The 144179-nt window shown below is 42.7% G+C and overlaps 1 long non-coding RNA gene across 1 annotated transcript; it reads right to left on the reverse strand.

Annotated features, from left to right (window-relative positions):
• Window positions 1-13624: 13624 nt before the first annotated feature.
• Window positions 13625-79678, reverse strand: LOC115460066. The gene is made up of 3 exons (XR_003940366.1): window positions 79572-79678; window positions 78907-79016; window positions 13625-13887 (listed from the first exon to the last, which is right to left on the reverse strand). It is a non-coding gene; the product is annotated as an uncharacterized LOC115460066 (long non-coding RNA).
• Window positions 79679-144179: the final 64501 nt, after the last annotated feature.

Here is a 144179-nt window from a genome sequence, read left to right on the forward strand (position 1 = left end):
CCGTTCTCGGAGATAAACGCCCATGGAGATAGATGTTTTCGTTCAATTATGCCCCTCCAAGTTAGGCAACTATGATTCAGATTCTTTCCAATGTGCATCATCTTGCATTTGTCCACATTAAATTTCATCTGCCATTTGGATGCCCAGTTTTCCAATTTCCTAAGGTCTTTCTGCAATATTTCACAGTCCGCACGTGTTTTAACAACCTTGAATAGTTTTGTATGTGATGCTAGGGTCCACCTTGGGGGTCAGCAATCAAGAAAAAGAGCTGGGTGTTGTAGATAATATGCTGAAATCTTCTGCTCAGTGTACGGCGGCAGCCAAAAAAACAAATAGGATGCTAGGAATTAGGAAAGGGATGGTGAATAAGACGAAAAACACTTTAATGCCTTTGTATTGCTCCATGTGCATCTGCACCTTGAGTATTGCATTCAGTTCTGGTTGTCATATCTCAAAAAAGATATAGCAGAATTAGAAAAGGTTCAAAGAAGAGCAACCAAAATGATAACAGGGATGGAACTCCTCTCGTATGAGGAAAGGCTAAATAGGTTAGGGCTCTTCAGTTTAGAAAAGAAACATCTGAGAGGAAACGTTTAAATATCTCAAGGACATTTATGCACAGGAAGAGAGCCTTTTTCAAATGAAGGAGAGCTCTGGAATGAGGGGGCATATGACAAAGTTAAGAGGGAATAGGCTTAGGAGTAACCTAAGGTGGTGGAGGCGTGGAATGGCCTCCCGGTGGAGGTGGTGGAGTCGAGGACTGTTCCAGAATTTAAAAAGGCATGGGATAAGCATGTGGGATCACTTAGGAACAGGAAGAATTAGGGGTTACAGAGGATGGGCAGACTGGATGGGTCATATGGTCTTTATCTGCCGTCATGTTTCTTTGTTTCTATGATATGATTGAGGTCTACAAAATCCTGAGTGGTATACAACGAGTAGAAGTAAATCGATTTTTTACTCATTCCAAAAGTACAAAGACTAGCGGACACTTGAGGAAGTTACATGGAAATACTTTTAAAACAAATAGGAGGAAATATTGTTTCACTCAAATAGTTAAGCGCTGGAACTCTTATCCGGAGAATGTGGTTACAGCGGTTAGCATATCTGGGTTTGAGAAAGGTTTAGACAAATTCCTGGAGTAAAACTCCATAGTCTGCTATTGAAGCAGACATGGGAAGCAACTGCTTGCCCTGGGATTTGTAGTATGGAGTGTTGCCATGATTTGGGTTTCTGCCAAGTGCTTGTGACCTGGCGTGGCCACTGTTTGGAAAACAGGATACTGGGGTAGATGGACCATTGGTCTGACCCAGTGTGGCTACTCTTATGTACTTATGTTCTTATGTCAATGATTTGCAGACAAATAGAATTGTTTCATTCCCCCCCCCCCCCCCCCAAGAGATGTAGAATAATGATGTACCTATGGAGAGCCTGTCCAGGTTATGACTACAAATGTGGGCTTTGTGAACTTTTTGGTGTCCCGGTCCACAGTTTGGGAAGCTGTGCTCTACATACACATGTAGAATTCCTGAAACCTTCTTCATTCCAGCCTGGGTCTCTTTTCCTTGCTTTGGGCTTGAGGTTTTAAGTCCTTTACCTGAGCCCCATATGTCTCCCCAGGTTTTCCTGCTTTCCCTTAAGGTAGGCTAGGCTCTGGATTTTTAAGGGGGGCTGGGGATATCTCTTGTAGACCCTTTTACAGCAGAATTATAGAGGGAGGGGGCACAATTTATTACTGTATTTGTACACCGGATGGGGATGAAGGGAGATATGGCCTGTTGCCATGCACACCAGGGATTTTAACAAATTGGGAGTGAGTGCAGATTTTTGTTTCAGTCAACTCTTCTAAATGTGTTGGCCAAGAGTATTGCTAGGTACATTAACCTGGCGATTGTGCTAGTGTAAAATTAACTACACCTCTTCAGATGTAGTTAGCTCTCAGGGGAAAACAGCTTGAAAAGTTGAGCAAAAGACCCACTACTTAAATTCCATACAATGAGTTGCTGCACAATCATTTGAGCTTGATTTAGTTGTGCATGAATGCTGTTACCACTGAATAAAGCATGCAACTGCCAATTAATGTGTGTTATCAGCAAATAATACTTGTTAATTGGTCAGTAACATATGTTAATATGATAATACAGCTTATTAAATAGCCCCTTAGATTTTAAGCCTTATTGGTCAGGGAATTACCTATTCTGCCTGTCTGTACCAGCTTTGAGCTCAGATTTGGAAAGAATAGTAATTAAATCTAAAGTCCACATCTAAAAATCCAAGCTAGAGCTCATAGTACCATAGGGTACTGAGGTTTAGCACCACAAATCAAGTCAGGTCTCAGTACATCCATGTGGAAATGGCTCCCTTGGCAGCTGCTGCATCTGAGAGAAAAGGATGCAGAGGCAAGATTTACCAGAAAGCTGTTGCTGAAATAAGCATTAACCTACTTCTTTTCTAGGACTTGTTTTTTTTAATGAGAGAAATCAAAGCTCCATGCCTTTATAATCAGCTCTCACAGTCAATATTGTTTTACCTGCTTGATGGGGAACAAGAGGAAGACTGTTTGGTAGTCAGGATGGACCAGTTTGTCTCTATCTATCTTCATTTGTTATCTTACCAAGTTATGAAAACAAAAGCAAACAAACAACATAACCCAGAAGACTTCCTAACAGTGTATCATTTCTAAGGAGGTCCATGCAATTATGAATAGCCACTGGGAAGAGGTTACACATGATGATTGAGATGTTTCAGCTCTGAGGCCACAAAGGAAAAACAATCACAAGAAAGAAGCATGATCTTTTCTACCTTGTTAGATAAGTACATAAGTACATAAGTAGTGCCATACTGGGAAAGACCAAAGGTCCATCTAGCCCAGCATCCTGTCACCGACAGTGGCCAATCCAGGTCAAGGGCACCTGGCACGCTCCCCAAATGTAAAAACATTCCAGACAAGTTATACCTAAAAATGAGGAATTTTTCCAGTCCATTTAATAGCGGTCTATGGACTTGTCCTTTAGGAATCTATCTAACCCCTTTTTAAACTCCGTCAAGCTAACCGCCCGTACCACGTTCTCCGGCAATGAATTCCAGAGTCTAATTACACGTTGGGTGAAGAAAAATTTTCTCCGATTCGTTTTAAATTTACCACACTGTAGCTTCAACTCATGCCCTCTAGTCCTAGTATTTTTGGATAGCGTGAACAGTCGCTTCACATCCACCCGATCCATTCCACTCATTATTTTATACACTTCTATCATATCTCCCCTCAGCCGTCTCTTCTCCAAGCTGAAAAGCCCTAGCCTTCTCAGCCTCTCTTCATAGGAAAGTCGTCCCATCCCCACTATCATTTTCGTCGCCCTTCGCTGTACCTTTTCCAATTCTACTATATCTTTTTTGAGATACGGAGACCAGTACTGAACACAATACTCCAGGTGCGGTCGCACCATGGAGCGATACAACGGCATTATAACATCCGCACACCTGGACTCCATACCCTTCTTAATAACACCCAACATTCTATTCGCTTTCCTAGCCGCAGCAGCACACTGAGCAGAAGGTTTCAGCGTATCATCGACGACGACACCCAGATCCCTTTCTTGATCCGTAACTCCTAACGCGGAACCTTGCAAGACGTAGCTATAATTCGGGTTCCTCTTACCCACATGCATCACTTTGCACTTGTCAACATTGAACTTCATCTGCCACTTGCACGCCCATTCTCCCAGTCTCGCAAGGTCCTCCTGTAATCGTTCACATTCCTCCTGCGACTTGACGACCCTGAATAATTTTGTGTCATCGGCTAAATAAATACTTCTACTCAATGTCCACTGGAGAAAAGAGATGAGAAGGATCACCAATGGGTGACAAGGATTCAAATGGGTGAGGAGCAGATATAACTCCATTTACAGATGACAGTGTTTGGTATAAGCAAATTTGAAGTAGAAAAAGCCAATAGCTGAATGGAACAAATCCTAAGATATAAAGGGACCACTGAAGAATAAGTTCAATTGATTCCTGGAGAGGGGTGTGACCCCATGGGTCTGGAAAAAGGCAGATAAGATCCCTCTACTACATAAAGGCAGAAACTAAAAGGAGATTGGAAACTACAGGCTGGTTAGCCTGACCTCAGTCAGGAGGAAATTAATAGAAGATCTACTGAAGGGAGGGATAGTAACATAGTAAGTGACGGCAGATAAAGACCTGAATGGTCCATCCAGTCTGCCCAAGTCACATTCATTTTCAATTCAAGATTAAGACAACAGTGAATAGGATATTATATGCTTGATCATGGTATTTCTTTGTTGTTTCTGGGACACAGACCACAGAAGGCCACCCGGCTCTGTCCTTTTGCTCCAACTACTGCAGTTGCCATCAAAGCCCATTTGAACCTATCTGAATCCGTCTTGTCATTTGGGGGACACAGACCACAAAAAGCTGCCCAACACTGTCCTTACGTTCCAAATTACTGGAGTTTCCGTACAAGCCGTACAAGCCAGCCCAGCACTGGATTTAGTTGATATAGAGGGGCATAATTGAACGAAAACGCCTATCTCCATGGGCGTTTATCTCCGAGAACGGGTCCGTGAAGGGGTGGACCGAACCGTATTTTGGGAAAAAATAGACGCCCATGTTTTATTCAACAATGTGTGAGCTGGGCGTTTTTGTTTTTCAGCGATAATGGAAAATGAAAGCGCCCAGCTCAAAAACGAATAAATCCAAGACATTTATTTGTGGGAGGGGCCAGGATTCGTAGTGCACTGGTCCCCCTCACATGCCAGGACATCAACCGGGCACCCTAGGGGGCACTTTTACAAAACCAAAAAAACAGGTAAAGAGCTCCCAGGTGCATAGCACCCTTCCCTTGTGTGTTGAGCCTCCCAAATCCCCCTCAAAACCCACTGCCCACAAGTCTACACCATTTCTATAGCCCTAAGGGGTGAAGGGGGGCACCTACAAGTGGGTACAGTGGGTTTGGGGGGGGGTTGGACGACTAATAAGCATTAAGCAGCACAATTGTAACAGGTAGGGGGGATGGGCCTGGGTCCACCTGCCTGAAGTCCACTGCACCCCCTAACAACTCCTCCAGTGAGCTGCATACTGCTGCCAGGGAGCTGTAGGAGTATTTGCTGTGATCTCGCCTACCCTGTGTGCATATGAGAGCACCTTTACAGACAAAATGGACGCTGCAACCTTTCACCTATATGTCTGGCTACCAACTGTGCAGAAGGCAGCATTCCAGCGTGTAATAGATTTACTGAAGCCTGCACCATCTCCAAGGTCACTCTGTATCTGGAGAAAATGCATGTCCTTGGGAGAGAGGGAGAGAGAGTACGAGATAAGACGGACAAAGGAGGCTTCATACAGATGTTGGGAGTACATGATGGGATTATTTCTGATTGGCTCCCTGAAAACTGATGGATCTGAGAAGCGGGAACAGAAAGAAACTAGTTCCTGAGAGTGGCTGAAGAACTAAGAAGAAGAACAGAAGCAAAGAAGAAGATAACACTTGCATTTCTGCAAGCACCTGATTTTCCTAAGAGACTTACTGATAATACCTGGCAAAGCTTCTCCCCAGGTTACAGCTGTCTACAGGATCTATACTGAGTCTGTATCATATGTGGCTGATCAAGACAAGTGCATCACCTGAGCTTGTGGGACCTCGCTGAGACCTTCGGCTGAGGCATTGGAAGGAATCTGATCTGGAAACCGGGACGGTGAGATCATAGTTTACTTCCTTCAGGCTGGGTTAGATAATTAGTCTGTGCTCGGACCCATCAGATGTGTGACGTCAGGATTTATGATCTCTAGTTGCTGTTAGCCTAGTATAAGATTTGTGTGGTAATCATTAGGATCTTGGTATTGTGTTTATCTGTCATTACAGATTTTAGCCATAGGATAATCATAGTTATTCTCTATATTTTTGGGTATCATTGTGTGTGCAATCAGGAATTGCTGATGCTATAAGCTGATAAGAGTTTTCTATATTTTTGTATATAACGCTGTATAAATAAACTAATATATTCCATTGGTCTGTCCGTTATTTTCCATGCAGCTAATGTTGGGCAGAGGCCACGCCCCCTAGACATAAGCGAGTACATAGGTAGGAAATTGGCCTCTTACAAAAACATATATATAATCCCCTACAGAGCTGGGTATGACATTTGAGGGTGAAAATAAAAAGTTGTGAAACATCATTTTTTTGTGGTGGGAGGGGGTTAGTGACCACTGGGGGAGTCAGGGGAGGTCATCCCCGATTCTCTCCAGTGGTCATCTGGTCATTTAGGGCACTTTTTGGGGCCTTATTCGTGAAAAAACAGGGTCCAGGAAAAGTGTCCTAAATTCTAGCTAAAAACGCATACTTTTTTCCCATTATCGGTGAAATGTGCCCATCTTTGTTCGGCAGATAACCACGCCCCAGTTCCGCCTTCGCCACACCTCTGACACGCCCCCATCAACTTTGTCCGCATCCGCGACGGAGTGCAGTTGAAAACGTCCAAAAATCGGCTTTCGATTATACCGCTTTATTCGTTTTTGTGAGATAAACGTCCATCTCCCGATTTAGGTCGGAACTTGGGCGTTTTTCTCGTTCGATTATAAGCAGGATAGCCAGAGTTTTGGGCAGACTGAATGGACCGTACAAGTCTTTATCTGCTGTCATTTAATGTGTTACTAGGTATGTTGCTATGAAAGGGGAGGTGCTACTGTTAGGAGATTTCAACTTGTCTGATGTGGATTGGAACATCTCGTCTGCAGAATCGGAAAGAAGTAGGGAGATTGTGGATGCCTGTCAAAGTGCCTTGCTCAGACAAATGGTGACGGAACCCACGAGGGAAGGGTCGATGCTGGATCTAGTGCTCACGAATGGAGGAGGTGTTTCTAATATCCGGGTGGGTGCCTACCTACATATAGTGATCATCACTCAATATAGTTTGATGTAAGGGCAAAGGTGGAGTGAAGACGCACAAAACTCAAAGTACTGGATTTCAGACGTACTGATTTTAATAAAATGGGGGAATATCTGAAGAAGGAGCAGTTGGCATGGGAAGGAATAGGAGTAGTGGAAAATCAGTGGTCAAAGCTAAAGGCTGCTATAAATATGGCAACTGATCTTTATGCAAGGAAAATAAACAAAAACAAGAGAAACAGGAAGCGTATATGGTTCTCCAAACAAGTAGCTGAAAAAATAAGAGCAAAAAAGGCTTTGTTCAAGAAATACAAAAGAACGCAATGAGAGGATCATGGAAAAGATTATCGGATTAAACTGAAAGAAGCAAAGAGGGAAATATGGCTAGTGAAAGCACAAGGGAAGAAAAAAGTGGCTAAAGATATAAAGAGAGCTGATGAGACCTTTTTCAGATATATTGGAAAAAGGAGAAAAGATAGGAATGGAATTGAAAGACTGAAAGATAATAAGAACGGCTATGTAGAGAGTGGAGGAGTAGCCTAATGGTTACAGCAGGCTTTGATCCTGGCAACCTGGTACAAGAAACTTAGATTGTGAGCCCCCTAGGGACAGAGAAATTACCTGTATATAATGTGTACAGTGCTGCGTATGTCTAGTAGCGCTCTAGAAATGATTAGGAGTATGAGGATAAAGCGAACATGCTAAACAATTAATTCTCTTTGGTGCTCACAGAGGAAAATCCTGGAGAAGGACTACAGTTGGCTGCCGAGGGAATATCTGAGAATAGAGTCGATGTTGCACCGTTTATGGAAGAAAGAGTTTATAAACAGCTTGAGAATCTGAAGGTGAACAAATCTATGGGGCCAGATGGGATACATCTCAGGATACTGAGGCAACTCAGAGAGGTCCTGGTGGAACCACATAAAGATTTATTTAATAGACCTTTACGGACGGGAGAGGTTCCGTGGGATTGGAGACAAGTGAATGTGATCCCTCTTCACAAAAGTGGAGACAGGGAAAAAGTGGGAAATTACAGACCGGTAAGTCACACGTCGGTGCTAGGAAAAATGGAGTCGCTGCTGAAGGAAAGGATAGTTAACTTTCTAGAAGCCAACGGGTTACAGGATCCGAGGCAACATTGCTTTACCAAAGGAAAATCCTGCCAAACGAATCTTATTGACTTCTTTAACTGGGTGATAGATGAAGGACGTGTGCTAGGTGTAATCTACTTGGATTTCAGCAAAGCCTTTGATACGGTCCCCTGCAAAAGACTCATGGATAAGCTGAGAGGGCTGAACTTAGGACCAAAAGTGGTGAACTGGATAGGAAACTGGTTGATCGACAAGTGGCAGAGAGTGGTGGTAAATGGAATCCGCTCAGAGGAAAGGAAGGTGAGCAGTGGAGTTCCTCAGGAGTTGGTGCTGGGGCTGATTCTGTTTAATATATTTGTGAGAGAGGTTGCTGAAGGGTTGGAAGGAATGGTTTGCCTTATTGCGGATGACATGAAGATAGCCAATAGAGTGGATACCCTGGAGGGAGTAGAAACAATGAGAAGGGATATCCAAATGTTAGAAGAATGGTCGAGGGTCTGGCAGTTAAAATTTAATCAGTCCATTCGGTTTTCTTCTGTAGTTTAACCTAAAAAAATATATAGAAAACCTTTTGTACTAACTAAATCACAAATTCATAGAAATAAAATCCAAATATATATATATATATATATATATATATATATATATATATATATATATTTAAAAAAAAACCATTTGTGCTCAGATTAGTGCATGGTGTCCAAGGATCTGAAGGTGAAGAAACAATGCGACAAGGTGGTGGCCGTGGCCAGAAGGATGCTAGTCTGTATAGAAAGGGGTATAACCAGCAGAAGAAAGGAGGTGTTGATGCTCCTCTACAAGTCATTGGTGAGGTCTCACTTGGAGTATTGTGTTCAGATTTGGAGGCTGCATCTTGGTAAAGATGTAAAAAGACTGAAAGCAGTGCAAAGAAAAGCTACAAAAATGTTATGGGATTTGCATTTCAAACCGTATGAGGAGAGACTTGCCGACTTGAACTTATATATCTTGGAGGAAAGGAGAAACAGGGGTGATATTAATCCACAAACAAACCTTTTCTGGAGACAGGAAGGCGGTAGAACTAGGGGACATGAATTGACGTTGAAGGGGGGCAGACTCACGAGTAATGTCATGAAGTATTTTTCATGGAGAGGGTGGTGGATACATGAAATGTCCTTCCGCTGGAAGTGGTGGAGATGAAAATAGATTTCAAACACGCGTGGGATAAACACAAACAAATCCTGTTTAGAAGGAATGGATCCATGGAATCTTAGCAGAGATTGGGTGGCAACACTGGTAATTGGGAAGCAAAAACAGTGCTGGGCAGACTTCTATGGTCTGTACCCTGATCGTGACTGAATAGATATGGAGGGGCTGGATTGTAAATTTTAAGGGGCTTTGTTGTTAACTTTAGAAATTTTAGTACAACAACAACAGTGCTGGTCAGACTTCTATGGTCTGTGCCCTGAAAATGGCAAAAACAAATCAAATTCTGGTATACATATAAAGTATTGCATACCATGTAAAATGAGTTTATCTTGTTGGGCAGACTGGATGGACCGTACATGTCTTTATCTGTAATCATTTACTATGTTACTATATATGTATGTAAGTTGCCATCTAAGCACCACTTGATATGCAAACACATATTCAACCTTTTAAATTTTGTTTTTTATACCATTCATTTTCTAATTAGAGTTCCTCTGGGTTTATCCCACACCTTTTTGAATTCTGCCACAGTTTTTTTCACCTCCACCTCCCTTGGGAAGGCATTCCAGGAATCAAATACCCTCTCTGTGAAAAATAATTTTCTGACATTACTCCTAAGTCTACCACCCCTCAATCTTAATTTATGTCCTCTAGTTTTACTATTTTCCCCTTCTCTGGAAAATACTTGTTTCTATATTAATACCTTTCAAGTACTGAAATATCTGTATTATATCTCCCCTATCCCTCCAGGGTATTTATTTATTTATTTATTGCACTTGTATCCCACATTTTCCCACCTATTTGCAGGCTCAATGTGGCTTACAAAGGTCTGTTATGGCAGTGCCATAACAGGGAAGAAATACAATTGTTGTAGCAGAGAGATAAAAGAAGACAAGAGGATATGGTTATGCAGCTGTACAGTGAGACATTCTGAGTAAAGGAGTGTAAAGGTTGTGTTCAAGTAGTTAAGGGTTCTCATGGTAGGCTTTGTTAAAGAGATAGGTTTTCAAAGCTTTGCGGAAGTTGTTTAATTCGTGGATCGTACTCATGTAGGGTATACATATTCAGATCTTCTAGTCTCTTCTCGTATGTCTTTTGGCAATGAGAAGATATAGTACCATTCATGGAAGAAAGTGTTGAAAATTTAAAGGTGGACAAAGTCATGGGACTGGATGGGATCCATCCCAGGATATTGAGGGAGCTCAAAGAGGTTCTGGTGGGTCCTCCTAATGATTTCTTTAATAAGGGGGGAGTTTCCGAGGGATTGGAGAAAAACAGATGTGGTCCCTCTTCATAAAAGTGGAAGAGGCTGGAGAACGCTGGAAACTACAGGGCGGTAAGCCTCATTTTGGTTATAGGAAAAGTAATAGAAGTGATGCTGAAGGAAATGATAGTGAATTTCCTGGAATCCAATAGATTACAAGATCTGAGACAACATGGTTTGGCTAAAGGTAAATCATGCCAAATGAATCTGATATAATTCTTTGACTGGGTGACCAGAGAATTGGAACGAGGACATGAGCTACTTCGATTTCAGCAAAGCCTTTGACAAGGTTCTTCATAGGATGCTCTTGAATAAACTTGATAGGCTAAAGTTAGGACCCAAAGTGGTGAACTGGATTAGGAACTGATTGACAGACACCAGAGGGTGGTAGTTAATGGAATTCACTCAGAGGAAGGAAAGGTGAGTAGTGGAGTGCCTCAAGGACGATTCTGATCAATAGTAAACTATAGACAATTGCAGGATTCAAGGCAGTAGTCCATAACTCTAGACACTGGTACACTCAGAGTGGAATAACAAGTCATCACCACTCTTCATTTGGAAGCTGATCACCACTTTGTGGAGGTTTTATATTTATGTCTTCAACATCCTGAACTTCCTCTCTCTCTCTCTCGCTCTCTCTCTCTCTCACATACACACAGAACAGGATAAAATAGACAATTTTTTTGAGTCATTACCATATGCAAATTTGCTTCCTGGCTTCCTCTAGGCTCTAGCAGTTATGGCTCCAACAAGTAATATGAATGTTTTCCTTTAAAACAAAATTAGGCTGGCTCCTTTGACCAAGGACTGGGAGCATTTAGCCTAACAACTTTCACACCCTGATTGGTACTAACTCTCTTTTAACTCTTCCAGTACCACCCTCCACCCTCAGCTGTTAATTAAACACAAAAGAAAACATTGAGCTACTTGTCCCTTCTTCAGCTTCTAACAGCCTTCTGAAAACAAGTATTCAGTACTTTCTTTAAGTGTCCAGCCTTGCCAAGTCATATGCTCCAGTTGCAAGGCATTCCTTCCCAAAGGTTCTTTAGACAGCAGTTCCAAGCAGGCTTCTTTTAGCCAGTTTTTCTTCCCAAAAATTCTTTAGGTAGCATTTCTAAGCAGACTTCTTTTTCCCATTGAGCTCTGTGAAATAGGCAGTCCCTTCCACTCTTCCTTTTCTTATTACCAGACTGACTTTTAAATGCTGGATAGGAAGGTTTGGGAATGCACCTGTCCTGTGACACACCCTCTGCTTATCCAGGCTGCCCTGCTCTAAGCTTTCCCAATCACTGAGGGACAACTTCCCTATAAGGAAAATCTGTAATGGTTTGGGGTCTTCAGCTTGGAGAAAAGACGGCTGAGGGGAGATATGATAGAGGTATATAAAATACTGAGTGGAATGGAATGGATAGACGTGAATCGCTTGTTTACTTTTTCCAAAAATACTAGGACTAGGGGTCATGTAATGAAGCTACAAAGTAGTAAATTTAAAACGAATCGGAGAAAATATTTTTTCACTCAACATGTAATTAAACTATGGAATTCGTTGCCAGAGAATGTGGTAAAAGCAGTTAGCTTAGGGGGTTTAAAAAAGGTTTGGATAGCTTCCTAAAAGAAAAGTCCATAAGGCATTATTAAATGGACTTGGGAAAATCCACTGCTTATTTCTGGGATAAGTAGCATAAAATGTATCAAACAGGATACTGGGCTTGATAAACCTTCGGTCTGTCTCAGTATGGCAACACTTATGTACTTATATACTTAATTGGGGCTCCCTTGTCTCCTCCCTCCCTATGGGATTGCAGCCCATGATTTTCTCCCTTTCCAGGGCTTCAAGACAAACTTACACTTCCCTGGTCTGCTTTTATCCAGTTCCACTTATCAGATCCTTGCCAGGTTTTCCATCCCAGGCAGGCTTCCACGTTAAGGCCACTGTTTGTTCTATCAGCATAACGAGGGAGAATAGGGAAGTGTTTGAATCCGCTGACTTGTCACACACCACAGCAAATTGGCCATCTGACTTTAGGAGTTTAATCCCTGACATTTGTTGTAGTTTAGTTGTATAATAGAGGTTTTAATCCACTGTGTCGGAGGGGTACATTTATGTAAAAATGTTCAGTGATTCATAGAGCTCTTATTTCATGTGGCCTCTTAAAGTGAGCTCCACAGGATCCCCCCTCCCCCAGCTTTATATTAGTTTATTTTTATTAATAAGAGCAAGAAAAAAAGTTGAAAAGCAATATTGGGGTTGATATTCAAAAGGGTTTAACCAGGCAGAAGCTTAAACCCTACTGACTGAGTTGAAAAAAATTATGTTATTTAACGTGAGATAGATCATATTTGCTAAATACATGTATTTTTGTAGAATCAGTAAAGAATGATCTGGTTTTCTGGTTCTTACATAACTATAGAGGACTGTACATGACAGAGATCATTAGTGATTTTTACTAGGACTTTACCAAATATTTGTATTCAATTCGATTCGGCCCCGAATAGTGCCTGAATACATTATTTGTATTCAGTTGAATAGTGATTTAAATTTGAATATGAATAATCCAGGACTCTATTGTGCTAAATCCTATTGAAATAAATGTTTGATCTCTGATTTCATGTTGCTTTTTTTATTATTTGTTACATTAAAGCTCAATATTATTCATATTTTGCATTCATATTTGGCCGAATAATATTTTTCATTATTTGTATACAGGTGAACAGTAAAATATGGTATTCAGTACAGCTCTAATTTTTACAACCCCATGGTTTCTTTTGTCTCCTTGTAAACTACTGAAAATATGAAAACTGTAACCTTGTGGTCCTAAATTTTACATTTATACCTTAAGTAACTTTAGGGTCTGTTTACTAAGCTGTGGTATAAAGTGGTCTTAGCGTGCTCTTATCTGGATTTTTCCCTCGTGCTAAGGTCATTTTTACCACAGCAGTAAAATGGCCGCTTTTCCATTTTTTTTCAATTAATGGCCATTAAAAAAAACCATTAGAGTGTGAGCACTTACTGACACCTATTTTGTAGGCAGTAAGGGCTCAGGCGCTATCCCCAGCTAATCAGTTAGCATGCGACAATGTCACCAGTATAGCTATTCTTATGTTCTTATGTAACTGATTAGTGCAGAAACGCCCACTCTCCACCCCAGACATATCCCCTCTGAGTTTGTACACACAGATTAGAAAATTACCACAGGATGCCCAAACGTGTCCTACGGTAAATCATTTTAAGTTGTAGTAAGCACGTGCTAGCACTTATGGAGGCTTAATAAAAGGATCCTTTCGTGTGGTGTGACACTGTTCTTTCATTGTACTTGTCAGATGTTACACAGGAATTTGCTTGTAGGGAGGTTTTAGAAAGTAGAAACCTGCATTATCTGGCCCTGGTCCAATTGCATTACACTGGAAATCATAGCAGCTCTCCCTTCTGGGCTGTCAGAGTTCTGGAAATACAGAGAAGTAGTATATAAATTACAACCAGCAGATGTGCCAGTGCTAACATTCATGAGACTGCTAGGAGCCACTCTTAAGCCCTTGGTGCGTTCTATCTCCTCATTATTTAAATAAAACATAGACATTCAAAAATATTTCAACCTTAAGCAATAAAGAGGTAATTTTCAAAGTCATTTCTTTGAGTAAAAGAGTTCTTTACCTGCAGAAATGGGCTTTTCTTGCCTGCCCCAATGCATGTAAAAGTACCTTTTGTACATAATACCATTTTGTGTACACTTTTTACTTGCTGTAGGGAGAGGTGTTTCTAGGGGCAGGATTGCACCAGAGTTTGGAACTAAAGAAGTGTATCCTCATTTGTATTTATTTATTTATTGTATTTGTATCCCACATTTTCCCACCTCTTTGCAGGCTCAATGTGGCTTACAATGTATCGTTCTTGGTGGTAATAGATTAGAACGTAATCACTTATTGTTACATAGAGATATTGAATAACATATTAGAACTTTAGAGCAAGCAGATATTATAAAAGTAGTTACTTATTGTTAAATATAGATTTTGAGTGATGTAGTGGAAGTATAAAGCAAGCAGATATTATAAAAAAGTTCTGAGTAAGGCGTGGGAGATGTATACATTTATATTTGTTATTCTGTGTGGTATGCCTTTTTAAAAAGATGGGTCTTCAGTGATGTTCGAAAGTTTGTTAGTTCGTAGATCCTTCTCAAGTTGTGCGGCAGTGCGATCCATAGCTTGGCACTCAAGTAGGTGAAGTTTGCTGCATGCGTAAGTTTGTATTTTAGACCTTTGCAGCTTGGGAGATGGAGATTGAGGAATGTGCGGGCTGATCTTTTGGTGTTCCTTGTCGGTAAGTCTATCAAGTCTGACATATAGGCTGGAGCGTCTCCATGGATGATTTTATGAACTAGTGTACAAATCTTGAACGTGATGTGTTCTTTGAGTGGGAGCCAGTGTAGCTTTGCTCGTAGTGGTTTAGCACTTTCATATTTTGCTTTTCTGAATATAAGTCTGGCTGCGGTGTTCTGGGCTGTCAGAAGTTTCTAGATTGTCTGCTCTTTACAGCCATCGTATAGTGCATTACAGTAGTCTAGGTGGCTGAGCACCATTGATTGTACCAAGTTACGGAAGACTGTCATTGGGAAGAACTGTTTTACTCTTTTTAATTTCCACATTGAGTGGAACATCTTTTTGGTTGTGTTATTCGTATGATTATCAAGTGTTAAATGATGATCGGTAGTCACTCCAAGGATTTTTAGGGTGACCGAGATAGGGAGTGTCAGATTTGGTGTGTTTATGGTGGTGAATTTGCTCGTATTGTGTTGAGAAGTGAGTATTAAGCATTGGGTTTTTTCTGCATTAAGTTTGAGCTTGAATGCATCCGCCCATGAGTGCATGATGTACAGACTTTGGTTAATATCGCTGGAAATTTCCTGCAGATTTTGTTTGAATGGGATGTAGATCGTTACGTCGTCTGCGTATATGCATGGGTTGAGGTGTTGGTTGGATAGTAATTTAGCCAAGGGTATCATCATTAAGTTGAATAGAGTCGGCGAGAGTGGGGATCCCTGTGGAACTCCGTATTCAGGAGTCCATGTGGCAGATATAGTTGAGTTGGATGTCACTTGGTACAATCTTGTGGTTAGGAATCCTTTGAACCAATTAAGAACATTGCCTCCAATTCCGAAGTATTCAAGGAGATGTATTAGAATACTGCGATCAACCATATCGAAAGCGCTGGACATGTCGAATTGTAGAAGTAGTATGTTTTTGCCAGTAGCGATCAGTTGTCTAAATTTGGACATGAGAGTAACTAGTACTGTTTCAGTGCTGTGGTTAGCACGAAAACCTGATTGGGAATCATGGAGTATTGAGAACTTATTTAAGTAGTCAGTAAGTTGTTTGGTTACCATTCCCTCCGTTAGTTTGGTTATTAGGGGGATAGATACTAATGGTCTGTAGTTAGTTATTTCACTAGCATTTTTCTTTGCGTCTTTGGGTATGGGGGTGAGTAGAATATTTCCTTTCTCCTTTGGGAAGAGACCATTTTGTAGCATGCAGATGTTCCGTGAGGTCTGTTATAAATTGTTGAGGAGTGAATGTTATGAGGTTGTTGGAGCATATGTCTAATTTACAGTGAGATTTAGCAAATCTCTTGAGTGTTTGGGAGATGCTGCCTTCTGATAGCGTCTCGAAGTCTGTCCAGGTTCTGTCCGCAGAGTATACACCAGGGTCTGGGTCTTGGCAGTCGAGGATTGTAGTGTAGTCGGTGGTGCTACTAGGTATCTGAAGTCGTAGTTTTACGATTTTCTCATTGAAGTATTTCGCGAGGCTGTCTGCTGTTGGAGCCTGTGTATTGTTAGATGTGACCGGTGTGGTGTCTAGTAGTTTGTTCACTCAGAAAAACTATCTACACAAATTGTAAATATATACAAAAACTTTTTCTAGGATAATTTTCAATGGCATAAGTCTGCAGTTTCAATCAATGCATTGTGGAGTAAGTGGAAACCGGGTAGTCTCAATTATCAAAAACCTTTGTACAGACTTCTAAGGTTCTGTTCTATAAAGCTAGCAGAAACCTTTAGTGCCTCTACTGGACTTGTCTGCTAATATCCCTACAGTTTCTAGAACAAGGGAAGGGCACTCCTGATCAGTGAAGTGATGGAAGAAGGAGACCTCTTTTGGTGAGAAACTATGATGGGTATGACTCTATAGCCTTGTTTGAAACTGGCTTCCTGCTTCCCTTGCCTTTGTACCACACAGAAAAGGAAAGGAGGTCTTTGGCAAACCCAACTATTGTATTAGGAGGAGAAAAGAGTGGAGTGTAGTGATGGGGCTCCTTGCACTGGCCTTCAGGTGTAAACTGGAATGAGGAACCAGCCCACTGCCACTTCTAAGGAGGAAGATAAATAAGAAAAAGAGTAAGAAGAACTGGAGAAGTACCTGAAGACCCTGCTCCTAAGAAGCAGGAAGGTGCAAGGAAGAAGTTCTTGGGATATATAGAGAGGAACATCCATCTGGCAAACAATATAACTCAGAGAGGGAACAGCCTTGAAAGAATTGTATAGGAGAGTCTCTAAAAGTGGAGAACCGGCTAAGCAGTAATATTCAGCACGAGATAGCCGATTATCTCCACTGAATATTACCGCTTAGTGCATAGGGCCTAACCTGCTATATTGTGCGATATAACTGGCTAGCCTGAATATTTATTGTATCGCTGGCTAAGTTTAGTGGCCAAATAGGACTGCCTAAATAGTAGTCCTATCTTTGGCTGCTATAAACTGAACCAGCCAGTGCTGAATACGAACTTGGCAGGTTAAGTTTAAACTGGCCCCCCCCAAAAAAAGGATATTCAATGTCAATGGTCCACAAGATTATCTACGGTGAAGCCCCGGGATACATGACAGACTTGATCGACTTACCAACTAGAAACACATCAGAATCAACACGATCATATCTAAACCTGTACTACCCAAGCTGCAAAGGACTTAAATACAAATCAACTTACGCATCCAGCTTTTCCTACATAAGCACACAAATATGGAACACAATGCCAAAAGCCTTGAAATCGACGTACGACCACCTAAATTTCCGGAAATTACTAAAAACTAACCTGTTAAAAAAGGCATACTCCACCAATCTAACTTAAATGCCTGATCCCTGCAACACAACAAAACTAAAGTATGTAATGGACAAAACGCAACTCTTCCAATGTACGTTTCCCTAATGTGGCTATGCCACATGAACTCCATCTTACCACAACATCACTTTGTATTTGTTAACACCGGAGTCTACAAATAGGTAGGAAAATGTGGATTACAAATGTAACAAATAAATAAATCACCGGAAATGGCCCAACATTAAATATTCGGGCTCAGTGCTGATCGTGGGAACTTAGCTGGCCTGCCTCCCATGGGCTGAATATCGGCTGGTGTAAGTGTTATGATGCTATTTCTTTTCTTTCTTTTTTTTTTTTAACTCCTGCCTGTAAGTATGTAATTGTGAGAATTCTTCTCCTTTGTGTTTAAAGACTCTATTTTAAGTAAACCCTTTTAATTAAGACCCTCAATGCCAGTACAATGTGAAGATTATGAATTAATTTTGCCAATGGACCCCCATGACTGTAACTCACTAATAAATGTATAAATCTAATTAAAGTAGCCCACAGAGGCTTTCACTCTTCTGGGTGAAAAAGGTTTACACTTTCCTGAAAAAATAAATGAAAGCATCATAATTAGTGACAATGGGATCCTGCTTCTCCTCGAGTGGAGAGGCCCAGGCCAGAGCCTCCCCTGCAACAGCGAGATAATGTAGGCCACCCCGGACTTGTGCCCTGGAAAATAAGAGAACTCTGGCATATTCAAAGTGGATCATGGACCATGACAGGTCTCAGATTTTTAGAAAAACATAGAAGATCTTTCACCCTAGGTTCTGTAGGTAGTCATAAATAACTCTTAGAGGAAAACCATTCCCAACAGACTCATTTATGCCCAGGTTCTAATTACAGAACTATGCCACAGCAAAATATTCTGAACTCTGTCTAGGGAAGAATAGAACCTGGCTTGGCACCTAGCCAATGCTTCCGAGAGAGAAACGAAACGAAACCCAAAGCTGATATATATATATATATATATATATATATATATATATATATATATATATATATATATATATATATATAAAAGTTATTATAGGCAAAGAAGATATAGAAATATATAGAATAACTCTGTAGCAAGGCTTAGCAAAATACAAAAATATGTAAAGAACTTGCTAATAATAAAACAGAACTAGATTGCTACTGAATAAAACTATACACAATGATTCTTTCTGGACTACAAGATAATTACACAAGCCTGATTTGTAACCTAAAGTACAGTTCTTATGCCAAATACAAAGGTTAGCAGCAATCTCCTGACCAGGAGCTATGATGTAACCAGTCTTTCCTAGATAAACACCAATCACTAATCCCAGACTATAGAAAGTACATCAATGCATCTCACCACACTGTCTGGCAGCCTCACGATGAAGTAGATGCAGGTTCCTTCTTAGACTCTAGCTGTCTCCCCAGTGAGTCTGTCTTAAATGTAGTGCAGGGTCTCTCTGCAGATAGCAGGTGTCAGTCACTCCGTGCTGGTATTTCAGAGCTGGTATAGCTGAAACCAAAGAGTATTTTCACCAGATATGCAGTTCACAGGCGTTTTAGGTCTTCTTCCTTTTCTTGTCAGTCCAAACTCTCCGATGGTCTCCCACTAATCCCAACTAACTGTTTTTCTTTGGTTCCCGCTTTCTTAGTACCTCTTGGTCAGGTGACAGCAGGGACCAATCATGATCTTGTCCAGCTCAAAGAGTCCTTTGTTTTGTGACCTTGAAATGGTAACTTTCTGGTGCCATGGTCTCACTCCCCTTTCAGCTTCTCAGGGTGATATCAGGGGGTGGTTGGAACACTGATTGTCCTTGGCTTTGGCAAGCCTGCCAGTGTTTTTCCTCTAGCTGAAAAGCTGGATCTTTCTGACACAGAGATGTACAGGTCAGAGGTTGTAGCAGCCATCTTGTTTGTAACAGGATGCATTAGGCTTGAATGAATCAAGACCAGCTCAGGTGAGATCACAGGGAAATACCCCTACAGTTCCTTCACAGATATGACTGGCACTACTTGAAATGAGAGAACTGAAGGCTCTACATGCTGTACTTGTGTACGATGATTGACCTGGTGAAGCTCCTTAATTTGCTCTTGCAGATGGACTAAATATTGCTTTAATTCTCTCAGACATTTTCCTTGAGCAGCTAGGACAGAATACAGTTCTCTGGGGTTCATATCATCCAAAAGGTAATAATAGACAGAATACAAGCAGTTAGGAGGTAAAATTGAAGGTGTGGAGGTTTAGGGATATGAGGGTTTGGTGGGGGAAGGGGGCCAGATACAGAGCAAGGGATGGGTGTGGGTAGGGGGCAAGCAGAGATGGCCAAAGACTTGAGGAGTTGAGACACAGAAGAAGCAAGGTAGGAAATGTGAGAGTCAAAAGGTTCAGACTGGGGTAAACAGACAAAAGTGACAAAGCACTCAGCAACTCTCCACTATTTCTCACAATCACTTTCACCTCTCCACTCTCCAACTCCGCAAATTTACAAATGGGTCCAAAGACAGGTTTGACTTTTAAAGAAGGTCTAAATCATGACATTTTTCTTTCCAGCCCTGGGAAGTCATTTTTGCTATCCATTATCGCAAAAAACAAACAACAAAAAAAAACATGCCTCACGTAACATCACCCATTTTACACCCATAATGCTCCCAACATGCCCCTTCTGAAGAAGTTTTGTTTTCGGCGAGTATTGAACAACCTTTTTTTTTAATGTTTGATTATATGATTTAAATGTTTTTGTGTGAGAAACATGTCTATCTGCCACTTATACAATTTTTTGAACATTTTTTTATTTTGATTATGATCCCCCTAGCGTAGTTATTAATAGCCCAGTTAAGTAACACATCTTAATGGCAGCCCATGTTGATAACTTCTCTCCCCCACCCCCACCCCCCCAAGTCTCTATTTTCATTACATCTTTACTGAGATGTACTAATAAATTGCACTTCAAGGACTGCAAAGATACCATTTGGTCTATACTTACACAGCTGCTCACATAATAGCTTTGGAATATTGACTTTTTAATATTTTAAAAATCAGAATTAACACTTTAAAAGCACAACAGTCTTTAATTTGTAGCCAGTGTAGTTCACTTAAGTACATAGTACATAAGTATTGCCATACTGGGACAGTCCAAAGGTCCATCAAGCCCAGTATCCTGTTTCCAACAGTGGCCAATCCAGGCCACAAATACCTGGCAAGATCCCAAAAAAGTACAAAACATTCTATACTGCTAATCCAAGAAATAGTGGATTTTCCCCAAGTCCAAAAGTCCAATTTAATAATGTTCTATGAACTTTTCCTTTAGGAAGCCATCTAAACCCTTTTTAAACTCCACTAAGCTAACCACCTTTACCACATTCTCCGGCAATGAATTCCAGAGTTTAATTACATGATGAGTGAAGAAAAAGTTTATCCGATTTGTTTTAAATTTACTACATTGTAGCTTCATCGCATGTCCCCTAGTCCTAGCATTTTTGGAAAGCATAAACAGACACTTCACATCTACCTGTTCAACTCCACTCATTATTTTATAGACCTCTATCATATCTCTCCTCAATTGCCTTTTCTCCAAGCTGAAGAACCCTAACCGCTTTAGCCTTTCCTCATAGGGAAATCGTCCCATCCCCTTTATCATTTTTGTCACCCTTCTCTGTACCTTTTCTAATTCCACTGTATCTTTTTTGAGATGCGGCGACCAAAACTGAACACTATTTAACTACAGATAGGAATAATGAGCTGGAGTGGATTGAATTAAATAAGACCACAAAAATAGGAGTCCTATCTTTGGTCATTTAACTTTGCCTGTGCCAATATCGACTGGCACCCATATAACCTCTAGGTCCTGGCCTAAGTGTGCTGATCCTCCCTCCCACCCCACCCCCAGGATCATTTCAAAACTCTCTTTCCAATCTCCCCTCCCCCATCCCCCCATGAAAGCACATCAGGAGCCCCACAGGATCCCCTTCCCTCCCTCCTGAAAGAACATCAAGAAACCCCCAAGATCTCTCTACCTGCCTCCCACTGCAACAAAATAGCATCAGACTCCCCACAGAATCCCTCTCCCTCCCTCCATCCTGCCCTCCTGGAAGAACCTCAAGACCCAGCTGAGTATTGGCTGAGACTCACATAAATTCTCAGCTTGCACATAACAAACTAGCCCAAAATATTCATGCTGGTGCCCAAACATGGCCAGGCATTGAATTTCTGGGGCTAATTCGAACTATGGTGGTCAATGTTTTAAAAACTTTAGGAGCATAAAATGTGAGTAGCAACAGGGGGGATCTAGGGTGGGGAAAAGATGCTAGACACTTAAGGAGGCATTCTATAAATAGCGCTGAGATTTTGGTGTCTGAAAAATTTGTCACAGAGTGCTATTCTATGAACAACACTCCGAATAGAGGGCCATTTACAAATAGTGCTTAGAGACCAAAAGTTCGGCACCAGTAGTTATACTAGCTGAAACCTGGTGTAAATGCCAGTGCCCAACTCCAGGCATTATGGCGTGAAAATAGGGCTATTCTATAACCCTGTGCACAACGTTTAGGAAAGCTCTTGCCACTCCCCTGGCCATGCCCCTTTTGAGTTATGTGCACACTGGGTTATAGAAAAGGGCATGGGGAGATGTACATGCAAATTGTAATTTTTGCCAATTTGCTGTAATAATTGACATCAATTAATTGCAATTAATTGGCTTATTAGCTAAATAATAAGATCCACATGCAAATTTTGCAGCCAAAATCTCGGTGCCATATATAGAGTCTGAGGATTAGCCGTTATTTTCAACACTAGGCTCTTAAAGTTTCTGGATAAACTTAAATCAATGTTCTCTTTTTGAAAACTGGGATAAAGTATCCTTGATGAATTCCACAGGAGGTTTAAACAGATTTCTTTTGATTACTACCTTGGACAAAGATTATTCCACTTAAACTCAGACATGCTTTTGAGCATGTAAACTCTGTAAACAGAGTTAATTAGTGATGTGTACAGGTAAAACATTTTTTTCTGAGGTATTTGGCTGTGCATAGGTTAATATGCATAATATTGCATAGGTTAATATGCATAATATTGATTCTGTATGCATTTTTAAAGAAACCAAGGTGTCCTTTTACAGAGTGGCAGTAAGCCCATTGCGGGCTTACCGCTTGATCTTCCGGGACTACTGCTGGCCCAATATGGCCTCCGGTGGTAGTCCCACCACGAGTGTGCGCCTTTTCCGGGGGAAAAAGAAAACCCCAGAAATGGATTGCATGGCAATAACCTGGCAGTAATTGGGCATTGCCGCATGCTGCCCAGTTACCACATGGTTAGCGCAGGAGCCCTTATCACCACCTCAATATTGGCGGTAAGGGCTCCAATCCGCATGACCATGTGGTAAGAGTTCTCTCACCGCAGGCCATGTGTGCTGGGGCTTTTTTACCTGCTGCGGTAAAAAGGGCTCTGGCACGTGGGAAAAACAGCCCCTGCCTCTAGCACAGTGTTAATGAAGTACTTATTATTTCACTCTTCCTCCAGGCCCCAAATATCTAATGTAGGGCCATGCTGAGAAACTTTTTTTTCCATTTGTTTAAAAAATTTCTGCTAAACAATAAACACTATTACAACAGATGCTATTGAGATAGTAAAGTTTTCTAAAACATCTATATAGTGACATAAATTATAGACGTCTGCCTAACATAACTTCTTTCACTTATAGTAATATAGTAACATAGTAGATGATGGCAGGTAAAGACCTGCCTGGTCCATTCAGTCTGCCTAACAAGATGAACTCCTAATATATGCCAACATATTCATATATACTGTCCTTGCCATTTTCAGGGCACAGAGCATAGAAATCTGCCTGACACTGACTTAATTTTCAATTGTCATGGTCATAGTCGCCGATGTCAGTGCCTTGCTCGTCTGTGCTCTGTTCCTCCTTCTTAACCTACTAAAATTACCTGCAGCTCCAGTCAGTGACCTGTGGGGTCACTGAAGAGTGGTGGAGGCCAAGCTGGTGATGTCATCAGCACCGAGCACTTCTTAAGCTGGCTTCTGAGTGTGATCAGTGTTCTGGCAATTATCCTTGATTGGGCCCAGGCCAGCCTGGGGTGCTGCTAGTTCCTACTACTGTTTCTTTGTGAGGCTGTGGCTTGACTTTTTGCCTACAGCTTTCTCCTTATGCTATGTTCCAGTGGAAGTCTGCCTCCAAGCCGGGTAGTCCTGAGAGGTAAAGCTTTGCTACAGCTTTCACCTAATGCTGTACTCCTGTGAAGCCTGCTTTCAAGCTTGGTAGTCCTGAGGAGTAAAAGCTCTGCTTATAGCTTTCACCTTTGCCTGGGTCCAGTGAAGCCTGCTGCCAAGCCTGTGAGTCCAGAGCCTTCCGTGCCTCAGCTGAGATTCCAGTCGCCCACCATGAGTCCTTGGTCGCTGTATGCAGCGAGTGGCTTTGTGCTGTGCTTGGGACTGTGTGGGCTGGATGACGGGGAGAGCTGCAGAGGCTGAGGCCATGTCTCGAGGTATTTCTGGATGAGGGAGCGGTGCTTGGAGCGCGGAGGGGTCCACGTGGGCTGTTCCTGGCCCTTGGGTGCTGTGCAGGGCCGTTGAGTCTTCTGCCTTGGGAGCGTCGACTCGGGCTTTGTTGCTTTATCTTGCTTGCCTTGGGATCATTTGGCTCGGGCGCCTCAGTGACTGTTTGCCTGTCTTGGGTGACATCCCTTGTCTTCAGTGAGCGGTGTGGCCCGCTCTTTCTTCTACCTGCGGGGCAGGTCCTTAAGAGACTTTTTCCTTTGTTTTGCTTCTGCTCCACTCTGGTTTTGAGGGAGCTTGCCGCAGTTGTTCAGCGGCTCATCTGAGTGTACTGACAGAATGAACCTTTTCCTTAACCACTAACGGTGTTACCTCTGTCAGCCAAGTATTGCTTGTTTGTCTTTAGTGGGCTCTTTGCTTAGCGTATTGTGTTCTAATGTATGCCATATGTTTGCATTGCTTATGTTTGATTTCCATATACAGCTAGGCTGTTCTACTTTACCTTTACTGTATACTTTATGCTGTGCATTGTTTCTGCTAGTATTGATATACACAGCTAGGTTGCTTATGTTTGATTTCCCTATACAGCTAGGTTGTTCTACTTTACCTTATTTTACGTTTTATGTTTGCCTTGCTTCAACTAGGTTACACTGTATAGCTAGGCTGCCTGTTTTCCTTTCTGTGCCGTTTGGCTACCCTTTTAGCCTTGTGTTTTTTGCTACTAATAAAGCTGCCTCAGTTCATCTCCACTAGTGGTCCAGTCCAGTTCTTGGGAGTACTCTTAGTTCTGAGGGGACTTGGTCTACCCAGAGGTGGTTGAGTGATTCTCACATGGCCACCTATGGGCCAAGGGTTCACAAATGTCACATCAGTTACTGGAGATTCTATTGAAGCCTAATCCATTTCAACCATATATATCTAGCCATGATCAGAACATAGACCTTAGAAGTCCATTCAGTACTATTCTTACTTTCCAACTACTAGATTTGCCACTTAATCCCAGCTACATTATTTTGCTTCCATTCTCTTTCCATATAAGAATCCTTTGTGCTTATCCCATGCATTTGTAAATTCCATAACCATTTTTGTCTCCACCACCTCCTGCAGGAGGGCATCCACCACCCTTTCTTTGAAAAGTACTTTCTAACATTACTCCTAAATCACCCCCCCCCCCCCCCCACCTGTATCCTCAATTCATGTCCTCTAGTTCTACCTCTTATCCTTCACTGGAAAACATTTGTTTGCATGTTAATACATTTCAAAAATGTAAATGTCTGCATCATATCACACCTATCCCTCCTTTTCTTGAGGGTATACATTTTCAGGTTCTCAAGTCTATTCTAGTAGGTCTTTTCGCAGGAACCCCATATCATTTTAGTCACTTTTCGAAGAACCTTTTCAAGTCTTTTTATATCCTTAGCTAGATACAACCTCCAAAACTGAACACAGTACTCTAAGTGGGGCCTCACCAATGACTTGTACAGGACAGCGGCATACCGAGGGCTAGGTGGTGGGGGCGGTCTGCCCCGTGTGCATGCTTCAGGAGGGGTGCAAGGAGCAGCCGCGTGGCTGTCAGCTCTGCCGGTTCCCTGCTGCCTCTGATGTTACTTTCTATTCCAGGATAGAGGGTGTAGGGAACCGGCAGAATCGACAGCTGCACGGCTGCTCCCAGCACCCCAGGAGGTAAGAGCAATGCATCTGGGGTGGGTGGGGGGTTTGGAAGTGGTGCACTGGGGGAATGACGCTGCACTTTGGGTGTGTCGATGGTGCACCGGGGGGGGGGGGATGATGCTGCACCTGGGGGGGGGGGGGGAACGACACTGCACCCAGGGAGTGGTGCGCAGCGGCAATCCGCCCCGGGTGGCAGCTAATCAAGGAACTTCACTGGTACAGGGATATCAATACTCTCTTTCTTCTGCTGGTTATACCTCTCTCTTTGTAGCCTAGCATCCTTCTGGCTACAGCCACCACCATGTCACATTGCTTTGCTATCTTGAGAATTTTAGACACTAACACCCCAAAGTCTCTCTCTTGTGGTTATCAGTCACTCGCCTCCAATCTCATACATCTCCCTTGGATTTCTGCAACCCAGGTGCATTACTCTGCACTTCCTCACATTAAATTTTTACTGCCAAACATTAGACCATTTTTCTAATTGCTGTAGTTCTCTTCTCATGCTTTCTACTCCCTCAGGGGAAATTCACACTGTTGGTAATCTTCGTGTCATCCGCAAAAAGGCAAACCTTTCCTTTTAACCTCTTAAGCAATATTGCTCACAAATATATTAAAGAGAATTGGCTCCAGCCCTGAACCCTGAGGCACTTCACTACTCACGTTTCTTTTCTCTGAGTGGATACCATTTATCACCACCTCTGTTGTCTGTCAGTCAACCAGTTTCCAATGCTCTTCACCATTTTGGGTCCTAACATCATCTCACTCAACTTATACATTACCTTCCTCTGTGGAACCACATTAAAAGCTTTGCTGAAATCCAAACAGACCATCTCTAGTACATGCCCATTTTCCAGTTCTCTGGTCACCCAGAGTGCTGGATAATGGAACCTCTTATTCTATGGCTGCTGCAAAAGAGACAAAGGCAACAAAAAGACAGAGAAAGAAGAGAAGGAGGGAGAGAGGAAGAATAATAAGGGAGAAAAAAGGAACAGCCTCAGCAAATACTTTTGCAGCTAAGGCCATACAGGCAGTGTTGTACAAGATTTCCATGGTCTTGAACCCTTCTATAATGGATTTGATTTTTTACAGTATGAGTATGGGGCATATTTGCTCTACTCTGGTTTTGGTTTGAGCCTGCAACTTACCTACTTCTCATGGAGTATTTGTTTGCAATCCTTGTACCTCTTCTTTTAGTGGTCCATAGTATTCCAGGAGAACCAAAAAAGTAGAGATGGCCAAGGAGTGGAGATGCAACCATGAGTCTAGAACTACTACTACTACTTATTATTTATATAGCACTACTAGATGTACACAGTGCTGTACACTTGAACATGAAGAGACAGTCTCTGCTCGACAGAGCTTACAATCTAATTTGGACAAATAAGGGAAATACCTAAGGTGGGAAAGATAAAACAGACATACTGAACAAATGAGTAGAGTTAGGAATTAAAAGCAACGTCAAAAAGGTGGGCTTTTAGTCTAGATTTGAAGATGGCCACAGATAGAGCCTGACGTACTGATTCAGAATGTCTATTCCAGACGTATGGTGCAGCAAGATAAAAGGTACAGATAAGAAAGATTTACCCTTTTATTAACAAGCTGACTTGACATAGTTGTGCTTCAGCACAATGCCTGCATCAGGGGTTCAAAACTGAGATCCAGTCTGCACATACAAAATACCCAATCGCTTAAGAACTTCAGCTGCTGTTCTCCAATTACTACTGCTGCCAAAATCTTTAAAAAAAACTGCAGCCAGTAGCAATCAGAGCACAGCAGTTGCAGTTTGGCAGTAATAGCATTGTGCTAAAACATGGCTGTATTGGGTTAGCTTGTTAATAAAGGTTCAAAACATTTAACCTGTGGCTGTGTCTCCACTCTTTGGCCATCTCCACTTTTTTGGTTCTCCTCGGTGTGTCTTGCAGAGGTTGACTCTTCTTTGCTTTCCTCCCCTTAGTATTCCAGGACACCTTAAAACTGCAATATATTTAATAATCTCTGGATTTTTATCTAGGATTGCTCAATAGTGTTCTAAGACTTGTTCAAGAGTGGAGGAGTAGCGTAGTCGTTGGAGCACCATATTGACAACCAGGGAAACCAGGTTCAAATCCTATTGCCATCCCTTGTGGTCTTGGGCTAGCCATTTAACCCTCCATTGTCTCAGGTACAAACCTAGACTGAAAGCCATCTAGGGATAGGGAAATACTTACAGGAATGTAACTCAGTTTGAGCTACTATTAAAAAAAGGTATGAATTAAATCCAAATAAGATACCATTTTCTTCTGTGCTAAATTGGGAGCTGTGGATCCAGGGTCTGGGTTGTTGTAACACTGCTCATTGCCTGAGATGCCACATTTATATCCAGAAGCTGAATCCTCTCCTACTTTTTCATTCTGCTGCTGTACTGCCTCTTTTCTTCTCTCAGGTCTTACAGTCTGCCCTCTGAGATTCCTGTTTCCACGGGGAAAAAATTAGTAAAGCATGGTGACACAACTTTTTTTCAGGTATATCAGGAGAAAAAGGAAGGGCTGAAAGGAAACTGTAAGACTGAGAGGAAAAAGAAACTGTGTGAAAAGAGAAAAGGAAAACACAGCCCAATATTGAAAGCAAATTTTGCAGTTCGCAAACATATAATTTACCTATATATTTTCCAAAATTATATATATATATTTTTTTTGTTACATTTGTACCCCATGCTTCCCAATCATGGCAGGCTCAATGCGGCTTACATTGGGCAATGGAGGGTTAAGTGACTTGCCCAGAGTCACAAGGAGCTGCCTGTACCTGAAGTGGGAATTGAACTCAGTTCCTCAGGACCAAAGTCCACCACCCTAACCACTAGGCATAGTAATGGGTCATTTAGGAGCCTCTTAAAAAGGCTCGTAAGGGCCTACGCATGTCCAGTGTGCACCACATTGGCATTACCACCCGGTTACTGCGTGCCCTGGGTGATAATTCTGAATTTGGCATGCACCAAAAACATGCAGTAGAAAATATTTTCTATTTTCTACTGCAGAGTGCTTACCCAGCGGTAGCGCATGAGACCTTACTGCTAAGTCAGTGAGTGACAGTAAAGTCTGAGGCTGAAAACGAATGCATGCTGGTTTCCATTTTGCCACACGTCCATTTTCCGACCCATTAAAATAATCCCTTTTTTCCAGATGTGGTACAATAAGAGTCCCGCACACGCCAAAACCATGCAACCACACTGCTGAAGGCCAGTTTTCGGCGTGCCTTTATAAAAGGGCCCCTTAAATTGTTAACTTTCCAGATACTCACATGTATAATTGTGGATCTATTAGGAAGCAGTGAGGAGATGGCCCTAAAAATTATGAATTCAACAAAGGCATTTAGCCCCCTAATAAATAACATGCTTAATGTCAGGTCTAAACTAAATGGATAGTGCCAGTGGAGTCATCACACTACATATATTCAGCACTGCTGCTTATAAAAATAGTAAGGATGTGCTGGCCAATAATGATTATTGTGTTTAGTTTCATATGTGGTTTACAGTCTTTTTGTTTTGTTTTGTTTTGTTTCCAGGGCAATGTCATCAACAGGGTACAATATTCACAATAGTGCACCCTATTGTTGTGAATATTGTACCCTATTGATGACATTGCCCTGGAAACAAAACAAAAAAAAGACTGTAAACCACATATAAAACCAAACAAAATAATCATTATTGGCCAGCACACCCTTACTATTATTATCAGCAGCAGTGCTGAATATGTGTAGTGTGATGAGAGAGCTCCTGGAGGTTCTGGTGGGTCCTTTGTTAAATCTTCATTGATAAGTGCAAGCCTAACATAGGAACATGTGTTTAACAGATCCTTGGAGACAGGGGAGGTTCCACAAGATTGGAGAAGGGCCAGTAAAGTCCCTCATCACAAAAGTGGTAACAAAGAAGAGGTGGGAAACTATACCATACCTCAGCAGTTGGAGAAGTAGTGAAGATACTCTACATATAGAAAGGATAGTGAATTTCCTAAAACCCAGATTGTAAGATCTGAGGCAACATGGTTTTTCCAAAGGAAGATCATACCAAATGAATATGATTGATTTTTTTCAACTGGGTGCCAAAGAACTAGATATAGGTTATGTGTTGGATGTGGTTTACATAGACTGTAACAAAGCCTTTCATACTGTTTTTGTTGTGTTTGGTTGTGAGCCCTTGGACCTAGGCCGAGGCCTAGGGCAGATCTAGGCTGAGGCCTAAGGCAGACTGAGCCGGCACAAGTACAGAGACTAAAGGCTACAAAGCCCAACACACAACACACTCAGGGAGACTAGAGAGCACCATCAGAAAGGAAAGATAGAACACTCATATGGGCCGCAAGGCTGAACTGGAACCCACACGTAACAGAGTTCAAGCATATGGGCCACAAGGCCAAACTGGAACCTAATCAATCAAGAAGGAAAGGAAAAAGGAGCAGAACAAAGTCCCAGAAGGGAATACTAACTAGGCCACACACACTGCGCAAAACACAGTCACCAACAAAAGGTCACAAGACCAAACACACAGGTACAAACAGTCCCAACAAGAGCAAATAGAAGGTAAAAGGGAAACCACTCAGATGGATAGCTCAGGCTGTACTACACAGCTAAGCAGAAGAGCAGCCCAAACAGGAATCAACAGATTCAGCAAGTAAGGGGTTAAAGGGAAGCCTCACAGAGAAGCAGCTCAGGGCTGAGCAACACAGCCTAAACAGAAGAGCTAACAGGAGAGTAATTCACAAAGGTTTAAACAAGAACCACACACACAAAAAGGGTTAAACAAAAACCACAGAGAAATAGCTCAGGGCTGAGCAACACAGCCTAAACAGAAGAACTAACAGGAGAGTAATTCACACAGGTTCAAACAAGAACCATACACACAGAAACAGCTCAGGGCTGTGACAGACAGCCTACATGGGAGAGCTAACAGGAAAGTAATTCACACAAATTCAAACAAGAACCATACATCCACAAAGGGTTAAGGGAAACCACACAGAGAAGCAGCTCACAAATGAGCTACAGCATGAGGAGTCAGTTCTCACAGGCTCAAACAGCAAATACAGGAAGAAAAGGGTTAAACATTAACCACACAGAAAAAGAACTCACATTGTGCCACATGCACAGACAATGGAGAATCACAAGATAAGCTCATATCAGAGGGAAATTAACGCTAGAGCGTCCTATGCAAGCAGAGGTAGGCTTAAATAGGGTTTGGCACCTGACATTATCTGCCTCAGATGTCATCCCAATCCCTGACATAGCCAATCAGAACCAAAACTCTGACACTACCATGCTTGTCCCAGCAGGATCATAACAGTTGTTCACAGACAGCTTATGAATAAACTGAGTGGCTTGGGGATAGGTCTCCAGGTGGTGACCTGGATCGGAAATTGGTTGGTATTAGTAAAATGGATTAGAAATTGATTGACTGATGGATAAAACAGGATGGAGGTAAATAGCATTCACTCAGAAGGAATAAATGTGGCTAGTAAAGTGCCTCAGGGATTGGTCCTGGGATGGATTCTGTTCAATATATTTACAAAGGGTAGAAGGAAATGCAGATTACATAAATATTTGCAACAGAATGGACATCCCACAGAAGATGGGTAATATGAGAAGTGGTGTACAAAATTTATAAGCATTGGCTAATGCTTGGCAGTTAAGCTTTAATGTGAAGAAATTCAGAATGATGCATTTTAGATGTAGAAATCTAAGGGAGCTGTATTGACAAGAGACTGATGTGCAATGACCAGAAGAGGGACCTCAGGGTAATAGTATCTGAGGATCTCAAGATGGCAAAATGATGTGACAAGGTGGTGGCCAAAGCCAGAAGTATCTAGTCTGCATAAAAAGAGGCATTAAGGCAGGAAATGATAATGCCTATGTACAAGTCAATAGTGAGGTCTCACTTGGAGTACTGTATTCAGTTTTAGAGGCCCTACCTCACTGAGGATATAAAAAGATGAGGTACTTCAGAAGAATGAAACCAAAATGGGATGGGATCTGTGCCAAAAAATATATGAGGAAAAACCTGAATTTTCAGCATGAATTAACCAGCCGAGAATGGCCAACAACCAGTTAACACACATCTTAGTTGATAAGCGGTCATTTTCAGTTGCATTTAATCAGTTATCACCACTGAAAATGCTCAGCGCCAAAAATAAAGCTGGTAATGTTGGAGGCGTTCCAGGAGCATGACCAGTTAAGTCCCAATATTCCGAACTTAACCAGCCAGGCTTAATGGGCAAATAAGACCGAAAAAAATAGCAGTTCTATCTTTGCCCGTTAAGCCATGGCCTGTTAAGTCTGAATATTGATTTAACTGATCATGTGCTAGTCAGCATTGCAAGAACCGGATTTTCAATGCCAGTTACCAGAAACAGCCCTGCAATGAATGTTTGGGTTGAACACTGGTGGTGGACAGCTTAATATGGGGAGGGAGAGTTATATTTATCCCTAGATGAATAAAAATAGGTCAAGGACCAATGTTAAGAAGGTTTCTTTTGCCATTTCATCAAGTGAATCATCTGATAAAGACAGAGACAGTGGTACCCTAGGTGATAAGGTGCAACCAAAAATTAAAGCAATCCGGTGTAAAGAAAAGGAAAACATGGTCCACAGCACTAACTTAATATTATGTAACAATATTGTATTTAACCTGTCTCTGAGGCAGAATGGTTATTACAACATGGTCTTACATTTGCACCTGTTACTTCGTATGACCCTGTTGAGAACCATCTGTGTTTCCAACGGTTTGTGCATAGGTTACGATTACAATTATTTTTTTCAGAATCAATTTACATAGGCTGATGCCCAAATTTGGGGATGGTCTAGATATGGTTCTACTTGGGTCCTTCCTGGTCTAGTTGATTCTGTTATTTCTATATTTGATTCCTCATATGGTGATATTTATCTGTTTTGGAACATTTTAAAAGTTTTGCTAGTCCAAATTTGTCTGATCTTGAGAAGCAGGCTTTAAAGAATTTACGGTCAGGTCTCAATATTATAATTAGGAGAACTGACAAGGTGGGGGGGGGGGGTCATAATTGTTCTATGTATGTGAGACTTATTGTCAGCTTTCTTATCAGAGATTGCAGTCTGATCCTTTATTAGACATTCAAAGGGATTTACAGGAGAATTCTCATCGACCATTTAACAAAAAAAAAAAAAAGCTAAGCTTTTATGCCTTGAACATCCTGTTACCCTTGTCATTTATTTTGTTTCAAAAATTCAAAAGTCTGTTATAGACCCTCCAGATCATTTACTTATGTTGTTGCAATCAGTTGATTTTTCTTCTACTTCCGCCCCCTAATTTTGGTTACTTTGGATATAATAGCTCTTTACACCACCATCCCTCAAGATGCAACATTAAAGACTATTCAAGATCAGACATTATTTTTGCTGCAATTGTCTTATCTGGTTCTTTATATAAATTATTTCAAGTTCCATGATGAGTTTTATTTACAGAATAAAGGGGTTGCCATGGGGTCAGCTATGGCTGCCTCAGAGGCATTTTATTCATGTCAGTATTTAAAGAGTGGTTTGTATATTAATCTCAATATTGGTCATCCCCATATTCTATATAGCGTGACTTAAGTTGTGCGTGCAAATCCAGTCATGGCTTAGTAAAAAGACCCCTAAATGAACATTTAATTTGTTTGTGATATCTTTTAATATTAAATCTTTGGATTTAGGGCTTTAGAAATGAGTTGAAACAACATGGGAAATATTAACTTTTTTCACGTCATTTCAAACAAATGCACATACATATTAAGTTAAATACAAGTGCCCATGCTTAACTTAGTACTGTCAGTGTGCCAGCTGAATTTTTTAATCAAACAAATGAAAGAGGACCATTCCCCACAGATAAAGCAATAAATACAGATGAGCAGTGATGATCCAGGTGAATAACAGAATACTTAAGAGTTCTCTGTAATTGAAAAGAGTGTAGTGCCCAGTGGTGTCAGTGACCTGGCACGACCATATTTCAGTAAGATCTGCCTGCATCAGGGGTTTGAAAGTGTGTATATGTCAAATTCTATACATTGTATTCTTCTAAGACTTGGAATGTTCAATACAAAGAAGGAATGGTAACCTTGTATGTAAATTTAGTTGGAAATTTCCTCAGAGGATTACTAGACTGCTGTAGAACTCTCCAGAGTCACTGGGGGAAGGGAGAACAGCAAAGAGTGGGTGGGAGGAGAGCCCAGCCCAGAGGGAGGATTTACAATGAATAATGAACAGAAGGTGTCATACTTGGGAGGGAGTTAGTAGGTGATCAAAGAGACGGGATTAGTGAGCACATGGCCTTTGGTTGCCTTTTACCCCTTCAAAACCCGTGAGAAGAGGGGGTGTCCTGGATAGGTTCAATAACCTAAGACTGAATTAAGAGATATTTTTTGCCAACTAAAGCATTAACTGGAGAGTGAGGAGTGCTCCAGGTGGGTAGAAGGGTTAACCCAGGCCGGGAACAGAACAAAAAGGAGCCTGTTCAGTACCAGAGGCAGCAGCTTGAAGAAGTGCACCTTTGGTGGAAACAAAGACAGAGAGGTCTGGTCCTTAGTGAGTCTGGCAGCTGGACAAAGCCCAGCGGCACAGCTTGCTGCAGAAAGCGCTGCCAGCACAGCCTTGGAATATACTACCCAAAAAGATGGGTATAGGAGTGGTGGAGCAGTAAATATGCAAATACCCTAGGATAAGAGACCTATTTTTGGGGCCCTTTTACTAAGCCACTTAGGTGCCTACGCGTGCCCGTGTGCCAATTTGGAACTACCACCTGGCTACCACGTGGCTCGGGCGGTAATTTTATTTTTTACACGCGTCCACTATTTTCCAGCACCGGCACTAACCAGGTAGTAATCGGAAGTATACGCGCGCTGACAATTACCACCCAGTTAATGTGTGAGACTTTACTGCTAAGTCAATGGGTGGCGATAAGGTCTCAGACCCAAAATGGATGTGCGCAAATTTTTATTTTGCTGCATGTCCATTTTCAGCTGAAAAACTGGACTGTGCTGAAAAATGGACCTGCGCATGTCCAATACACGCGTCTACACCAGCGCAGGCCATTTTTCAGCGCACATTAGTAAAAGGACCCCTTAGTGAATAGTGTTTTTTACCCATAGTCTTTGGACTGGCACAAAAAGCCTCTTTCAGCAAATTGAGTTGTGTGGATATAAAAGAAACTGTTACAAGAAAATATGAAGTTTGGATATCTGCCTGTTGCAGTGTTCCAATAAAGTTTGCATTTCTTTCATACAAACTGCAGTGGAGAATTTCTTTGGCGTGAGAGTGAAATTAATTTGCTCCCAGACTGACAAACAGAATTAAAGTAAAAGTGTGGCTTTAAAACCATACAGCCTACTGGAATCAAGTCCTGCCCAGAGAGGAATAAAAATAAAACTTTTGAAGTGACCCGGTTCAGGTGCTGACCCAAAGAGCTACCTGGTGCCTGGAACTTTGTAGTGAGACCAGGGTTATCTATCTATCTATCTATCTATCTATCTATCTATCTATCTATCTATCTATCTATCTATCTATCTATCTATCTATACAATTATATAATTTTCCTTATGTAAAATTATTTACATGTATTTCCCTCCCCCACAAAACAAAATAACCTCCCTTATCATACTACCACCACACCCCCATCACCAAATATGAATCCCCTCCCCCCAAACATACCAAACGAGTCTCCCTTATCACACTACCACCCACACCCCCATAACAAATAAACATGTCCCTTCTACAGCTACCCATCTCAACCAACCATGCACTATATCCTATTCCCCAGGGTCCCCTTCATTATGTGGTGCAGAGCGACATAGCTTCTGGTGTCTCTCTTCATCTATCAGAGCATATAGCACTGCCCTCATTTACTGCAATCTGGCTCTTCAGCAAGGCCAAGGCATTTATGATGGCACTGAATCCATCCTGTATCCCTGAGCAAAGCACATCAAGAAGCTGCTGAGGTTCATGCATGCCTGCTGCCTGTTGGACCTCTGAGGGAGCAGGAGGCTGTGAAGGAGATCTCACCTGTGTCCCGAGAGTCTGCTGCACCATTATTGGGCCTGTGTGGTGCTTGCTGGTGCCCACATTAGTTATTGGCATTCTCAATGGTCCCCCAGTGGTGGCATTCTCCTCCTCAGAGCTTTCATGGATAGGCATGTCAGTTTCAGGTGGATGAGGCTCTGGTGAGGAGCTGATATGGCACTCCCTAGAGAAGTGGTATGTGTGGGAGGTATTGTTGAGAATGATGACTGCTCAGACCCCTGAGCTGTGGGTGTGCTACCTGCCTCCTCCCTCACAGAGTTATCCTCTGTATGCAGTGGCATGGCCTGTCTATGTCCCCCTTCTGCACCCTGCTCCTCCTCCTCTTCCTTTTCCAGACCCTCATCCTACCTCTTCTTCCTCCTCCTTCCCCTCCTTTTTTGGTCTAGTTATGATAAGTTTTTGTACAGTAACAACGCAACCATACAGTCAAGCAGTTAAAATACACACAATATTTTTCCATCTATTTAGTTCTTTCATAATGAGATACTAACTTTTTTCACATTGGGGTCCTTTTACTAAGGTGTGCTGAAAAATGGCTTGCAGTAGTGTAGGCTTGGGTTTTGGGCGCACGCCGATCCATTTTTTAGCACGCCTGTAAAAAAGGCATTTTTTTTGCTGAAAATAGATGTGCGGCAAAATGAAAATTGCCGCGCATCCATTTTGAGTCTGAGACCTTACCACCAGACATTGACCTGGCAGTAATGACCTATGTGTGCAAAATGCCGCTTGGCACGCGTCCATTACTTTCACCCAAAAATAAAAAATATTTTTCAGACACGCATATCGGACGAGTGCCAAAAATGAAATTACCGCAAGAGCCACGCATAGATGCTTACCCAGCTTAGTAAAAGGGCCCCATAATACTTTAGGTAATTGCCCACAACTACCTGCCAGACGTGTTGCATGATAGTAAAAGGGCCTTTTTCAAATAAAAAGCTTAGAGTATCTTCAGAAACACTACTTTCAATATGATCATCATATGCACTGCTTGAAGAGTTCTTAATGTAATACATACTAGCTGTTCCAGCTTCACCACTTCAACATCATTACATGGTATAGAAAAGATCCACGTGATCACTAAAATGTACTGGTACAGATGACAGAAAACCTTTTTGAAGATAGAGCTGATCTTGCACAAGAACTGTAATCACGTGTTACATATAGAACCTTTAATATTTAAACATTTTATCCCATTATATTTGAGAGCAGTTGTGGTTCCCTCAATTATTTATGAAGCTGGAGAGACCAGCTTACTAGTGAAGCTAATTTTCCAACCTCATGGGGTATTTCCCTATAAAAGTCCTGTGGCAGCTAAGGTCCTGGGGATTCATGTCAGATGCTCAGGGTTAAGAACACACAAGGATTTCAAAATAAACCCCAAACAATTTCACTGGGTTTGCCCTAACATTCCCAGTGTGGGGGGGGGGGGGGATTTTTGAAGGACATTTTCCATAAATGCCTGTTTATTATGTACACCAATCCCTTTGAAAAATGCATCTGTAAGGAAAAATATGGATATTTTGGTATTGCAGACATGCAGTCTATTCTGATTTATTTTGTAGTTTGGTGCCATGTCAGTAGACATTCATGTACATTCTTTGGCTGTGAAGTTGAACATTTGATGTTTTTCTTCAGAGTTTGGTTACTATGATGGGTTGCCAAGAATACTCAGTGTGGTTTGATTTTAGATTACTCACTCACAGAAGTAGAAGTGACTTCCTCTTTCAGGAATCTAGCACACCACTTCTGATTTTATAGCATGCATTCCAAATGTTGAAGATATAAATGCACTCGCTTATCCAACATTACACACCCAAAGTGTTAAAACTTTCCAAGAGATACATGAGGCAAGCTTTTAGTATGCCATCTGTACTAAAATAGTCTTGGAGGAAACATAATCAGATATATTGCAACACTTCTAACCACCAGTATGAATTAAAATAAATGCTCTGCTAAAGTGTTGAAAGTTTTTTTGTTAATAGGATGCAGTACTTAGCAGTAGCAGACTACGGTAATTAATTCTGAGACTGTTGAAACACTATTGTGATTCTGTGTCTGCTGCTAAAGCCTTTGTGTGCAAGCCACAAAGCTTTTTGGCATCTTTTGATGGGATAAGAATGTCAAGTAGTGCTGATCATGGTGCAGTGAAAACATGTTCAGTTCATTTTCAGATTTTTGGGCATTTTATCCTGATTTTCAGACTTGTTTTTGATCTATTTCACTCATTCATATTAATACTTTTTTTTTTATACATGTGTTAGAATTTTTTAAGACTACAGAGGAGAGGGAATCCAGAACCAACGAAGCAAAAGCTAATATCCCCAAAAAAGCACAAAGGGCCTTCAAATTTGAGAGTGCCTCAGCTGCAGTTTATTGATAGGACCTGACGCGGTCTGCGTTTCAGCAACAGATGCCTGCGCCAGGGGTCTATTGATGGTATTTGAGTCCAAAGAAACAAATATTCCGATGACGAAAAACAAACTTGTCTTGAAAAAGACGGGCCCGTTCCTAATTTCATAGAAACGCCAAAAAGTGCAAGAACAAATTATAAACCTGGCCAAAGGAGTAGGAGAACACTAAGGGGGTCTTTTACAAATGCGCGTTTGCGTTTTTAGCATGCGCTAAATGCTAGAGAAGCCCATGGAATATATAAGCGTCTCTATCATTTAGCACACACTTATTTTTAGTGCGCGCTAAAAATACTAGCATGCCTTTGTAAAAGGGGCCCTGAGAGACAATTTCAATGGGAAGACTTGATCTGTCTATAAAATGCATTTGACTATTTTACTCTTTAAAGACTTAGTTTTATTGTAAAGGTGTATTGTAAGTGCCACCATATTATTTATCTTAAATTTTAAGGTGCTACAACAATCACTCAGCAAGTTGGTTAAGGAATCTCTAAGAATTAACTAAGAATTACAGAGGGATTCCATGGAACCAAAAATTCCAGCAGTTGTTTAGAATAAAAAAAAAATAATAATTATGCCCACCTACAGAAATAAAACACCAAGGAAATTTTAACAAAAATGTCCCAAGGACCCTTGGTTTTAAACCCAGAAACTTCCTGCATCTGGCTTGGGTCATGTTAGACATATCAGGAGCAGAAGCAGCTCACTTCAGGCAGATTGTAAAGGTTTTTTTCATAAAGGTCTTTTTCAATACCATACTTTTTCATCTGCTTGTATCAACATTCATTTAACATCTGATGGTTTTCTATATTTTATATAAAGACTCCTGAAGCAAGCTGACTTCCAAAACACAGCGCCGTGTCAAGTCTTCACCAATAAACTGTTTACCAGCATTTGAAGTCTCCTGGTTTGTCCCTGGCTAGCCTGGTCTATTTCCCACTCTCTTCGTTTTCCAGACATATCAGGAAAATACATGAATTAAGGATCCCCAAATCTGTTGTGATATATAATGAAACTAAAGCTTTAGAACAGTGTTGCCTATTTCCTTCATTCTGAAATGTTTTTGTGGAATGTAATTTTAGGAAGTTATAAATAAACAAACAGACAAATAAATAAAAAGAAATCGCCTCCAAAGACTCACTGCTAAACTTTGACTCAGCCTGGGGATCTGTCTTTCTGTAACCTTGTCTGGGACTGCCACCAGTAAATGCAGCAATGCTGTGATAATTACCAGGCACCCAGTGTTTGCTCTGCAGTGTGACCATGACCCTTTTTCTAAATTTGAGAAGAATTCCAGTTACGTGGACAATTTCTCTTGGTTACTAAATCAACCTCTGTATCTATATTGTGTAACTTGTACATAGAAACCTATGACATAATGCTGGCTATTTTTTTTTCTTTCTATTTAGTCACTCTGGTATAGCCTGGTGATTCATGCAGTCCTGTGACTGTCTAGGCACTTTTCCAGTAAAGGAGATTAGCAAAAGCTTTAACAATGAAATTTGCAGTTAGTTTTAGGCTGATGAATTCCTCCACAGGAATGACCATTATGTTCATTAACATGATCACATTAACACTGACAACTTGAGCAAATAATCAAAGTGGAAGCCACTGTGAACCTCAGATGAGAGGCCAGAGACCCTGAAATCCTCCAGTTGTGATTAGGGATGTCATTTTTAAGTGGTATATTCTGGGAAAATCATGACGGAGTTGAGGTAAATCTATGCAGGACAAAAAATACTGAAACCCCTTTGAACCAAAACCATCTTTTGAAAAAGCCATGCGCAGTGGCATGTGAAAAGAAGAGCCTTTTCAAAACCCACTTAGAGTTTCATATAGTTAAGAAAGCTGTCAACAATATGATATGATTTTGAGGAAAACACATGACAGATGACAAGCTATAAGTGTTATAGAGGTAAAGAAAAAAAAACTGAGATCATGAGGCAGTCACAGGACAGTGCAGAAATCCAGGCAGTACTCTTAGAAGATTATAAAAAAAACAAAAAAAAATGGTTGCCATGACTTTCACAAACACTGTGACAAATATGAAACTTACTATAGTAATTTCAAGCTGATAGAACTAAATAGGGCTGTCCTCAATAGACCTGGGGCATGATTCACTCAAGCCACATTGAAAACAAAATTTCCTGAAGCGGGCATCTTACTGTTTTCACCAAAGTTCTCTTTTTGACTGTTGTAATGCAAACTTCATAGCAAGTAAAATTGCAGCTTAAGGTATACTGCTCATAGCAAACTATCACTGTACTGTAGTTTCCTATTTTACTTCCTGAAGCAGGTTGCAATGCTTTTAATCTGTGTCTACTGAGACCATTAATCCACTCAAATTACAGTTTCTGTTTGTCTTCCAAATGGAGTCAATCTTTGTAGTGTGGCTGCTGTACTCCTTAAATGGGAGAATTCTTAACTGGAGGAAAGCTCCATCAGATCTGTAACTAATTTCTACAGTATAAAAAAAGTAATTGTCATGAAATGCATAGCCACTCGCCTGGGGTTACCCCGCTGCCACTTACAGGGTCTGTCCCCAGCACAGCTCAGGTCCACCTGCATCTACCGCTTGTGCTCTACACTTATGCCCTCCTCCCACCAACTGGGTCACAACCACCTCTGGGCGAATATTCCGCTCTCAAATTATCCAGATTTCTAGGTTACTGGAGCCCACACTCCCAGTGGTCCCACGGTTCCTAGAAAGCACTCACAAACCCAACACACAAACTACCAGGATTCTTAATCAGTCCAGACAAGCTGAGGCAATAAACTAAAAGGAATGTTTATTGTCTGAAAAATTAGAACAATGAACTAAAAAGGTGCAATCAGCAAAACAATAACAGGTAACTGGATCAATTATAACACTAATTAAACATTTGTTTACTATCTAAATAGTAACTGGAGAGATCAGGACATATAGCTGTTCACAAGTTATCAAATATAATTTTTCACAGGGCTTCAGCAAAGAGATCTCTCTCTCTCTCTCTCTCTCTCTCTCTCTCTCTCTTCTCCCTGGCTGAAACTAGAGCAAAAACCAGTAGCTCCTGGGTAACTTCAAACTCCAGGCCAATCAGAAACCAGAACAACAAGTTTCAAAAAATAGCTGGCCACATCACTGCAGGCCTTTTCTCTGTAACAGCTTTAATAAACACTCACCACCTGCTGGCCAAACATCAAAACAATTAACACAGAGTTAAACAAACCCACTGTTCTGTCATAGTAATCAATTAATACAAAATTAGCTTTAACTGTAACACCTCTGGCCATCTTCATCTGTGGTATACAAGGATGTTTCTGCAGTCTGAACATGCCTGACCCCCCCCCCCCCCTAGTGGTAGTGCTATAAGACTGTCGCAAGGGGTTATGGATGCCATTTTGAGCCCGGTGCAGGAGTGATTGGGGCAGGAGTGATTGAGGATTGCCTGGGGGACTTATTATAAGATAGGGGGTCTTTTCCAGGGTGGCCAGGTGCCAAAGGAGGTAGGGTAGGGCTTGAATACTAAAGGCACCTAATGTGTTCATGAAGGGGCCCTGGGAGGATTGGGAGGTATGTTTGGAAGGGAGTCTTTGCTGGTGGGAGGGGCACGAGCATTTACACCAGTCCGTGAGCTAAAGTAAGGCACCTAACTTCTGACTTATGTTAGTATTGATGACAGCAATTACCCACATAATTGCTGATATAGAGTTTGTGCTTAGGGGTAAATTCTCTAAATGGTGCCAAAAGATCAGTTTACCCCAAAAATAGTGCTTAGCAGTACTCTATAAATGGTGCTCAAAGTTAGACACCGCTTATAGAATAGCATTTAGCACCAGGATCCGTGGCTACTTTTAGACATGACCATTTATACCAACTGAACCCGGGTGTAAATCCTCATGTATAAATTAGGCATGGATTCCCCTTATTCTATAACAATGTGCATAAATTGCAGGAACACTACGATCTGCCTCTGATCCTCCCATGGCCACACACCCTTACGTGCAATCCAGGCGTATAAATTTACATGCATAGATTTTAATTAATGCCAAGTAGCACCGATAATAGATGTTGGGGCCCAAGTATCAGTGCTAATTGGCCATTGATAGAGTCTGGGGGTTAGTGTGCAACATCATAGCACTTAACTTCAGGTCTCTTTTGGAGATATGCCCCCTATTTCTATTTGGTATCATACCAGAGGCTGCGTTATTGCTGACTTATACTGGATCAGGTGGACTGTCATTGACCTATAGACTGGTGGTTATGGTAATGATAGAATTTACTGAGTAACTCAAGCACAAAAATGAACGGGCAGCTAAAGCTTCATGATGTGGTTTTTCCGCATGAATTTTCTGCCAGGAGTATTTGTCTCCAGGTAAATAGTCCTCATATATCCTTGTAAATATACCTGTGAAGTAAGTAGCATAGATATTCCCCATGGAACAACAGAAATTGTCTTTAAGTTAATTATGAGTACTTCAATCAAGTGTGTTGCCAGTTTTACAATGGGAGAGATGAGAGATTAAGGAAGAAATATATGACTACCATAAATTATAACTTTGTATACATGGAAGGGTTACTTATTTTTTTAGTTATTTATTCTTACTTGTATCCCACAATTATCTAGTTTCGGTTCAATGTGGCTTACATTTAACAGTTGTTAGAGATTACATTGATTCAATTACATTCACAAGGTTGTATGATGCTGTGTTTTACAGTGGTTGGCAAGATAACTATTAGTGCATATGGAATAGTCATTGGATTTCTCGAGACAACATGTCTTAGTTCATTTCTTAAATGAAAAGATGCATTACTGTTAGAGGTTGTGTTCTGTATTGTTGTTCCAGAATGATTAGTGCATATTTTACTTATAGAATTTTGTGAAAGGTAGGTCTTTAGGTCTTTTCTGAACTGGAGGTAGTTTGTGATGTTTATTATGACTATGGAAATTGAGTTCCATCATTTTGAGCCCAGGATCAGGCGACCCTCAGGGGGAGGAATGCTGGCTTCGGCCTAACCCCTGGTAAGCCTTTCCTCAGCTGAGAGGTGCCCAGCTCTACCACCGGCTGCCTTTCAGGTGCTGTGGAGGACTTGCAGCTCATCTGCATATCCTTACAGCCTTCTCCGGGGTGACACCCAGGTCCACTCCGATTCACTCAGGGCCTCCGCTCTAGGTGCCCAGCGCTCCCACCAGGTGCTGTGGAGGACTTGCAGCCCTTCTGCATTTCCTCACAGCTGTATCCAGGGTGACTCCAGTTCCACCCCGATCTTCCCAGGGCCCTCACTCCAAGTGCACAGAGTTTCCAGGTGCTTTTTGGCTAGGATCAGGCGACCCTCAGGGGGAGGAATGCTGGCTTCGGCCTAACCCCTGGTAAGCCTTTCCTCAGCTGAGAGGTGCCCAGCTCTACCACCGGCTGCCTTTCAGGTGCTGTGGAGGACTGGCAGCTCATCTGCATATCCTTACAGCCTTCTCCGGGGTGACACCCAGGTCCACTCCGATCCACTCAGGGCCTCCGCTATAGGTGCCCAGCGCCTAACGGCGCGCGGGGTATTTTTCTCTTTACATCTAATCTTCTTCCCAGTTGCTAAAGTACCTCAGTCACTTATGGCCCCTATTCACATTCTCTTCCTAGCACTGTCCCTTCCTAATCTTTTCCCTCACCCCCTACCTCTCTCCACTACAGGAACTCACTGCACATCCATCGACTTCATCACCTCACCTTCTCTCCTACCCTCTTCCTCCCTCTTGGCTTTTAATCTCCGCCTCTTTCTTCCATCCATTTTGCCTTCCCCATTCCACCTAAATACCTCTCGCCTTCGACGCCTTCATGGCCACACCTCTCCTCCGCTCTCTTTTACTCCTTCTCTTACTCTCAGCCGGTGACATCAATCCCAATCCTGGCCCCCCTCACCAACTATTATCCCAACTCTACAGATCTCACTGTGACCTCTCTAACCTCATCTCTATTTCTCTACTCCCCTCCTCTTATCTGCCCTTCTCTTGCGCCCTATGGAATGCCCGCTCTATCTGTAACAAACTCTCCTATATCCAGGACCTCTTTATCTCGCGTCACCTCCATCTGCTTGCCATAACAGAAACCTGGCTCTGCCCTGATGACTCTGCTTCAGTCGCAGCCCTGTGCCATGGCGGTTATCTATTTTCACATACTCCTCGCCCTGCTGGCCGTGGGGGCGGTGTTGGACTACTTCTTTCTCCCTCCTCCAGATTTCAACCCCTTCTTCCACCTCAATCTCACTGTTTTTCCTCCTTTGAAGTCCACTCTATCCGCCTTTTCTCTCCTCTGCCTCTTCGAATAGCGGTCATTTATCGTCCCCCTGATAAGTCCCTTTCATCCTTTCTCAGTGACTTTGACGTCTGGCTTGCCTTCTTCCATGATCCTTCCTCCCCCTCTCTCATCCTTGGTGACTTTAATATTCCTGCTAATGATCCTTCCAACTCTTATATTTCCAAGTTACTCGCTTTAACGTCCTCCTTTAATCTCCAACTATGCTCCACCTCCCCCACTCATCAAAATGGTCACTGTCTTGATCTCATCTTCTCCTCCAACTGTTCACCCTCTAGTTTCCTTGCCTCTGATCTTCCCTCCTCTGATCACCATCTTATAACTTTTACACTTAAATCTCCTCCCTCCCAGTCCCGTCCTATCTTATCTAATTTATCTAGGAATCTTCACGATATTGACCCTTCATCTCTATCCTCCCATGTTTCAAACCTCCTCTCTACTGTGGCACCATCCACGACTGTCAACGAGGCTGTTTCTTCTTACAACATTACTCTATTCTCTGCCTTAAGACACTCTTGCACCATTGATGACCCACCCTGTAAGGCGTACAAAACCCCAACCTTGGCTGACTTCTAATATCTGCTACCTACGTTCCTGTACCCGCTCCGCCGAACGCCTCTGGCGGAAATCTCGGGCCCTTGCTGATTTCTTACACTTTAAGTTCATGCTGACCTCCTTCCAATCTGCTCTTTTACGTGCCAAACAGGATTATTATATCCAACTGACCAACTCTCTTGGCTCTAATCCTCGACTTCTCTTCACCACATTGAACTCTCTCCTCAAGGTGCCCCCTCCCCCAACTCCCCCTTCATTATCTCCTCAGACCCTTGCTGAATTCTTTCACAACAAGGTTCAAAAGATAAACCTTGCTTTCTCTACCTCACCACCTCTCCCTCCACTAGTCCATTCCCCTCTCTCTCCTTCCCCTCATTCCCTTTCCTCCTTTCCTGAAGTTACTATTGAGGAAACTACACTTCTCCTTTCTTCCTCAAAATGTACCACCTGTTCCTCTGATCCCATTCCCACCCACCTTCTTAATGCCATCTCTCCTGCTCTTATTCCTTTTATCTGTCACATTCTCAACCTCTCACTTTCCACTGCGACTGTCCCTGCTGCCTTAAAACATGCTGTGGTCACACCTCTCCTTAAGAAGCCTTCACTCGACCCTACTTGTCCCTCTAATTACCGACCCATCTCCCTCCTTCCTTTTCTCTCCAAATTACTTGAGCGTGCTGTTCACCGCCGCTGCCTTAATTTTCTCTCCTCACATGCTATTCTTGACCCACTACAATCTGGTTTTCGCCCTCTCCACTCAACCGAAACTACGCTTACTAAAGTCTCCAATGACCTATTACTGGCTAAATCCAGAGGTCTCTATTCCATCCTCATTCTTCTTGATCTTTCCGCTGCTTTTGACACTGTCGATCACAGCATACTCCTCGATATCCTGTCCTCACTTGGATTCCAGGGCTCTATCCTTTCCTGGTTCTTTTCCTACCTCTCCCTCCGCACCTTCAGTGTTCACTCTGGTGGATCCTCTTCTACTTCTATCCCTCTGCCTGTCGGCGTACCTCAGGGTTCTGTTCTTGGTCCCCTCCTCTTTTCTATCTACACTTCTTCCCTTGGTTCATTAATCTCATCCCATGGCTTTTCCTACCATCTCTATGCTGATGACTTCCAAATGTACCTTTCTACCCCTGATATCTCACCTTGCATCCAAACCAAAGTTTCAGCGTGCTTGTCTGACATTGCTGTCTGGATGTCTCAACGCCACCTGAAATTAAATATGACCAAAACTGAGCTTCTCATTTTACCCCCCAAACCCACCTCCCCACTCCCCCCATTTTCTATTTCTGTTGATGGCTCTCTCATTCTCCCTGTCTCCTCAGCTCGAAACCTTGGGGGTCATCTTTGACTCTTCTCTCTCCTTCTCTGCTCATATCCAGCAGATTGCCAAGACCTGTTGTTTCTTTCTTTACAACATCCGTAAAATCCGCCCCTTTCTTTCCGAGCACTCTACCAAAACCCTCATCCACACCCTTGTCACCTCTCGTTTAGACTACTGCAATCTGCTTCTTGCTGGCCTCCCACTTAGTCACCTCTCCCCTCTCCAGTCGGTTCAAAACTCTGCTGCCCGTCTCTTCATCCGCCAGGGTCGCTTTACTCATACTACCCCTCTCCTCAAGACCCTTCACTGGCTCCCTATCCGTTTTCACATCCTGTTCAAACTTCTTCTACTAACCTATAAATGTACTCACTCTGCTGCTCCCCAGTATCTCTCCACACTCGTCCTTCCCTACACCCCTTCCCGTGCACTCCGCTCCATGGATAAATCCTTCTTATCTGTTCCCTTCTCCACTACTGCCAACTCCAGACTTCGCACCTTCTGTCTCGCTGCACCCTACGCCTGGAATAAACTTCCTGAGCCCCTACGTCTTGCCCCATCCTTGGCCACCTTTAAATCTAGACTGAAAGCCCACCTCTTTAACATTGCTTTTGACTCATAACCACTTGTAACCACTCGCCTCCACCTACCCTCCTCTCTTCCTTCCCGTTCACATTAATTGATTTGATTTGCTTACTTTATTTATTTTTTTTGTCTATTAGATTGTAAGCTCTTTGAGCAGGGACTGTCTTTCTTCTATGTTTGTGCAGCGCTGCGTACGCCTTGTAGCGCTATAGAAATGCTAAATAGTAGTAGTAGTAATAGTAGGTAGCTAAATCTCACAGTGTAGGTGGACTTGTATAGTACATTTGTGCAGTTGGGCAGGTGAAGTAGTAGGTAACCCACTTCTTCACACTGAAACAGAAGGCAAAGTGTTTCTAAATGTTGAAGACCTTAGTAGTTTACTGCAAGTAATAGAACAGGACAATTAGAAGGGGGTATGCCTGGAATTGTGGAGATTTGGGAAAAATACGAGTTTTCAGGGAAGGTTTTGCCAGTGGAGTCTTGCATAAAATTGTTTGCAGCTAGAATTTAAATTGAAACCAAAGTTATCATAGGTTTCCCTGATTCATTTTGGTTTCCATGTTTTCAGCAAAATGGTTTACATTTGGGAGCATGGTTAGAAGTACCTAGTTTCCCAGATAGAAGATAAAAGACATTTTATTATGATGCAAGGCGTTTTTCACTCAGTCTACAATGTTTGGCAGAAAGCTTAAAGCAGATATGTCTGTAGATAGTAATTTCATAGCAGATCATCTGGATGGAGAGACCAAGTGGGTGACTATTTTGGCCTTATTTTATAAATATGTGTAATCTCCTGTTAAATTAGGATTTCGGAAGAGAGTAAGTGCCTGTGAAGAGTCACTGAGGAGAGTGACTGGAAGGTCACTTGGTGGGAGGAAGCCTAGCCCAAGGGGAGTGTTTCTGAAATAAAATGCAGAGAGAACGTGCAGTGAGAAGAAGAGTGATAGGGGAGGTGGAGTTAGCTGTTAATTAGTTGTCCTTTTTTCTTTGGGGTTTGGAGGGGGGTCTATTTTTGATTTTCATTTTTGGTTTTCTGTTTGAAGCTGAGGGGTCTTTGGTTGCCTGCAGGTGTCCTTGGTTACCTGATAGTCCCCTACCACTGGAGGAGTAATGGGGAGTCCCATTTAATTGGAGTAACCTTTGGCTGTAAAGAGGAGTTGTGGCTCAGCAAACTCACAGCTGTGACAGAGGAGAGCTACTGATGGGCAGTGGAGAGACCCAGGCCTGGAGCATGGGATTGGAGCTAGGGAGTGCCCATCCCAGAATCAGGGTGAACCAATGCAAATGTCACCTTGGGGGGAGGTTGGGCCAGGAGGGTCTGGATCTGTAAAAGTGAGGAGCACAGCCTTTGGGACAATATTCTCTGGGATAGGCATGGATAGGAGTATTTGTCTCCATGTAAATAGTCCTGAAATATCCTTATAAATACACCCGTAAAGTAAGTAGTATAGGTGTTCCCCATGGAACAACAGAAGCTGACTTTAAGTTATTCAAGAGTACTTCAATCAAGTGTGTTGCCAGTATATTCATTTACCAGCTGCTTGTTGCAGAAGTTCAATAAAAGTTGAGTTGTTGTTAAGCTCTGGAGTGCAGAGTAGCTCCTGGACTGAAGAGCTAATAGTAAAGTGTCTCCCAAACCCTTGGATTGCTATTCTGGACCATTGACCCACCCCAGCTCAAATATAAATGGACTGAAAGGAGATACAGAGTAAGAGTGGCCTGAGTGAAAGCGAAGACTGTGAGGTTTGAAGTGAGAGAGAGTGAACGTGTTTTGTGGCCCGGGTCCAGAGCTAGAACCGGGTGAGATCTTGTTTACATATACATGGGCACATATATGTCTTTATAATGTAGAACATAAGAATAGCCATACTGGGTTAGACCAATGGTCCATCTAGCCCAGTATCCTATTTCCAATATTGGGACACAAGTACCTGGCAGAAACCCAAATAATAGCAACATTCGGTGCAACCAATCCCAGGGCAAGCAGTGGCTTCCCCATGACTGTCTCAATAGCAGACTATTTGCCCTACAAATCCTTCAAGAATCATGGCTAAAATGTATTTGTGTAACACATGTGACCACAGGTATTTTATAATAACTGCATATAAATCATTACTTCATTTAAGCTCTGACCAAACTCTGCCCTTGAACACACCTACATCATAGTGCATACATTCTTGTCATCAGCCATATTTGTGTATACAGGGTAATTTTCTAAGAAGTATTATATGTGATAAAGCCTTTATAGTTATCACTTGAAAGACTCACATCTCTAAAGCTGCGTTGAGGAATCTGTGTATAACTGGTAATGCAAATTATCTGCTAGGTTTAAAATCATTCTTATATTGGGCTGTAATAATATATGGATCAGGATCTGTGTTATTATGGCTGCATTAAAAACAGTGTGGCTATGGTAAGACAGGCCATAATCAGATTACCAGGTACCCCTACACATGGAGGGCAAATCTATAAAGGGGCACCTAGTTTTAGACACCATGAAGACACCTATTTGGAATGTATTTCATAAAGGAAAATAGGTGCCTATTTTTCCTTTATAGAATATTAGTGTAACAGCTCCAATACATGCTTGTAATAGAGCTGGTGTAAATGTTCACAACTAGATTGCTAAAACATGAGAACAGATGATAGAATATTGGCATTGTTGAGCATATGTGCTGGTTTTCTGGTCATGTATGTGTGTTCTTGATGTGTAAATACTGGCTCTCTCCATATAGAATTACCCCTAAGTGGTTAAATCTATAACAGGTGATGCAATATATGTTGGAATAATGTATTGTATTTTACATGCATTGCCTGTCACCAATTTTTTCTCTGTGATTACTCTGTGACCTCTGATGTAAATTGCTTAGAGAGGTCACACCCATGCAACTTCCTGTGGGGGTTAGGCACAGCATCATGGAGCTCATGATCTCTCCTAACCTGAGAGAATCCATGGTGTGAGCATCCATTACCATCTAAGCACATGGAAAGAGCTGATAATCCAAATGTATAGTATTATGTATATATAAGCCTGTCTGATTATAATCTAACTACAAACTGTGAGTAAACAGATGTTTTGTTACTTCAACTTTAAAGTGACTCAGCAGTGAATTATTCAGGGGTGTATGAGAGAGATGAAGAAAAGAAATTAACATTTCTAAAGCTGAAGCTGTGTGTATAAAATCTGCTAATTATTTACTACAAATAATCCAACAAAAGGGTTATGGGCCCAGGCCCAGGAATTGAAAAAGAAGAGAAATATTACCAGGCAGTAAAAAAAGCCACATTTTTCTCTTAAGTTTTAAAAGTAAGATTCAGTCTGTCTCTCTCTCCCCCCACACACCAAACAGCAGGCAAGGCTAAGAAAATGGCTGAGGGAGGAAATTCACCATTTTTCCACTCTCTCAAGGTGCCTAAATTAACTGAATTTAATTATCAGCAGTGGGAACTAAGATTCATATGTCTCCTTCAAGCAAAGAAATTAAATATATGCTTAGACCAAAACAGAACAGCTGAAAATATGGCTGAATGGGACAATGCAAACTATTATGTGAAGTGCATGTTTTTGGAAGCTCTCTCAGAGAAACAAGCCATATTGCTGGAAGAAAAAGATACAGCAAGGGACATTTTATATAAACTGAGAACTATGTATGCAACTACATATGCAAAACAGCAACCAATTTGGTTGGCAGAGTTGAATGAAACCAAATTAAGGGATAAAAGTAAATGTAATGATCACATTATGCATCTTATGTCTTCATTTCAAAAGTTAGAACTTTCTGGAATTCCCATGTGTGATGCATTGAAAAGAGCATTTCTTTTTACCTCACTATCAAAGAAGTTTGATGTTTTTAGGTCTGTAAATGAAGCCATTGAAGGGCAATCTTTTGAACAGGCAGCATCAAAACTAAGGCAGGAATGCATAATAAATGATTCTGAGGAGATGTGTTCTCAAAGCAAGTCAGAGAGAAATGAAACAAATTTCTTGGCAAAGAACAGAGGAAGGCGGAGCTATGGGAAAACTCCACCCAAGGGCAAGCTGATTTGCTATTCATGTGGAAAGGAGGGACATGTATCTAAATGGTGTAAGGAAACACAAAACACTCCCTCTAGCTCACCTAAGCCAATGGAACTAAAGAATTTTCCAAGCAGAAAATGTATGAAAGACAATGATAAACACAAGGGCTTTCTAATGGCAGAAAAATCTTTGACTATGGTAAATAATAATTCAAATGAAAGTACTTGGATTTTGGATTCAGGGAGCACATGCCATTTAACCAATTGTAAGGATTTCTTTCAGGAAATGTGTCCAGAAGAAGGTATTCTTAATACTGCAAACGCAGGGACTGCTAAGATCCAAGCAAAAGGCATTGGATTCTTAAAATGCAAAGTGTCTAATGAAGTTAAAGAAATTCCTGTAAGTGATGTCTTGTATATTCCCCAAGCAGTTTGCAATATGCTTAGTGTATCTACATTAGATAAGAAGGGATTTGCGATTCATTTTGAAAACAGTAAGTGCACAATCTCTAAAAATGATGAAGTGTATGCTGAAGCTTTTATGCATAATGATGTTTATAAACTGAGCATTTCAGGTGAAGCCTCACATCTGGCGCAAGTAAGGAAGAATGATGGTAAATGTAGTCTGGAAATCTGGCACCGCCGCCTGGGACATCGTGATTTTAAGGTGATCCAGGATCTTTACAGTAAGCAACTAGCCACTGGCATTCAGATAAGTGCAGATGCTGGTAAAATGGAGAAATGCATAGACTGTGTTACTCAAAAAGGTGTGAGACCCTCATTTCCTGCATACACAGGAAATAGGAGTAATAAAGTACTGGACTTAATACACAGTGACTTATGTGGACCGTTTAATATCCCATCATTGGGAAATAACAGATTTGTGCTAATATTCTTGGATGATTTCTCTAGATACTGTGTGGCCTATTTGCTGAAAGAAAAAAGTCAAGTCACAGACATGCTGAAGAAATACGTAGCCATGGTGAGCAATAAATTTGAAAGAAAACCAAAGGTTCTTCAGACCGACAATGGTGGTGAGTTCACTTCACAAAGCATGCGCACATTTCTAGAACAAGAAGGCATTCAGCATATCACAACAGTAGCTTATACACCAGAGCAAAATTCTGTTGCAGAGAGAAAATTTAGGTCACTTGTGGAAATGACCAGGTGTATGCTGTCAGATAGCAATCTCCCTAAAAGACTATGGGGGGAAGCCATTCTCACAGCAGTGTACCTACAAAACAGAATGCCAACTAAAGGCGCTGAGCGCACACCACATGAGACATGGCATGGTAGGAAGCCAAACCTGTCACACATAAGAACATTTGGAAGTACAGCATATGCTCATGTACCAAAGCAAAGAAGGCATAAGCTGGATTCCACAACAGAAAGGGGCATTTTAGTTGGCTATGCTCCAGGACACAAAGGATATAGAATTTTGAATCTGAAAACTGGCATTGTTGGCATAAGACATGTTACATATTTTGATGAAAACAAAAGGGTTGATAAAGGCTGGATTATCCCAGATGAGCCTTATCATCCAGAATATGAAACTAGAACCATAATAGACATGCCAGTGTATATAAATGCCATACCAAGGCAGATGTCTGAAAGCAACTCATCTGTATCTAACGAGGAACAGGCAGAGGAAGCAGACACAGAAAGGATCATTGAAGAAGACAGTACAGTTGGAGAAGGGGAATCAATTGGAGAAGGACTCTCAGATTTAGAGGATGCGGAAAGGTCAGACCAACCTGTTGTCAGACGCTCATCCAGGGAAAACAAAGGTGTTCCACCCCCAAGACTGTCTTACCTAACAAAGTCAGCAGAAGCTCAAGAGCCCTTAACATGGGATGAGATTGAGAAAATGCCAGCAGAAGAGGCTGCTGAATGGCATAAAGCTGCACAAGAAGAAATTGATGCATTGGATAAAAATAATACTTGGATTCTTACAAAATTACCTCCTGGCAAGAAAGCTATAGGATGCAAATGGGTATTCAAGTTAAAAAGGAATGCACAAGGAAAAGTGGAAAGGTATAAAGCCAGATTAGTCGCAAAGGGATATCTTCAAAAATATGGAGAAGATTTTGATGAAGTGTTTGCACCTGTAGTGAAACACACGACAATTAGAACACTTCTGAGCATTGCAGTCTCAAAAGGCATGCAAGTCAACCACATTGATGTGAAAACAGCATTTCTTCATGGAGATATAACTGAAGACTTGTACATGGAACAGCCAACAGGTTTCATAAATACAAAACAAAGACAGCTAGTGTGTAAATTAAACAAAGGTCTTTATGGATTAAAGCAAAGTGCAAAATGTTGGAATGACAAATTGCATGAAATATTGACAAATTTAGGATTTAAGCAAGGTGAAGCAGATAAATGCTTGTACACTAGGTGCAGAAATGGACAATATGCATACATTTTAGCTTTTGTTGATGATCTGCTCATTGCAAGCGAAAGTGAGCAAGAGTACAAGGACATTGTAAAATATTTAAACCAGAATGTTGAGATAAAAGAACTTGGTAATGTGTCATACTATCTTGGTATAGAAATTGAGAAACAAAATGATGGTTCTTATCTTCTAAGCCAGAAGCAGAAAATAAATGAGCTTATTGAAAGTTTAGGTATGCAAGATGCCCAAGTTGTAAGCACTCCCATGATCACTGATTTTCTGAAGGATGAAACAGTAAGAGAACCTTTACCAGATAACATCCAATATAGATCAGCCATAGGTAAGCTTTTATATCTAACTACCACATACAGGGCTGATATAGCAAATGCAGTAGGAATTTTGAGCAGAAGGGTCAGCTCACCTACCAAATCAGATTGGACTGCAGTTAAAGGATGGTAAGGTATTTAAAAGGTACCATTGATTGTAAATTAAAGATTTCAGCCAATAGTAATCCAAAACTAATATGTTACTGTGATTCAGATTGGGCAGGGGATCATTCTGATTATAAATCCACAAGTGGATATGTGTTTATGTATGGAAATGTACAAATTTCTTGGGCCAGTCATAAACAAAGTATTGTGAGTCTGTCTTCTACAGAAGCTGAATATGTGGCCGTATCGGAAGCATGCAGAGAACTGATGTGGATTGAAAAACTTTTGCTGGATTTTGGAATAGCTGAAAAGAGACCAATCCAGATAATGGAAGATAATCAGAGCTGCATCAGACTGTCACAGAATGACAAGGTTCAGTCACGCACCAAGCACATCGCAACGAAATACCACAACGTGCGAGAGCTGGCGAAAAGAAGGGGTCATCAGTCTACACTATTGTCACACCAGTGAAATGACAGCTGACATCATGACCAAACCGTTACCCAGAGAACGTTTTGAGAATCTGCGTATAAAGCTTGGACTTTGTGTGAATTAATAATTGCATGACAGTTATGCATGAGAAGGGGTTTGTTGGAATAATGTATTGTATTTTACATGCATTGCCTGTCACCAATTTTTTCTCTGTGATTACTCTGTGACCTCTGATGTAAATTGCTTAGAGAGGTCACACCCATGCAACTTCCTGTGGGGGTTAGGCACAGCATCATGGAGCTCATGATCTCTCCTAACCTGAGAGAATCCATGGTGTGAGCATCCATTACCATCTAAGCACATGGAAAGAGCTGATAATCCAAATGTATAGTATTATGTATATATAAGCCTGTCTGATTATAATCTAACTACAAACTGTGAGTAAACAGATGTTTTGTTACTTCAACTTTAAAGTGACTCAGCAGTGAATTATTCAGGGGTGTATGAGAGAGATGAAGAAAAGAAATTAACATTTCTAAAGCTGAAGCTGTGTGTATAAAATCTGCTAATTATTTACTACAAATAATCCAACAATATAGGTGCTGATTATGGCACTTATTTTGAAGCTATTCTATAAAGAAAAGTAGGCATCAACTTTTATTTATAGAATTCTAGTGCAAATGGCCAAAAACATGCATACATTAAGGTGCGATCACTTACATCAGCCCCATGGCTGGAGTAAGTACTTGAATCTAGTACAAGTGGATGTACTATCCTTTTGCACCGAGGATATGTCTCCAAGTGCTGCCCGGGAGGGAAAGGTTAGGACAGCTGTTGTAGTTGGTGTTTCGATCATTAGGCATATAGATAGCTGGGTGGCTGGTCTCCAAGTGCTGCCCAGGAGGGAAAGGTTAGGACAGCTGTTGTAGTTGGTGTTTCGATCATTAGGCATATAGATAGCTGGGTGACTGGTGGACGTGAGGATCGCCTGGTGACTTGCCTGCCTGGTGCGAAGGTGGCGGACCTCACCCATCACCTAGATAGGATTTTAGATAGTGCTGGGGAGGAGCCGGCTGTCTTGGTACATGTGGGTACCAATGACATAGGAAAATGTGGGAGAGAGGTTCTGGAAGCCAAATTTAGGCTCTTAGGTAGAAAGCTCAAATCCAGATCCTCTAGGGTAGCAGTTTCTGAAATGCTACCTGTTCCAGGCACAGGGCCCAAGAGACAGGCAGAGCTCCGGAGTCTCAATGCGTGGATGAGACAATGGTGCAGGGAGGATGGTTTTAAATTTGTTAGGAACTTGGCAACATTCTGGGGAAGGGGGAGCCTATTCCGAAAGGATGGGCTCCACCTTAACCAGGGTGGGACCAGGCTGCTGGCATCGGCATTTAAAAAGGAGATAGAGCACCTTTTAAACTAGAAATGGGGGGGGGGGGGGGGAAGGCCGACAGTCGCTCAAAAGCGCATGGTTCGGGATAAGGTATCTTTCAAAGATATCACCAAAACAGGGAAGATAGGGTATCCTGATAGTGAGGTTGCAAAAGAGACTGTAGTAGATCAACCAGCTTATAATCGAACGAGAAAAACGCCCAAGTTCCGACCTAAATCGGGAGATGGGCGTTTATCTCACAAAAACGAATAACGCGGTATAATCAAAAGCCAAATTTGGGACGCTTTCAACTGCACTCCGTCGCGGATGCGGACAAAGTTGACGGGGGCGTGTCGTAGGCGTGTCGAAGGCGGAACTGGGGCGTGGTTATCGGGCGAACAGAGATGGGCGCCCTTTCGCCGATAATGGAAGAAAGATATGCGAATTTAGCGAGAATTTAGGGCACTTTTCCTGGACCCTGTTTTTCCACGAATAAGGCCCCAAAAAGTGCCCTAAATGACCAGATGACCACTGGAGGGAATCGGGGATGACCTCCCCGGACTCCCCCAGTGGTCACTAACCCCCTCCCAGCACAAAATATGACGTTTCACAACTTTTTATTTTCACCCTCAAATGTCATACCCACCTCCCTGGCAGCAGTATGCAGGTTACTGGAGCACTTATTAGGGGGTGCAGTGGACTTCAGGCAGGTGGACCCAGGCCCATCCCCCCCCCTACCTGTTACAATTGTGCTGCTTAATGCGTTAGTCGTCCAACCCCCCCAAACCCACTGTACCCACATGTAGGTGCCCCCCCTTCACCCCTTAGGGCTATAGTAATGGTGTAGACTTGTGGGCAGTGGGTTTTGAGGGGGTTTTGGGAGGCTCAACACACAAGGGAAGGGTGCTATGCACCTGGGAGCTCTTTTACCTTTTTTTTTTTGTTTTGTAAAAGTGCCCCCTAGGGTGCCCGGTTGGTGTTCTGGCATGTGAGGGGGACTAGTGCACTACGAATCATGGCCCCTCCCACGAACAAATGCCTTGGATGTATTCGTTTTTGAGCTGGGCGCTTTCATTTTCCATTATCACTGAATAACAAAAACGCCCAGCTCACAAAGTAGCGAATAACATATGGGCGTCTATTTTTTTCGAAAATACGGTTGGGTCCGCCCCTTCACGGACCCGTTCTCGGAGATAAACGCCCATGGAGATAGGCGTTTTCGTTCGATTATGCCCCTCCAAGTGTCCCTAAATAAAAAAAAAATCAGACAAAAGATTGCACTAATTACCTGTTATTATCTCTTGACTATTGCTGTTTAATAGTTACTTCCTATCTTATTCTCAATTTATATAATTGCTTTTTATTGCACTGTAGCCTTACTACAGATTTATGTAAGCCATTTTGAGCCTGCAATCAGTAGGAAAAAGTGGGATATAAATGTAATAATAAATAAATAGTACTGTCAAGTACCAAGCATGATGTTAATAGGAGCAACAAACACAGTTTGAAATGTCTATATGTGAATGCCAGGAGCCTAAGAAATAAGATGGGAGAGTTAGAATATATTGCACTAAATGAAAAATGATCTGGATTTTCAGAAGGCATGTGACAAAGTACCTCATGAAAAACTCCAGAGGAAATTGGAGAGTCATGGGATAGGAAGTAGTGTTCTATTGTGGATTAAAAACTGGTTAAAAGATAGAAAACAGAGAGTAGGGTTAAATGGTCAGTATTCTCAATGGAGAAGGGTAGTTAGTGGGGTTCCCCAGGGCTCTGTGCTGGGACCGCTGCTTTTTAACATATTTATAAATGACCTAGAGATGGGAGTAACTAGTGAGGTAATTAAATTTGCTGATGACACAAAGTTATTCAAAGTCGTTAAATCGCGGGAGGATTGTGAAAAATTACAAGCAGACCTTACAAGACTGGGAGACTGGGTGTCTAATGGGCAGATGACGTTTAATGTGAGCAAGTGCAAAGTGATGCATGTGGGAAAGAGGAACCCGAATTATAGCTATGTCATGCAAGGTTCCACGTTAGGAGTCACGGACTAAGAAAGGGATCTAGGTGTCGTCATTGATGATACGTTGAAACCTTCTGCTCAGTGTGCTGCTGCGGCTAAGAAAGCAAATAGAATGTTAGGTATGGAAAACAAAATGAGAATGTTATAATGCCTTTGTATCGCTCCATGGTGCAACCGCACCTTGAATATTGTGTTCAATTCTGGTCGCCGCATCTCAAATAAGATATAGTGGAATTAGAAAAGGTGCAGAGAAGGGTGACAAAAATGATAAAGGGGATGGGATGACTTCCCTTTGAGGAAAGGCTAAAGCGGCTAGGGCTCTTCAGCTTGGAAAAAAGGCGGCTGAGGAGAGATATGATAGAGGTCTATAAAATAATGAGTGGAGTTCAACGGGTAGATGTGAAGCGTCTGTTTACGCTTTCCAAAAATACTAGGACTAGGGGGCATGCGATGAAGCTACAATGTAGTAAATTTAAAACGAATCAAAGAAACGTTTTCTTCACTCAACGTGTAATTAAACTCTGGAATTCGTTGCCAGAGAATGTGGTAAAGGTGGTTAGCTTAATGGAGTTTAAAAAAGGTTTGGACGGCTTCCTAAAGGAAAAGTCCATAGACCGTTATTAAATGGGGAAAATCCACTATTTCTGGGATAAGCAGTATAAAATGTTTTGTACATTTTTGGGATCTTGCTGGGTATTTGTGACCTGGATTGGCCACTGTTGGAAACAGGATGCTGGGCTTGTTGGACCTTTGATCTTTCCCAGTATGGCAATATATATGCACTTATCCTATATAATAATTTGCACCTCCAACATTCCATGTCTGGCTGCCTGGGTTCGTAACATCTCCTGTCGTCATCCAGCCTCCAGCGTTCCAGTCCCCCTCACTGTCCCGCCCTTACGTCAAGACGTAATGACGTCAGAGGGCGGAACAGTGAGAAGGAAGGGAACGCTGGAGGCGAGCTGACGTCAGGAGGGATGTTACGAACAGAACGGAAGCCAGCGCCAGCCAGCCAGCTAGCCAGAAAACATTCAGGTACAAATCGAGGGGAGAAGAGAATTGTGGGACATAGAAGGGAGGGAGGAAGGGAAGGGGAGGGGAACGGCAGGGCAGAGGAGAATTGATGGCCATGGATGGGATGGGAGGACAGTAGAGGAGAGAATCGCGGGACACGGATGAGAGGGCAGAGAAGAGGAGAATCACTGGATATGGAGTGGGGGGGAGGGGAGGGAAGAATTGCTGAACATGAAGGGGAGGGCAGGGGAGAGAGAAAAAAAACTTACATGACAGCCTTCCTAGGGCCCGTTTCATTGTTGAGGAAACAGGCATGGTTCCACTAGTGTACTTATATTATGTATTTATGATTTGTACTTTTGTGACATTGGATCTCTGACTGACCCCTTACGAAGACATAAGTGCCAAAACTTGGCCAAGTCGGGTTAATGTGCAATAAATTTGTATGTGGCAAACCTTAAATCTTCTTTTTCTCTGTATCTCTGCTTGGTGCTGCTGCTTAGATTGTACAGTGCCTTGTCTAGGACTTTAATAACACTGTACCATTTAAAGGCAGTGTAACTAAACTGTTTCTTCACTAACCTGATAAAAAGAGGGTAATTATTGAAATCAGTCTCAATCCAATGAAAGATCACCCATAACTCTTTTGTTGACTCTTATATCTACATATCGTGTGAGTTACCATGGCATTCACAATTCTTTGTTCGTTTCAAATGAAAATCTATACAACTATCCCACATAATTGCTGCAGGGTTTCATAACTTTCTAACTCTTACCAGAATTTAGTTTTGAGCTACCACAGAAAGCTGGAGGCTGTGACCACAGTCTATTGCCATTGTTCCAAGTCATATTTAGACTAGCATTTAAAGTAAGCAAAGGATAATGAACAATCTTCTCTCACCCACAAGAAAAGAGAGCTGAAGTAAACAAGATAAGAGTGAAGGAATAAAAACCCAACATAGATCAATCAATAGAATGCAGAGAAAACCATCAAAAATAGAGGAGAGATAGCTTCTCAAGAAATTAGGAAATTAAGATAGGAAATTAAGACTGGGAGAGATGATTCATCATCTTAGAAGGTCATATGTGACAGTAGTTGACATTTGAACAACACCAAAGAACTTAAGACCACCATGGTAGAGGCGGACTTGAATACAGTTGAAAACAATGAGGGGTACTCAAGGAGGAGAAAGAAATAGTACAAAATTTGCCTCTTGAACTTATTGTAATTTGTGTTATATTCTGTACATTATTATGTTTTATTCACTTTATTGTTTGTTTGTAAGCCTCATTGAACTTGAGACTATTTCGGGCTAATGTGGGATATAAATGTGATGAATGAATGAATGAATCAAATCTAAATGAATTCTTTACTTTGGTCTTTACAGTGGAAGATGTTCAGTAGATACACCAAAACATTTTTGAAGGTGATGATTCGGAAGACCTGAAACAAATCGATGTGAATCTGGAAGTCCTAGAGGAAATCGACAAGCTTAATGGTAGCAGGTCATTGGGACCTACACCCCACAGTTCTAAAGGGATTTATGTATGAAATAGCAGACCACCAGCTCCTCCTTTTCTTGATCCTCTTCACATTCATCCTCATCGTATTCATCATCCAGCCCATCAGCTGCTTGTTCCGAATCAATGATGTCTGCATCAATCTGTCATTAATAGCATCCTCCTACTCCACATTGGTCCCTCATCCTACCGTTAAATTTGGAAACCCATCCAGGTCCACGGGTATTGGTAGCTCAGCTTCAGGAGCTTGCAGCACTACCTGCGTGAGCTTAAGGCCCATGGCTGGCTCACTCATTTTTACCCACCTGGAAGCTTCCCAAAAATCAACCCAGGGCTGCTCACACTCCTCTCACATCTCCTCATTCTCTACCCACAGCTCCTCCAGTCTTCTTACTCCCTCACTTATTTTCTTTCTCAGTCTTATCTCACATGCTGCTATACCTCAGATTTCTTTATTTCCTCTTTCTGTGCTCCCATATACATAGTTAGTCTCTTCTTGCACTATAAACACTCACTCACTCTCTCTCCCATTGTTACCCCCTTCCCCTGACCTGTTCTTCATATGTTTCCTCCATCCTTGGGCAGAATCTTTCTAACCCTCCTACATCTCTAAACAAGTTCTCCCTTACCTCATCTCTCCCCCCCCCCCCCCCCATTCCTTACTCACCCTCTTGTTCACAGGAGGAGAAGGAGGCACCATATTTCACAGGTAAGAGAATGCTTGAATTGTTTTAAACTGAGGAAATGTCTAAAGAATTTCCTAATTTCATGTTAAATTTCCTTCTGGAATGTATGTGTTTGAAAATTCAATTCCCCTTTCTTACAGGCCAAGATTTGTTTTGGAACACACCGGACATTAACAGTAGTTATGATTTGTATTACCCATTTTCACACTAACTCTTTTTGAAGCATAAGTACATAAGTAATGCCATACTGGGAAAAGACCAAGGGTCCATCGAGCCCAGCATCCTGTCCACGACAGCGGCCAATCCAGGCCAAGGGCACCTGGCAAGCTTCCCAAACGTACAAACATTCTATACATGTTGTTCCTGGAATTTTGGATTTTTCCAAGTCTGTTTAGTAGCGGTTTATGGACTTGTCCTTTAGGAAACCGTCCAACCCCTTTTTAAACTCTGCTAAGCTAACCGCCTTCACCACTTTCTCCGGCAACGAATTCCAGAGTTTAATTACATGTTGGGTGAAGAAACATTTTCTCCGATTTGTTTTAAATTTACTACACTGTAGTTTCATCGCATGCCCCCTAGTCCTAGTATTTTTGGAAAGCGTGAACAGACGCTTCACATCCACCTGTTCCACTCCACTCATTATTTTATATACCTCTATCATGTCTCCCCTCAGCCGTCTCTTCTCCAAGCTGAATAGCCCTAGCCTTCTTAGCCTTTCTTCATAGGGAAGTCGTCCCATCCCCGCTATCATTTTAGTCACCCTTTGCTGCACCTTTTCCAATTCTACTATATCTTTCTTGAGATGCGGCGACCAGAATTGAACACAATACTCAAGGTGCGGTCGCACCATGGAGCGATACAACGGCATTATAACATCCTCACACCTGTTTTCCATACCTTTCCTAATAATACCCAACATTCTATTCGCTTTCTTAGCCGCAGCAGCACACTGAGCAGAAGATTTCAGTGTGTTATCGACGACGACACCCAGATCCCTTTCTTGGTCCGTAACTCCTAACGTGGAACCTTGCATGACGTAGCTATAATTCGGGTTCTTTTTTCCCACATGCATCACCTTGCACTTGCTCACATTAAACATCATCTGCCATTTAGCCGCCCAGTCTCCCAGTCTCGTAAGGTCCTCTTGTAATTTTTCACAATCCTGTCGCGATTTAACGACTTTGAATAACTTTGTGTCATCAGCAAATTTAATTACCTCACTAGTTACTCCCATCTCTAAATCATTTATAAATATATTAAAAAGCAGCGGTCCTACCACGGACCCCTGAGGAACCCCACTAACTACCCTTCTCCATTGTGAATACTGCCCATTTAACCCCACTCTCTGTTTCCTATCCTTCAACCAGTTTTTAATCCACAATAGGACATTTCCTCCTATCCCATGACCCTCCAATTTCCTCTGTAGCCTTTCATGAGGTACCTTGTCAAACGCCTTTTGAAAATCCAGATACACAATATCAACCGACTCCCCTTTGTCCACATGTTTGTTCACTCCTTCAAAGAATTGAAGTAAATTGGTCAGGCAAGATTTCCCCACACAAAAGCCGTGCTGACTTGGTCTCAATAATCCATGTCCTCGGATGTGCTCTGTAATTTTGTTTTTAATAATAGCCTCTACCATTTTCCCCGGCACCGACGTCAGACTCACCGGTCTATAATTTCCTGGATCTCCCCTGGAGCCTTTTTTAAAAATGGGCGTTACATTGGCCACCCTCCAATCTTCCGGTACCATGCTCGATTTTAAGGATAAGTTGCATATCACTAGCAGTAGCTCCACAAGCTCGTTTTTCAGTTCTATCAGTACTCTAGGATGAATACCATCCGGTCCAGGAGATTTGCTACTCTTCAGTTTGCCGAACTGCCCCATTACGTCCTCCAGGTTTACCGTGAAGTCAGTAAGTTTCTCCGACTCGTCCGCTTGAAATACCATTTCCGACACCGGTATCCCACCCAAATCTTCCTCGGTGAAGACCGAAGCAAAGAATTAATTCAGTCTCTCCGCTACGTCTTTGTCTTCCTTGATCGCCCCTTTTACCCCTCGGTCATCCAGCGGCCCAACCGATTCTTTTGCCGGCTTCCTGCTTTTAATATACCGGAAAAATTTTTTACTATGTTTTTTTGCCTCTAATGCTATCTTTTTTTCGTACTCCCTCTTGGCCTTCTTAATCTGCGCCTTGCATTTGCTTTGACACTCCTTATGCTGTTTCTTGTTATTTTCAGACGGTTCCTTCTTCCATTTCCTGAAGGCGTTTCTTTTAGCCCTAATAGCTTCCTTCACCTCACTTTTCAACCAGGCCGGGTGTCTTTTGGACTTCCGTCTTTCTTTTCTAATTCGCGGAATATGTATGGCCTGGGCCTCCAGGATGGTATTTTTGAACAGCATCCACGCCTGTTGTACAGTTTTTACTCTCTCAGTTGCCCCCCTAAGTTTTTTTTTTACCGTTCTTCTCATTTTATCATAGTCTCCTTTTTTAAAGTTAAACGCTAACGTATTTGACTTTCTGTGTACAGTTACTTCAAGGTCGATGTCAAAACTGATCATATTATGGTCACTGTTATCAAGCGGCCCCAGTACCATAACGTCCCTCACCAGATCATGCGCTCCACTAAGGACCAAGTCTAGAATTTTTCCTTCTCTCGTCGGCTCCTGCACCAGTTGCTCCATAAAGCTGTCCTTGATTTCATCAAGGAATTGTATCTCTGTAGCGTGTCCCGATGTTACATTTACCCAGTCTATATTTGGATAATTGAAGTCACCCATTATTATCACATTGCCCATTTTGTTCGCATCTCTGATTTCTTTTATCATTTCTGTGTCTACCTGCTCATCCTGGCGAGGCGGATGGTAGTACACTCCTATCACCATTTTTTTTCCTTTTATACATGGAATTTCAACCCACAATGATTCGAAGGTGTGATTTGTGTCCTGCTGAATTTGTAATCTATCTGAGTCAAGGCTCTCGTTAATATACAATGCTACCCCTCCACCAGTCCGGTCCACCCTATCATTACGATATACCAGAGAAAGTATAAATGTAATCCGGACCCCCTGCTCCGGTAAGCTTGATCTTTAGCTTTTAGGTGACAGAGTTCCCCTTTTTCCTGTAGTCGAGCCAGGAGAATGTCACCCACTCTGGAGCAAAGGGACAGGACACAGTTCACTATCCTCGTCCCAAGTCTATGCTAGAGATGGGAGGAAAAAAAACTAATTTGTTGGGCTCGGTCAGATTTGAAAGACGCAAGCCTCGGTGTTTACAATAAATTGGTTTTATTCAGTTTTAAAGTTAAACAAAACAGTGAAATATAACTCTTTAAAACCTTAAATTAAGACCCCTTATTTATGCTACAATATTAAATTATTATTCTACAGCAATGTCAGATTTATTTTAACTTGTGCTTTTGTTGTCAACAGGTTAACCCTTCACCTCCCCGCTACAAGATATCAGATAAGTATTATCAGATTAACTATTACTTTCTAAAAGAAATGTGAAGTAATGTTCTCTCAAATTCCCCAAGCTTTCAAGAATTGATACTTTGTGTCGACTTCCTTTTGTTTTTCAGAATCACCCTTAACCCTCCCGTCGGATCCAGGTAAGTATCCCTCTTTTTTTTCTTTTACCCTCTTTCTTTCTTTTTGAAAGTCACTTTCCTTTCCGTGCGTAGCTCAGTCCCACTTCTTGCTTCACACCAAAGGTCTTTCTTGCGTGGGGGCCCGTTGTTTTTTTCCTTAGATGATGCAGCGTCCTCTGTATCTTCTTCCTAAACCTATCTTAAATAACTTAAATAGGAGAAAAACCCTAGCTCCTTACATATATTTTAGGATTTTCCTTACTAAAGGGATCTCTTTATTTAGAAAGACTGGGCCAAAACTAACTTTAAAATCAAAATAATTAAATTTTCCTATTCTAGATTCCCTATGCTATGTTTTTCTTTATATCCTATACTACTGAAGGAGTGACGCAAGTTTTCAGGAACATAGATTCTTTTTCCAATCACACTCTAATGCAGTAAATCACTTCTTAATTTATAAACTTATCAGATAACACATAACCTATATCATATCATTCAAAACATTCAATATATAAATTTCAACACTTTAAATCACACATTCAATTAATTCCCAATAATCTCCACCCCAACAATTCTATTTCCAATTCTAACTTAAATCCTAACTTTCCTAAATCTTCCCCTAAACTATTAAATGATAACACAATCACTCCTTTGCTTAATATAATTTTCCACTGAACTCCCTTCTTACTAATCACCCCTTCCCAAATCCAATTTAATCTAACTATCTTTCCTCTACCTCACACAAAATCCACTCCACCAACACACATCTGCTCTCTTCGCTGTCCCAACTCCTTCTGCCAACCGCCAATGACTCCGTAACCAGGGATACGTAGCTTTCAGTGACATTCCAAGCCCTTCCCAACCAATCAGCCATCTCCCTCAACATTCCGAGCTTCACTGCTGACCGGCGGAATCTTGGCCAGCAGTGCTAAATCCCCATTTTAATTACTGATTTCCCATAGAAAATAATGGGGAAATCAATAATTAAAATAAAAACCCAATTAAACATTTTCCAATCTACCCCAAAATTCCCATATTCAATAACACTTTTATTCCCTACCTGACTGTAATTTCAAAATTTAAATTTAACCCTTTTTAACCCATACCTCACTATTTCCCCCCAAAACCCCTTTTAAAAATCCCAAAAAAATTCAAAAAATATCCCAAAAATTCCAACTCCCCCCTCTAAACCTACCCCGTCGAATAAAAAAAATTAACTCTTTCAGAACCCCTTTAAACAGCACCCTACCAAAAACCCCCACTAAAAATATTCAAATTCAAAATCTAACCCGCCACAAAAATCCCCAAAAATTCCCCGACCCCAAAACTGAAAACCAAATTTAAAAAACTCAAAACCCCGAATTTTTAAAAATAAAAAACACAATTTACACATTTTAAAATTAAATAAATTAAAATTTCGGGTCAAAAGACCCGTTACCTTTTTCAGGATTTTTCCCTCACCAAACGCCTGCCTTCGGTTCCGGTCCCGCTGGTCCCAGTCCAAAAACGGAGCCAAAAAATGAAAAAACGAAAAAACCCTCGGAGCTCCGTCCGAAAATTTAGGCCCCGGCTTGGGCCTAAACGGAGCTCTGGTGCGGCGCGCGTTCCCAATCTGTGCATGAGGCTCGCCGCCTCATGCACACGCGCGCACATCGCGTTCCTCCCGTCTGCCATCTTCTTTTCATCTTCGGCCTTGGAACAGGCCTCCCTCGTCGTTCGGCGCTCCCGGCCATGAAAAACAGCGGCGCCCCCGGGAAAAGAAAAGCCCACTGACCCCATCTGACCCGGAGACATGCCCAAACGTCCCCGGGAGTTAAAAAAAATAACGGCGCCCTCTCTGCAGCGCTCCCATAGCGCGGCCCTTCTTCTTTCGGCCCCAACCAGCCCCAGCAGCGCTCCTCCTCACTTTTCAGCCCCCCGAGCAGCCCCAGCCAATCCCGGAGCCCGAGGTAAGTGAAAAGAAAAAAAAAATATTTATATTTTTCTCTATTTTTAACCTCCTATTACATTCACATATATATTTTCCATTTTGAAGATTATTTAACCCCCAACAACAGATACTACTCAGATTGTTGTGACTCATGATGCAGGTGTTTGCATAGAAGCATGGAATTGTGTCGAGTCTTTCTTCTGAACTTCACCTATTTTGGAGAATTGTTTTTATACAGATCTGTTGGTCTAGTTCTTATCAGGAGGAAGTGGCATTGGGAGGGGATAGATTCACTGGTTCAACCGTGGCCCATGCCAGATCTCCTGTATTTCTTCCTCCCATGGCCCTTGTTGGGCAGGGTTAGTCAGAAACTAGAGAGTTATCAGCTTTTAGTGGTGCTTGGTAGCCCCAGAGTGGTCAAAGAGACCATGGGAGACTGTTGGTAGAGTGTTCTTTTCTGCTTCCCAGCAGGGGACTTCTTTTAGTTTGAGGCTTGATTCTGATGCAGGGTGCAACTCAATTTGCCTTTCAGCATGGCTATTGAAAGGGCAATGTTGTGCAAGAGAGATTATTCTTAACTCTTCACTTCCCAAGTTGTCATCATTTTTTATATGAATAAACACATTTTTTGGTATCCTCATTCGTTCTCCTCACTTTTTTTTTGTTCTATATCTCACGGTTCCATGAGGGTTTGCACCTCCTTTTTGTTGTGGCTTTGGAGCTCTTCAAAATCCACTCAAAACTCACTACCCCAACTGTACACCACTACAATAGCCCTTATGGGTGAAGGGGACACCTATATCTGGGTACAGTGGGTTTCTGGTGAGTTTTGGAGGGCTCACAGTTTCCACCACAAGTGTAACAAGTAGGGGCAGACATGAGACTGGGTCCATCTGTCTACAGTGCACTGTACCAACCATTAGATTACTCCAGGGACCTGCATATTGCTCTAATGAACCTGGCTATTTGGTGAGTATTATTTTTATTTACATTTTTGGGGGGTTGGGTGGGGGTCAGTGAACACTGGGGTTGTAAGGGGGGTCATCCCTAAATCCTTCCAGTGGTTATCTGGTCATTTAGGGCCATGGCTAGAAGGATGCTAGGCTGCATAGAGAGGGGCATAACCAGCAGAAGAAAAGAGGTGTTGATGCCCCTCTACAAGTCATTGGCGAGGCCCCACTTGGAGTATTCTGTTCAGTTTTTGAGGCCGTATCGTGCTAGAGATGTAAAAAGACTGGAAGTGGCGCAAAGAAAAGCTACAAAAATGGTATGGGGTTTACGTTGCAAACCGTATGAGGAGAGACTTGCTGACCTGAACATGTATACCTTGGAAGAAAGAAGAAACAGGGGTGACATGATACAGACATTCAAATATTTAAAAGTTATTAATCCACAAATTAACTTTTTCCAGACATGGGACGTCGGTAGAACTAGAGGACATGAATTGAGGTTGAAGGGGGGCAGACTCAGGAGTAATGTCAGGAAGTATTTTTTCACAGAGAGGGTGGTGGATATGTGGAATGCCCTCCCGCGGGAGGTGGTGTAGATGAAAACGGTAATGGAATTCAAACATACGTGGGATAAACACAAAGGAATCCTGTTTTGAAGGAATGGATCCGCGGAAACTTTGTGGAGATTAGGTGGCAACACCGGTAATTGGGAAACAAAACAAGTGCTGGGCAGACTTCTACGATCTACGCCCTGATCGTGACTGAATAGATAGGGATGGGCTAGAGTGTAAATTTTAAGGGGCTTCGACGTAAGCTTCAGAACTTAGTTCAAGAAGAGTGCTGGGCAGACTTCTACGGTCTGTGCCCTGAGAATGGCAAGGACAAATCAAACTCGGGTATACCTATAAAGTAACACATACCATGTTACATTTTTGTGTCTTATTCATTAGAAAAATGAGTCTAGACCAAAATATTGAAATTTTCGCCATAGATGTTCAAATGTTAGGCATGCCCTAAACCTGCCTTAATCCTGCTTTCAAAATGCCCCTGACACACCCCCTTGTGATGTGGATGCACTGCAGACGAATTGCATAGATAAACGTCTGCAAAATAGGCTTCAAAAATACTGATTTGGATGTTTTGAGAAGAAATTCATCCAAATGGTACTTTATGACACTTTTTGGACATTTTTGTCTTTTGAAAATGAGCCTCGTGAGTAACCTATGGAACTTTGCAAATCTAAGCACTTTGAAAATGAGCCCCCTTTTCTCCTTTTTGGTGTTTTCTTATAGTGCAGCATATATGAAAGAGAGATAATTATATTTATTATTTGAGAAATGCAGACATTGTTTACATGACAAGAAAAGAATTTATTCCGCAACGACTTGTTTGTTTCCTTCATTTGTCAGTTCCGATTCTACTTCATGCAAACTGCTGCCACAATCACTTTTGGGAATATAAGTAAGCTTACCAAAACCTTTTTGATAAGCAAATTCTCAGGGTTTTTTTTTCACTCCATTATATGAAAGCTTAATTAAACTTCAAGAGAGAACCTTAATAACAAGACTAAGAGGCTCATTTTAGAAATAAGAAAACATTTAAAAAATAGCATAACAGGCAGATAAATGTATTTCTTGCAGAAAACCATCTAAAGCGTAGAATCAAACCAATAAAAAAAATGGTCAAGTCTGTTAGCAGCCGAAAACAAGATGTTCCAAGAGGGGGCGTTTCATGGGCATGACATGGGCGGTGTTACATGGTGAATGTTTATTGGCAATATTAGATAGCAAAATGACTTCCTAGGGGCAGAAAGAAAAACGCCCGGAATTAGACTTGCTTTAAAAACGTGTAGGGTAAAGCGAAACCTGTCTTTAGACCCATTTGTGATTTTTCTGAGGTAGAGAGTGGAGAGGTGGAAATGATTGTTTGTGAGAAATAGTGGAGAGCTGTTGAGTATTTGCCCCAGTCTGAATCTTTTGACCCTTACATTGCCAGACTTGCCTCATCTGTGTCTCACCTCTTCAACTCATTTTCCACACCAGCTAGCCTCACCCAGGCACACCCATCCCTTCCTCTGTATCTCATCCTCTTTTCCCACGAAACCCTCACTGTCCCCAAACCCCACACTTCCCATTCTACATTTCTCCCTTCTTGTCTTCTGACTCTCGTTGTTCCTCTGTTTCTTCACTCCCAGTTTGTCACTGTGCTCTGTGGTGTTGCTCTTTGTGTGAGGGCTGTGTGCTGTTCCTGGGAAAGTGAGTGTTTTGTACTGCCGATGTGTGTGTGAGGACTGTTTGCTGGTGCTGGGAGAGTGAGTGCTTAGTGCTGCACCTGTGTGTGTCTGGATTGTTTGTTGGTGGTGTGAGAGTGTTTTTGGTAGCTGGTGTGTCTCTTGACTGTGTGCTGGTGAGGATGCTAGTGCTAAGTCTCATGAGGTGCAGTAGGTAGAGTTGTGCACAGTGTTGTTTCTGGGATCAGCGGTTTGTACCTGCACGGCAATCGTGGATGCACTGAATGCTTTGGTGGCTCATGCCTTGCAGGAGATGGATGAGAGTTTGGAGGGAAGGCCCCAGAGGAGGTATTCCTATCAGAGAATCTTCAGGCTCCATGTCCACTTCCTGGACCTCACTGACCAGGAATGCCTTACTGGGTTTGGGTTTGACAGGGCTACTATTCAGTATCCCTGTGACCAGCAACAACCCCTCCTCAAGCTCAGGATACTCAGGAATAATCCTGTGCTAGTCCACCTGGAGGTCACTGCCTCCCTCACCTTTCTGGCCACTGGAACTTTCCAGTCAGTGCTAGTAGTCAATGCAGGCCTCACCCAACCTATCATCTCCAACTGCCTTGCCCAGTTCTTCAATGCCTTCTTTACCCAAACCTCACAATATTTTACCTTCCCCACTACTGCCCAGGCACTCCAGAAACACATGTCTCAGTTCTATGCCATAGACCAGTTCCCCTCAGTCATAGGTGACATTGACTGCACACAGTCCCCCCTGGGCTCACGAGGAGACCTACAGGAATAGAAAATCATTGCACTCTATGAACATGCAGGTTGTGTGTGATACCCAGGGGGAGACTGAGGATGTGTGTACCCCAGGGGTGTGTGGGTTCCTCCAGAAACTGTTCCTGCTCTTCCTTCCCTGTAGACGGCTCCTGGCTGGTGCCTACACTATTCCGTTGCCATCTGGCCTGCTGAACACAGAGTGAACTCCAGTCTCTGCTTGTCGCGCCTCTCACGCTTGCCGCGCTCTCGGGGACCTTGGCATACTTTCAGGCTTCTTCCCCAGGAGCACGGGGTTGTGAGTCCATAGGCCACTACCGTGGAGCGGCAGTGGCAGGCAAGATCACCTTCCAGGTAGAGATGAAACAAGACTGGACCGGAACCCCGGACTGGAGTTCTACACCGGAACACTCGGAACTGGAACGCACCGGACGGGTGCGCACTGGAGTGGGGCCTGCTGGACTGGACACACTGGAGTGGCCCCACTGGACTGGAACATACAGGAGTGAAACCCGCTGGGCTGGAACACACTGGAGCGGAACTCGCGGAACTAGAACACCATGGACCTAGGCTTCACCTACACTTGACTGCCTTTCCCCGAGGGTTGAGCCCTCAGGTTCTGGCAGCCGGTAGGACTTACAGGAACAGCAGGAATGAAGATCCAGGAGTGCCCCCTGGCACCTAGGCGAAGGCAAGGCAGACAAGCAGGGACTGTCCGGGTTCTGGCAGGATTCAACACAATGACTAGTAAACTGTACCCAGGCTAATAGGAACGCTATACCCAGGCAAACCAGTCATACACAGGAACATACACAGAGCAAACTCAGGAGACTTGGAAGGCTATACACCAGCTAACAACTAAGCTGTGCCCAAGCTAACAAGTCATGCACTGGAAACAAACGCAGAACACTAGCAAAGCTTTACACAGGCTATAAGCCACACGGTGCCTAAGCTGGCTAGTCAAGTAATAGGAACAAACCCAGAGAACTAGCAAAGCTATACACAGGCTACAAGCCAGACGGTGCCTAAGCTGGCTAGTCTATCACTAGGAACCAACACAGAGAACTAGCAGAGCTATGCACAGGCTACAAGCCAGACGGTGCCTAAGCTGGCTAGTCTATCACTAGGAACCAACACAGAGAACTAGCAGAGCTATGCACAGGCTACAAGCCAGACGGTGCCTAAGCTGGCTAGTCTGCACCAGGAACAAACACAGAGAACTAGCAGAGCTATGCACAGGCTACAAGCCAGACGGTGCCTAAGCTGGCTAGTCTACACTAGGAACAATCACAGTCTTGGGATAGTGGCTAGCAAGGGCGGCTAGTCTAACACTAGGAACAAATACAGACTCGGGATAGTGGCTAGCAAGGGTGGCTAGTCTAATACTAGGAACAAACACAGAGAACTAGCAGAGCTATGCATAGGCTACAAGCCAGATGGTGCCTAAGCTGGCTAGTCTACACTAGGAACAATCACAGTCTTGGGATAGTGGCTAGCAAGGGCGGCTAGTCTAACACTAGGAACAAACACAGTCTTGGGATAGTGGCTAGCAAGGGCGGCTAGTCTAACACTAGGAACAAACACAGTCTTGGGATAGCGGCTAGCAAGGGCGGCTAGTCTAACACTAGGAACAAACACAGTCTTGGGATAGCGGCTAGCAAGGGCGGCTAGTCTAACACTAGGAACAAACACAGTCTTGGGATAGTGGCTAGCAAGGGCGGCTAGTCTAACACTAGGAACAAACACAGTCTTGGGATAGCGGCTAGCAAGGGCGGCTAGTCTAACACTAGGAACAAACACAGAGAACTAGCAGAGCTATGCACAGGCTACAAGCCAGACGGTGCCTAAGCTAACTAGTCATGCACTGGAAACACACACAGAGAACTAGCAGAGCTATGCACAGGCTACAAGCCAGACGGTGCCTAAGCTGGCTAGTCTAAACGAACACAGAGCACTAGCAAAGCTATGCACAGGCTACAAGCCAGACTGTGCCTAAGCTAACTAGTCATGCACTGGAAACAAACACAGAGAACTAGCAGAGCTATGCATAGGCTACAAGCCAGACGGTGCCTAAGCTAGCTAGTCTAAACAAACATAGAACACTAGCAAAGCTATACACAGGCTACAAGCCACACGGTGCCTAAGCTAGCTAGTCTAACAAACATAGAAACTCACACAGAGCAAACACTGAAACCGTGTACAGAGCACTCTATACACCAGGACCTTTAGATGAGATGCAAAGGCCAGGACTGTAGTCTTCAAGTGATTAATAAAGCCCTTCAACACCAGAGCCACAGCTGCAGCAATCACCTTGCAACCAAACAGAGGCTTGACACACAGAGCAGTCATCCCATAGGAAGGAACAGCGGGAGCCATCTTGGATACTGGCAAAGAGGAAGAGGCGGCAGCCATCTTGGAAGAGGCATAGCCCACACAGGTGAGGTTCAGTAGGGCAATCAGCACACAGAGCCAGAGAGAACCTAAGACAGACACAGACACAGAGACAAGCAGCAGCCAGCACAGACACTGGCTCCCAGAAACAGGGTAAGTCTGAGGGTTGTCACGGCTACGGACGGGACACTGCTATGGCTAAGGACACCTGCTGCTTACTACATGACTGGTTGCTATTGTGAGAGAACAGACATGTGTACAACAGTTCTTTTCCCTCCTCATGTATATATATCTGCCATGGTTGTATCTAGTTTGTTTCCCTTTCCTTCTCTCTAATAGCCACCTGTCAGTATGTAGATATGAATGAGCTGTTTGCACATCTTCCCAAGCCCTCAGCCTTGCTGGTTGTAGGCAAGGAAGCATGCAGAACAGAGAGTAAAGTCTAGTCTAGGCATTGCCTATGCACACGTGCTGGTTAGCTAATATGAGGAGTCAACATACCTTAATTTTGAGTAGCTCTATGCAGTCTGTCAAAAGGGTGTGGGACTGCAGGGTGAAGAGGGATTATGGGGTTGGTCTCCTGCTGCATGTTATCAGGAACAGACAGGGTAATGCTTAGATTAGGATAATTGTGGTCAGCATCAGTAGATGTGGCTACCTTCTTGGGGCCAGCAGTATAAAATGTCTACCCAGAATCTTTGGCAAGGGACACCTGTGATAGGAACATGGTTTCAGCCTCCAGCATGGAGCTGGATTGGGAGACCAGCATACTAGGTTTGCACAAATGTTTATGTCATGGACCATGCAGCCCCATCAACCCCAGCTTTCCCTCAGACCATATATCTGTTGGCAGCATCAGTATATGATAATGGGCAGATTGTGAACCCCCAGGGGCCAGATGGCTACAGAGTACAACGGTGATGTAGGTGGGCAGTCTGCCCCATACTGTGACCCACAATGCTGTTTCTGTGACCTGATTTGTATTCTTATGTCTAGGTAACAGTAGCTGTATTAATAGTTAATCTCCTTTGTTCATTTCATCTTCAAACCTTTCTCCTAATCCCCAGAGGGACACTAGCTGAGCTCATGGCTATAGGGCTTCTGGAAGTGGGATCCTTCCTGAACTTAGTCTACAGGCCAGATATTGCCATGCCAGATCCTGGGGGCAGACCAGCCCTTCTGTTGGTGAGGAGCTGTCCCTGGAATCTGTCAGAAAGAAATGTGCATGCATCAGCCACATTCCCTGCACATGTCTCTCAGACATTTGTCTTGGCGATCTCCTCACCAACTGAGGGACCTGGCAGGGCAATAGCCAGCCTCATGAGTCAGCTGGGGGAACGGCCTCACTCCCAGGTGCTCTACAACCATGATCTGGAAGAAAAGAATGGTAAAGAAGACTGCAGTCCTCCATGCTTCCCTACCCCCACTCTCGGGGAACTATGTAGCAGCCTGCACAAACTTTACACCTTTGTCAAGTGCTATGGTGGGCAACCTTTATCGCTAGCTGTGACAGGCCCTAAGACATTTGCCATCACATCATTTTGGCCTACTGGAGGCACAGCATAATGGTTTGTGGTGTGGCCTGGGATCCTGGAGAGGCAAGCTTTGAATCTCACAGGGCCTTCTTCTGCTGCAGGACACATTAGATCCCTATCCATTAGTACAGCCCTCTGGTCGAGCACTTGGCATTCAAGGAGAGTTGCTCTGATTGTGGACACTGAGAGCTTTTTGGCCACTTCTCTCCCTGTCCACAACCCTTTCCTTCACCTTCTGTTTCTACAGTTTCCTTTTCCCAGGGCTTGCCTAGTAGTGTTGGCACCACAGCACTTGTCAGCCTTGCATATCAAGAAGTCAACATATCTTTTACAGATTGGAGACACAAACTTTGTATGCCAAAAACTGTACTCATTGTATTTCTACCAAATAAACACTAAAAGCTATATACATATTGGTTATTGTTTCTTGGCCTCATTGAGGCTGCCACTGGTTCTGATGGAACATCCTCAGCTCAGCCACAATCTGGGCCAGCAGGTGACAATGTATGACTGAGACTTGCAGTAGGAGCTGGACTTGGGTGTATGGGAGGGTGGGCCCACCAACAGGCATGTAGCTGTTTTATGGGAGCCCTCAGCTGATATGCCCTCCAGTGTAGCTGCTGGGGGAGGGGGCTAGTCCTGCATCCCTTCTTCCCCCTCTAATAGGGGCATGTCCCTACAGAGGCCCTCAGCCTCCACAGGTTGTGGGGGAGTTGCATCTCTCAGTGCGAAGGGTCCATTGTAACCTCCTCTTATGCTCTCTTGGGAGCAATCTGGTCCTGGGCAGGCTCTTTAGCAGCTGGAGGATGCCCCGTGTGCATAAAAGGTTTACAATTGAGATCAACACATCCTACATGGCTTGCATAGTGGTGCAGCTAGCTATCAGGAAGCAGTGACATGGATGACTGAGGGCAGTTGTTGTTAGCTGGGGGACATGTCTAAGGTGTAGCAGCAACAACTCTCCTGGCCAAATTCAAGCATGAAATAGTCACAGGTAAAAAGCATACTTCTCCTTCAATTTGACATGTCGAGCGCATTCGACATGGTAAACCACAATATACTACTAAGACTCCTAGACCACTTCGGGATTGGTGGAAAGGTACTTAGCTGGATCAAAGGTTTCCTAACCACCAGAACATACCAAGTAAAATCAAATACAAACATATCACCACCGTGGAAAGCAGACTGTGGAGTACCTCAAGGATCCCCATTATCATCAATACTCTTCAACATAATGATGATCCCACTGGCCAAATTTAAGGCTTCAACCTGTTCATCTATGCAGATGATGTCACAATCTACATCCCCTTCAAACACGACCTGAAAGAAATCACTAATGAAATCAGACGTGGTCTGAACACCATGGACTCATGGGCAAATTCATTTCAACTGAAGCTGAACACTGAAAAAACACATTGTCTCATCTTATAATCCCAACACAATAATTACAAACCCACAACCATAAACACCCCAGACCACACCCTACCTATTTCAGACAGCCTCAAAATACTCGGCGTTACAATTGACCGTAATCCTACACTGGAGAGCCAAGTAAAGTCCACTATAAAAAAAATGTTCCACTCAATGTGGAAACTCAAACGTGTAAAACCTTTCTTCCCGAGCGAAATATTCCGTAACCTAATACAATCAATGATACTAAGCCATGCAGATTACTGCAATGGAATATATGTGGGATGCAAAGAACAACTCACAAAGAAACTCCAAACAGCCCAAAACATAGCAGCCAGGTTGATATTCGGCAAAACACGATTCGAAAGTGCCAAACCCCTCCGAGAAAAACTGCATTGGCTCCCAATCAAAGAACGTATCACCTTCAAAATCTGCATTCTGGTCCACAAGATTATCTACGGTGTAGTCCCCGAATACATGACAGACCTCATAGATCTACCAACCAGTAACAGAACCAGATCATCACGATCATACCTGAACCTCCACTACCCACACTGCAAAGGACTCAAATACAAAACAACCCATGCATCCAACTTCTCCTATATAAGCACACAACTATGGAAAGCACTACCAAAAGCCGTGAAAACAATTTACGACCACCTAAACTTCAGGAAATCACTAAAAACATATCTGTTCAATAAGGCGTACCCTACCAACCCAATATAAATGCCTCAACTCAGCAACACAGCAAAACCAAAGATTGTATTGGACACTATGTAACCTCCCCCACCTTCAACCCCCAATTTGCCTGAAACTTACCTACCTTATCCGCCCTTAACATCACATTATATTTGTCTACCTCATTCGACCTTAACATCACACTGTGTTCTTTTACCGGACTTGGCGAACGCCTTTACGGTACTATGTAAGCCACATTGAGCCTGCAAATAGGTGGGAAAATGTGGGATACAAATGTAACAAATAAATAAATAAGATAACATAGCAGGGAACTACTACTACTACTATTTAACATTTCTAAAGTGCTACCAGGGTTACGCAGCGCTGTACAATCTAACAAAGACGGACAGTCCCTGCTCAAAGGAGCTTACAATCTAAAGGACAAAAAAGTGCAGTCAATCAAATTGGGGGCAGTCTAGATTTCCTGGATAGAGGTACAATGGTTAGGTGCCGAAAGCGACATTGAAGAGGTGGGCTTTGAGCAAGGATTTGAAGATGGGCAGGGAGGGGGCTTGGCATATGGGCTCAGGGAGTTTATTCCAAGCATAGGGTGAGGCGAGGCAGAAAGGGCAGAGCCTGGAGTTGGTGGTGGTGGAGAAGGGTACTGAGGAGGGATTTGCCCTGTGAGCGGAAGTTACGGGTAGGAGCGTAAGGGGAGATGAGGGTAGAGAGGTAATGAGGGGCTGCAGATTGAGTGCATTTGTAGGTTAGTAGGAGAAGCTTGAACTGTATGCGGTACCTGATCAGAAGCCAGTGAAGTGACTTGAGGAGAGGGGTGATATGAGCATATCGGTCTATGCGGAAGATAAGATGGGCAGCAGAGTTCTGAATGGATTGAAGGGGGGATAGATGGTTAAGTGGGAGGCCAGTGAGGAGTAGGTTGCAGTAGTCAAGGTGAGAGGTGATGAGAGAGTGGATGAGAGTTCGGGTGGTGTGCTCGGAGAGGAAGGGGCGAATTTTGCTGATGTTATAGAGAAAGAAGCGACAGATCTTGGCTGTCTGCTGGATATGGGCAGAGAAGGAGAAGGAGGAGTCGAAGATGACTCCGAGGTTGCGGGCAGATGAGACGGGGAGGATGAGGGTGTTGTCGACTGAAAGAGAGAGTGGGGGGAGAGGAGAAGTGGGTTTGGGTGGAAAGACAATGAGTTCGGTCTTGGCCATGTTCAGTTTCAGATGGCGGTTGGACATTCAGGCAGCAAGGAACTGATATTAGATGTGTTTTTCCTCTGAGAGGGTGGTTTGGCTATGGGCATGAAAGAGTTCTGGCCCTGTTAGAGGGCCCTGGGTGAGCAGGCACTGACTGGGAGGTAGGATGGCAGTACACTGTTCCATGGATGAGATCATTGTTACCGTTTTTATTAGGGATATGGGTGAGTGTGTGTGCATCCCTATATCTTTGTGTCCTACAGTTAGGTGGGAGCAAAAGAGGAGTGGGAACGGAACAAGGCTCTTCAATGAACAGACCGGAGATGTTCAAAATTCGAAGTATAATTTATTAAATGAAGACTTTGAATTTTGAACGTCTCTTGTTTGTTCATTGAAAAGCTTGATTCTGTTCCCACTTTTCTTTTGCTCCTGAGATTACCCATGGGACACTGTTGTTCTTTATCCACTCTGGTGGATTTGTTGCTCCTACAGCTGGGTGGGAAATGGCAGGAGACCCTATCATAGCTGCCCATCCTTCTGGTCACCTTTACTGGGACCCCAGGAGAAAGGCAATTAACAGATTACAAGTTTGAAATCTTAGCTTTTGGCGGCATCTATCTGTGGGGTATTGATGCTAGCTGTTTTAGGGCCCTGACTGATGGTGGTGGGTGCACATCACCGCATGATTTGTGCCCAAACTTTGGGAGTGCCCAGGGGAGAAGGGAAATGTGCACATAGGTGGGAGTTTCCATAGCAGGAGTTTGAGACCTACTATAATGTGGAGATTTAAGGGCTTCCAGCTTGGGCCTTGAGGGATGCCTCACAGAGCAGCATACCAACCTTTGGAGCAGACAATGGTATATCAAATGAGTGTGGGTTAGGGGGCATGAGACACTATCCATTTGGGGGGGGGGGCAATTGATGTTGTGATGGCCCTCTATGGTCAGTGTACTGTCCTCCTTGAAAACTCCTTTGTCAAATGTGTGTTTGGCATAGTGGTTAGAGCTGTGCTCTCTGAATGCAGGGACATAAGTTTAATTCCCACTGTGCCTGTTTCAGGTTACTGTTTTATTTCCATTGCCATGTAGCAGCTGCATTGTGCTAGGTAGGTGTGTGGGACACACTGGGCACTTTTGTATTGGTTGCTGGAGGATGCTGACCAAAGGGCTTTCCCCTCTTCCCTTTTCCTTTCCATGTTATCTCATAGGTTGAGGGTTGGCTGCTACATATTCTAGTAGATATGGGGGTTGTGGGCACACTGTAACAATGGTAGGTGCATACTACTACTACTACTATTTAGCATTTATATACAAAGCATCAGGCCATTATCAGGGTCAGAGCTGTTATAGAGGTGCTATGTCTGTGGTACTTACATTGGGCCCTGATGCGCTCCCTCATGAATTAGATTAGGGTGGGGTCTTCACGCCAGACATGCTTGTACCAGTGCCAGAGTGACTCAAAGTCCTTGTGTATCCCAAAGCATCTGCAAAACACAAGTTGATGAACAAGGTTCATTCTTCTTGGCATCACGTACATTATTATTTTTTTACAACATGCTCCTCACATAGCCTGTGACAGATAGCAATTGTCAGGTGTTGTGTGAGCTAAGGTGGCCATGGGGACAGAGGGTGGCATGGTGGCTTTTCTGTGGAGCATGTGCACTGTTGCTGGGAGGTGGAGATGGGCAGTGGGGTAAAGCAGATATACCTTTGGGTGGATCAATGGACTTTAGTCAGTTGCTGCCAATGTTCCCATTGGTATGTAGGTGTGGGCCAGGATGTGTGTGAGGGGAAGTGGTCCAAATATGTGCAGCCTCTCATTTTAGCATTGCATGGTTAGTGGAGAGGGGCCCCATAATTAGTTGTTATTGGATATTCTATACATTCTGATTTCAGCACTGTTTTTTTTTCTGTTCTTATAAAAAAGCAATAACATGTATTGCAACAACAAAGGGACGTCACTGTATGTGACCCTGCTTATGTATGGTGCTTGCATATGAGTGGTGCTGTGATCCTGGGGGACAATACTTCACACTCACCTTTCCAGGCTGTTCCTTATTGATCTCCATGTCCTCATGGAGACATTGTGTGGGGGCAGTTGGTGGTGGTGCTTCATAATTTGTCTCCTGTGGAGGACCAGTAGTTCTTTCTCCTGAAAAGAGAAAATTGGCTCTCTTTATAGTGACATAGCTGTGCCTACTGAGGAACATTCCTCCACGTGCAGAGGTATATATGCATGATTTGCGTGTGGAGGAAACACCCTGCTGTTGGAGAGGATGTTTTCTCGACGCAGGGACCAGTACCACTGCTGCATGTTTTACATAGTGTATTTTTTATTGGCAGAAACATTTATCTCCCAACGCCTATGATGTTTGCGGTACGTCCTCTTTCAAAACATTTTTTTTGTGTATTTTTGAATATCGGAAATCGTTTCGTTTTTTTTTTTTATTCCATTACCGGCTTTGGTTTTTAAACAGTTTCAGATAGACGTTTATTTCTCCACTTAAACGTCATATTGAAAATGCCCCTTCACATGACACAATTTCAAAAGTCAAAAGAATAACTCATTCAAGCAACCTGAAGTGTGCCAGCATGGAATGCCAAAGTAAATTATGTTTGGAGCTTTAGGACTTCTGAGTGCCAAAAGAGTTACTGTGCAGCCATGAGGATAAGAAATGATCACATTGGCTGAGCTGTAAGGTAAATTTGTTATGTGTTGGATGTGGAGTGCTGAGCTAAGTAAATAGGCATGTGAGCCTGTCACCCAAATAGGGAGTACACATTGCATCACACACTGAACTAGCATGTTAATCATCAGCTTTAGGATGTGTCTGCCAGGTGCTACATAGTGCACATCTAACTTAAGTCATTGGTTGCTTTTTGTTTGCTTTTGTGAAGTAAGATCTACAATATATATATTACCTACCTTATCCCTCTTTCACTGGAGATATCATAAAACCTGACAGAAAATCTTCCCACACCTATTCATGTGCCCATTCGATAGGCCAAGATTTGTTATTTGCTATCAACTTTCACTTAGCAAAATTCGACCTAATTTGCCAAGCTGGCACAGACAGCTGGAGCTGCAGCGTGAGTCAGACAGCTCATGTTATGTGTTGTGCATTTTTATCCTAGTCATTTGAGCTAATTGAGTCAAATGATAGTGTCACAGGACTTACAGGAAATCTAGAGGATTTCTTCTTCTGCCTAAGCTGATCATCTCCCATCAATGAATGCTGTTGATCATTATCAATGGTAGGCTGTTGCCAGAAAAATAATCAACAGCATTATATGTATCTCTATAGCAGTGCGTACCTTCTTCCAGTTTTCTCTGCTGATGTCATTTTGCTGGTATCTCTTACTGTCTTCTTTTATTGCCCCTCACTTCTCAGCAGTATTTGATAATAACATACCATCACTTACTAAACTCATGAACTGTTGTGCATATTTTTAAATGTTTATGTAAGACCCTGTGGGAAACCTGAGTGATGCATCAGCATTTCTGGCTAGTGGTTTGTCCCAGAATGCATAGCTTCACTTTCATGAACTCTAGATTAGATGTTTGCTAGGCTAGTATTTTCCCCCCCCAAAATTAGCTTCTGGAATGTGTTAAGAATTTGTTGAAATTGACATAAGGAGGGCAATATTCAGCAACTCAGTGAATGGACCAGCTATTTGGAAGGACTTATTGGGATATATGTCTGTCATCAAAAATATAATGAGCCCTATGTGCCAAAGTGTGAAATGACTGCACAAAAATAGTTTAAAAAAATCAACTGGAAATGTGCAAAAACACCGAAGTTCAGCCATTTCCCCCCAGATTCTATATATCGCACCTAGCGTTCCACGCCGAAATCCAAGCATATTCTATAACAACACGCGAAACTTAATTGGCGCATTTTAACAGCATGTAACAAGCAATAATGAGCACTAATTGGCAATAATAATATTTACGCACATAACTGGCTAAGTATGTCTTGTAGCGCTATAGAAATGCTAAATAGTAGTAGTAGTAGTAATGTGCAGAGCAAAAAAGGTTGTAGTTATGGGCTGGGAAATTGGTGTTTCATGGGTGTTCCAAATTTACACACACTTATAGAATATGCCCCTCTGCGCCTAAATCTACACACTGTTATTTATGCCATATCAACTAAGCACATTCTATATACCTCACCTAACTCTAGATCCCACTTAAAGAGTATTTATTTTATTTTTGTTACATTTGTACTCCGCGCTTTCCCACTCATGGCAGGCTCAATGTGGTAGGCAATGGAGGGTTAAGTGACTTGCCCAGCGTTACAAGGAGCTGCCTGTGCTGGGAATCAAACTCAGTTCCTCAGTTCCCCAGGACCAAAGTCCACCACCCTAACCACTAGGCCACTCCTCATATGCTACTTCTGCATGGATTTTTCAGGTGCCATTTATATAATCTAGCCCTTTATCTATTTTTTGTTTGTTTTTTGCATAAAGCACACTATTTTGATGTAAAGTCACTTTTCAAAATAAAAGAAAGTTTGAAATAACAGACATTTGCATGAGGCCTAATTTGCAGAAAGGTTTATGTAGTATATTGCATTTATGAGCTGCTGCAATGCAAAAAAAAATGTAAAGCAGCTCACTTCAAATATCGGTTGGAGTATCTATATATTATATGATGATTAGGGATTCTATTGTTAATGTACAATACAGTGCATTCACCATGCCAATATCTGAGTACAACGCCAGTTGATACTGTAGCAAAGTCAGCCATTTCTCTATGGATTTACAGAGTGTGCCTGAATTTTATAAATGAAGGAGGTAATATTGAGCCCACAGTAGTAAGTGGCTTGTGAGCCACTCACAGCTGCAGGCTGAACTAACCTCAAATATTTAGTGATGTGGCATGTGCAGCTCCTGGCACTGAATATCAAGGTATGTGTCTGACCCAGAAGTTAACCAGGCAATGGACAATATTCATAAAAACATAAGGATAGCTATACTGGGTCAACCAATGGTCTATCTAGCCCAGTATCCTGCTTCCAGCAGTGTCCAATTCAGGTCACAATACCTGGCAGAATCCCAAATAGTAGCAAGATTCAGGCTACTGATCCCAGGGACAAGCAGTGGTGCCTGGTTAACTTGGTGCCTAAAATTAGGACAGGCTTTTCAGTGTCCTAACTTTATGCACTGTCTTAGCTGGTTAGTGGACTAAACATAGCTGTCCAAGCCCTGCCTCCAGATTGCCCCTAGTCTGGCAAGTTAGGGAATGGTAGCAATGATATTCAGTGGCACTAGTGGTTAAGTGCCATTGAATATCGGCAACTAGCTAGATCAGCTGAGTTTAACTGGGCAGGAGCCTCTCCTACCCAGTTAAACCCCTTTAAATATCAACCCCATAGTGACTCTTAGTTGATATGTGCTCTCCCTACCTGTACCTCAGGACTGCTTTGCAGCACAAACTCCATCAGTGCTAGATCCCTGTACCTGAGTAATGTGTATGCTCTTTGGCTACTCTCTGTCTCTAAGCTTGATAAGATTAATTCTTTCCCCTTTGAAGCCTACATCTTCCTAACACAAATTTTTCTCCCTCTTTAATCCAAGTGAGAAATGGGAAGAAAATAATGCTGCTCTCAGATTCATGATGACATCATCAGCAATGGGTTTTGAGAAAAGTGAGACTGGGATAGTCTTGTTTGGTTGCTTTTTATAAGGAACTCCTTTTTTCCTCTGTTCCCAAGGTGTCTCCACTCTTTCTGACTGTTAGACTCAGCAGGTCTCCAACCAGTGATCTTCAGGAATAGAGGCTGGAGACCACATATAAGGCCATAGGAGTTGCACATGCAAAGTAGAAATAGTGAATTATTATCCTATGTGCAGTAGAATGAGAGACATGCTCTAGGAAGACCTCATTGGATCATCATGGAGTATGTCCTTTATAAGAGATCAAGTGCTGGTCCAATGGGTTCCTTTAGGCCTAGCTCTTGGCTTCTTATGCCCAGAGGGTATCCTTTTACTGGCTTTAACCATAACTGTGCAACCCCTATGGCTTCAGTTGTCAGTCTCTGGTCTATATCCTCCTTTACCACATTGATACAGCCAGAGGATTCTTTGGCAGACTCTCCCATATCAATTTTAGGTGATGGTGATGACACCATGCCTTCAGGATCCTCCTGTTATCCTTCTCTTCCGCCTTCTCTTCTACCTTGATTGAGAAAAGCCCCAATTTGAAAGAGTCCAGGCCCTAATGGAGTACCCAACTTTTGGCTCAAACCATAGTATCCCTCTACCAAGATTTAACAACGTGCAAAAATCAATTGGTCAGATTGACAAAATTAGCACTACAATGGTTTTTAATAACAAAAACACTTCTTTCAAAAGGAGACACAACTAACATCTTCAAACTACCACTTCATTACTTGTTTAATTATAGTTTACAAATTGTTCACAGTACTATAGGAACTGCTGCAGAGTGTGAATAAGTCTCTTCTTCAGATGTTTAAAATTTTTCAGAATGTGACTTAAAGAATTTATATTAATACTTATCTAACAAAGTGGAAGTCCAAGATACAAAAATAGAGACTTTGATTACGGAAATGGTTTCTCTATGAAAATCAGATAATTTGGTAATTAAGAATAGTCATCTTTCTTGTAAAAAATTGGAATTTCTGGAGAACCAATTAAGGAAAAACAACTTGAGATTGATAAATTTACCTATAATATCTTATATATTAGCTACTGAATTCTTGAAGAAATATTTCTCTGATACTTTGCTAATACTTTTTGATAGCCACCTTTTGGTGACTAAAGTGGTTTACAGTATATTTCCTTTAAAATTTTCTTTATCAGCTTCTCGATCCAAGATGGCGATTTTGTAACTGACGCCAACAGACGCGTTTTGAGACGGGCTCCAGCGGACTCTGAAAGAGCGTTCTTACCTGCCGAAAGATGGGTAAGAGGCGAGGAAAAGTCAGGGAGATTCCCTCTCTCCCTGGTGGGAAACCTCCGCTCCAGCAGCCGACGCTCAAGCAGTTTGGAATCGCGTCTGGCTCGGCGATGTTTTCAACTCCCGTTGCTGGAGTCAGCTCATTGGAGCTGACCGACAGTGTCAACGGGGCTTCTTTGAGCCCTGTTTTTCGTGCAGCGCCCCCCCCCCCAACCAGGAAGTGAGAGTCTTCAGGAGAGTCCTGGCACTTCGGCTCTTGGAGGTATCGGGAGCGTACAGGGAGGGTACCTGCCTGCAGCCAGTTCAACAACTGAACGCTTGAATTTACCAGAGAAAAGTGCAGCTCCTGTTGTGGCTTCCTCAGCTGTGAGTATCCTGGAACAAGCGATTAAAGCACCCATCCCGGTTTTTGAGGGGAATTTTGGAAAACCTGCTGTAGTGACTTTAGAGTCACTTTGGGATCTGAACTCCACGACTCTCTCAACTTTGCAATCAGTGATTAAAAAAAATTCTGAAACTATTAAGGTTTTGGCTGAGACTGCACTAAAACAATTGCAAATTAATGATGTCCATGCTGCTGAAGTAAAAAATCTTTCTGTTAAGCTTGAGAAAGTGGAACTGGTGGAACAATCGTTGATTAAAGAAAGAAACTTTGCTTCTAGACGAATGGAATATTTGGAAAATCAGTCCAAGAGACTTAACCTGCGTATTATAAATTTTCCAAAATCACCTTTAATTTCTCCTGTACAAATGGTTAAGAAATATTTGGTGGAGATTTTGGGGATGCCCGACACATCATTGCCACCTATTACAAGAGCATACTATCTTCAATTTACTGGTAAACCACCAGAAAATTTGAACCCTCAAGATTCAATGAACTTGACGGCATTCCTGGAATCATCATTAGAAGTGGTTACTCAGAGAACCACTTTGTTGGTAACATTTGCCTTGGAGCTAGATAGAGAAGCAGTACTCAGGTTGTCTTAGAGACACTTGAATTCTTTATTTTTGGGTTCAAAAGTTAGGGTTTTCCCAGCCTTGTCTAGGGAAACCCAAAAAAGACGTAAATCATTTCTTGTATTGCGTCCAAGAGTTTTAGCCCTTGGAGCGTCTATCTCCGAAAACGGGTATGTGAAGGGGCGGGACAGACCGTATTTTGAAAAAAAAATGGGCGGCCATCTTATTTTTTGATAATATGGTTTGTGCTAGGCAAATGCATCGGATTTGTGCGGATTTGAGCTGGGCGGTTTCATTTTTCAGCGATAATGGAAACCGAAGCTGCCCAGCTCAAAAACAAACAAATCCAAGGCATTGGGTCATGGGAGGGGCCAGGATTCGTAGTGCACTGGTCCCCCTCACATGCCAGGACACCAACCGGGCACCCTAGGGGGCACTTGTAACAATTAAAAAAAAGTAAAATACCTCCTAAATCCATAGCTCCCTTACCTTGGGTGCTGAGCCCCCCAAATCCCCCCCAAAACCCACTGCCCACAACTCTACTCCATTACCATAGCACTTATGGGTGAAGGGGGGCACCTAGATTTGGGTACAGTGGGTTTTGGGGGCAGTTTGGAGTGCTCCCATTTACCAAAACAAGTGTAACAGGTAGGGGGGTGGGCCTGGGTCCACCTGCCTGAATTCCACGGCACCCACTAACAACTGCTCCAGGGACCTGCATACTGCAGTTATACAGCTGGGTATGACATTTGAGGCTGGCATACAGGCTGGAAAAAAAAAGTTGTTAAAGTTGTTTTTTTGGTGGGAGGGGGTTAGTGACCACTGGGGGAGTCAGGGGTGGTCATCCCAGATTCCCTCCGGTAGTCATCTGGTCATTTAGGACACTTTTGGGGGACCTGTTCGTGAAAAAAAGGATCCAAATAAAGTGACCCAAATTCGCGCTAAAAACGCCTTTCTTTTTTCAATTATTAGCCGAGGGCGCCCATCTCTCCTCGGTCAATAAACATGCCCCAGTCCCGCCTTCACCATGCCTCCGACACACCCCCGTCAACTTTGCCCATTTCTGCGACAGATTGCAGTTGAAAACGCCCAAAATCGGCTTTCGATTATACCGATTTGGGCGCCCGCGGGAGAAAGACACCCATCTCCCAATTTGGGTCGAAATATGGGCGTCTTTCTCTTTTGAAAATAAGGCTGATTGTCTACTGCCAATTTTATTTTTCTTCATTATGTTGGAAAGCTAAGTTCAAGCTTCCCTAGTTCTTGGTGCTCTCGGAGAGAGCAAATAACCATACTTGCTATATTTGCCAACAAAAGGGCTGTTCTAAGTAAACTTTCTGGGTACTGCTACTGAATACTGGTGGTACCCAGGCAACTCTCTGTGGCTACCTTATGCCTAGACATTCAGTGCCAGTACTGACACCGATGGAGTTTGTGGTGGAAGGGGAACGGCTTCCAGCAGAGGAACTACTGCTGCTTCGAGAGGAGGAGGAGGAGATGGAAATTCCTGTTGAATAACTTGGACAAGCAGGCGCAGAGCCTCCAGTACTGCTTGCAGCTGAGCCACACAGAGATAAGCTTACAGAGGAAAGTGTTTATGGAAGACTGGTACTTTAAAAATCAGACAACAGATGTTTCTCATCCCTGAGGAAGGATTCTCCAAAACGGAGTGCTTTGTTGGATGATAGATTTGAGAGATTTATTTTTCAGATAACTGCCCGATCATCACTTGACATTTTTATGGCTATTACAAGTGGCTTGATTTACAATTAGGAGAGATTTGATTTATTGAGAATAACTGTTGATGATTTTGAGTTTGAAGTTCATCTCAGAAGATACTTAATATTACTTTATGAGCACAGTTAATATTTCACTTTATCTGCAGGAAATAATATGATGTAACAGAACTATTGTAGAGAATCATTTCAAGGACGACTAATTCCAATTAAGCCCTCAGAGCTGCGGTGTCAACCGTTGTACTGAATATTCCCTCCAGTCACGTTGCTTTAATCTCTCCTTATATATATTTTCAGAGGGATTGTGTTTGTACCTCTCCCTTTCCTTTTTTCGGGGTTATATTGTTTGACCAGTACTCAGACAGAGGCTGATACTGAACTTCCAGGTCTAATTTTAGCTGGTGGCAGGCAACGTTTAAACCAATCCAAAACAAAAAGCACCAAGAGCCTTCATGACCGGAACATGCCCTTTAATTGATAGAAGTAGAAATAATGAACATCACTGACCTGACACGGGCTGTGTTTCAGCATGCAATGCCTGCGTCAGGGGTCATAAGTTAGTACCTTCAAAAATAAGGAAAGGCTAGCCTGCCACTGGGGCTCCAAATAGTGATAGTTGACATTCAAAGCAATCAAAACTGAAGGTCAACTATCACCATTTGGAGCCCCAGTGGCAGGCTAGCTTTTCCTTATTTTTGAAGGTACTAACTTATGACCCCTGAAGCAGGCATGGTGTGCCGAAACACAGCCCGTGTCGGGTCAGTGATGTTCATTATTTCTACTTCTATCAATTAAAGGACATGTTCCAGTTTTGAAGGCTCTTGGTGCTTTTTGTTTTGGATTGTTTGCTTTGTACTTCGAATCCCTCTCTGTTTGGCTTTGCTCTAGGCAACATTTAAAGAAATGCTGATCATTGCTGACTCAATATTGCCCCTGTAGCTTTGACCCTAAACAATTAAGGGATTTTCTAAATAAGAAGATTACTGTTAGAAGTTAATAGATATTGCCAAGAACAGGTAAACCTACTATTTTGTCTATCTGTCTAGACTTTCTCAGTTTAGTCTTTCCCTATTTTCTTTCTCTTTCTTTGATTAAATGGATGGTTCCTGTCTTCTTTATAGGTTATAAAATGTGTTTCTTAGCTAGAATTTTGTTTTCGTGTATCTTTATGAAGCCTCAGAGTACCTGTTTCTTTAATACCAATATATACAATATTTTAAAGGAAATATTAAAGAAGAACCACTTTAGTTTTTATTTTTTCCATTTCCTTCCTGCTGTTTAACGTGAGCAAGCACAAAGTGATACATGTGAGAAGGAGGAATCTAAAATATAGCTAAGTGATGCAAGGTTCCATATTAGGAGTCACTGTCCAGAAAAAGGATCTAGGTGTCATCATTGATGATATGTTGAAACCCTCTTCTCAGTGTGCAGCCTAAAAAGGCAAATAGAATGTTAGGAATTATTAGGAAAGGAATGGAAAACATAAATGAAAATGTTATAATGCCTTTGTAATGCTCCATGGTGCTACCTGGAATACTGTGTGCAATTCTGGTCACTGCATCTCAAAAAAGATATAGCAAAATTAGAAAAGTTACAGAGAAGGACAATGAAAATGATAAAGGGGATGGGATAACTTCCCTATGAGGAAAGGCTAAAGCGGCTAGGGCTCTTCAGCTTGGAGAAGAGACAGCTGAGGGGGAGATATGATAGAAGTCTATAAAATACTGAGTAGAGTGGAATGGGTAGATGTGAATTGCTTGTTTACTTTTTCTAAAAATACTAGGACTAAGGGGCATGCAATGAAGCTATTAAGTAGTAAATTTAAAACAAACTGGAAAAAATATTTCTTCATTCAACGTGTAATTAAACTCTGGAATTCATTTCCAGAGAATGTGGTAAAAGCAGTTAGCTTGGCAGGGTTTTTAAAAAAAGGTTTGGATAGCTTCCTAGAAGAAAATTCCATAACCCATTATTAAGATGGACTTGGAAAACTCCACTGCTTATTTCTAGGATAAGCAGTATAAAATCTGTTTTACTGTTCTGGAATCTTGCCAGGCACTTATGACCTGGATTGGCTGGCCACTGTTGGAAACAGGATACTGGGATAGATGGACTTTGGTCTGTCCCAGTATGGCAACGCTTCTGTTCTTAAACTTATATTCTTATGCTCTTATATCATTATCCAGAGCAGAAAAAGAATTTGCAGCTGTTCAAAATAAGCTATAGTAAATTTAACTCCCTTACCTGGTTAAACATTTTTCCCAGGAATAATTTCATACAAATACACATACTAATACATATCACTAGAATTCCTCACCAGTTTACAAAAGCCTTACACATTTGACCTTACAGACTTCTTATTAATATTTTTATAAATGTCACAAACATACAGTATATGTAAGAAACATACTTACAGATAAAAGCAGTGACAGTGACAAAACTTTGGAAGGTGTCCTGAGACTTGATGCCTCTGCTAGGCCATTTGAGAAAGAAAAGTGATGTGCTCATGGTTTGGAAACTTTGGTAAATTTGTCCAACATTTCTGAGTTCCTTATGTTAAAGTTTTAAAAGAGAAGAGGAATTATTAGATCACTTGAATAGATTAGTGTAGAATGTAATGTTCAACTCAAAACTGACAATGTTTAAACCTTGCCTTAAGAGATGTGCTAGCTGATGCCGGGATAACTTTCAGATGAAGATTTCGGGGGAGAGGGGAGTTTTAAAAAATAAATCTGGCTTCAAAATTTCTTGTTTGTTTTGTGTCTATGCCAAAACTCTAATGGACCTTTAATTTAAATCTAACATTAAGAAATATCTGAAGCTGTCATACTGAACTTGAATAAAGGACAGGGGTTCTGTATGTGTAATAGTGAGCAAATGAAAAGGACAAATGAGGGCTAGACATTTTTCATATGTTTAATTGATTTAGGGCTCCTTTTACTAAAGAGCGTTAAGTATTTAACATGTGGAAACAGCCTACAATGTGTCTGCATTATGGGATGTAATCCCCACTTTGAACTGGTCTAGATGGCTGCCTAGATTATGCCCAGGATAGGTGGACAAGAGGAAAGCACACTATTATTAATTTGCTGGGACCAGTGCAGGATTAGGATATACCTAGGAGGCCGAGCAATTTCAGATTTTCACACTTCACACAATGATAGAGACCACACGAGTTCTTTTGCTGAAAACCAGAAGCTGTACTGTCATTCAATTGATGAGGGTACAGCTTTAACATTTCAACAAAGGTGACAATTTACAATACCTTTCTCTTCTGCTCCAGTAAAGCATAGAAATTACAAACAGCTTCTCCTTATTCTCCTTGCTACACAAACCACTCACCAGTATGGTGATAGCTTGCACAGTTCACTTGCTGTTAAGCTTAAGCAGATGTTAACTGTTATCAAAAGTCAATTAGTTAGTAATCACTTACAGGCTCCTTGGTATCTTTGTGATAGACACTTTGGCTTTGCAGCAAGACTGTTTCAAATGTTAAACATTTCTTTTCTCCTCTTGCCTGCTGTGGTTAACAATTGCAGGCTGCCTGGATGTCACCACAGGTACCCTGAATAAATCCTCTCTCCTTCTCCCTTGACTATATAGGGGTGAAATCCAGCAACCAGGTTTTGGGTCTGTTACTTTTCCCTTGGTCCTTAAATCCTTGCTCCATTAGCAAGTGCCTTGTACTGCTAACTTGTGGGATTATGACAGGCTGATTCTGCATTCAGGATTTCTGCATCAGGCTAGACAGAAGGGATCTCCCTCTTGGCATGGGTCAAAGGCAGGAGATAGAATCCGACAAATTTGTATGGCAACCAGGAAGCTTATCAGTGTTGTCATCGAAAAACAGGCACAAAACAAGTGATATCAGTTCAAAAACAAGCTCAATAATAAGTAAAGATGTTTTAATAAACCTCCCCCCCCCAAAAAAAAACTATTATATCAGTAGCAAAAAGAAAGGATACCTAGGAATCCACTAAATCCACCCCCTCCCGCCCCTGAAAAAAAATAACAAAAGGTGATCTTCACACATCCAGGCACAGCTGCAGCTTTAACCCAGTCACAGATCGTCTTGGAAAGCAGTGACAAGTATAGCTGATTGGTGGCTCAACTCCAAGTCCCTCCCCCAGGGATGGAGATTGTCTAATGAGCGCCCCTGAGAGTGGCGTTCCTAGGGGGGCTGACACCCGGGGCGGATCGCCGATGCGCCCCACCCCCCGGGTGCAGCACCCCCCTGGAACAGCATGACGCACCCCCTGGCGAAAGAACCCCCCCCCCCCCGGGTGCACGCCGCTGGGTGGGGGGGGGGGTGCAGCGCACTTGTCATCTCTTCGTTTTCATGCTCCCTCTGCCCCGGAACAGGAAGTAACCTGTTCCGGGGCAAAGGGAGCATGAAAATGAAGAGCTGACAGGCGCGCAGCAACCCCCAGCGGCGTGCACCCGGGGCGAACCGCCCCCCCTTGGTACGCCACTGAATCCAGAAAAGGTAAGTAATAAGAGAGATTGATAAGCCAAAGTTCAAAAGGACTTAAGCAATAGGAAAAAAAACCCCAAGGACATCAGAAGGTCAATTTAAATGTAATGCACTAATGGGACCTCTTACTAAAGGGTTGTTGCACGGCAACCCAGAACTACTGCTGGCCCAAAGCAGCCGCTGGCGGTAGTTCTGCCTTGAGCACACTCCATTTCCAGCGCTATAGAAACTTATTCTGTAATTTCTAGCGTGGCACTAACCCAGAGGTAATCGCTGCACGGTTACTGCTGGGTTACCGCAGGAGCCCTTACCACCATGTCAATGGGTGGTGGTAAATGCTCTCCCCTGCATGGACACATGGTAAGAATAATCTTACAGCATGACCATGTCTTTTTTGGAGCTTTTTATCTGCTGCGGTAAAAAGGGCCCTGGCGCATGGCAAAATGGCCCCGCCACTACCGCAGGGCACTTTTTACCGCAGCTTGGTAAAAAGGACCTATAAGATACATATAAAAAATAAACTTCTTACCTGAGAGTTGGCACCACTGAAAGGAGAATCTGAAAGAAACAAAGTAAGAAAACATTGACATAAATAATTCAAATAGAAAGAGAGCTGCCTAAGAACTTTTAAAAAAATGTTTACTTACCTGATATAGGGCTTCTTTTACAAAGCTGCGCTAGTGATTCCCGTGTGGCAAATGAGAGGGAGCTCATAGGAATTGAATGGGCTTCCTCTCATTTGCCGCACTGAGAATCGGCAGTGCAGCTTTGTAAAAGAAGCCCATAGTTTGTTTAAATTGGAAGTAATCCTGTAAAAAGGAAACATAATTCATTAATTTGTGAGTTCTAATTACTATGGGCCCTTTTACTAAGCCATGCTAAAAGTGGCCTGCGCTATTTTAAGCACACAGTTTTCCTGTGACCTGAGGTCACTTTTAGTGCAGCAGTAAAACGGCCCAATTTCATTTTTCCCCTTGCCTTGAGCTAATTTCCCAATTAGTGCATTGCCATTAGCGCATGAGCCCTTACTGCCACCTACTTACTAGGCGATAAGGGCTCCTGCGCTAACCCTGTGCTAATCAGGCAGCACGTGAAAAATTACGTATGCTACCCAATTAGTGCAGGGCATGCCTACTGTCTGCCTCCAAACACACCCCCTGCACTAAAAATATTTTATATTTTTTAGTGCAAGATTGGTGCACACCGATCCCAGAACTACCGCAGGATGCCTGAGCACATCTCCTGGTAGTGTCTTTTTAGCATGCGGTAAGCTTGCATTAGTGCTTACTGCTACTTTGTAAAAGGATCCCTATGTTTTACTGGGTATACCCCCTAATGCTGTAAAAGTTGTCAAAAATTGTGCACATAAATTTGAATAACGAGTTAATTAGCGCCAATAATTGTTTTTTTAACAAGCAATTATTGTCACTAATTAAATTTAATTAGCATTTATGCACATAAATTTAGGTATAGAATCCACGTCTAAATGTTATGTGTAATCTAATAAAGAAAGCGTTGAAATGGGAGGGGCATGGGCATAATAGGTATGTTCGTAAAATTAACAAGTGTTGTTATAGAATGATGGGGGATATGCACCTAATTTATATATTTGTACCACGTTTCAGTTGGTGCAAATGACTGCACCTAAAGTTATCAAATTAAATAGACCTTATTTTCCAGTATGGGGAGTACTACAATACCCTTTATATTCCTCTCCCAAACACAAAATATTTACATGTATCTATTTTCAGTCTTTTGTTCCAACATACATAATAATGATAGACATTTACATATTACTTTCAATACATGGGGATCTTCAGATTTCTTTCAGGTATTTCCACCATGTGGGAACATTATCCCAGATCGTTAATGGTGTCCCTTTCATCCTCATTGATCAACCCATACAATAATTTTTCTTCATTTTGTGTATATTTACGTTTTTTCTTAACTAATTAATTAAAAAAAATATTACTTAGCTTAGTTTAGTATAAAGGATTTAGCAGCAGTGATTTGAGCTGGATGAAAAATCGCTGCTGCTAAATCCTTTATACTAAACTAAGCTAAGTAATATATATATTTTTTAATTAATTAGTTAAGAAAAAACGTAAATATACACAAAATGAAGAAAAATTATTGTATGGGTTGATCAATGAGGATGAAAGGGACACCATTAACGATCTGGGATAATGCTCCCACATGGTGGAAATACCTGAAAGAAATCTGAAGATCCCCATATATTGAAAGTAATATGTAAATGTCTATCATTATTATGTATGTTGGAACAAAAGACTGAAAAATAGATACATTTAAATATTTTGTGTTTGGGAGAGGAATATAAAGGGTGCACCTAAAGTTAGGCACAATTCCTTGGCGTAAACCGTGCCCAACTTAAATCATGATTTACAGAATAGCTCTTATTTGCACCCATTTTTTTGGCACCATATAAAATCTAGTCCATAATGTAAAAAAGTGTTGTAAAACCTTAGCACAATTATTAGTATTTCATATACATATTTTACCTACATGAAATAAATTATAAGTTTAACTATCTTTAATTTTCTCTGTTTCTTCATCTCTGAAGGGAGACTTTTTATTATAAAAACAACCTAGTAAGAAAGAGGTATTTTCTTTCATGGAAACTACCTAACACCAAGAAAGGCCTTCAAAATTGCAGTTCTTAGGAACTTTTAACTCTGTCACTGACAGCAGGGAAGGTCCCAGTCCAGGGGCGATTGAGAATAGATGATATAATATTATGGGTTGCAATTTTGAGAAGAAGATATTTTGTGGGTGGAATTCCTTTGAAGGACTTTTTTTTTACTCATGGACAATATTTGAGTTCCATTTGTAAAGGGACATTTTTATATTTTAATTGGTGATCACACATGTTTGGGTTGTATGTTCTATTGGAATTGTATTTGAATAACATAATTTTAACATAGGCCGCTTGATATTTAGCGCTATTTAACCATTCAGAAGGAATGCTGACTGGTTAAATAGCGCTTAACCAGCTATCCTCCGCTGAATATCTGTAGTTAGCAGCTGATAGATAACCGGTTATATGACGTGATATAACCGTCTATTCGCCGATTTTTAAACCAGGTTTGGTGGTCAAATTTGGCCATGTCAAACCCTGGTATATCTTTGGCTGGTTTAAAGATAACTGGCTATGTCTGAATATCAACATAGCTGGTTATCTTCAAACTGGCCGAACCCCCCCCCCCCCCCCCCCAAATATTCAATGCCAGTCATCGGAAATTGCTCAACATTGAATATGCGGGTTCAGTGCGGACCGCAGGAGACAGCATGGCTATCTCTCACGGTCTAAATATCAGAGCTATTATTTAGAGATTCATTGAAATTAATTGTTTGCTACTATTTTTTGTGATGCATGTTCCTGTGTCTTCCCTTGTTTACTTATGGTGTAAGAAAACCTTGTAAGTACAATTACAATAGCTATGAAACCATTTTCAAGCTGTCCATATTAGAACAAACAATACACATACCTTGAACACATGGGCTTTCTACCAATATTCAAAGTGGATGAATGGCCCCTAGCTTGCAAAATGTACACAAATATTTGAATATACAATATACACATGTTGTTTCCATGCTCCAACTAGTAGCGTAGCTAGGGAGGGGTGCCATGGGAGCGGCCGCTCCACCAAATGGAGTTCTGCAGGCGCGGGCACCTATTTTTTTCTCAATGTGTTGCATTGAAAATCTGCGCCAGCGCTGGCGGAAGTCTGCTCTTGCTCCCCCCGCGCCATCAACCTGGCTCCGCTTCTGGTTCCAACCTACACAAAGCCCCAAAGATCTCTTCTTCTCAATGGGGACAATTTGATAAAGCAGTTTCAATGTATAAAGCACTGTTTCACATGCAGAAAAAGGGCTTGTTTAAATTGTATGTAAGTAGACGAGCATAAAAGTAGGAACAGAGAACGCGTATGCCTGGATTTTATGCAACTGGCACATACGTTTTTCCAGGGGCAAAGTTTGGGTGGAGTTAGGGTGGAGTTACAACATATATGATTGAAGTTCATGCACAGATTTACACCTCCTTCTGAGCAGATGCAAATTTGTGTATAAGGATTTGTGCACTACCGTGTTTGGTTCTGGTTGGCTAATTTATAAAGGCTCATTGGTGCCAATGTTGCTTTTATAAAATATGACTGTGCCAGAGGAGGGAGGACACTGATCTTCTCCAAGCTGGAGTGCTTTGATCATGCTCAGCAGAATTCAGATAACTTTTGGAAGTTTTAAATTGTTGCACATATAATATGAGCATTAAATTGAAGATTAATGTGCTACCTTGCAAATGGTCTGACGAATGATCTTGGAGAGATTTTTGTCAATGAATGCAATTTTTGAGGCTCTCTTATGATGGTTCTTACTGAGCTTTGAGAAGTGCTGGATTATGTTTATATGAGTATATTAGATTTGTATGATTTGATTCTAAAATGTGGGCTGTAGAGATGCACTGTTATGCAATTATTCGAATATGGTTAACAGTGCACATGCTGTTGAATACACATTCTTGTGACATTGATGATAGACAGTTTTACATAGTTTTGTTTTCTTTTACTGCTGCATATTGCTCTGAATATTGGCCTTAGTACTTTTAGTCATTCTGCGCTGGCCGGATGGTTCACTGGTAAGCGCTGTGCAATACCATTTGGAAATCCTAGGTTAGATACACAGACCTAGTTTTAGCTCCCTGGGTAAGCAAGGGAGGGGAAAAGGCAGCTGCAGGATTCACAATCCCTGGAGGTGGGGGAGGGAGCCCCAGTCATTGGTCAGTTTTAATACTTACTGACTGGAGCCAGGGTGTGCAATACCTGATTCCAGACAGAAACGCAGTCTGAGGTTACCAAAGACCATTACTGCAGTAGCTGGATTACAGAAGGTTCAAAATAGGAGAAATACCTCTGATAATTGTAAACAAGGGCACAGTACCATTGCCCAATAGGGCAGAGGACAGTTCCGACTGACCTGGAAGTTCAGGAAAAAAAAAAAAGAGCAAGAGGTCAAAATTACAACAAATGAGTCATTTTAATGAAGTGCATAATGCAAAAAGAATCTTTAAGAAGATGATATCATAAAAAAATTGATCATTGACTTATGAAGTTAGCTTAGGAAATACCCATCCTGAGTTTCATAATCAGCTGTTTGATGTGCAATAGCTAATTTAAGTTAATTATTAACCAGTACACTCAGCAGCTGTGACTTAGAAGCCACAGTCAGTGTCTTTTTATATAAATAGCCTAGTCTCATTATTTTTTTCAATGTTTCTTTTCTAATTTTTACCATTGAAGGCTGTCAATCTTTGTATGAAAATTAGTTTCAGGTAGGAGGCAAGAGCCTTTTGCCCCCATCTAAAGTGAAAAAGACTATGGGCCCCTTTTACCAAGCTGTGGCAAAAAGGGGCCTGCGCTGGTGTCGGCGCGTGTTTGTGACGTGCGCCAAGGCCTCCCTTTTACCGCAGTGGGTAAAAGGTAGGTCTTTCTTTTCTTCAGGAAATGGCCATGCAGAAAGTGAAGCACTTGCCGTGCAGCCATTTCAGGGGGGAACCCTTACCGCCACTTCAGGCTCCCACGCTAACCCAGCGGTAACAGGGCAGCACATGGCACTGCCCAATTACCACTGGGTACACACCAGCGCTACAAAAATAAATATATTTTTGAAGTGCTGGATATGACATGCGCTGGGGTAGGAACTACTGCCGGGCTGCTGCGGTAGCCCGGCGGTACTTCCTTTTTAGCGAGCTGTAAGCCCACGTTGGGCTTACCGCCACTTTGTAAAAGCAGCCCTATGTATTTACTTTTTGTAAATTAGTAAAAAATACATTTTATTTTTTGCAGCAGCTTTACAAAGCCCATGGAGGAGACACATGATGGAGATGGGTTAGTTGTAGGGAAGTGAATTTGCTAGCTTGTATTTGTTAATTAGCATTTCTTTAAAAATTTAGCATGCGCAAAATTGTGTTCAACTCATTGATTGGCTAGAAGAGAAAAACGGGCTAGATCCATGTCAATCTGGATTCAGAAAGGGTGCTTGTATCCCTACCAGATGATCTTCACAGAAACCAAGAGAGGGGATTCACCTCGGTGTTAGTACTGCTAGATTTCTCAGCAGCTTTTGACATTGTGGATCATATCATGCTAGCACGACTGACAGAAACAAGTATCAATGGAACAGTACTTGCTTGGTTCAGATCCTATCTATCAGATAGGCAACAATCCATAAATGTTTGACAGCAACTCATCGCCACCATGGGCACTGATCTGTGAGGTACCACAAGGATCGATATTGTCATCTATTCTGTTCAATATCTACCGCAAGCAACTAGCTGAGCTGATTTGGTCAATGGACACTCATTTCTACATCTACGTGGATGATGTGCAGCTACTCATACCTATTGAACCTACAGCCCTGAATAAACTGATTACCTGTCTAACATAATTTCAAGAATGGGATAAACACAACAAACTTTGCCTGAACACAAGTAAAACCCAAGCTTCTCTGGGTTCCTAAAACAAGTGGATACATAACCTGACATCAAAATCTCTTTTTGGAAGTACAAACTGCCCCTCAAATCACAAGTCAGGAAACTTGGAATACAGTTAGATTCAACACTTACTCTGATTCCTCAAATCCAAGCAACCTTCAAGAACTGCTTCTACTATTTGCAACTGCTACGCTGCCTCTCTTCTTACATTGAGAAGATAAATCTTATCCCACTTGTGCTTGCCATAATAACATCAAGACTGGATTACTGCAATGCACTCAATAATGGTCTGACTACAAAGGGCCTGCACCAGCTGATTCATAATGCTGCTGCAAGACTAATAGAAGGTAGCAAGCAACGTGACCTCATCACATCATGTTTGCAAAAACTTCATTGGCTGCCAGTACAATACAGGGCTAAATTTAAAACTCTATGTCTGATCTTCAAGGCCCTTAAAGGAAATGGCTCTGAGTACCTGAAGAACAGGATGATCCTCTACACACCTCCAAGTAACTAAGGTTCTCTCAAGGGCTACCATTAACCACACCTTCTCCAAAAGACATTACACGATGTGATACCCACAAGCGAGTCTTCTCCGGAGTAGCCCCCACACTCTAGAATGCACTGCCTGAAAAACTCTGCTTAAAATAAGACTATCTCTACTTCAGGAAGCAGGTGAAAGCTTGACTCTTCAACCAGGCCTTTAATGGAAAAAGTAACTAACTCATTAGTCTCAATCACATATACAAGGAGTGACATGGGCTACACATATTGCCGTGGTGTGCTGGTAAATTTTTAACAACAGGCTCACTCCCTGGGTATAGCCAGCCCTGCAGTTTGGAGGGGAGGGGCACAGAGGTGGACTGGGGGGGGCAATGCATTGCTCTCTATCTCCTTTCCCCTCATAACAGAACTCCCATTAAAGACCCCTATTAGGGATTCAAAATGGCTGCCGTCTAGATCGGATGCTCTGTAAGGCTCTCGGAGATAATGCTGAAAAGAAGGGGCTGCGTGTCCTCCTCTGCTGCCCCTCCACGGCAGAACCCCCTAGTGCAATCCACAATGACTGCTTACCTACACAGAATTGAGATGCCGAGGACACCGAGACCGGATCTGCTGGATCAACCGGGTGAAGTTGGAAACACCACGGAGATCTCTGGGTTGGAACTGTCGCTCAGTCCCGATGTGAGAGCGCCTCCCCTGCAACCCTCGGGAGCGAGCATGTCGACGCCGGTTTCCAGTTGGACGCCACCAAAGAGTGCAGCAGACCAACGGACCGAGGAGGAGAGACAACATGCGGAGAAAGTGGGCCTAGGAGAACAAGGCGCCTCCCGAGGGACCGAAACATCGACCTTCAGCCAGGTTCAGAAGGAGGCTGGAAGTGAACTTGGAACACAGCTATCCGCTGCAGTACCAGAGGTACAATTTTCCTTAATTCAGAAACCTACAGAAATTACACTGGACGCTTTATGGACTTTGATTGTGGACTTGGGGAAATCCCTAAGCCCACAAATAAAACAAATATTGCTATTCTGAACCAAAAGGTTCAAGATACTGAAACTAGGGCTGAGACAATAGTAAATCGACAAACAGAAATGGAGAAAGAACTGAAAGCAGTAAAGTTACAGCAAGAGACTATGATAAAAGACTTAACTACTCTAAGGAGACGGACTGAATTTTTGGAAAATGTAACTAGAAATAATAATATCCGCTTTTTGAATTTTTCAAAGAAGATAGGGGTTTTACCGAGAGATATGCTTAGAAAGTATGTTACAGAGATACTAGGTGTTTCAGAAGAAATGGTTCCACCATTTACACAAATATACTATTTGCCTCAAAAAAAATCAAGTATCTCAGGAAAATCCTGTATTAGATATCTCGAGGATATTAGAAGCCTCAGACACAGAACTAGTAAATTCCTCTACTTTAATTGCCACAGTAGCCTTATTGCCAGATAAAAACTGTCTGATGAGGCTTTTCTTTCAGAACAAACATAAAAGTTTTCTTGGATTGAAGGTACATCTCTTTCCGGATGTAACCAAAGAAACACAAAGACGTAGGCAAAGATTTTTACTTATGCGTCCGGGGGTAATTCAGTTAGGAGCTTCTTTCTTCTTAAAGTACCCCTGTAAATGCCTGATTAAATATCAATCTAATAAGTATGTGTTCTATGATCCCTCTCAGCTCTCCTCTTTCCTGGCTGCAAAAGGACAAGGGAGTAATTAGAACTAAGCTCTGGGTACAGGAAAGGGCATCTTTAAATGAGCACCCGATCTAGAGAGGTTTCCTACTTTATGATATTTATCTTTAATATTTCCAAAATGTAAATTTTGAATCCCATCAAAGTGGACTTTGGTTAACTTGCTGTGTGGAATTGCCTAATGCATTGATTTCTTGAAATTTGTTTTCTTGAACAGTATAGTTATTTTCTTGACAAGTATTATACTTGTTTGATTTTATATGTAAATGTATAAATAAAAAAATAATAAAAATAAAAATAAAGACCCCCATTAAACAACAAATCTTTATAGCCTAAATCAAATGCCATGTTTATATATATATACACTAGTAAAAAAAAGGCCCGTTTCTTAACGCAATGAAACGGGCGCTAGCGATGTAATGAGTTCCTGCCATTAATGTTTCCACGGTTGTATTCTGAATATAATTGTTGTTTACATGTGTAAGATTTCTTTATATACAATATTTTTTGTGTAAACTATGTTACACTGTAGTAAAAGTTTTCCTTGTTCAGGCCCTTCAATCAGTTTAACAATCACATCAGAAGAGCTCCTTACTCGTGAGAATGCAACATACAGTTGCCCATGTGAGAGACTGAGAGTGACAGTGTGTTTTACAGACAGTGTAAGAGAGAGATACACAGAGTGATTGAGTGTGTGTGTGTGATGTCTGTGTGTGTGTGTGATGTCTGTGTGTGTGTGTGAGTGAGTGACAAAGTGATTAAATGTTTGTCTTCCGTTCTGTGCATTTGCCTCCATTGATGTTCGTATCTCCCTGTATATACTACTACTACTTAACATTTCTAAAGCGCTACTAGGGTTACGCAGCGCTGTACAGTTTAACAAAGAAGGACAGTCCCTGCTCAAAGGAGCTTACAATCTAATGGACAAAATGAGCAGGCAATCAAATTGGGGCAGTCAGTGGCGTAGCAGGGGGGGGCTGCCGGGCGGGGCGGTTCGCCGTTTCACCCCCCCCCCCCTGGGTGCAGCACGATGACATCCCCCCCTCGGCGCATCGACACCCCCTCCCCCCCGACCAGCTCCCGTACCCTACCTTTAAAAGGAATATCGGAATCCGAGGTGCAGAAATAGGAAGTTGCATCAGCAGAGGGCGGGACAGATAGAGCAAGGGAAGGCCCGGCGGTCCACATTTCCTTTACGTGCAGGGCAGGCACGAGGCGCTGTGCCTCGGATTCTGATATTCTTTTTAAAGGCAGGGTGCGGGAGCTGGTCAGAGGGGAGGTGTATCGATGCGCCGAGGGCGGGAGCTGGCAGGGAGCACCCCCCCCCCGAGCTGACACCCAGGGCGGACCGCCCCTCCCGCCCCCCCTTGCTACGCCACTGGGGGCAGTCTAGATTTCCTGAATAGAGGTATAATGGTTAGGTGCCGAAGGCGACATTGAAGAGGTGGGCTTTGAGCAAGGATTTGAAGATGGGCAGGGAGGGGGCTTGGCATATGGGCTCAGGAAGTTTATTCCAAGCATAGGGAGAGGCAAGGCAGAAAGGGCAGAGCCTGGAATTGGCGATGGTGGAGAAGGGTACAGAGAGGAGGGATTTGTCCTGTGAGCAGAGGTTTCGGGTAGGAGCGTAAGAGGAGATAAGGGTAGAGAAGTAATAAGGGGCTGCAGATTGAGTGCAGTTGTAAGTTAGTAGGAGAAGCTTGAACTGTATGCGGTACCTGATCGGAAGCCAGTGAAGTGACTTGATGAGAGAGGTGATATGAGCATATCGGTCCAGGCGGAAGATAAGACGTGCAGCAGAGTTCTGAATGGATTGAAGGGGGGGATAGATGGCTAAGTGGGAGGCCAGTGAGGAGTAGGTTGCAGTAGTCAAGGCGAGAGGTAATGAGAGAGTGGACAAGAGTTCGGGTGGTATGCTCAGAGAGGAAAGGGTGAATTTTGCTGATTGTTTGTTAGAGATTCAATCCACTCCACTTCCCTCCTCCAAGTTCTGTTCTGTCTGATTGGTTTGTCATTGACAGTGAGAGCCAATGAAACGCTGAACTACAGACTTACGAACCCTACACTGCCACAGTGCCACGAAGTCAGCTTCAGAATGTTGGAGGTGCTTTTTATTATATAGGATATTTATATTTATTACATTTGTACCCCGCGCTTTCCCACACATTGCAGGCTCAATGCGGCTTACATAGTTAATACAATTACAATAGCAAAGTCTTAGAGGAGAATATTATAAGCAGAGAAAGTGAGGTTTTGAGAATGAGTAAGTTGAGTATATAAAGGTAAACAAAGGTAGGATAAACAAAAGGAAAAGAGATTGGGAGGGGTGAGGAGAAGAAGGATGGAGAGGGAAAGATAAAGGGCAAAGGATGGAGAGGAAAAAGATAAAAGCATAAGGAGATTGAAAGATATTGTCTAAGGTATAGTAAACATCAGGATCAGGATTAAGAGGAAGGGTTTAAAAGTTAAGTAGAGTCATTCGGGTAAGCTGTCTTGAAGAGATGAGTCTTCAGCATTTTCCTGAAGGGTAAATGGTCGCCGATTGTTCAGATGGATCTTGGCAGAGCATTCCAAAACTGGCTGCCCAGGAAGGAGAAACTGGATGCATAGAAGGTCTTATATTTAATACCTTTGCAACTGGGGAGGTATAAATTGAGGTGGGTATGGGATGATGATGTCTATTTCTGGCTGGGAGGTCGATAAAGTTGTTCATATATGAACAACCTATATATATATATGTATCATGGTGCATGATTAAAGGCTTTCACAAACTACTGCCCAGTTGTTCAGCTTGCACTTTGGAATTTCTCCCCTGAGGCTTCTCATCCTTAGACCCATCCAAGAAATCTTTAAGGTTCAGACCTTCAGTTTGAGAACTCATTCCTGCCTGAGTAAACAACTTGGATCAAAGAAACTAAAGGAGAAGGTTGTCATGCTGAAGTACAAATTTTGATAATGAAACAGTAATTGAATATTCACATAGCAAACACTCTGAGCCAACAGATTTCTTTTCCACTGAACATAATTAACTATGTATGAACTTGGCTGCTAATAGTGTGCTGAACTGGACAATGTTGGCACATTTAGACTGACTCTGATCAGTTCTGCTGAAGGAAACCCTTCCTTCATTAATCAATACCTTCTCAGTGAAATAGTAGTAATAAAAAAAAACAAGCATATTTTTATAATATACCACTGCATTCCACAAAGCAAAAGGAGCAAGTTCCCACATGCCATCTTTTTTTCTTTTTGTAGGCACAGGAAAAAAAAAGATTTTAAATGCTCCCAGGTTTCAATCTAATTCATGTTTAATGTGGAATAAAATGCCATAAATAAGTAAATAGATAGATAGATAGATAGATAGATAGATAGATAGATAGATAGATAGATAGATAGATAGAGTGCTTTTTTTTGTGCCGGTACGCACCGGTACAGTGTACCGGCACCTTTTTTGTGAGGTCCGGCTCACCTGCCCGCTCCCTTCCATTCGTGCACCCGTGCTCCCCCCTCCCTCCCTCAGCTCCCCCCGCCCGCTCCCTTCCGTTCGTGCACCCATGCTCCCCCCACCCTCCCTCCCTCAGCTCCCTGACTTTCCTTGAAATCTTTAATTTACCCGAAGTCGCGGCGAACCGGCAGTAAAAACAGCTTCCAGGCAGGCTTGCCTCCTTGTTGCTTCACTTCCCTCTCAGCGGGTCCCGCTTGTGGAAAGGAAATTACATCAGAGGAAGGCGGGACGCGCTAAGAGGGAAGGGAAGTGACGAGGAGGCAAGCCTGCCTGCCAGCTGTTTTTACTGCCAGTTCGCCGCAACTTCGGGTAAATTAAAGATTTCAAGGAAAGTCGTGGAGCTGAGGGAGGGTGGGGGGGGAGCTGAGGGAGGGCATGGGGGGGCTGGGGTTTGAATGAATCACTGGACATGGAGGGAATGGAGGGCAGGGGAGAGAGGAGAATTGCTGGACATGGATTTGAGGGGAAGGCAGGGAAGATAGAGAATCTGGATATGGATAGGAGGAGAGGGCAGAGGAGAGAGGAGACATGCTGGACATGGTTGGGAGGGGAGGGCAGGGAAGAGAGAATTGCTGGACATGGATGGGAGGGGAGGGCAGGGGAGAGGAGAATCGCTGGACATGGATGGCAGGGGAGGACAGGAGGCAGAGGAGGATCGCTAGACATGGATGAGAGGGGAGGTCAGGAGAGAGAGGTTCGCTGGACATGGTTGGCAAGGGAGGACAGGGGGAAGAGGAGAATCGCTGGACATGGATGGCAGGGGAGGACTGGGGCAGAGGAGAATCGCTGTACATGGATGAGAGGGGAGAGGAGGGGAGAGAGGAGACATACTGGACATGGATGGGAGGGGAGGTCAGCGAAGAGAGATTCGCTAGACATGGATGGAAGAGGAGGGCAGGGGAGAGAGGAGAATCGTTGGACATGGATGAGAGAGGAGGGAAGGGGAGAGAGGAGAATCGCTGGACATAGGAGGGTAGGGCAGGGGAGAGAGGAGACATGCTGGACATGGATGAAGGGGAGGGAAGACAGGAAGGAGATGCACATGGATGGGAGGGGAGGGCAGGGGAGAGAGGAGAAATGCTGGAAATGGATGGATGGAGGAATTGGCGGGGAGAGAGGAGAAATGCTGGACTTGGATGGAGGAGAGGGGAGAGAGAATTATTGATTTATATGGATACAGGGGAGGGAAGAGAGAGGAGAAATGCTGGCATGGATGGAGGGGAGGAGAGAAGAGAAGTGCTGGACATGGATGAAGGGGAGGAGAGAAAAAAGAAGAAGATGCACATGGATGAAGATGAGGGAAAGAGAAGAGAGGAAAAAACTGCACATGGATGGAGTAAATAGGCAAAAGCTGGATCCACGTTATACCTCCTCCAGTCAATTCAACAGAGGAGGACCCAGCTTTTACTTATGGTTGTAGGGCAAGAAATGAAAAAGAAAGGAGGAAAGTAAAGAAATATATGGAAAGGAAGCCCTGGAAATGGAGTTAAAAGAACAGATAGAGAGCAGCAGAATCAGAGACTGGGACCAATATGGATAGAAAAACAAAGTCACCAGACAACAAAGGTAGAAAAAAATCATTTTATTTTCATTTTACTGTTTGGAATATGGCCAATCTGAGAATTTACATCTGCTGTCTTATTTTGCACTGGGTATCCTGGAGCTGTAACAGCTTACAGAAATTATTTATAATGAAAAAAATCACGTTATTTTTTTCTCCTATACTAGTATAATATTTTCAATGATGTCTGTTTATATGCGCCATGGCTGGTATAAGGGGTGTGGCTAAAGTGGGTGTGGCTATAATAGGGGTGGGGTCATATGTGTTGACCCCACCCATAATGAGTACCTGCACCTTTTTTCCTACAAGAAAAGCACTGGATAGATAGATAGAAACTCTGAATGTTGAGCACCTGATTCTCATAATATGATGTCTGTTTAGTGGCCCTTTACCAGGAGAAAAAAAAAATTCTGCACCTTTACAGTATTCTCCCCACCCCATAGAAACTCTGAATGTTGAGCATCTGATTCTCATAACATGATATCTGCTTAGTGGCCCTTTATCAGGAGAAAATGTTTTATAATATCCTCCCCACCCCACCTACCTATTACAGACCTGCTTCACGCTCCCCGGGTCCCCCAAGTTGCACGGTGTCGGCAAATACCTGAACTGAAGCTACCCTGGTGGTCTAGTGGAGTCTTTGGGGCAGGAAAGATCCCCAATTTTTCCTACCCACTGCCAGCGCTGACCCTCTTGCTGCCGCATCTTATTTAAAATGTCAGCCGAGACTCACAACGGCGTCCTCACAAGACTTCAGTGGAAGTCTTGCGAGGCTGCCACTGGAAGTCTCGGCAGAAATTTTTAAAAAGCGATGCGGCAGCAAGAAGGTCAGCGCTGGTAGCGGGCAGAAAAAACTGGGGATGAGAAGAGGGTGCTTATCTGGAATTTATTCTATAAAGTAGGCGTCTATTTTCCATTATAGAATACTAGCAGCGGTACTGGATTTTGTGCAGGAAGTGCGATATTGTATCCAACCAGATTTCAAGGCAAATGGATCGCTAGGTACATGTTTTATGCTTTCTCTCAGAACTTCTGTGATACTATTGAATGGCACAATTTCATTGGTTAGATAGGCCGGATATTCTTTGCATAATTTGATGGCATTTGCTTGTACTATGTCCAGATGATGAAAAGACTCTCCGGATAGGACAGACTGGAAGTTCTCTTTGAAACATTATAAATCAAAAGTTTCAGAGGCTAACTAGGGGCTCATTTTCAAAGCACTTAGGCTTACAAAGTTCCATAGGTTACTATCGATCTCATTTCCGAAAGAGAAGGGCGCCCATCTTCCCACACGAATCAGGGTCACCCAAATCGGCATAATCGAAAGGCAATTTTGGGCGCCCTCAACTGCTTTCCATCGTGGGAACGACCAAAGTTCAAGGGGGCGTGTTGGCAGTGTACCGAAGGCAGGACGGGGGCGTGGTTAATTGGTAATGTCAAACCATTTTTTTTTTTTTTACAGATTTAGCAGTACTGGTGTCTGAACTTTCTCCTCTAGATGTTATTGTTGCTGGTGATTATAACCAAGTTCTAGTTCCTATAATGGACTGGAGTGTGGTAGCCGTGTTAGTCCACTCTTAAGGTTATCAATAGAAATCAAACAAAATAAAACATGGAAAAGAAAATAAGATGATACCTTTTTTATTGGACATAACTTAATACATTTGCTTATTTCCGATAATGGACTGCAAACCCAGAGCTAAATCATATGCAAACATAAGAACATGGGATTTATAGACCCATGGAGACTCTTAAATCCAACTGGACATTCTATCATAGGTCCATCATTCCTTTTTCAAAATACATTATGCACTCATTTTCAAACACGTGGAGGGGCATTTTCGATATGATGTCTAAGTCCGATTTTGCAAAATCTGAATAGGAATGAAGGTCACTTTCAAAAAAGAATAACATCTATCTTTTTTTTTTTCAAAACTACTGTTTTGAAAAAAGTTTTGTGATTTGAACGTTTTGTTTTTTGGTCCATTTTCAAAAAAAACAAAACAAAACCTGAATAGGTGCAAAATGTAGAGATTAGTGCTATTGGAATGTAGGAGAAACCAGCATTTTTTAGTAGAATGGTCCCTCAGACATCCCAGGAGAACAATGAGGCACCCTAGAGGGCACTTCTGTGCACTACACAAAAATGCTCCCAGGTACACATCTCACCTTTGCTCCCTTATCTTGTCCCCTGAGCCCTCCAAAACCCACCCAAAATCCACTGTCCCTCACTACAGTAGCCCTTATGCTTGAAGGGGCACATATACGTGGGTATAGTAGGGTTTTGGTGACCTTGGGAGGAGTCACAGTTTCCACCACAAGTGTGACAGATAGAGGGAAATAGGGACCTAGGTTCCCCACTGTGTACTGCACTGACCACTATACTACTCCAGGGACCTGCATGCTGCTCTAATAGAGCTGACTTTAACATCTGCAGCTGTCATAGAGATTGGTAAGTCATATTTTGTTCACATTTGGGGGGGTGGGGGGGGGGTCAGTGACCACTGGGTGGGTATTTGAGGGTCACCTTGATTCCATCCAATGGTCATACAAGGTACCTTTTTGTGCCTTATTCATTTTGAAAACTGGTCTAGACCAAAACGTTTTGGTTTTAGTCCTGGACGTTATTGTTTTGTTCCATTATGGCTGTAAAATGTCCAAGTGTTATGCACGCCCTAATCCTGCCTTCGATACGTCCCCTTGTGGTTTGAACGCACTTCTGATGGACTTCATAGAAAAACATCTAAAAATAGGTTTTGAAAATACTGATTTGGATGTTTTTGTGAGAAAAATGTCCAAATGCTGCTTTTGAAAATGAGCCCCTTACTCTGTTTTGAGACAAAATATAGTGATATAAGATCATGCTGGTGTAGCGTGAATATAGATAACACACTTCTGGGGTGTTACACTTTGAGTCTCACACAAGACTAACATTAGTGAGTGAAGTGTCAGAAGCAAACGTATTCCCCTGTCCTTACATCCAAGCCCACAATGCCCAAACAATAGGAAGAACTAACTCCACAACAAAGTATTGTAAAATTAGGGCAATTATTTTTATTTACAATAGCAGCAAAGATAATGTACAAGGAAGGCACAAATACAGACACATCAGGTCTTATCATAGAAATAGCTTAGAGCAAGCACACCTAAATCCCTAACTAGACTCTGAAATAACAGAGTCACTCTGAACACACAGCACATATAAAAAAGGAACATGGCACACATACAACCTGATGCAGACCTCTAGATGGCAGCGTGTTCCTCAGATGGTCAGTCAGGTCCAATGCAGTTCTGCTCCCTGGATGAGGTATCAACACCAAAATCAATATACAGACTTTTTTTCAGCAAAACCTAATGTCAATGACACAATGATGAGCTAAAAATCAACCTACTGGTTCAGATAATATCATTGTTCCAAGACCTCAAAACTCCAATCATATCATTGGTCAAAAACCTCCAAACTCTGAATAAAATGGAGTCCAATATGAGCTGGCATTAAGTTTTTATACTTGCCACCTAGTTAGGACATTTGAGGTATTTTCCTCCATTCTGTTAGACGAGAACAATATCGTTTTTGTTATTAAGGGGCAGAGGTAAGACCATTAGGTTATTTTTCAGCTTATCATTGTGAGATATCAACACAACAGCCTTTGTCTCTGATAAGAAACCCTTTTTATACAGAAATCACAGGCTGCAGCTGTACTGACACATTCCGGCCTTGTGGGTGATGCACACATAACATTTTTTATCCTCATTGTTGTGACTTCAGGGGCCACACAATTGCCTCACTGGCACCACATTAAGGAGGGGGGCACTGTGACAAAAGGCCGCAGCTTCATAAACAATGTGCAGTTCTGTTTGCCACAGCGTCTTTCTGATTGCAAGGGTAATTACAAGGTCCTTGGCTGTTCAGGCCATGACATCAATGCCGATAACAACCTTGTTATACTAGCACATCAAGACCCTTGTTAGCAGTCTTCATCTGTATGCAAGGTCACAGCTTCAGCAAATACTAGGCCTTGCATTGAAAGATGGAATAAGCTTAAGTCTGCATTACTGAAGTCAGGTTATTAATGCTGGATAGTGCTATATATTACAATCCCATATATCTTTGTTATATAGGCACACATATTGTGTTTCAGAGTGCTTGTTCTACTCCTACACTGGAATTAGAGTGATGTTTCGGGATTTTCAGCCTCATAATAATCCACTCATTTGACGTTTTAATAATGCTTTCTTACAGGATCCAAAGTTCTCGCTCTGTCTTAAGGATTCAATAAAGGAATATTGTCATTATATGTTACAATATTAACACATAATGTATGATGGAAAGGAGAAAAGCCATGAAAATAGTGGAGGAGTGACCTAGTGGTTAGGGTGGTGGACTTTGGTCCTGAGGAACTGAGTTTGATTCCCACTTCAAGCACAGGCAGCTCCTTGTGACTCTGGGCAAGTCACTTAACCCTCCATTGCCCTATGTAAGCCACATTGAGCCTGCCATGAGTGGGAAAGCGCAGGGTACAAATAAAAAAAAAATAACAATAATGGGTACATAAAATCCAATACAAATATCCTTCCTTGTCATTTTAATGATGATACTCCTGCTCCCCATATCTGTAGAAACAAATTGGGATGCTCTCAAAGCTACCCTTAGGGGAGCTATTATGGCATATACAATAGGACACCAATTAACCAAACTCCAATTATCCAGATGTCCAATTCCATTCTTTATCTTTTAAAATTGTTCCTTGTAATCTCTGTATCATAGTTATCACATTATGCCTGATATATAGTAAAAATAAATTATAAGATCACAAATAGTTTGGGTTTTTTCCCCATTTATTATTGAAAACAAAAATATTGCTCAACATGTAACTCTCAAAGTGTGTACTCTTTTCAAAAAGGAATGTGCAACCATATGGATTTTCCATTATCTGGACTGCTCTCTGCCGCGGTTAGTCCAGATAATTGGTATCCTACTGTACTGTTTTGTTTTCTCCCCTCCCCTCAGGTGGAGGAATGCTGGCTTCGGCCTGACCCCTGGTAAGCCTTTACTTGGCTGAGAGGTGCCCAGCTCTACCACTGGCTGCCTTTCAGGTGCTGTGGAGGACTGGCAGCTCATCTACATATCCTTTAAAGCCTTCTCCGGGGTGACTCCCAGGTCCACTCTGATTCACTCAGGGCCTCTGCTCTAGGTGCCATGTGCCGGGGCATTTTCTCTTTACATTTATTTTTCTCCCAGTTACTACTTATGGCTCCAGTACACCTTTTCTTCTTGGTACAGTCCCTTCCTAATCTGCTTCTCCATCTGAAACCACTGTACACTGCAGGAACACATTGTCCACTATCTCTTTTTTCCTCTTCCTTTTTCTCAGCTCTCAGCCTTCAACATTTCCTTCCTTCCATTCATCCATCTCCTTTCTATCTGAGTACATCTCGCCTTCATCGCTGTTGTCATACCTCTCCTACTCTTCTCCGTACTTTCTTGCTCCTTCTCCTGCTCTCCGCTGGGGACATTAATCCCAATCCTGGTCCTTCACATCAGCTCTCATCCTATTTGTGCAGGTTACACCGTGATATCTCCAATCGAATTTCTATTCCTCTCCTCCCCCCTTCTTCCCTGCCTTTCTCTTGCACTCTGTGGAATACCCGCTCTGTCTGTAACAAACTTTCCTACATCCATGACCACTTTAGCTCTCGTACTCTCCATCTGCTTGCCCTAACTGAAACTTGGCTTTACCATCTAGAATCTGCTACCTGCGTTCCTGAGCCCGCTCTGCCGAACGCCTTTGGGTAAAATCCCGTGCCCATACTGACTTCATACATTTCAAATTCATGCTGACCTCCTTCCAGTCTGCTCTTTTACTTGCCAAACAAGACTATTATATCCAGTTGACTAATTCTCTTGGCTCAAACTCTCGATGTCTCTTTGCCACACTGAACTCTCTCCTCAAAGTGCCTTTACCTCCAACTCCCCCTTCACTCCCCCCCCCCCCCCCCAGACTCTGGCTGAGTACTTTCATGATAAGGTTTACAAGATTAAACTTGAATTCTCAACCAGGTCACCTCCACCTCTCCTTCCCTTAGTCCATTCTCCCAACCCTCCAAGCCCTGCCTCCTTTTCTGAAATCACTGAAGAGGAAACTACACATCTTATTTCCTCATTGAAACTAACTACCTGTTCCTCTGATCCTATTCCCAACCATCTACTTAACACTATCTCTCCTACTGTCATCCCTTTTATCTGTTATATCCTCAATCTTTCACTTTCCACTGCGACTGTTCCTGATGCCTTCAAACATGCCGTAGTCACACCACTCCTTAAAAAACCTTCAGTGGACCCTACCTGTCCTTCCAACTATCGCCCCATCTCCCTCCTCCGTTACCTATCCAAGATACTTGAACGTGCTGTTCACCACTGTTGCCTTGATTTTCTTTCTTCTAAAACTATTCTTGATCCACTTCAATCTGGCTTTCACCCCCTTCATTCAACTGAAACAACACTTGCTAAAGTCTCCAATGATCTGTTCCTGGCTAGATCCAAAGGTCTCTATTCTATCCTTATCCTTCTCGATCTATCTGCTGCTTTTGACACTGTTGATCACAGCCTACTCCTTGATACGCTGTCCTCACTTGGATTTTAGGGCTCTGTTCTTTCCTGGTTTTCTTCTTATCTCTCCCAGCGTACCTTTAGTGTATACTCTAGTGGACTTCTATCCCACTGTCAGTTGGTGTACCTCAGGGATCTGTCCTGGGACCTCTTCTTTTCTCCATCTATACTTCTTCTCTTGGTACTCTGATCTCATCCATGGTTTTCAGTATCATCGTTATGCTGATGACTCCCAGATCTACCTCTCCACACCAGAAATCTCAGCTGAAATCCAGGCCAAAGTATCAGCCTGCCTGTCTGACATTGCTACCTGGATGTCTCAGCACCATCTGAAACTAAACATGACCAAGACTGAGCTTCTTATCTTTCCCCCTAAACCAACCTCTCCTCCTCTCCCATTCTCTATTTCTGTGGATAACACTCTCATCCTTCCTGTCTCATCAGCTCATAACCTTGGGGTCATCTTCAACTCCTCCCTCTCCTTCTCTGCACATATTCAGCAGACTGCTAAAACCTGTCGTTTCTTTCTCTATAATATCACCAAAATTCGCCCTTTCCTTTCTGAGCACACTACCAGAACCCTCATCCACACTCTTATCACCTCTCGCTTAGACTATTGCAACTTGCTTCTTACAGGTCTCCCACTTAGCCATCTCTCTCCTCTTCAATCTGTTCAAAATTCTGCTGCACGACTAATATTCCACCAGTGTCATTATGCTCATATTAGCCCTCTCCTCAAGTCACTTCACTGGCTTCCTATCCATTTCCACATACAGTTCAAGCTCCTCTTATTGACTTATAAGTGCATTCACTCTGCAGCTCCTCAGTACCTCTCCACTCTCATCTCTCCCTACATTCCTCCCCGGGAACTCAGTTCACTGGGTAAATCTCTCTTATCTGCACCCTTCTCCTCCACCGCTAACTCCAGACTACGTTCCTTTTATCTTGCTGCACCATATGCCTGGAATAGACTTCCTGAGCAGGTACGTCAAGCTCCATCTCTGACCGTCTTCAAATCTAAGCTAAAAGCCCCACTTTTTGATGCTGCTTTTAACTCATAACCCTTATTCACTTGTTCAGAACCCTTATTTTATCATCCTCGCTTTAATATTCCCTTATCTCTTGTTTGTCCTGTTTGTCTGTCCTAATTAGATTGTAAGCTCTGTTGAGCAGGGACTGTCTCTTCATGTTCAAGTGTACAGCGCTGCGTACGTCTAGTAGCACTATAGAAATGACAAGTAGTAGTAGTAGTAGTACTGCTTGAAATAATGCAGCTAGCCCTTAAATGCAAACTTTAGCTATAATCAGATCCTTAGTGAGCATGCTAGAAGTGAGATGTACATTCAAGGGTCTGCTAGATATATTACTGGCTAAAGAGCAGGTAAATGTCGTGCTTCCTATTTGAAAGGGAAAAAGAAAAGGAGCATGATTCATGCTATCAAGGACACCACAGTTTTCATGAATATTATACTACATATGATAACTTGAATGAGGGCGGATAGTTGCAGGTGAAAGAAAATAATGGGCCTGATATTCAGCTGGCAGTGGTAAGCATTTTGCTCACTGCCGACAAAGTTGTTCCCAGATATTCAAACCAAGGTCCTGTTTGGGCTTCCGCTTTGAATATCCGGTTATTTTTGCAGTCCCAGTTATGCAATAAACCTGGCCGCCAGGGGCGTAGCCAGACAGCAGATTTTGGATGGGCATAGGCAAGAAGTGGGTGGGCACCAAGTGTCCCCCCCCCCCCACACACACACCCAAAAAATATCTCAGTTGGTGGGAAAATGCTTCTCTCCACCTTGTCAGTCTGCAGCAGGCATGCACTGAAAACTGAGCATGTGCAGGTGCCAGTATCGTGGATAGCAGCGTTTTTGTTACCATCAGGGAAAAGTCTTCAGCTAGCAGAGCTTGGGATCTCCAACAGCTACTGCTAAATGTGTGCTACTGTTGGGTGGGCCTGAGCCCTAATTGGGTGGGCACTGGCCCACCCAGGCCCACCTGTGGCTACACCACTGCTGGCCACTTAAAGGCTGAATATCAGCACTTAAGCAGCCAAGTGCTGACTCTGCCTCCGGAATACTCCCAATATAGCCGGTTTTGAGTTAGGTGCTAACCACAAATTTCAGTGGCACCTAGCTGGTTAAGTGCCACTGAAAATTAGCTGCTAGCCCGATCAAGTGATTTAACCAGATAGTGGTTGGCTGAATTGCTTTGAATATCAGTTAGAACATAAGGTATTAGATCAGAGGTCTTGTTCCATTAACAGGTAGAAGGGAAAGGCAACTTAAAACTAGTCCATAAATGTAACAATGTCCTTGTGTGGCCTACTCCTGCAGGGCCACTGTGTACCTCACTTCCTCTCAGCACAATGGCTCACTTTACTTGCCCCTGACCTGGTTTCTCAAAGTTACCTAAGTAGTCTCTAGTAACTACTTGGGTCACAAATACGAAAATCTGCAAGTTTCCAAATGGAGCTTGGCGTACCTGACTGTAGTAGTTGCAGTTCACACATAGGTGGTGGATGTGTATCCATAGGGTGTTGCTGCTTCCCTCTAGGTCTCCTTAATCTAGCTATGTCCTTAGCTTATATACTTCCTGTATTGTGCCTTCTGGCTCCACCCTTTCTGTGTCACTTCTTCCCTGGGTGGAACTATAAGTTTTAAGGTGACCCTGACATTGTTAGGGAGTGCTATCAAGGGAGAAGAGCAGCATCCTATAGACTCCCTCACACTACACTATCAGGCTTATTTTCAAAAGAGAAGGGCGCCCATCTTCCGACACAAATTGGGAGATGGGCGTCCTTTTCTCAGGGTCACCCAAATCAGCATAATCGAAAGTCGATTTTAGGCGCCTTCAACTGCTTTCCGTCACGGGGATGACCAAAGTTCACGAGGGCATGTCAGCAGCATAGCGAAGGTAGGACTGGGGCGTGCTTAAGAAATGGGCGTCCTCGGCCGATAATGGAAAAAAGAAGGGCGTCCCTGACGAGCACTTGGCCGACTTTACTTGGTCCATTTTTTCTTGCGACCAAGCCTCAAAAAGGTGCCCAAACTGAAAAGATGACCACCGGAGGGAATTGGGGATGACCTCCCCTTACTCCCCCAGTGGTCACCAACCCCAGCTCCATGACAGCAGTATGCAGATACTTGGAGCAGTTTTAGTGGGTGCAGTGCATTTCAGGCAGACGGACCCAGGCCCATCCCCCCCTACCTGTTACACTTGTGGTGGTAAATGTGAGCCCTTCAAAACCCACCATAAATCCACTGTACCCACATCTAGGTGCTCCCCTTCACCCATAAGTGCTATGGTAGTGGTGTACACTTGTGGGGAGTGGGTTTTTTGGGGGGGGTTGGGGGGCTCAGCACACAAGGTAAGGGAGCTATGCACCTGGGAGCAATTTCTGAAGTCCACTGCAGTGCTCCCTAGGGTGCCCGATTGGTGTTCTGGCATGTGAGGGGGATCAGTGCACTACGAATGCTGGCTCCTCCCATGACCAAATGGCTTGGATTTGGTTGTTTCTGAGATGGCAGTCCTCGGTTTCCATTATCGCCGAAAACCAGGAACGACCATCTCTAAGGATGACCATCTCTAAGGTCGACCTAAATGTTGAGATTTGGGCATCCTCGACCATATTATCGAAACGAAAGGAAAGCTTGGGTGCCCCGTTTGATTATGCCCCTCCATGTCAGTTTGAAGCAACTGAAACTGAAAGAGATGTAGGGCCTTTCTTGTCTAGTATACAAGGGCCCCCACTTTCTTCTAGAGATAACATCAAACCGAAGGCCTCTATCTCTGGGAAAGAAATCCAACAAGTGATTTGTTCCTTTAAACCTAACAAAACTCTGGGATTGGATGGCTATTTTCTGTGCATTTTACCTGCAGCTCATTTCTAAACTAATAGAATTATATGGTTACTTCCTTGAGAAAGTTGAGTTATAGGGCACTAGTACAGAAGCCATTACGGTTGTGCTTCCCAAACTGGGTAGGGACCTTAGAATTTACCAACTATTGGCCCACTTTCTTAATAAATATGAATGCTAAAATATATGCATGAGTACTGGCTGGCCATATGACAGATTTGATGGAACAGCCGGTATCTGCAGATCAGACTGGCTTCATTCCTAACAGACATTTCTTCAATAATACCAGGCTATATCTCCAGCTACTTCATGTGGCCAAACATATAGACTGTCCTGCTTCTCAGTTGCTTTATATGCCAAGAGGGCATTTGATAGAGTTCAATGGTCAGTGATATCTGGTCTCCTATGTGCCAGTTTATTTAATAACCCTTTAGGTTATTAAAGGAATCTATTGTAATCTATGCCTTTGAACCTCTAATTTCTCCAACTGATAGCTGTGACTGCTGATTTGTAAACATCATCTGATATTTTGTTATAGTAACTATTCTGTTACTGTATTACTTTGTTTTATATTTGAAAATTTATAAAGTGTTAACTTAAAAAAAAACTCATTCATTGCCAGAGAATGTGGCAGTTAGTATATTAAAAATAGGTTTAGACAAATTTCTGAAAGAAAAGTCCATGAGCCATCATTAAGATGGACATGGGAAAATCCATTGCTTATTCCTGAATATGCATCAGAAAAGCTGTTTTACTTTTTTGGGGCTCTTGCCAGATACTTGTGGCCTGGCTCGGTTACTGTTGGAAACAGGATACTGGGCTTGATGGACCTTCGCTCTGTTCCAGTATGTCAATGCTTACGTACTTACAATATGTACTTATTAGGCAATAAACTACTATATTTTCCTCTCCCTCAAGTCCTTAGTGACAATTTGCTACTTTCTGCAATAAGATTTGGCAAAACAAATTTAGAGATAAAGTTATGAAAATCCAAAAAGAATTACCAGAAATAAAGCCTCATGTTAGTATGAGAGATTCACTACTAGAAGTTACTTGTATAAAGAGTTTAGTATTAGAAGAGACGTGCATTGGAAGAAAAAATGTGAGCTTGACACAGTTATACATTAGAATATTTTTTAAATAAAATGCTATTAGAAAAGAGATTTGTTCAGGAATAAATACTGACAGGATCTGGGCTTTCTTCTTCTTCTGTTTCTATTTAAACTATAGAATCAGTTTAGTAGCAGATTAGACCCTTGCCCTCTTCGTTGATAAGTAAACTCCCACACTCTAAAGACATTTTTACCACAGCCATAAAAATGGCTGTTTCTGTTTTTGCATTAATGGCCACATGCTAATGTTACTTCACAAAACACATATGTATGTGGTCACTGAACTATGGTGATATCAAATACCTTTGTTTATGGAGGAAAAGTCTCTGTATGTCTCCGGTCACCGTTTTAAGTTTTTGTGACTCAAAGAGCTCCAACTCTTCATTGGTTAAAAAACCTCCATATTTTATGCTTTTAATTCTTCATACTGTTTGTTATTTTATGTTAATATTATTGTTTTTATAGTATATAGCACTTATCTGTTTTATCCATCCTTTGTATACATCCGACGGGGCCCCGTTTCGCCTATGCAGCTTCATCAAGGAAAACTTTGTGCATATGTGTGCGGCATCTCTTCTTGTTGCAACAGAAAATAATTTATATTTTCTACCACATGACACTAACCGGGCAGTAATCGGCAGTGTACAAGTGCTGACAATTACTGCCTGGTTAACGCGTGAGACCTTACTGGTATGTCAATGGGTGGCGGTAAGGTCTTAGGCCCAAAATAGAGGCACGCTGATTTTTATTTTGCTGCACATCCATTTTTGGCAAATGACTGCCTTTTTTGCAGGGTTGCTGAAAAATGGACCTGCTCATGTCCAATACATGTGCCTACACCAGCGCATGCCATTTTCAGCTTACCTTAGTAAAAGGGCTCCTTTGTGTCCTAACCTTAGCAGCCAATCCTTTTAGTTTCTTTTTAAACCATTTTCCTCATTTTATTATAGTCTCCATTTCAAAAATTAAATGCAGCTACATTGGTACAGCAAGTTTACCATTGCTTTTATAAGTGCAAGGACTAAGAGGAATACAATGAAGTTACTAAATAGTAATTAAGTTCTGGAATGTATATTGCCAGAGTAGAGGTTATTAGCATATCATGGTTTAAAAAAGCTTTGGACAAGTTTCTGGAAGAAAAGTCCATTAATCATTATTAAAGTGGACTTGGGGAAATATATTGCCTATTCCTGGGATAAGCAGCATGGAATTTCTTTCAGACTTGGGATCCTGCCAGGTACTGTGATATGGATTGGCCTTATTGGACAGGATAATTAACCTGATGGACCAGTACAGCAATGCTTATGCACATTTGTATACGGAGTGCTTTTTACAATATTTATTCTTAATACCAGGATTTGGTACTAGAGAGAGTTTGTACTGAGAAGTTCCGAGAGAAGAGGACATTTCTCTGGTAAGTGAACGCTATTTTGCTTTGTGCTTTGGGAACTTAAAGATTGGGGTTTAAAGGAGGAATTGTAGGTTAGTGTTAGGCCAAATAAAAATATAAAAACCAAATTTTATCAGCTAATCTCCATAGTCTCTTCCACTTAGTTTTAAAAACTTTGTACCACAGCATTAACAGATAGAATCTAGCAGGAACTGTAGGATCTAGTTTAGTCTTCCCGCCCACCCCGGAACAACTCTTCATTTATAGTCAGTTATTGCAATTAGGGTAACAAGCAAGGAGTGCTCTTACAGAGTTTTAAATACATTTCATTACCATCTAAGAAGGAAGCACAAAATAAATCATACAATATACTATATAACTAAAAGACACTTTTATATTAGGCAAATATCCTTAATACTGTAGCAAGTTTTAAATTATTGAAAAACTCAAACTAAGATGGAGTCAGCAGTCCAGCAGCGAGAGGGGTGCTATCCAGTCTTTTGCATTGACTGTCACATGTATGATTATCTCCCAGTTGGTGAGATGTCATATGTGTGTGTGTGCCCAATGCAAAGAGCTCCTAGCTTTCAGTGAATGTGTCCGTTCTCTTGAGGCTAGAGTAGCAGACTTGGTGGAGCTGAGGGAGACAGAGAGGTACATAGAGGAGACCTACGGGGATGTTGTAGAGAAGTCCCACCTCCAGTCTGGTAGCCCCTGTGCTACCTTGGATGAGGGAGGTCTCCTAGAAGGAGAACATCACCCTGGTGAAGTAGGAAGTACTCCTGTAGCCAGGACCTGCCCAGCAGGGGATGTACTATCCTCTCGCACCGAGGATATGTCTCCAAGTGCTGACCGGGAGGAAAAGGTTAGGACAGCTGTTGTAGTTGGTGATTCGATCATTAGGCATATAGATAGTTGGGTGGCTGGTGGATGTGAGGATCGCCTGGTGACTTGCCTGCCTGGTGCGAAGGTGGCGGACCTCACGCGTCACCTAGATAGGATTTTAGATAGTGTTTGGGAGGAGCTGGCTGTCTTGGTACATGTGGGTACCAATGACATAGGAAAATGTGGGAGAGAGGTTCTAGAAGCCAAATTTAGGCTCTTAGGTAGAAAGCTCAAATCCAGATCCTCTAGGGTAGCAGTTTCTGAAATGCTACCCGTTCCACGCGCAGGGACCAAGAGACAGGCAGAGCTCCAGAGTCTCAATGCATGGATAAGACGATGGTGCAGGGTGGAGGGTTTTAGATTTGTTAGGAACTGGGCCACATTCTGGGGAAGGGGGAGCCTATTCCGAAAGGATGGCCTCCACCTTAACCAGGGTGGGACCAGGCTGCTGGCATTGGTATTTAAAAAGAAGATAGAGCAGCTTTTAAACTAGAAATGGGGGGAAGGCCGACAGTCGCTCAAAAGCGCATGGTTCGGGATAAGGTATCTTTCAAAGATATCACCAAAACAGGGAAGATAGGGTATCCTGATAGAGAGGTTTCAAAAGAGACCGTAGTAGATCAGGTGTCCTTAAATAAAAATAAAAATCAGACAAAAGATTCCAAATTAATACTGTCAAGTACTAAGCATCATGTAAATAGGAACAACAAACATACTTTGAAATGTCTATATGCGAATGCCAGGAGCCTAAGAAAAAAGATGGGAAAGTTAGAATATATTGTACTAAATGAAAAATTAGATATAATAAGCATTTCTGAGACCTGGTGGAAGGAGAATAACCAGTGGGACATTGTCAAACCGGGGCACAAATTATATCGTAGTGATAGAGTGGATCGAATTGGTAGAGGGGTAGCATTGTATATTAACGAGAGCCTTGAATCAAATAGAATGAAAATTCTGCAGGAAACAAAACACTTCTTGGAATCACTGTGGATTGAAGTTCCATGTGTAAAGGGGAAAAGGATAGTGATAGGAGTGTACTACTGTCCTCCTGGCCAGGATGAACAGACGGATGTAGAAATGTTAAAGGAAATTATGGACGCAAACAAACTGGGCAACACAATAATAATGGGTGATTGCAATTACCCCGATATTGACTGGGTAAATGTAACACCGGGGCGCACTAGGGAGGTAAAATTCCTTGATGAAATCAAGGACAGCTTTATGGAGCAGCTGGTACATGAGCCAACGAGAGAAGGAAAAATGCTAGACCTAGTCCTTAGTGGAGCACATGATCTGGTGCAGGAGGGAATGGTGCTGGGGCCGCTTGATAACAGTGATCTTTGTGGAATTAGAGTGCTTGCAAAACTGTACAGGTCGGAATTTTACTTGGATTCTGCTCTGTTCTGTATAGCTTGAGATTAATGATAGATCCTAAATATCACTTCCATATAAGATGATTGATTGAATAGTTCTGTCATTAGTTTTAATAGTAATTTACTTGTTGTCTATTTGTCTAGTGCGGGGATGCTCAACCCACTCCTCAGGACATACCCACATATGCACAATAAATATTAACGAAATACATTTGCAAAAACACTAGTTCCATTCTATGCATATTTATCTGATGCACATTCATTGTGGGTATTCTGAAAATCTGACTGGCTTGGTGTGTCCCAAGGACTGGGTTGAGAACCCATGGTTTATTTGTGCAATAAAGGACTTTTAAAGTTTTATTTTTTTTAATGTAGTGTTATTACAGGGAATTTAAAACTCATAGATACACCTAATCTCTGGCCAAGGCATGCATATTCTAGGGTGCTGGGATAAGTACGGTTTAAGTCAACTCAGATAGGCTGAGCCTTTGTAAATGTTTACAGACCTGCAGTGACAAGGTATGGACTGTGTTTGTGAAGGAAGAGGCATTGTGAGAGAATAAACATTGCTGTTAGCTGCAAAGTGCAAACACCTGCCTGTGTAAGGATTCTGTCTATCAGCTGGAGTTTGAAACTGAGGATTTTAGCCAGTGCAGGAAAGGTAACTGGAACAGGGGCTCTCAAACCAGTCCTTAGGACACACCCAGCCAGTCAGGTTTTCAGTATATCCACAATGAATATGCATGATATAAATTTGCATGCCTACCTCCATTGTATGCAAATCTAAATCATGCATATTCATTGTGGGTATCCTGAAAATCTATCTGGGTAATATGTCCTGAGCTTTGGGTTGAGATCCCCTGATCTGGAAAGAGAAGACAGACCTGGACAACAATAAGTTAGATTGTTCTGACTTTGAGCAATGAAGAGAATTTAACCTCAAATTGTGGGGCTATATTCTAACATGCACCTCCGGTGTTCCTGATGAAGACTGTGCGTGTTCCAAAACCGGGTGTTTATAGTCGGGCCAGATCTCGAAAACACACTGCAAAACACCGGAAGTGATGTAGGTTCACTATCCACGTCTCCCATCCTCAAAGGGCGGGAGAGGAAAAATAAACTAAATTTAGGATTTTGATGGTGGTCCTCCCAAAATTCAATGGCACCAGACACCGGATGTTAAATAGTACACTCGTACTTTATTTGTCAATAAGCAATTTTCTTAAAATAGAATAAACATTGCATCAAAACTTTTATAATCAATTTATACTCTATGAACCTCCAAATAACATCAATATTATTAACCCCCAGTTCTTTTTCCTTACAGGTTAAATTCCCCAAAACAACAGAACAAACCTCATCAGATAAGTGTTTTCCTTATTTATCTTATAACTTTAACCTTTAACTAATTTGTTCTATTCGATTGATTTACGTTGATTTCTTTCTTTAAACAAGAATTTGATTCTTTCTGTATTGGTTTTGTCTCTTTTAGGATTCTCACGTCTCTGACGGAACCCAGGAACTCAGGTAAGCATGTTTATTTTAAATGGCTTTGTTCCCCAAGTCACTTAGCTGTTCTTCAAAACGCTGTGGTCTTTCTTGCGTGGGGGCCCAGTCAGTCGCTCTTCCAGATTTTTCTTTCTTCTACTTTTCCAGTTTTCTTGCTCTTCTCCCTAAACCTCTCTTAATCAACTCAAAGGGAAAGAAAACCCTATCTCCCTGAAGGATTTTCCATGTAGTTCTTCTAGGTGTCAGTTAATGGGGATACACTGTGACCATCTACTCCTCCAAAAAATAAAATAAACTAAATGTACTTATTCTTCCAGACCTGTCCTTCTTTTTACTTGTCCCTACCCTGGAGGAGCACTAGTGATGCACACTCACAATCTACCACTTCAGCACATTCACCCTGTCTCCCAATAACATCAAACAATCCCCTAAAAATCTAAGCCTATTTCCTATAACACCCACCTAAACACATTCCTCACTCATTACTAGCATCCATATATTTTATTACTTTTCACTATCTTTCAATTCAGTCACTTTTAAAGCCTAGGCACTCACACAATCTCAGACACCCAGCTGGACACAACCTCTTCCTTCGGTGGCTTCAGCTCCTCTAACCAACTGTCCACAGCTCAGTTGCCTAAGCAACGGAACCACGGCCAGAGTTCCGGAGACCCCCCAGCCAATCAGCTGTCCTTCCCAAGGCTCCGTTTTTTCCTGCTGACCAACGGAACCCTGGGCAGCACAACTGAGTCTCCATTTTAATTTTATTTTTCCCATAGAAAATAATGGGAAAAATACTCAAAACCGAATTAAAAGGTCACAATTCACCCAAATTGTCCCAAAATCACCCCCAACCACTAAACACTACTTTCTCTATTGAATCATGTTTTTAAAATTTAAATTTAACATTTTTTTATGTCCGTCCCCATATTTTCTCCAAAAATACCCCCTTAAAAATCCCAAGATTATTTAAAAAGTATCCCAAAAATTCACACACCTTCTTTTAAACCTACCCTGTTGAATAATAAATTTGAACCCTTAATTAACCCCTTAAAACTAACCCCCCTCCAAATCACCCCCTAAAAATATTCAAATTCAAAAATCAACCTGCTAGAAAAATTCAGAAAATCCCCCAAACCCGAATCCAGAAACAGATTTCAAAAAACTTAAACCCCTGATTTTTTAAAAATAAAACACGCAATTTACACATTTTAAAAATAAATAAAATTTTGGGTCAAAAGACCCCTTACCTGAACCGGAATTTTCCCCTCACTCGACCTCTACCTTCGGTTCCGGTTCCCGACGTCTGTAAGCAAAAACGGAGCCCAAAAATAAAAGCTTCTGAAGCTCGGTCCAACATTTAGGCCCAGGCTTCGGCCTAACCAGAAAAATGCGCACCCCCCAATTCGTGCATGAGGCGCACCGCCTCATGCACGTGCCCGAACTCTCCCGCGACATCTCTCTCTCCTCACTCTCCCGGCAGCTAGGCCACAGACAGGCCCTTCCACTGCCGGGAACCGGTTTCCCCTCAGTCTTCGGCATCCCGCGCTATCGCGGTCAGAGGCCCAGCAACGCTGCTTCTCCACCAGAACGCCTGAGTCCCAGTGGTCCGCCAGCATCCGCCTTCGGCCCAACGGGCCCAAACCCGACCCGGACTCAGCTGCACGCGACCCCAATATCGCCGCTCTTCATCTGCCCCGAATCAGCCCAAAGCATGTCCCCGGACCCCAAAAAGTGGCACTTTCTCCCGCAGCGCCTCTCCGGTACCTGCGGCGCCCCAGGCCTACCAGCCCCAGCCACAACATCGGGCCCGGATCATCAACACTGGCCCCTGTAGCGCTGCCTTCTGCAGCACTCCTCCCGCGTCCCCGGACCACATCCCGCCGCCCCGAAGACGTCCAATGGCCCCAGACAGATCCAGATTTCCCCTATAACACCCGGGGACGTGCCCAACTGCCCCCAGGTCACCCCAAACAACTCTGCCCGCTACCACAGCGCTATTTTTCCTCACAGCCCCGGCCAACCTAAAATGGCCTGAAGATCCCCTGGAAGCCTACACCATCAGGACTCCCCTGCACAGCCCTTCTCCTTCCTCCCGGAACTCTCCAGGTGAGTGAAAAAACAAACAAAAAAAACATTATTTATTCTTCCCCACTCTAACCCTATGTTACAATATACAATCAGGGAATCATCTGAGAAACTGTCTGTTTAACAAGTTGCCTTTTTTAAGGCCTTGGGGAGGGTTTTAAGATCCATACTGACTGCTCTGAGGCAGGGCTGGTTTTAGACATGCTGGGGCCCAAGGCAGAAATTAAGGAGGGACCCCTTCCCCCAATCTCCCCACCCACCATTACTACCACACATAAAACAATTTACATGACTTCTTCACACACAAAAAAACATACACACCCTCACCAAATACAGAGCAAGGGGTCAGAAATTAGAAACAGAAATATGAACACCAAAATTGAACTAGGAATAGAGTTACCATAGACTTCTGCCTTGTCTTACTTGCCTTGAATCCTATCCTGATACCAGTCATGTTGGCTCCCTTTCCCTCCTGTCTGAGAACCCTATATTCCTGGTGCAGTTAGCACTTCTGCTTTGCTCTTGTCTGGGTGCCTGGTGGCACTTCTGAATCCTGTCTGCTTTTGGCTTCCTTTCCCTCCTGTCTGAGTACCCTGAACCCCTGTCTGCCTTGCTTTTGTCTAGGTGCCTGTGGGCACTTCTGAATCCTGATTCCTGGTGTTCCTGCCTGTTAGTTCCAGAATCAGTTTTCCTCCAAGCCCTGCCGGCTGCCTGTACCCGGGGGCTCAACCCCCGGGGAACGGCGGCTAAGTGTAGGTGAAGCCTAGGTCCAGTCCCGTGTGTTCCTGTCCAGTGTGTTCCAGTCCAGTGTGTACCAGTCCAGTGGGTTCCAGTCTCGTGTGTTCCTGTCTAGTGTGTTCCAGTTCAGTGCGTACCAGTCCGGTGCGTTCTAGCCCAGTGTTGGTTGGCAGGTTTTGCCTGCTGCTGCCTCTCCTCATCAGCATCCCAAGGGCTCACGATTACTCCAGAGTCCGTGCCTGCGTGTTTTGAACCTGAGAACCTAACAAGGGGCAGATATTTACCTTTCACATTTGCATTTGCTAATTTTCCAGGGAAGCATTTTCTTTGAAAAGCTGCACAAAGTATTCAGATTAAAAGTGCTTGTGTAGTTGGTTCCTATGTAGGCTAAGAACTAAGAATTGCCATAGTATCCTGCTTCCAACAGTTAGTTAGTTATTAGGATTTATGTACCGTCTATTTGAAAGAATTCACACAAGGCGGTGTACAGTAAATTTAGACTTACTAACATTCATTAATGCATACTATTTATTACAAGCCTGTTGTTGTCAGTGGAATCCTTGTACTGACTAGGGGGCATGTTTACTAAGCTAGTTAAGCAGCTGGCACAGCTTTTACCATGCATTACATGTTAGCATGGATTCGTGCTAACAGCCAGGGCCACCAAGAGACAAAGCCAGGCCCAGGGCAAACAATCTTAAGGGCCTCCCCTCTGCCCCTGCTGTCGCCGCTGCACACTCCCATGGTCAGCCATCTGTTCCTCTCCCCCTTTCCTGCTTTTTGACATCTCTTCCTCCCTTCCCTTGTATACAGGCTGGCATCTCTTTTACCCTTCTTCCTGCCCCCCTTGCGGTCCAGCATCGCTCTTGTCCTTCTCTCAACCCCTTGGCGGTCCCCCAGCACCTCTGTGGGCTACCGGCTGCATCAAGAAGGAGAGCAAGCTGTCTCCAACTGGCCCTGAAAGCATTTCCCCTACTGTGTTTCACCTATGCGGACACAGGAAGTTATGTCAGAGGAGGCGGGACACGGCAGATGGAATGCCTCCAGGCAGTGGCATAGCCAGACTTGAATGCACTTGATGATGGATTTCTCTGCCCAGGAACTTCTCTGCATCAACAAAAACCGCATACATACTTAAAAGGAAAAAATGATAAATATAGTTACATTATCCCATATCTTAAACTTGACCAGATGTAAGTCTACTATAATGGCAAACATCTCAGCACATGTGACAGGATCCTGCAATATAATTACAGCAATGGCACATATCCTTCACATTTTGCTTTATAGCAAATGTTAAACAAAACAGGTAAATACCTTACATTTTTCAAAAAATGTTAATCTTTGTCTATTCTTCAGCACGTCAAAAACTGCATGAAGCACAGCCCCAGATTTCTCACTGATGAAATAAGAAAAATCCTATTCTCAATATCAAGATATTTTTTCCACCTACTATGGAATCTGTAGTATACAGAACATACCTAGAATGTTTCCTCTTATAGCTTTCCATAGGAAAAATGTATTCAAATTCTGATAGCACCTCAATAATGGCAACACAAAATCCCTTCCCCGCCAGGTACTTTTTAAAGTAACACTAAATCCTGCAAAGAAGTTTCTTAGAGCCTATATCACAAACCTTAACACCAATTCTGGACACGAATACCAATACAAAGCAACAATGCACATCGCATTGGAAAAGCCAAATAAGTCAGACTCATAGACCCCCACACAAACCACATGCCAGTAGACTCTCTCACATGCAGAAAAAAAATCAACCCTCATCAATTACAGAATAAAAGACCAAAAATTAGAAATTGTCCTATAGCTCGGCATCAGCCCTTCCCTTCCCCGCCCCTATCCATTCCTGTAGCCCAGCATCAGCCCTTCCTCACCTTCCATCCCCGTAGCCTTCCCTTCCCCACCGTCCATCCTGTAGCTAGGCATCAGCCCTGTCCTATTCTCTACCCATCCCCCCCTTAGTCTGGCATCTCCTCTGCCCTTCCCAGTATTCCCCCCCCCCCACCCTGAAACACACCAACATCCCACCTACATTAAACATTTTAAAAAAATGATTTTAACCTGAGCACTGCTGAGACCATCCCCACCCAAAACCCCACCAACATGAACAAATATACAACTTTTTTTTTTTTTTTTAATTTTAAACCACCCACCCTCTCCCAGAAACCCAACATTAAAATGTATTGTTAGTGGGTTTCTGGGTGAGGGTGGGTTCTTCACTGCCTAGGGAAAAAAGGTATATGTAATGATTAAATATACATTTTTTTCCCCTAGGCAGTGAAGAACCCATCCCCACCCAGAAGCCCGGCACCAGCATTAAAATTGTTTTACCTGGGCAGGTGCAGATTCAAAGAGCACTGCATATATGCTCCCTGTGCTGGCTCTGTGCCTATCTGGGACCGCAGTGGAGTGCACTGCCTGCAGAGGCTTGAGGGGCTCAATCGAAGGCAGATTGAGCAAGGGGCAAGGTGAAGCAAAGGCCCAATAGCTTCTCCAGCTTCTGCTGGCAGCCTGTGGCACTGTGGCACAGTGAGGAACCCGTTCAGCTGAGCCGCGGCACTGGTGGCAGATTTTTCTGTGTGGCATCAGCGTCCATGCACACTGTGGCCTGCGGGAGCCTTTAGAGGAAAGGCAAGGCAAAGCATGCAGGCTCCATGACTGTCGGAGATCAGAGCAGCAGAGCACAAAATGTCAACCTGGACACGCACGTTTAAAAAATGAGGTAAAGGTTTAGGCAGGTTACTGCATTGAGGCAGCCGGCTTGCTCTAAGGCTGTTTTTGATGCCGGTTGCCTAAATGCTTGTGGCTGAACTGTGGCAGGACTAAAAGGTTGTGCAGTGCATTCCCAGTGCACCAATTGGAGAAAGACAACCAAATGGGTGGGCCTGAGCTGAGAATGGGTGGGCCTGGGCACACCCAGGCCCACCCGTAACTACGCCCCTGCCTCCAGGACCAGCTGGAGGCAGCCCGCTCTCCCTATCGACAGTAGCCAATCCAGGACACAAGTACCTGGCAAAAAATGCAATTAGTAGTAACACTCCATGCTACCAATCCTAGAGCAAGCAGTGGCTTCCCCATGTCTGTCTCAAAGCAGACTATTGACTTTTACTTCAGGAACTTGTCCAAACCTCTTTTAAACCCAGATACACTAACCCCTGTTACCACATCCTCCGGCAATGAGTTCCAGAGCTTAACTAGTTACTGAGTGAAAAAATATTTCCTCCTATTTGTTTTAAAAGTATTTCCATGTAACTTCATTAAGTGTCCCCTAGTCTTTGTACTTTTTACAAGAGTGAAAAATTGATTTAGTTCTACACCACTCGGGATTTTGCAGACCTCAATCATATCTCCTCTCAGCCGTCTCTTTCCCAGGCAAGTAGTGGCTTCTCCCTTGTCTATCTCAATAGCAGACTGAAAGCTCAACTAGTACCAACCTCCTACCTGGCTTTCCCAGAACAGAGAGGGAGGGAAAAGGACTCATCTGGGAGTTGAACCAGGACCTCTTATACCCTAAGCAAGGCTTATACCCCCTAGACCAGTGATGGGCAACCTTTTGAGCTTGGTGTGTCAAAATTCGCCAAAAAACCGAGCATAACTCGGGTGGTGTGTCACTTCGAGAAAAAAACCATAATTTCGCGATATTTATAGTTTAAATAACAAAAATGTATAATTGTAATATAAAACTGTATTTAATAAACCAAAAACTAATTATTTAACTTACCTACTTAGTGACTTCTTTGTTCATCTGTCAGTCGGTTTCTTTTGTTGGTCTTGATATTATTTAACTTGTGTGGGGTGCCATGAACTAAGATAAGTGAGGGGGAGGGGGAATTCTTTAACTAATCTGCCTATTAGTGACTTTTTTGTTGCTGAATTTCATTGGCTAAATCTTCAATTGAAGGTTGGTATTTTGTACACTTCAAGCCCAAGCAAGCGCTACTAACTTCATCTGTCAATCTGTTTCTTTTGTTGGTTTTGATATTATTTAACGCTGAGAATAAGGTTTCACAAAAGTACGTAGAGGGAAAAATTGTGAGTAAAGCCATTGCTATATTTTTCAGGGTGCTAAAAGTGTCTGGTAATCGGATCCAGGCACTCCAAATTTCCTGGTAACTCAGATATTCTCTTAATAATTGCATCTTTATTCTGCATATCGTGAAATAGAACTGGTGCACATCTTAGGAGAGTTTCTTTAATAAATTCTCCCTCACTGAGTGCTTTTCCATGCTGAGCTATGGAGTGAGCAATGCTCAAACTTGCAGATGTTAAATTTGTAGAACCTTTTACAAATTTAAGGATGGACTTAGATTGGCTCTTATAAAAGTGTAGCTGCCTGGAAATGTATTCCTTCCGTTCATCCTCACTTTTTTTCAAGAGCTGGGAATGATTAGTTTCAAAATGTCTATTTATATTCCACGTTCTGCTTACTACCGTTTCAGTACATAGAACGCAAAATGATTTGCCATTTTTTTCTATAATGCCATACATCTCGGTCCATGTCTCTTGAAAGGGTCGGCTACTGCTACTACCACTTCCTTACTTAACCTTGGTTTTTTATTTTTTGAGTTCTCCATCAGGGGGGCAGAGACAGAAGATAGAATTATAGATAGCCTGTTAGCCCTAACTAGCCTAACTGACCACCTTATGTAAATTAAGATGGCTGCCGCTATTTCTAATGGCGGGAAACGGCACCCATAGCACATGCCCTCGCCTCTCCCAGCCTCCCCCTCACCTATCTCAGTAATGGTGGTCAATTACAAATCCACGACACCCCAGAACAGTAGATTGGATGATGGTTGCTGGTAATGGTGATCACAGGGCCCTCAGAGATGCGTCCCCCACGGCATTCCGCTGCTCTCTGCTCCGCCGGCCGGAAGTGAGGAGCCGGGGCAGAGGGAGCAGCAGGGAGGGAGCCAATAGGAGCGCACACGGCACACCCCCAGCGAGTAAACATGCACCGGGTGATTTCGCCGGGGGGGGGGGGAGGTCGCGCTGCACCGGGGGGGAGGGGGGCGCATCGGCGATCCGCCCCGGGTGTCAGCAAGGAACTCCGCTGCTTCTCTGTATGCGGCCACATGCGGCCGCGTGTCACTGAAAATGGCTACGCGTGTCAGTACTGACACGCGTGTCATAGGTTCGCCATCAGGGCCCTAGACCAATGAGCCACTAAATATTAGCCCTGATTTTTATCATTCCTATAGTGCTACTAAATGTAGGCAGCACTGTACGTATTATCTCCCACATTCTATATATCATGTTCAAAATTACATGTACAAATCCAGTCGTATTCTGGATTTGCGTGTGCAATTTAATTACTTAAGAAGCCAATCAGTGCCAACAATTTCCACTTAACAAGCAATCATTGATGCTAATTGTCTCAGTACTGCAAGGGACAGAAAGTCCAAATTAAACTCAGTGCTGAAAATGAAAACCTTATCCAGTACAATCCAGACACAAGATGAGCTCATTGTACACCATACAATGTTTCTGAAATGTGTGTACATAGCAGATTATTATTGTTTAACCACATAAATCATATATTAATATCATAAATTGTATTGACAATAATAAAAATCTTAGCACATACTGCACACTATCCCCTGGATTTTATAAAGTGCACCTAGAGATCTGCACTGGAATCGTCATGGATTCTATAACAACGCGCATAACTTAATTGGCTTAACAATTTAATCAGCGTTGATAACAGCTCTTAACAAGCAATAATGAGCACTGATTAGAATTTATGCCCACAACTCGCTAAGTGTACTCTGTAATGAAGTGCGCCTCTAATGTACACAGGCAAAAAGGGGCATAGTTATGGGTGGGGGAATGGGTATTTTGTGGGTGTTCCAAAATTTGCGCACTTTGTTATAAAATATGGCCCAGTGTGTGTAAATCTACACACCAGGATTTACGCCACATTTTCATTCGTGGATACAAGTAGTTTTAGCCGCTGAGATATCAACTAAGCGTATTCTATAATCGGCACCTAGATTTATGCGCTGATTATAGAATACGCTTAGTCGGCACTGATTTCAGTGCCAGTTTTTTAGGCACCATATAATAGAGTCTTTTCTTATATTTTATCTATATGGATTAGATGATGGAGTATGAAATTATTTAGATCCCAGGTAACAATATTTTTAAAAATAAATTGTAACATGAGAGTAGGGTAACTCATTTTAAAACAGATTTCATGCATGAACAGGAGTCATTAAGCAGTCCTCACTCAGCAGAACCAACAATGTGGTGGAGGAGGTTCCTAGAGGCTCAAGATCATGTTAATTTATTTTTTGAAAGTAAAGTTTGTCCTACAGATTGGAATAGAGCTGCAGAGACTAGCCTGATAAGACACTGGCAACAGACACCCTTGATAAGAAATTCCTAAGGTCTTACAAAGCAGAATAAAGATCAACAACACAAGATAATTTACCAGTCCTTAATTTACTACGTGGACTAATGCAGCAGGTCTTAATTAGTTTTGTACGCCTTCAAACTATAGTTCTTAATTAAACAGCTGCAAAATGGCATTGTATTAAATTTCAGAATAATTGAAAATTACAGGAAACCAATCTGCTGAAATGACTCTGTGGGCTCTGTGATCTGATGTGTACCAAGGTGCTTGCTTTATTTAACCTTATTATATTTTATTTTAATTACCTTTACAAGGTTACATAAATGATTTGATTGTAACAATGCTTCATGCTTGGATTATTTTCATTATGGGCGTTCATTAGTATGACTTATATTACTAAGGCTTATTTAATATACTTTATTTTGTGCATTATTGTTTTCTGCATAAAAAGTTCAATAAATAGATGTAAATGTTAGTAAAGAAATTAATAGGTTTGAGGTTCTTTAACTGGTTTTCACGACATGCATTGTGTGCGAATGAATGGGGTGTATTGTCAAAGAGATCTAGCTAGGGGTACTTTTACATGTGCCTCCAAAAGGGGTTGAGCTGGGGTGGAGAGAGATTGGGGGAGGGGAAGTATGCACAGGGATTTCATAATGCAGATTCTTTGTGGGGACACTGATATCTGCTGCAAGGAAGCTGTCAATGTTCATGGTGTATAGTATACCTGCTGCCCTCCATGATCTGGATTTTCTTATTTTTATTTTATATTTTCAGATTATACAGATTAAGAAATTCAGAAATATAAACTAATACATGAAAAATGTAACCACAATCTCAAACCATTTAGGAGAGAAGGTACCTGAGACAAACTTAGGGGCCCCTAGGCCATACATGGACAATTAGTGTGGGAAAATGGGCTATTGCAAAATGCTTTAAAGTGTTTTGCAGTATTTTTCTCTTTTCTGCATACTAACTGTGCATTAACAAATATTTTTGAGAGGGGATGTGTCATGTGTGGGGAATGGAAATACTTTTAAAACAGAGAATTGTAAAGTTTTTGGAATCCAATGGATTTCGGGACCCAGTGCAACATGGTTTCACTAAAGGCAGGTCTTGTCAGACAAATCTGATTAATTTTTTTAACTGGGTGACCAGAGGGTTGGATCGAGGGAGAGCACTAGATGAGATATAATTAGATTTTAGCAATAAATGGAGCTCATTCTGAGGAAAAGGATGTTAGCGGTGGTGTGCCACGAGGTTTGGTTCTTGGGCCATTTTTTAAAGAACATTTTGTGTAAGCGATATTGCTGAAGGGCTGTCTAGTAAGGTTTGTCTGTTTGCAGATGATACCAAAATCTGAAGTAGGGTAGATACCCCTGATGGTGTGGATAACATGAAGAAAGAATTAGCAAAACTTGAAGAATGGTCTGGAATTTGGCAGCTAAGGTTTAATGCTAAAAAATGCAGTGTCTTGCATTTGGGCTGCAAACCCCCAAGGGGACGGTACAGTTTAGGAGGGGGGGGGGTGAAGAACTTTGTGCATGAAAGGGGAGTGGGACTTGAGTGTGATCACATGTAATGATCTTAAGGTGGCCAAATAGGTAGAAAAGGTGGCAGCGAAAGCTAGAAGAATGCATGGGTACATAGGGAGAGGAATGGCCAGTAGGAAAAAGGAAGTGATGACGCCTCTGTATAAGACTCTGGTGAGACTTAATTTAGGGGCCTTTTACAAAGTCATGCGGCTTTGCAGAAGATCCCCTTAGAATATTGTATACAATTCTGGAGACCACACCTTCAAAAAGATATCAACAGGATGGAGTTGGGCCAGAAGGCAGCTTCTAAAATGGTCAGTGGTCTTCGTCATAAAGCATATGGGGACAGACTTAATATAGATCTCAATAGGTATACTTTAGAAGACAGGTGGGAGAGGGGAGATATGATAGAGAACTTTAAATACCTATGCATCATAAATGCAAAGGAGTTGAGTCTCTTTCAATTGATAGGCAGCTCTGGAACAAAGGGGCATAGGATGAAGGTGAAAGGGGATAGAAGTAACCTGAGGAAATACTTCTTCACAGGAAGGGTGGTGAATTTGTGAAGTGTGTTTTAGTAAAAGGGCCACTTCTTAAGTTGAAAGAAAACTTCAAAACCTCATACTGCAGTCTTACTCTTAAGTGAAGCGGTAAGAAGCCTACTTTCCAGTGCTGTAGAAAGCTGCATGGTGTTTGCAATGTGGTTCCCTAAAGAAGCAATGCGAAACGGGACCGTTGGGACCGCACGTTGATTTGCATATAAGCTGGAACCTACCACTCAACACATAACGGGATGAACAATTATCAGATAAGTTTTCTATGAAACATGTTTTCATCCTAAGTACTTTGTTATATACGGACTGTTTGATAGAGTATATGGAGCAATCGACAGTGTGAGTGAAGTTTATCACTAAACATTTTGGGGGGTTAAAATTATTTTGGGTGTAAATTCATGAAAAAATAAATATATATATAAAATTTTTTGTTGGGCTTTTTTTGTCGATGATTACTTTTTGCACTGTGTGCTTTCTAGAATGAAACCAGATGGGTGCCCTAGTAGGAATCTTTTCAATGAATGATTGCAAAAGGCTAACAAGCCTAGGCTATCCACCAGACTTGAAATATCAAATGCCAATTTCATCCCAAACCAAGGCCTTCAAAGAAATGTAATACAAGCTAAAAATCTGCAATTATCAGCATGAGGCATGGAAATATTTTCTTAGCAATAGAATTAGAACAAACAAGCAAGCTTTTAGAAAATTATAATAAAGTAAATTTCTAGCCTGAAAGTTATTCTCTACCATTCACACATTCCTACAGAGAACAGGACTATCTTTAAAATTAGAGACACCGGTCGCCTAGAAAGAAAGCATCTGGATCTCTAATACACAATCTTAATAGCATCAAGTCCCCACTCTTCTGAAGTAGTGTCAACAGAAAATCTGCTTAACTAGCTTGCAGCAGCCTTCAGACTAAAGCTCATGTGTGAAACAATTCTCCATTTATCTAATAAAGAGATATATGAATCAGATGACTACTCGGACACCAACCATTGATCTGCAGCAGACATGGTTCAAGTAATAAGCCAGGGAAATCACCATATTAGTATTCAAGGTTACTTGTAAGGTTGGAGTAAATAGTTGAAATAGAGAACTGTGCACTGCAAACTGGGAAATCCCCTATGCAACCAAATCCATCACTAGGAACAGTTTATGTTCATGTTTATTGTGCTTAATATATTGTTCTTTCTTGAAAGCAAAACAAGGTGGTATACAAAAATAATCAAAATAGAAGTACTGTAGATATAGGAAATGGAACGCCATTCATGGATAAGATAGAATCTGAAAAAGAGAGGGGAAGGAACACAAGTGGAGGGAAGAGAGATGCAGACAGTTCTAATGGTACTCCCTCTACTAAAGCCTGGGCATCACCAAAAGCCTAGTAGATGGGTTTCTGGGCCTCCCTTGAACTTAACAAGACATGATTTGAGCTGGATGTGCTCATATCCAGCAGATCGCCAAGACCTGTCGTTTCTTTCTTTACAACATCCGTAAAATCCGCCCCCTTCTTTCCGAGCACTCTACCAAAACCCTCATCCACACCCTTGTCACCTCTCGTTTAGACTACTGCAATCTGCTTCTTGCTGGCCTCCCACTTAGTCACCTCTCCCCTCTCCAATCGGTTCAAAACTCTGCTGCCCGTCTTGTCTTCCACCAGGATTGCTTTACTCATACTACCCCTCTCCTCAAGTCGCTTCACTGGCTCCCTATCCATTTTCGCATCCTTTTCAAACTTCTTCTACTAACATATAAATGTACTCACTCTGCTGCTCCACAGTATCTCTCCACACTCGTCCTTCCCTATACCCCTTCCCGTGCACTCCGCTCCATGGATAAATCCTTCTTATCTGTTCCCTTCTCCACTACTGCCAACTCCAGACTTCGCGCCTTCTGTCTCGCTGCACCCTACGCCTGGATAAACTTCCTGAGCCCCTACATCTTGCCCCATCCTTGGCCACCTTTAAATCTAGACTGAAAGCCCACCTCTTTAACATTGCTTTTGACTCATAACCACTTGTAACCACTCGCCTCCACCTACCCTCCTCTCCTCCTTACTGTACACATTAATTGATTTGATTTGCTTACTTTATTTTTGTCTATTAGATTGTAAGCTCTTTGAGCAGAGACTGTCTTTCTTCTATGTTTGTGCAGCGCTGCGTACGCCTTGTAGCGCTATAGAAATGCTAAATAGTAGTAGTAGTAGTAGTGTTAGATTCTTCCTGCATACCATGGTTATCTATATCTCTGTAATCCCCCATTATAATGGGGATTACTAGACTGATGAGAAACCCCTCCCTAGAGTCACTGGGGAGAGGGAATTAGATGGAAAACAGAAAATGTAAAGCCCAACCCAAAGGGAGCGTTTATAGGAAAGTGCAGAGGAAAATGTTTCTGGCTATTGAGTGGAATTTGAAGTTAATAAAAGTTAATATTGTGGAAAGCATGAGGTCTTTGGTTGCCTCTACCCCACCGGGACCTTTGTGGAGAGGGGGTGTCCTGGATGGGTTCAAGAAACTAAGGCTGGCTAGGTTTCTGCCTGTACAAACATTAACCTAACCTTGAAAGTGGAGGAGTGTTCTGTTTGGGAAGCAGGGGAACCCAGCCTGGGAACAGGAACAGAAAAGAGCCTGTTCAGAACTAAAGGTAGTAGTCCTGAGAGGTACACCTTTGGGAGTGAGTGGACAGACAGGGAGATTTGATCCACAGTGGAGATTGCTTGCTACACCAGTGCTACAGGCACAGCCCTAGGTTGTTTGCCCAAAAAGGATGGGTAATAGACAGGAGGATGTGTAAATATGTACATACTGTAGGATTTACAAAAATGGACTAGAGAATCTACACTATAATCCTGAGCTTGGCTGCTGGCTTATTTGTACAAGATACCTAGTTGGATTAAATCAACTTGTTCAACTGTGAAAGGTTTGTTTGTCTCCAGAAGAAAAAGTCTGAATGAACTGCCTGTTGCAGAAATTGAGTAAAGTTCCTGTTTGTTTTCATAAAAACTTGGACTAGAGTCTTTCTTTGTGTGAGGGTGAAGTTCATTTACTCCCAGACTAACAAAGAAAAATGAATAAAGAGTAAAAACCTGGTTTATCACCCTATGGCCTACCGGAGTAAGTCTGACTCTAGCCTGCGCCCAGCTCAGTGTTTGAGAGAAACTTTAAAACTTTGTTTTCTGGCCCTGGTCTTGGATGTTGAGCTAACTGGTGCCCGAACTGTATGTGGTCAGACCAAGGTTAGATATCTAACAACTTGCAGTTTCTCACTAAAGGCTTTATCTCATGTACTTAACTTTTCCAATCTGCTAGTACATGTGGAGGGTCATTTTCGATATGATGTCTAAATTTGATTTTGGACTTTTTTGCAGAAACATCACAGCAGAGCAGTGGGGCACCGTAGGAGGCACTGCAGTGGACTTCACATTAAAGGTCCCAGGTACACATCTCATCGTTATCCCCCTTATGTTGTATAGTGAGCCCTCTAAAACCCACCAAAAACCTACTGTACCTAACTGTACACCAATAACCCTTATGTCTGCAGGTGTCACCTAAATGTAGGTATAGTAGGTTTTTGGTGGGTTTTGGAGGGCTCACACTTTCTACAACAAGTGTACCAGAAAGAGTGCGATATAGGCCTGGGTCCCCTTCTCTACAGTGCACTGCACTGACCACTAGGATACTCCAGGGACCTGCTTGCTGTCATAAAGGCTGGTATGTAGAGCTTTTTCATATTTTTGGGGGGTGGGTAGGGGTCAATGATTATCGGGCGAGTAAGGGGGAGAGTTAATGCCTTAATCCCTCCAGTAGTCATCTGTTCATTTAGGGTACCTTTTTGTGACTTAGTCATGACTGAAACAGGTCTAGACCAAAATGTCTAACTTTTAGCCCAGGATGTTTTTCCTTTGTTTGATTATGGCAGAAAAATGTCCAAGTTTTGGGAATGCCCACATCCCACCCCCAACATGCTCCCATACTCAGGTCCATCACAGCAGTATGCAGGTCCCTGGAGCAGTTTTAGTGGGTGCAGTGCACTTCAGGCAGGTGGACCCAGGCTCACCCCCCTACCTGTTACACTTCTGGTGGTAAATGTGAACCCTCCAAAACCCACCAGAAACCCACTGTACCTACATCTAGGTGCCCCCCTTCACCCGTAAGGGCTATGGTAATGGTGTACAGTTGTGGGTAGTGGGTTTTGGGGGGCTCAGCACACCATGTAAGGGAGCTATCCAGCTTATAATCGAAAGTGATCGCTGGCTATCTTCCGACACAAATCGGGAGATGGCCGGCGATTTCTTAAACGTGGCGAAATCGGTATAATCGAAAGCGGCATTTTTGACAGCATTGCCGCTTTCCCGTCGCTTCGCCGGTGAAAGTTCAAGGGGGCGTGTCGGTAGATTAGCGAAGGCGGGACATGGGCGGGCATGGGCGTGGCTACCAGATGGCCGGCTTTCGCCGATAATGGAAAAAAAAAAACCAGCGTTAAGCAGTATTTCACCAGGTTTACTTGGTCCTTTTATTTTCAAGACCAAGCCTCACAAAGGTGCCCCAACTGACCAGAAGACCACTGGAGGGAATGGGGGATGACCTCCCCATACTCCCCCGGTGGTCACCAATCCCCTTCCAAACTAAAAAAATAAAACTAAAAACCTTTTTTGCCAGCCTGTATGCCAGCCTCAAATGCCGTACCCACCTCCATGACAGCAGAATGTGTTGTATCCTCCGACAGCCTTTCCCTGGTTGCGATGTGGCTCTCGGGTGAGTGTGACACCTTTTCTGTTAGGTGCCATGCAGAGTCACATTAGCAATGCATTGTGGTGGGTGTAGGGTACTGGGCTCTACTCCCATGGTGCTTTTCCCCCCTGCTAACTGGGTCAGAGTGTGCCCTGTTTTCTTTCCTGTTGTAGTCCATGCGGTAGTGGCCATTTTTGTAAGCCAGTTTTAGTTTCCTTTCCTGTGTTACCCACGTTAGAGAATGTAGTTCTTACCTTGAATGGTGCTGAAAGAGGGCATTGTACACCATTGTGCCAGCTCTAACCTACTGCTAATCTTAGTACCAGGGGACTCTTTGCCAGTGGAGCACAACCTCTGATCTGCAGTTAACTGTGAGTAAACGTGCTTATTTCAAGAAAGGACTTTTTCAGAGAGATTAGTCTTCAGGTGTGAACTGGTGTGCCAAAGTTATACAGCAGCAATAAGTCCTAGAGGCTGTATGCAGGTCCCTGGAGCAATTTTAGTGGGTGCAGTACATTTGTGGGTAGTGGGTTTGGGGGGGAGGTTGGGGGGGGGCTCAGCTCCCAAAGTAAGGGAGCTATGCACGTGGGAGCTTTTCTGAAGTCCACCGCAGTGACCTCTAGGGTGGCTGGTTGGTGTCCTGGCATGTCAGGGGGGCCAGTGCACTAAAAATGCTGGCTCCTCCCACGGCCAAATGCCTTGAATTTGGCCGGGGTTTAAGATGGCCGACATAACTTTCCATTAGCGCTGAAAAACAAACCCGGCCATCTCAAACCCGGCAAACTTCAAGGCATTTGGCCGGGCTAAACCGTATTAAGGAAAATAAAAAGATGGCCAGCCATCTTTTTCGATAATACGGTTCCAGCCAGCTGTAGCGCCGCCACCAACATAGATTGCCGGCGATCTATTTGGCTGGCAACGTTCGATTATGCCCCTCCACGTTCCTGGGAGCAATTTCTGAAGTCCACTGCAGTGCCCCCTAGGGTGCCTGGTTGGTATCCTGGCATGTCAGGGGGACCAGTGCACTACGAATGTTGGCTCCTACCACGGCCAAAGGGCTTGCATTTGGTTGTTTCTGAGATGGGCGTCCTTAAACGACCAAGTCTAGGGACGACCATCTCTAAAGACGACCTAAATGTCAAGATTTGGGCGTCCCGGACCATATTATCGAAACAAAAGATGGACGTCCATCTTGTTTCGATAATACGGGTTTCCCCGCCCCTCCACCGGGACATTTTGCGAGGATGTCATCAGCAAAACTTGGGCGTCCCCTTCGATTATTGTAAGCCACATTGAGCCCGCAAAGAGGTGGGAAAATGTGGGATACAAATGCAACGAATAAATAAATAGATTATGCCCCTCTATGGGGTTCTTTTACAAAGGCACACTGAAAAATGGCTTGTGGTAGTGTAGGCGCGGGTTTTGGATGCGCACCAATCCATTTTTTAGCGCCTGTAAAAAAGGCCTCTTTTTTCACAAAAATGGACGTGCGGCAAAATCAAAATTGCAGTGGATCCATTTTGGGTCTGAGACCTTACCGCCAGCCATAGACCTAGCGGTAAAGAATTTGGGGGGTATGACCTATGCGCATCAGATGCTACTTGGCGCACGTCTGCTATGCACGCCAGAAGCTAAAAAATATTTTTCAGATGTGCATAGCGGACGCGCGCCAAAATTGAAATTACTGCAAGAGCCACACAGTAACCAGGTGGTAACTCCAATTTGGCACATGTTGGGTGCACGTAAGCACCTACACGGCTTAGTAAAAGAGGCCCTATATTATTTATTTTTAGGAACTTCATACGCAGGTTTATTATGTGAATTGTAATTATGGGTCTGCATAAATATGTAAAATAACTTTTATGTGCTCTTCAAAGTGTCAATGGCAACCCAAAAGGTTATATTGGTGATGCATAAATTCATCCAAAAACAGTTGTCTAAAGAAAAAAGAAGCATTTCTATATGTTTGGGGAACACTTTGAATGGAAGCTAAGTAGTGATGTTTGTGAAGTGCAGCATGCATTACACTGAAATAATACAGACATGTTTGAGTAATTTTAGTGCACACAAGCACCTTCACTTGCTAAAGCAGCACAAATGAAAATGCAAAAATGCATGTTATTTAGTACTACCTATTTGTCGGAACTACAGATTAATGTATAAGGAGTGTTTTTAGGTGTCATATCATCAGTGCATTTTTTCTAACAAAAAGGTGCCGGTACTCAAATGCTTGGCCACCCTTCAGGAGTGGGGTGATCACTGAGTGACCCACCCCACTATAGCCAGGTCCCCTGCAACCAGTCACATAATCTATGGCAAGGCAGAATTGGTGTGTAGAACCTGAGCTCTTTCATTAAAATTTGGGATCCATGGGTCATAGTAACATAGTAACATAGTAGATGACGGCAGAAAAAGACCTGCATGGTCCATCCAGTCTGCCCATGACAAACTCATATGTGTATACCTTACCTTGAATTTGTACCTGTCCTTTTCAGGGCACAGACCATATAAGTCTGCCCAGCAGTATTTCCCGCCTCCCAACAGACCATATAAGTCTGCCCAGCAGTATTTCCCGCCTCCCAACCACCAGTCCCGCCTCCCATCACCGGCTCTGTTACAGACCGTATAAGTCTGCCCTCCCCTATCCTCGCCTCCCAACCACCACCCCCTCTTCCCCCCAACTGCTCCGCCACCCAATTTCAGCTAAACTTCTGAGGATCCATTCCTTCTGCACAGGATTCCTCTATGCATATCCCACGCATGTTTGAACTCCGTTACCGTTTTCATCTCCACCACCTCCCGCGGGAGGGCATTCCAAGCGTCCACCACCCTCTCCGTAAAGAAATACTTCCTGACATCTTTCCTGAGTCTGCCCCCTTCAATCTCATTTCATGTACTCTCGTTCTACCGCCTTCCCATCTCCGGAAAAGATTCGTTTGCGGATTAATACCTTTCAAATATTTGAACGTCTGTATCATATCACCCCTGTTCCTCCTTTCCTCCAGGGTGTACATGTTCAGGTCAGCAAGCCTCTCTTCATACGTCTTGGAACGTAAATCCCATACCATCCTCGTAGCTTTTCTTTGCACCGCTTCCATTTTTTTAACATCCTTCGCAAGATACGGCCTCCAAAACTGAACACAATACTCCAGGTGGGGCCTCACCAACGTCTTATACAGGGGCATTAAAACCTCCTTTCTTCTGCTGGTCACTCCTCTCTCTATACAGCCTAGCAATCTTCTAGCTACTGCCACCGCCTTGTCGCACTGTTTCGTCGCCTTCAGGTCCTCAGATACTATCACCCCAAGATCCCTCTCCCTGTCCGTGCCTATCAGACTCTCCCCGCCTAACACATACGTCTCCCTTGGATTTCTACTCCCCAAGTGCATCACTTTGCATTTCTTCGCATTGAATTTTAATTGCCAAACGTTAGACCATTCTTCTAGCTTCTTCAGATCTTTCAATTTTAACAGACAATGGAAAAAGTGCCAGTACTCAGTACCCCCAAGTACCCCCTCAAAAAAAAGCCCTGCATATCATACACAGCCAAAGGGCCTAGAAGTGATGTCCCTTCTTTACTTGAGATCAAAGTGTTCCTAGTGCATCCTTCCATAGGGGGTCTCTTACTAAGCCACGGTAGCGTTTTTAGCTCACGATAGAAATCAGCTGGTGGTAAATGCTGAAAAACTCATTATATTCCTATGGGTGTCTCGGTGTTTACCACCAGCTGTCTTCTACAGTGAGCTAAAAATGCTACCACGGTTTTTCATAGAGAGGACACACAAAATGGGTTACATATGGGCTACACGGGGGTTCCATGTCTGCCATATTTATCTTATAGAGCAGCATTCGGAGCATTCTTCGGCAGCTAGGCATTTATACAAGAGCTTCTGCTTTCACTGCAGGCTGGAGGTAGGTAACTTGCATATGACGGGGCTCATTTTCAAAGCAGAAAACTTCTAAAAGGCAACACAAAGCGGCAGATGGACAGTTTTTTTGCCAAAACATTCAAATCGCAATTTTCAAAACCCATTTTTAAGACCCATTCTATGCTGTTCATATGCATGTGTAAATTGAAATTGTTGCCAATTAGCACCAATAACTGATTTGTTAGCGCCCAATTATTGGCACCGATTGGCTCGTTATTCAATTAAATTGTGTTCACAAATTGGACACATTCCCAAATTTGCATGTGTAACTTTGAGCGCTATATATAGAATATGGGGGTTAGTATGCAAAGTTGTGTGTGCAATTAATAGAATAGTGGCAGTTATGCATGAAACAATTTAATAATGAGCAATAATTGATATTGATATTAATGATATTGAGCAATAATTGGCTATAATTGCTGTTAGTTGTCGCTAATTGGCACTAATTAGTAGTTATGCATGTAAATGTCTTTAGTTTGTATTCTACAAAATGTATGCGGAAACCCCTAGTGTGCAACTGGAAGGGGGTGTGGACCTGTGGGGGACGTGATTGGGTCAGGGGTGTGCCTAACGCGCACACAGATTATAGAATACTAGCAGTTAAGGGCCTTATTGCCTAAAGTTAAAGTGTGAGTATTCACACCAGCCATTGAGCTAACGTAGGTGCATGTACCTAAATTTAGGAGATTAAGTTTGGCTTTAGCGAGTATTCTATAATTGCAGTTAGATGCATAACTGCTGTTATAGAATTTCCTCATTTAGTGCACATCATCCTGGTACTTAATTTTAGGCATCCTTTGAGAATGATCCCATGTCCTATTACAAAATTTACTCCCCCCCCCCCCCCCAAATGTTTTATTACTCACAAAACAAGGCTTATAGAATAACGCCAAGAAAGTTTAGTTCTCGCTCTTTGAGCCTCTGAACCGAGAAGCAATTGAACCAGAAGCATGTCCTTGCTCTTTCCCAAAGAGCTCATTTAGAGGGCCTTTTACTAAGCTATGGTAAAAAATGGTCTGCACTAGTTTTGGCGCATGAAATTGGCACGTGCTGGGCCATTTTGTACCACGGTGGGAAAAAGGCCTTTTTAAAAATGGGGCAGTAAATGGCCAGGTGCTAATAATAAAATGAGTGCATGGCTATTTACTGCCTGAGCCCTTATTGCCACCTATTTAGAAGGCGGTAAGGGCTTACACGCTACTCATGCAATGTGGTCACGCTGATGATTACCATCGGGACCGCCCAAAGGAGTAAAAAATAGAAAATAATTTTCTACTGGAAGCAACTGCATGTACCAACTTTGGAATTACCGCTGGGTGCCCACATTTCCCCAGCAGTAGGGTCGATTTGGCCTGGACTACCTGCACAGTAGCCCTATCTTGGCTTAGTAAAAGAGCCCTTTAGTGCCTGCTCCTAGGATTCAAATCTTCATTTTCTTTACCTGCCCTTAAGATATGTAAACCACATTGTATTTTCTGTTTGCCTCTAATACCTGTATTAGGTTTTCTCCCTCTAACTACCTTTCTATAGCAAATACAGTATTATAAAACCAACTAAGGACTTCTGCTTTGTGTTCAGTTCTTCTGTCCACAAAGAAACATTAGTTTCCCCAATCATCTTTGTTATTAATGGCCTCTAAGAAAATTTGAAGTGTTTTTGCAATCTTTAGCAATCTTTCTTTCCTTTTCAGTTTAATTCGTCTGACCTCGTAGATGCCTTCTTGCATGCTTTCTAGATCTGAAGCACTTCATTTGTCCTGTCCTCTTTATTTATATGAAAGGAACTTCTTTTATCAGTGATGTTTTCCTCAGCTTCATTATTAAGGAACATGGGGTTTCTTTTTTTCTTACATATTTTTTCCTCATGGATACATTCGCATCTCAGCATCTTTTCAAACTCTTTTTCAATACCTCTTTTCCCCCTTCAGTTCACCTTAATTTACTCTTGCCTATAGATTCTGTATTCATTGAAAATTAATCTTTTCTTACTAAATTGAAAATCCTGGTTTGACTTTTTGATCTCTGTGCTTTGTACTGGTTTGAAATGGCATTGTATTGATTGCTCTAGTTTTCTCCAGCATATATTTCAC

Source organism: Microcaecilia unicolor, chromosome 1 (assembly GCF_901765095.1).
Source record: "Microcaecilia unicolor chromosome 1, aMicUni1.1, whole genome shotgun sequence".
Taxonomy (NCBI): Eukaryota; Metazoa; Chordata; class Amphibia; order Gymnophiona; family Siphonopidae; genus Microcaecilia; species Microcaecilia unicolor.